General features: G+C 38.4%; 2 protein-coding genes across 3 annotated transcripts; one reads left to right on the top strand and one right to left on the bottom strand.

Moving 5' to 3' along the window:
* Positions 1-40,435: 40,435 nt before the first annotated feature.
* Positions 40,436-58,106, top strand: RAI2 (retinoic acid induced 2). Its single transcript, XM_032226117.1, has 2 exons — positions 40,436-40,792; positions 55,711-58,106. The coding sequence occupies exon 2, from the start codon at positions 55,810-55,812 to the stop codon at positions 57,436-57,438; it is 1,629 nt and encodes a 542-aa protein (XP_032082008.1). The 5' UTR covers positions 40,436-40,792; positions 55,711-55,809; the 3' UTR covers positions 57,439-58,106.
* A 6,947-nt stretch (positions 58,107-65,053) lies between these two features.
* SCML2 (Scm polycomb group protein like 2) lies at positions 65,054-127,023 on the bottom strand. Of its 2 annotated transcripts, none has more exons than XM_032226827.1 (14): positions 126,865-127,023; positions 121,578-121,675; positions 112,590-112,660; positions 111,854-112,088; positions 111,543-111,631; positions 98,940-99,183; positions 88,998-89,251; positions 87,985-88,108; positions 81,672-81,875; positions 79,895-80,077; positions 69,966-70,079; positions 69,516-69,788; positions 68,476-68,639; positions 65,054-67,087 (listed from the first exon to the last, which is right to left on the bottom strand). In XM_032226827.1, the coding sequence occupies exons 2-14, from the start codon at positions 121,588-121,590 to the stop codon at positions 66,962-66,964; spliced, it is 2,094 nt and encodes a 697-aa protein (XP_032082718.1). In that variant the 5' UTR covers positions 121,591-121,675; positions 126,865-127,023; the 3' UTR covers positions 65,054-66,961. The 2 variants fall into 2 exon arrangements, with proteins under 2 accessions (XP_032082718.1, XP_032082719.1); XM_032226828.1 differs by having other exon boundaries at positions 69,516-69,785.
* Positions 127,024-127,256: the final 233 nt, after the last annotated feature.

Raw genomic sequence — 127,256 nt, 5'->3', positions numbered from 1 at the left:
TTTTTCTTTAAATTGGGACTGTGTCAATCATCAGTAACATTTATACACTTTGCCTTAAATTGCTCATTCCATAACAGCTAGACAATAACTTCATCTGGGTATCTGCAGATTTGGCTCATTACTTGTGTAGACCACTACAGATCACCATGAGCTCTGCCTTTAGTTCTCCACTTATCGATCATACATCCATAATTTTTATCTCTTTCATAGGTTTGCTGTGAGGGTCAAATGGGAAGGCTGCCTAGAAGAAAGTTGTGTAGGCTACAAAGGTGATTAAATAGTGTGATTAATATTTATCTTATGTGCAAGTTATTGAAGAACAATAAAATATATTGTTTTCTAATTCCTTAGGTAAACACATAATTGTCACTTTGTCCATCATCTTGTAGAGTTAATAATTCAGTGTTTCAGTTCTAACAAAGAACTACAATTCCCAGAGTTCTTAGGGGAAGCCATATCCAATGAACAGATATGAGCGCTATTGTGCCACCATAACTATTAGCATTGGTGTTTGGAATGAAAAACACATGTAAAAAGGACAGCAGAAATAACATTTTTAAAAAACCTCCTTTAAAAAAATGTTAGGTATCCAGCTTTTTCTATGACATTTGGCACTAAATATGGCCAGTGATTATAGTTGTTTCATACTACTATTACAACTAGATTGTTGGGAAACCTAGCAATGCTCTGATAAATAAAACAAAATTAATTTCATGTTCATAGCTAAGTAACTATTAAGCATGCAACAAATGCTATTGATTCACGAATAAACTGTACAATAATAATGCAATGCTTTGTATGGACAATATTCATCCTACCTGAATATTTATGAAAATGACACTGTAAAAAAATAAGAACTAGGCATATGTATGCATCCTTTATACATCTTATAAACATGGAATGGGGAAAGTCTCTGATTCATATTGCTCAGTTACTTTCTATCTAGATTTTACTAAAAATGTTTACAGGAAAGGAGTCCATAGTAGATGGGGTACAGAAGAAATCAGAGCAAATATTATGACTAAATGAAAGCAGGGGAAAGCTGGATTACTTGAAGTTGCTTGAAGTTTTTTGTTAGAAGACCAAAAGCAAAAGCATGCTGATGGATCAAATTACAGTAGAGATTTTTAAAAGTCATTCCAAATATAATATTTTCCCAAGATACAACCCATCCATTTGCCATGTGTAACCTGTTCTAAAATGAATTATTTGAATCGGGTTGTAAAATACAGTTTATCAAACTGGAGAACTAATTAAAGCAGAACTTAGAAAGATAGATTTTGACACTATTTCGAGATGAAATGTATTCTCAAATTCTGACTAAGTATAGTAACTGATTTAAGTACCATATTTTTCGGAGTATAAGACTCACCTTTTTCCCTCAAAAAAGAAGCTGAAAATCTGGGTGCATCTTATACACTGAATACAGCATTTTTTGCCTCCTGAAACCCCGCCCCCTTCACCAAAATGGCTGTGCATAACCTTATGAGCCTTGCAGAGTGCTCCTGGGGGCTGGGGAGGGCAGAAATTAGCAAAAATGGGCTGTTTTTTGCTCAATTCTGCCCCTCCCAGCCCCCAGGAGCACTCTATAAGCCTCCTAAAGGCTATGTATGCCCTTTTTTGATAAAGAAAACGGGTCCGTTTTTGTGAAAAATGGGCCGCTTTGGGAAGGTCTGCAGAGTGCAAAAACTGTTTTTTAAATTTGCCTCTTTAAAACCTTGGTGTGTCATACTCTGAAAAATATGGTAAGTAGTCATTAGTAGAGAAAGGCAACTCCTGGGGAAGGTGGCTTCAAAAGAAATAAATTCTTGTAGCAATCTAGGAAAAGTGAAAACCAGGGGAGGATTATTTCTTACAATGCTCACAATAAGTAGTGAGAACATTAACTTTAAATATTGAGTAAATTATTGCATATATATATATATATATATATATATATATATATATATATATATATATAATCACATAACTATTTTTTCCTTTATAACAGATTGATAAAAACATGCAGTATTTTTTTAGACTTAAAATCCTCCAGAATGTGTGTGTGTGTGTGGAGGGGGTTATAAAAGAATGGTTAGCATGTGTACAGAAAGAGATATGGGAATAGAGTCCTTGCTCGATTCTAAGATTTGCCATGTAGGCAAAGTATTTAATTGAGCTTATTTGCATAGGTGAACCAGGATGTCATGATAAACTATCATAGTAGTTTGAGATCAGTTAGTTGGGAGAACAATAATTGAGTGAAATAGATGACTTAGTATTGGAAAAGCAGTGTGGTAGAATGATTAACATGTTGGGTTAGGACCAAGGAGACCAAATGTCTAATTATTCTTTGGTTATGGTAGCTCAACTGTTGACTTTGGGCTGATCAGTTTCTTTCGGTCTAACTCTCTGAAAGTACTGAGTACAATGCCTTGAGCTCCTAAATGAAAGGCATGGTAGAAATGTAACAAACAAATTATATTAATATGCAGCAATTTTAGCTAACTAATGAAAGCAGAATTTAGGAAGAAAGGTTTGAAACCATTTTGAGATAAAATGTATTGTCAAGTTTAGACTAAGTCCAGTAACTGATTTAAGTAGGTAGTCACTGGTAGAGAAAAGTAGCTCCTGGAGAAGGTGGCTTCAACCAGAAGTAAATTCTTGTAGGAATCTAGGAAAAATGAAAATCAGGGGAGGATTATTTCTTACAATGCTCACAATAAGCAGTGAGGATACTTACAATAAGTAGTAGGTTGTCAAAAAGGAAGTGAAAGAGAATGTGTTGGAGGGAGAGAAAGATTAATGTCGCTTAAAAAAAAAATCACACTGTTGGTATGCAAGGCCAAAGTGCTGTTTAAGATCATTTTCCCTAAGATTACAAGAGCTATTTTACTATTTGATTAGGTTGATTGTGTCTCTTAATGCTAAAGTGAGACAGCATTAGTTACAATGCTTTGATGTTATAGTCAAATTCAGTACTATTCTCATTTAGGATTAGAATGCCAAATCTATTCAATAAAAATGTTACATAAGGTGTATTAAAAGTTGAATTGGTTTGTTCAAAATACAAGTATTATACATTTTATCCAGGCAATTTATGCAATTATTGGTATATCAAACCAAAGTTCCACAACCTTTCCAACTTTGTGGACCAGCGGGGGGGAGGGGGAGGGCAAGGATGGTTCTGTGTGAGTGACCAGCAAGCACGCATGCACATGCAGGTCCATTTGTATGAGCAGCAGACACACATACCTGCTGCTTGCACAAATGGAGTGGACATGCTTGCCTGCTGTTCATGCAAGTGAGGATGTGCATGTGCTGCTTTTGCAGCCCACTTCTGAAAGACTCACGGTAGTAGTGGACTGCAGCCTGGGGGTTGGGGACCCTGTATCAAACAAATTCCATATAAACATTACAGACTTATTTCTCTGAAACATAGAATTTGAATGAGAAGGCAGATAAATAATTCTATGTGATGCTCACAAAACTATCACAACCTCTTACTTGTTTTACCAAAAAAACCTATAACAAAGCATTTATATTTTCTATTTATGACAATAAAGCCCAAGTTATGATGGATTATAAATCTACTTTAAAAAATATTTTTGTTATTATTTGCTAGCTCAGATTGAGCACTGTGTTAGAGGCATCTAAAGTTTTTGTGCTTCCTGTGAAATCAGGCAAAAGCAAAATTTACCATAAAGAATATTAATACCCATTAACAATGTGAGCAGCTTCTGCTGATAGAGTATGCTGATAAAAATGATCAAAGACCACAATTACCTAGGAATAAGATTCACTGAATATAATGAGATTTATGTAAATGTTTATAAGGTTGCGCTGCACAAGTAGGATGTCTTCAGAACCCTCCAAAGAAACAAAGCTTAACATCTCATCTTGAAACAGAGAATAAACCTAGAAACATTTCTAATTTATGAATCATAATTATAATTTGTGATTCTGTTGTTTGCACTGATGTTTCAGAGTAAGTTTTGAAGTTATGGACTTGTTCATTTGCTAACATTTTCTTTTGTAATATTATGGCAGCATAGAGTATTGATTAATTGTAGAAATAAAGCATATGTGTGCATTTGCCAAAGTTCATGCTGATAAGAGTGCATTTGCTGCAATTGTGGCAGATTTAAAGAAATATCTAGGTTATGACTTAAAAATTTAAAAACTAATTAAGGAGGTTACAGTGTAACTATTTTGGTACTAGCACCAGTTCATGCTGGCAGAACAGACAATGGTTTATGGACTTGCATCCATTTTGTATTTTTGTAATATTTGTAAATGGAACTTTTTAAATTGTTTCTTTTTGTAAAATGTTTTCAAAGTTTACATTAAAACCAAGCCAGTTTGTATATTTTAGAACTGTGCAACACTTTACGTCTTGTATTTATTTTTAGTAAAACAGTGACAGTTTCAGTGTGACTCCCTTCTCTAAAATGTGTCAAAAAAGGTCTGACTAGGAAATGTGTATAGAAATTTCAAATAAATGTGGCTGCAATTAAATCACTCTATTTTCTTTATTTACCATCAGTCAACAAAACAAAAGTTCCACTGGCTCATTGTCTATGGACAATACAGATGCCTCTGGGATAACTATGAACAGCATATGAATGGGTGAGCTGTTAATTATTTTTGTTCTCATACAGCTGATATGTAAAAAGTATAGTTTCTCTTCACTTAGAAATGACATAATGAACAGTCACCAAGAGGATGATTCTACCGACATATGCCAAATCTTTTTAAAGCCATCCAAACTTAAAGCTACTATCCTGTTGTACAGTAAAACTGCTAATGTAATATGGTTATTGAATCAACACATATCAACAAATCAACAAAAATCAAAATTAACACTGACTCATAAGAAACACAATAACCCTTGCCTATATACCAAAGCTCAGACAATGAGAATTAACATTAAGTTTTTTGTACAGGAAGATAATGTGACAGACAGCACTGAAATTTGTTTGGATACTCTGGATTGACAAATGGTAGAAGAAAGAACAAGGGAATCTGCTGTTCTAGTATTACAAGTGGGGAAGAAAGGGGGAGGGAACCCACCAGTTAGGGACTCTGTGAACTGCCACTGAGATGAAATACTGTGGCCAAAGTGAAGGGAGGATTGAAATTGGGGAAGGGTTTAGTAGCCCAGCTTAATTTCCAAGCATGTATGAAATAAACAGTTGGACTCCCATGCTGACTCTCCTGTGTCTCTGCTGAGAAATACTGCATACCTTGCTACCTTCAGCCAGACATTGCTTTCTTTCATTGCTGTTCAAAGTTTCAGCCCTGCAAAGCAAAACTGCTGTGTTTCTGCTCTGCCTGGTGTTCAGGATCCCAGCATCCTTTCCCTTTTTTAGTAGCAAGTATCAAAAGAATCTGATACTACATTATAGGTAGTCCTCACCTTATAACCATTTGTTTAGTGCCCATATGGAGTTCCAATAACACTGAAAACAGTGAGTTATGACTGTTTTTCACACTTATTACCATTGTAACATCCCCATATAATCAAAATTCATATGTTTGGCAACTGGCACTTATTTATAATAGTTACAGTGTCCTGGGGTCATGTACCGATAATCACCTTTTGCAATCTTCTGATAAGGAAAGGCATTGGAGAAACCAGATTCACTTGACAACTGTGTTATTAACTTAAAAACTGCAGTGATTCACTTAATAACTGTGGCAAGAAAGATTATGAAATGGGAGCAAAGTTCCCTTAACAGTTGTCTTGCTTAGCAACAGAAATTTTGGGCCCAATTGGGGTCATAAGTAGAGGATTACCTGTATAAGGCAAACTTCCTGCTAATCTGCTTTTAGGAATTATTGTGGTTTATCATAAACTTTAATTGGTTTTTTAGGGGGGGGGGGGGGGCTCCAAGACTCTGCTACAAGCAAAATAATGCTTGAATTTGTTTAATGTTAAAAGGTAGGGTAAAAGCATTAAACAATATGAAGGCATCCAGGCTATGCTTTACACAAACAATGGTAGAGAATTTGCCCGAGCAACAACTGTTTTACTCTCCCTAATGTGAAGACAAACAATGTAATTGTATAATTGAATTATACATTTAAAAAATGAGAAGTATTCATATTGTTCCCATTACTTCATTTTAGAAAGTAAAGAACAGCAGAGAACAACATGAAATAACAGAGTTGGAAGGGACCTTGGAGGTCTTCTAGTCCAACCTCCTACTCGAGCAGGGGACTCTGAGTCTATGCCATTTCAGACAAATGGCTGTCCAGTCTCTTCTTGAAATCCTCATGTGATGGGGCATAAGTAGTTATTGCAAGTTATTTATCATAATTCTGACATAGGAAATTATTTTAGAATACTGCAAATATTATTTTAAATGCTTTTTTTATTATTAGGGAACACAAATTGCACATTTGCTGCCTTTCCCTTGCATAGGAGAAGAATAAAAGCTTTCATCCAATTGTCTGATACAGATATCATCCTCATAAATATAAAAACAAATCATACAGCTGTTTCTTAAAACCCCAATCTGTACTTCAACATTTCTCCAGTTAAAATATCTACACCAGCTATCTTCCCATTTTTCAGTATTCTTCTAGTATTTATGACTTCTTTTTTCATTATTTTTCCTTTGAGGCTAATGTTTATAATATTTATTTGAGTAGACATTTCAAGTCTACTCATTGACATAATTGTATTAGTGCATAATCACTATTATCCTCATACAAATCAGTAAAAGTCTCCTTTCAGCATTCTGTCACTTCATTTTCAGCACATGCACAGGAGCCCTGGCAGGATCGCAACCTAACTAGCTTGAAGTATGGGCTGTGAGAAAGATCCCAAGATACTAAAGGGCATCATAAATAAAGAGAAAGTTTGGAAACCTCTGGACTGCATTTTTTCCCCTGCTATTCCTTCTCCATATTCACATTATACAATATTTTTCTCTGCTTCTCATTTTTGCAACAAAGAGGCTTTCATCCTGCAGTGGATAGACAATGACTAAAATGATGGTGATGATTTCTCATCCATTGCTTCTTTCAGTTTATCATTCCACCCAGCATCTTTTTTCATATTTTGTATCAGCACATAATTTCAGACATAATTATGCCTCATTCTATAATTCTTTTTATAATGATGTTCCAGTCAATTTTCACAGCATCTTTCCTCACAACCATGTCCTAGTTATTGTGTTGGGAGATTAATCTATTAGTGTTTGCTCATACAGGAATCATATTTTCTTGCACTAGTTCCTGTTTTCATTTTAGTTTCTTTCGTTTAGTGTTTTCCTTTTCCCCATGTCTGTTTTCTCAAGATTCCATTACTGACATGAATAAAAAATGTCTGTTCCACATTCAAAACTTCTCAACTTCTTTGAATCCTTTACAAATTCTTTCAATCTTTCATCAACATTGAACCAATATTTTTAAACGTATACTATTATTATTTGGCATCGTGCTTGAACCAAAGACTTGTTTTTCTGAGCAAATACTCAATAGTCACCATTCTCATTCAGATTTTTCATAGAAGATTGGGTGCTTTTGTTGATTCTTGCAAATAATGCTGGATCTCATGGATACTATTCTGATATAGTTAGTTGCAATTAAAGTTTGTGATCAAGATACCATACCATACCACACCATAACCATAACCACAACCATAACCATAATAACCAACCACAACCATATAATAAGACACCTTAATCAAATTATTTGTACCTATTATTAATTTTAATAATAATAGGTTAAGAATATATATCCTTTTCTGTTAAAAGAACCTCCCTGACTCTTTAAAAAAAAACACACACACACACACAAACAAACACACACACAAACACACACACACACAGAAACACACACACATCAACATAAGAAGTTAAATATTTGAAGGCAAAGTAAACTGATTTTTAAGATATTGTTTGCCATCATTCTATCAATTAATAGGTCTTCATATGCAATAGTGACATATGTTATGACCTTTTTAGCCACTGTGTGGCATCGGTGATCTTTGTTTTTTTATAATAGATAATTTGAAATTATATTTCTGAATTAGCCAATGGAATACAAATAATTTATAATAATTTTATTGAAGTGTCACCAATTAACTTTTCAAAAATATTGCAATTAGGAAAGAACTAAAAATATTTGTTTTTTTAATACAAAACCCTAAGTATTATTTACAAATATGATCTGATGAATGTCTGTATATATTATTTAAGTCTGTATATTTCCAAATGTAATCTTAAGGCTTCTCTGTAGTGCATATTTCTAAGAAGCTAGGTTGAATTATTTCAACTATCTGTTGGTTTTTTGTGTGAAATATAATTATATATTTATATTATATATTTATATATATAATTATATTTCATTGTCTTTGCAGGAGAAGCTTCATTCACGTGGGAAAACAGTGTTTTACACAATTACTTCATAATTGTCAGGTATATCTCATTTTCACTGATGATATGTAAAAGTATTATGAATGTCTTCTAAGTCTAGAAAAGAATTATAGAATGTGACTCCAATAACCTAGTCAAGAAATCCAATGTGCAAATCTCATTAGTTCCCTGGAAAGATTCATTCTCACTGTTATGTAGGAAAGTACAAAATACATCCTTTAGAATTAGGATATTTTAAATAGAGAAGCGGCATATAGGCATCAGGCGGATACATTCCCACATATAAAACAGTGGTGCTCATCTGCCACAAAACAGCTACATTAAATGTTGAAAATCCAGTGTGGCATGCATAAAATTTGTTCTGATGAAAAAGAGTTCTGAATTATTCATCCATCTTTTCAGTTGATACAAAAGGGGATTATTACTTGGTAATCTAGTAATAAAAATAAATAAATTGCTATGATTGTGGAAATTTAAGAAAGTCTCAGAAACCCTCAGCATTCAGACCCATCCAAGAGAAAATCTTGCAATTTCTCCTCTTTCCATTTACAAGTAGCATATTTCGTTGGTACAAATGAAAGGACCATTTATCTCAAAAGCTTATTGCCATGGACAAGGGTTCAGAAAGAAAAATAGCTCTGTAAGAAAGGAGACAGGAGGACCCAGTAATACAAAATCACAAGCAAAAGATGTAAAGAAGCAATAGATTGGAATGGACATTTAACATGAATGTTGGAGAAAAAAGAAACAAAACAAAACAAAAAACAGGATAGGATTGGGCCTATGCTTTGACATATATCCTTCCCAAGCAGGTCTCTCTTGAAGGAATATTCCAAAAGTTGCCCATAGACAAATACAATACAATACAATACAAGAGCAGAGTTGGAAGGAACCTTGGAGGTCTTCTAGTCCAACACCCTGCCTAGGCAGGAAACCCTATACCGTTTCAGACAAATGGCTATCCAACATCTTCTTATAGACTTCCAGTGTTGGGGCATTCACAACTTCTGGAGGCAAGCTGTTTCACTGATTAATTGTTCTAACTGACAGGAAATTTCTCCTCAGTTCTAAGTTGCTTCTCCCCTTAATTAGTTTTCACCCATTGCTTCTTGTTCTACCCTCAGGTGCCTTGGAAAATAGTTTGACTCCCTCTTCTTTGTGGCAACCCCTGAGATATTGGAACACTGCTATCATGTCTCCCCTAGTCCTTCTTTCTATTAAACTAGACATACCTAGTTCTTGCAACCGTTCTTCAAATATTTTAGTCTCCAGTCCCCTAATCATCTTTGTTGCTCTTCTCTGCACTCTTTCTAGAGTCTCCACATCTTTTGTACATCGTGGTGACCAAAACTGAATGCAGTATTCCATGTGTCCTTACCAAGTCATTATAAAGTGGTATTAACACTTCACGTGATCTTGATTCTATCCCTCTGTTTATGCAGCCTAGAACTGTGTTGGCTTTTTTGGCAGCTGCTGCAAAGCAGACGTAAAGTGAGATTTGGACATTAAGTGTGAAACCTACTTGGTCAGGCTGGACAGCCTCTTAGATCCCCTTTATTTCTATATTAAAAGCCACATAGACAAGAGTTGGAACTTGCAATAGAAACAGGAAGCCTGTGCCTAACCACAAGATATCAAAATCTATGTCAAAAGTCCAAAGTTCAATTAAAGTTCATTAATGACACGTACTCCATAAACAAAAGGAGAAGTCAGACCCCATCTCCTTATAAGGCTTTCTCCTCAAGGTAACCACTAAGAAATGTGTTAAGTATTTCCGTGTTGCAATGCTTTTGAGAATGTATAATAATGTGTGCTTCGATAATTAAGGTTGTTCAGAACTTGCAATGCTAGCCATGGGCTAGCTTTCTGAACCTGGCTGCCAAATAAACTTTTCCTGTATCCTGAGAAGTCTAAAGCCTGTCATTTTCTACAACATATTCTGGCGAGCCAGCCAGGAGTTAGAGCGATATTTCGCTGAGGACAGAACGGACCGACCGGTGCCCCATCGAGGCCATCTTGCCCATCTTCAGGCGCCACAGAGACCTTTCTCTGGAAGAAGGCTGATGACCTCTCTTGGGCATCTGGAGGACGCCACCGATCCAAGAATCTGACCAGGGACAGGACAAGTTAATAAAAAATTACGCTCACTGAGAAAGAAGAAGCCTGCAGGCAAGTATCAAAAGAATTGTATACCCACTCAGTTAGGAGTGGAAGAGGGGGCCTGATCACCCCCCCCTGGGCCTAGGATAGCGTCCCTTCCAAACGGAACTGGCATGTGAAGTTTCCGCTGTTCGCCCATGAAGCCAATGTTGAGAAAAGACAGGAGACAAATTTTCTCGGGATGGAGCGACCCAGATTGGGGGTCTGGTAGCCCCTTTTATTGAGACAGGACAAAGGCAGGAGGAGCAATAACATGTGATAGAAAACAGCCTGCAAAAGTACAATGTCTAATCTACTACTTCAGGAAAGTTCTCTCTATATATGGTCAAATCCTGGGCGTCATTGGTAGGGCACATCTCAGAATGTTATGTTATTCACTATCAGGTTGTTATGGCTTTCTAGGAGTTTATTTTCTCCTGTGTGATTCAGCGTGACTCTGCAGGCTCTAGTATGAACTAGGCCATGGAGGACACACACCTACACAAGGAACCATATTACAACATCTCCTACTTTTTTATTTTCTTTTTTGTCAAAAAGACTTTTCCTCTTCATCTGACAGGGCTAATCACAGCATTCTACACGTCACATCATGGCAAAGGGTGGGCAAAGGGGGAATAGAAGATTACAAGCTGCATGGCATAGGGGGGAGAAAGGGCAGGTGTGGGAGTAGCTGGCTCACATAGTTCATGTTACATGAGGCTGCATAGTGAGTCCTAGCCGTTTAGGCCGGAAAGATGTTTCTGGTGCGATGTTTTTGCATCCCTGTGTATGTGTGTTTCAGACAGCAGAAACTGCCCTGCACACACACACCCAGAATGTTTTTGTTTTTTAAAAGGCAGTGTCTCCTTCTTCGTTGCTGGGCATGCAGAAGGGAGCTTTCCCCATGAAAGGGGGTTGACTGTTCATGTAACTCCATGTGGTTGACAATGTGAATATTCTTCTGTGGAGCCAAGCTAGGGAGTATATTCTTACACATAGTTAATAAAGAGGATGCACATTGAATACAGCAACACAACAGTATCAGCAAAGCAACAAGGGTTATAACGGTCTTGGAAACATTTCCCAACCAGATAAAATTAGGTAACCAAGAGGTCATCCAATCCCACCAGGAGTCCAAGGCTTTGTATGTTTGTCTAACCGCTTGAACGGTATCATGTAATTTGTCCACACTGGTTTCAATTTGTCCGGACTGGTTCAAATAATGACAACAGGTAGCATTCAACCAAACGCATAGTAGGGGGATCTGCGGCGAAAGACGGAGCAGCCGGTCGGGGGAGTGGAAGGTGGAGGGTGCTCTGCTCTGTTTTCCCAGGTCAGAGACAGAGACAGCCTCAAGCTGTGGTTCCTGTTGGTTGGTCATGGTCAGGCTGCTTCTGTGTTTGTGTAGGTGGTTGTATAGGTGGTTTTGGCAAATATGGTCTTACGTGCCGTCCTGGAATCCAAAGAACTTTGTCTTTTTGAGTTGGGTTGCAGCGTAGTTCCTTTCCCAGGTCAGCAGGTCAGCAGGTCCTCGCCACGTCAAGTCAGGCAAGCAGCGACAGTAGACAGGTGGACGGGAGGTGTCTGCAGTAGGTGGAGCTGCAAAATGACGAGTCGCTGCCGAGGATGGTGGGCTGCCGGTGTGTTGCACTGCTGGGAGGCCAGGGGCATTTTCCCCTATTGCCAATATATCTGTCCAGGGCATGTTTTAATGTCTGGTTGGCGCGCTCAGCCAACGCCTGACCCTGGCTGTTATAAGGAATGCCAAATTTCTCTTTTGGGTGTCCCAGCGATGCAAAGGTCCGAATCGAATGTTTAATAACATGTTTGGTGGCTTCACCCCTTTGGGGGGATACCATAATGTAGCCTGAATACGTATGGAAACGTGTAAATATTTCCAAGGGGCAAATGGAGGATATTGGGTAACATGCATTTGCCAAATCTGGCAACACTCTGTCCCTCAGGGATTAACTCCCATCGGGAGGGGGTTTGCCTGCTGGCTACAGGTGGGGCACTGCTGAACAATGGCAGATGCCTCATTTGCAGTAATGCCAAATTGTTTTATGAGCGCTTTTTTATTCTGGTGAAAGTAAGAGTGGCTATCCCAAGGTGTGATAGCAGAACAAACATTGATATGGGGTGGGGGCTGATGCCGCAGCGTCGGCAACATCATTGCCCTCCTGGAGAGGCCCAGGGAAAGGCTAATGACTTCAGATATGGGAGACATGGAAACAATAACAGCGAGAGGAGACAAGACCTTGTAAAGTGAGAAACAGAGACAAAAGTTGTGAATCATTAGAAGAAGAGAGATAAGACTCATACAAAGAGGTTATAACCTGAGTCACATAAAGACTAGCAAGAATTAAGTTAAATGGTTGTTTGTCAAATAACTGAAAGGCCAAGATGAAAGCAGCCAATTCATCTCTTTGAGCAGATTTTTGTGGCTCTGTGAGCTGGGTGTGCCATGTACCATCCTCCTGCCAGGCACATGCTCCCATCGGCAAAGACAATTATAGCGTCTTTGATAGAAAAAAGCTGTTGAAGGAGGCTTCCACTGGAGCGGAAGGGCTTTTGTAATTAGGGCTGCAAAAAGGGTGGGTGTCTGAGAAATAGTGGACAAGTGTCATGAGATCACATTCTTGGGGAATCAAATTTGGATAGGGGAGGCCACAGCGCTCCCACGGGTTGGAAAATTTTATTAACAGCCTGCAAATCATGCAAAAAACGCCATTTACCAGATTTCTTTCTCTGTCTCTCTCTTCACATTCTCTTTCCCTCTTTTCCATTCTTCTGTCACTTTCTCCTTCTCCCTTCTCTTTTCCTCTTCCCCCTCCCTCCTTCACTCTACTCCCTACTGCCCAGCCTGTCCCCATTAATCATAATTTACCTACTTTCCTAGTTTCCTTACTGGAGCCTACGCTCACTCAAACACACACACACACAAACTGACACATGCACAAAACCATTTTTCTCCATTCCAATTCAGATCCTATAAATCAATTGCTCTGTGAAACATCTGTGAAAAGAATTTCAAGGGCTTCCCGGGGGGCCGTGGCCTGCAGAGCCCCCGTCTCAAACCCAGCCCCTCCCTGTAACTGAGGAGCGGTAACATTGTTGGGCAGACCTCTGACAATTTCCTTGTTAATCTCTTTAAGGTATTCGGAGGCCCAAATGGTATACTGAGAGGGGGTAAGAAGCATGCCTGACAAAAGGGTTTGGAACAGCATCCTGGAGAGCACTACGCCACACTTGCGGGGCGGGGGAAGGGGGAGGGGAAACCTTCTCTTCCGGAGGGGCCGGGGGAGGTGGAGGAGTTTTGGACAGGGCCCCAGGAGGGGCGATCTCCTAGTAGCGCGGGGAAGATGTTGCCGAAGGCTTAAAAGCAGCCCTCTGCATATCTTCCTCATGAATTTGAAGGGATTTTACAAGAAGTCTCCAAGTAGTGAGAACTTCCGGCAGGGCTCGAGGTTACTTTAAGAGAGCCCTTCTCAGGGTAAATGGGACAATTCTTAGATGTAAGCCAATAGAGAGAGGAAATGTTTTTTCGGGGGAAAGGGAAGCGGATGGCCTGTCGCTTGAGAGATTGCAACAGACGATTTAATGATTTCCCGAAGCTCCTGCAGGTGTGCAGTCTGAGCCTTCGAGAAACCTGAGCCCATACTCACGATTGGGAGGGTGCTCCGTTCGCTAACGGCAGGCCCTGGTTGCGAGACTTTGCCAAGTCGGGGATGAGTGAAAGGCTGGTGACACAGGTTATCACGTCGATCACGTCCATCATGTCCATCAGAAGGCTGCGTGTTCGAATCACGTTGGGGTCACCAAATGTGAAGTTTCCGCTGTTCGCCCATGAAGCCAATGTTGAGAAAAGACAGGAGACAAATTTTCTCGGGATGGAGCGACCCAGATTGGGGGTCTGGTAGCCCCTTTTATTGAGACAGGACAAAGGCAGGAGGAGCAATAACATGTGATAGAAAACAGCCTGTAAAAGTACAATGTCTAATCTACTACTTCAGGAAAGTTCTCTCTATATATGGTCAAATCCTGGGCGTCATTGGTAGGGCACATCTCAGAATGTTATGTTATTCACTATCAGGTTGTTATGGCTTTCTAGGAGTTTGTTTTCTCCTGTGTGATTCAGCGTGACTCTGCAGGCTCTAGTATGAACTAGGCCATGGAGGACACACACCTACACAAGGAACCATATTACAACACTGGCATATCCTAATGAGGCTCTAGGTTTGTGTGGGAGGTTAATCTGCTGCATTTCCTGTTGGTGGCTGTGAGCTCCCAGGGCCGCAGGTCAGCAAAAAGTGTGTTAGAAATAGAACATGGGAGGGTGGAGAGCGTTCCTCGAATGCCCCTCCAATACATGTTGAGAAAAACCTTCAGAAAAGTTTTAGTAAAGTCTCTGGCAGAGAAATTACCCTCACCCCCATTGTACAAGCCTCAGGGAGGTTGTTTGCAGGGATCGGTTGTGAGAGACACATATGCTATTGTTAATCAGGTTGCTGCAGCCTATCTCAGTTGTGAAGAAACAACCCAAAGCAGGATGGAAACTTCCTTTGGAAGTCCTTCTATAGGGCTCCCAGGTGCTATGTGGCAAATAGATTTCCCCACAATATTCCCAGAAATTGGGATTTAGAGATCTTTTGGTTTTATTATTATTTATTTTATTTATTTATTTGTCTTGTATGCCGCCCACTCCCGGAGGACTCCGGGCGGCTCACAGAAGACAAGGGAAAGGGGGGGAACGAGACAAAGACAACATATTAAAAACAAAACCAACATTCACAATTTCTGTGGAGGTAGATGCTTCTCAGCTCCCCCCAGCCTGCTGGAACAGCCAGGACTTGGTGGCTTTGCGGAAGGCCGGGAGGGTAGTAAGGATCCGGATCTCAACAGGGAGCTCGTTCCAGAGGGCCGGAGCTGCAACAGAGAAGGCTCTCCCCCAGGGAGTCGCCAGCCGACATTGGCTGGCAGATGGAATCCGGAGGAGACCCAACCTGTGCGATCTAATTGGTCTGAGAGAGGTAATTGGCAGGAGGCGGTCTCTCAGGTACCCAGGTCCAATGCCATGTAGGGCTTTATAGGTAGCGACCAGCACCTTGAAGCGGATTCGGAGACTAATAGGTAGCCAGTGCAGCTCGCGGAGGATAGGTGTAATGTGGGTGTACCTCGGTGCACCCACAATCGCTCGCGTGGCTGCATTCTGGACTAATTGGAGTCTTCGAACACTCTTCAAGGGCAGCCCCATGTAGAGTGCATTACAATAATCCAGTCTTGAGGTCACAAGGGCGTGAGTGACTGTCTGAAGGGCCTCCCGATCCAGGTAGGGTCACAATTGGTGCACCAGGCGAACCTGGGCAAAGGTCCCCCTGGTCACAGCTGACAGATGGTGTTCTAGAGTCAGCTGTGGGTCCAGGAGGACTCCCAAATTGCAAACCCTCTCTGAGGGGCGTATAATTTCGCCCCCCAGCCTGAGAGATGGAACAGTTGGACAATCTTTGGGAGGGAACATCAGAAGCCACTCGGTCTTGTCTGGATTGAGTGCCAACTTGTTTGCTCCCATCCAGACTCTAACAGCCTCCAGGCACTGGCACATCACTTCTACTGCTTCGCTGAGTTGGCACGGGGCAGACAGATACAGCTGCGTATCGTCTGCATATTGGTGATACTTAATCCCGTGCCGGCGTATGATCTCACCCAGCGGCTTCATGTAGATGTTAAATAGGAGGGGGGACAGGACCAAACCCTGTGGCACCTCATACTTGAGGGGCCTTGGGGTCGATCTCTGCCCTCTGACCAACACCGACTGCGACCTGTCCGAGAGGTAGGAGGAGAACCACCACAAAACGGTGCCTCCCACCCCCACCTCTCGCAACCGTCGCAGAAGGATACCATGGTTGATGGTATCGAAGGCCGCTGAGAGGTCAAGAAGCACAAGGATAGAGGGGTGACCCCTATCCCTGGCCCACCAGAGATCATCAATCAGTGCGACCAAAGCAGTTTCCGTGCTGTAACCAGGCCTGAAACCCGACTGAAAAGAGTCTAGATAATCGGCTTCATCCAAGGACCGTCGGAGTTGTGAGGCCACCACTTTCTCAGTGGAGACTGGACGATAGTTGCTCAAAATGGCTGGGTCCAAAGACGATTTCTTCAGGAGGGGTCTCACCACCGCATCCTTTAGGAGGGGTGGGAAGATTCCCTCCTGGAGAGAGATGTTCACAATCGTCTGGATCCAGCCACGTGTCACCTCCCTGCTGGTCGAGACCAGCCAGGAGGGACACGGGTCCAGTATACAAGTGGAGGCACTCACCGCTCCCATGGCCTTGTCCACTTCATCAGGAGAAGCCCGTTGAAACTCAATCCATAAAGCATGCTCGTTCCAAAGGTTTTATTTCTTTTAAAAAACACAAATAATTCATCATTTGTCAATCATTAAAACATTGAAGTACAGGTTTTTTTGTATGCCCCTCCCTCCCTATTTTTTTCCCGTTCCCAAGGTTTTATTTCTACATAAAGCATGCTCAAGACCCTCCCCCAGTACCTCGGCTGGTATCGTGCAATTGGAGTCCAGCTCTGTCCGAATCTGAGCGACTTTATCCGTCAAATACTGAACAAATTCCTCAGCTCTACCCTGTAGAGGGTCACCCGCATCCCTCCCTTTCAGGAGGGAGCGGGTTATTCTAAACAAGGCAGCTGGGTGCGATTCGGCGGATGCAATAAGGGCGGCAAAATGCGAACATTTCGCCGCCCGTATTGCCACGAGATAGGCTCTAATAAAGGCTCTCATCAGTGCTCGGTCTGACTCGGATTTACTGGCCCTCCAGTGGTGCTCTAGGCGTCTCTTTTGGCGTTTCATCTCCCGGAGTTCCTCGGTGAACCAAGGAGCCCTCCTGGATCCGCCGCCTCGGGGAAGTCGCAAAGGCGCAATCCGGTTTAGAGCCCCCGCCGCGGCTATATTCCAAGCAGCGACTGAGGACTCCACCGGATTATGGAAGATAGTATCAGGTATTTCTCCAAGCGCCGTCTGAAACCCCATTGGGTCCATCAGGTGCCTGGGGCGGAACCACCTAATCGGTTCCTCCTCCCTACAGTGGGGGATTGGCCTCCGAAAGTCAAGCCTCAGCAGGAAGTGATCAGACCATGACAAGGGCAAGGTTTTAATGCCCTTCAACTCTAGATCACATCTCCACTGCTCCGACAGAAATACAAGGTCAAGTGTGTGACCCGCTGAATGAGTCGAACCTCGAATTACTTGGGTCAAGTCCATGGCTGTCATGGAAGCCATGAACTCCTGCGCCCCATCAGAGCATTCACCAAGTGTAGGCAGGTTGAAATCCCCCAGAACCATAAGCCTGGGGAACTCCACTGCCAACTCGGCTATTGACTCGAGGAGCGAGGGGTGGGCTGTTGCAACGCTGTTGGGAGGTAGGTACGTTAGCAACAGACCCACTTGACCACCAAGGTCCAGCTTCATCAACAGGGACTCACACCCGACAAACTCCGGAGCAGGGATCCTACGAGGAACTAAAGACTCTCGGATGATGACAGCCACTCCTCCACCCCTTCCCTGGGGTCGCAGCTGATGAAGCACCTGAAAACCTTCTGGGCACATTTCAGTGAGGGAGACTCCTCCCTCTGGGCCCAGCCAGGTCTCAGTAATACATGCCAGGTCTGCCCCCTTGTCTAAAATTAGGTCCCGGACAAGGGGAGCTTTGTGAACCACAGACCTGGCATTTAGCAACAACAGCCTGAGACCAGGGCCCTGACAATTCTCACCACCTGGCCCTGGAGTGGAACTAACAGGGCCGGAAGGAGGGATCTCTGTGATGTAGCGAATCCTCCTTCCCCGGTAATGGCCAGCCCTGAAGTTCCCGTCATACCTGCCCCTCCCCATAGTGACCGTAATGCTCCGGCCCTCCCCCGCTACTGTAGACCCCACAACCCCTCCCACAGCTCCCGCACCATCCAGCAGGCAATCCTTAACACTCATTCTAGGACGTGAAGTAAGTCTGGGCCCCTACCACTTCTGCAGTGGCACTCAGTGGAGGAGACACCAGGCAATACTCTCAACCCTCTTATACGCACGCAGCCACTCACCCATGCAGTCCCCACGAAATAAGTTAAACACAGAAAATACAACAGTTTACAATACAATTTTTAAAAAGTGGGTGTAAACATCAACCAAGCATACCATTCACACTACATTCCTAAAAAATTCACGGAGCACTGTGCTAGTGCGATGTAAGACAATGATGTGCAGATGGAGGGCGAGCTGCTCCGCTCTTCTCCCCTCCTCTGAGTCCTAGAAGAGCTTCCCAGGTCACAGGTCCAAAGTCAGTAGCATATAAAGTGGCTGTAAGCGGAGAGGGCATGGGATAAGGGTCCGGTATTGGTACACAGCAGCTTTCCAGTCCTAAGTCCTCTGGATCCAACAAGCAATTTATGGCCCCCATGTCGGGGGGTAGTTCTTCTCCTTCCCCTGAGATTGAGCAGGGTCCAGAATCCGGGGGGGAGGGGAGAGTCTGTGGGGCCAACGTCTGGGACTGGCCCGAGCTGCTCCAGAAGACGGGATAAAGGGCGCCAATTCCTACAGAGCCAAGTCCTGACCCCTACGGCTGCCATCATCTACCACTCCTAGCCCTATTCCAACCTTATCCTACTGCTAAACCTAATCCTAACCTAAAGCTAATCCTAATTCTAAGCCTAAACCAAAAACTAACACCAACCCAAACTAAACTCACCCATTCTAACCCTACACCAGCCTAATCCTAATAACCCCAGCGTAGCCTAGCCCTAGCCCCCACACTAACTCTACCCCCAACCCTAGCCACGACCCCAACCCCGGTCTCCACTAGCCCTGCCCCAAGGCCGAGAGCACCCACAGATGGTACAGTTTCCAGTACTTATACCTAAATCTATATCTAATCTATGCCTAAACTATATCCTAAATCTATATCTAATCTATGCCTAAACTATCTATAACTATAAACCTAAACCTAACTAAATCTACCTAATTAACTGGAGCTATGGCAGGCAGCAAACAGTCAGAGGGAGGGCAGATAGAATGACCAGAGCAGATGGCCCCAGCCGAGGCGAAGGAGAGTCAATGCTGGGTAGGGAGATGGTAAGGCTCGCCGGTAATGGAGAGGGACAGGAGTGGTATCCGAAAGGCTGCGATGGAAAAAAAAAGGAGGGGGAGGCGTCCAGGCCTCTCACTGACTCAGCAATGGACGATGTCAGCATGGCGCCCCCTTCTCCGCTCCGAGCAGCACGATCACTCAGGGTCGCCGGAACCCAACAGGGGCGCAGGGGCGCAGGGGCGAGAGGAGAGGGGCGAGAGGAGAGGCTGGAAAGGGCGAGCAAGGCATTGGGGGGTGGGGGGAATGGCCAGAGCGGCAGTACACGCAGCCAGCCGCCGAATCCGCTGATCCCACAGAACTCCATTCCAAATGGTCTCAATTGAACAGATCTCCCAATCCCCCCTGCTCACTGCTCACCACATAGATGAAATAAAAAAAACAGAGTTCAACTCCAGTTGGAAAAGCAGCCGCTCAGATAGAATCAAAGGCAAGCGTCCAAGATTTAAAACGCAGCGTTCAACAGAGCGCCGCCGCCATCTCTCCTCTGCGCCACGAAGCAGCTCCAGTTCCAGATCCAGGCCTCAGCAAATCCACAGCTAGGAAAGCGACCAGAGACGGCTGATGTTCAAATGCCAGTCCCCGCTCGATCCGCGAAATACAGCCCTTCCAGGACCTTATGTCAAAGTTGTCACGGACTCCGGAGGCTCTTCTAAGATCTTATTTTGTCTCGCCGGCTTCTATCGGGCGAGAAGCCAGGCAGCCATCCAGGTCCTGCACATGTGCAGTTTTGTGTGTACTAAAAGACATTGTGCCAAGATTCGGGGTGCCTTTCTGTAGGGCATCAGATTTGGCCACCATGAGATGAATCAAGAGCCCCATCCAGATGCAAATGATGTGTTAATGAAAGTCTCCATATATTTTGATCTTTAAAAATATGGCAGCGTGGGCTGGGAGATCAAGAATTTGGACTTTGAAAAATATGGCAGCGTGGGCTAGGAAGTCCAAATTATGGAACACCCCAGGTATTAATAATCTAGTGCATAAGGAGACAGGTATTAACAATCTAGTGCATAAGGAGATAAAATATTGGGCATAACTTTGAGCAAAAGTAAGAAATTTAGCAGGTAATAAAAAGGTAAAGCCTATTGAATGGGAAGATCTAGGTAAATTGGACTTGATTAATTTGATATACTATCTGTTGAAATTCTAAGGTGTGTCTAATCTTTGTGAAACTAAGATGTCTCCAATCCAAAAGGACATGAGAAACGTTTCATCCTTGTAGTTATTGTGTGTTTAAATGATTTGATTTAACGACAAAACCAACTAATAGGAGACAATTATGAGGGTTTTTTCTTGGTTGTAGCAGGGTATTGTAGAATATGGATACTGAATTTTGCCCTCCTAGTCAAACCACTGTATGAATCCACAAAAGAGAAATAGATAAGGGATAAGAAACAAAAGAAAAAGAGAGAGTCTCAATGTTTTAGCTTGCATGTTTGTCTTTGTTGATGTGTTTAAGTGTTTAAAAAGAGAAAGAGAGAGTGTGTCTCTGAGATCAGTGCCCTCCACCTGTGTAGCCTTAACATGAATTGAATTGAATTGAATTTATTGCACTTATATGCCGCCCTTTTCCCTGAAGGGGACTCAGGGCGGCTCACAATCCAAGTCAGGGAAGGGGATACAGATAAAAGTGGTTGACACTGAAGGGGTAGGAAACCCAGGGAGACAAAAAGTAGAATCAGATATTGGTTAGAATGAACAAACGGTCCCATTAGGTGGGGCCAGGAGGAAGGAAACCAAAAAAGGTTACAAAAGGTGTAACAGATCAAGTGGACCACAAACCTGGTCCAAGGGAGCAGTTGAGATAAAAACTCAAAATTGCCCCTAAGGAAAATTTTATTGCCAGAAGCTGAGGGGGAGCTACATATGGTGTGGATATGCTCCATTCTCAATGGCAGATTTATATAATTGGAAAAATTAAATTCCTGCTTATAGAGAAAATCCAGATGAGATGCATGTCCTCTTTGCATCCATTTTTCTGAACTCACCAGTCTGCTTCAGCTGACATAAATTCTGATGGAAATTTTATTAACCCCAGAGAAAAGAAGGCTGGTGAAGATAACCATGAATAAGCCTTTGCAGAAGGATCATGAAAAATTCCAGACTGGACATGGTTACTAAAGGAACCAGATTGGGAACCTAGTCCATTTAGCTGAAAAACTATTGGACCTTAGTTTTGTTAGGATTCAACAAAAGTTAAGAATTTAGAGAGGTCTATTAAATTCAACAGAAACAGGATGAAAATCCAGAGGAAATCCTAGAATGCATTTATCAAACCTTTAGGCAAAATACCACATTAGATCCTGACCTTGAAGAAAGTAAGAGAATGATCAATATGATCTTCATTGGTCACTCTGCAGATGACATTAAGGTAAATAAATAAATAAAATACAGAAGACAAAAATGGGGACCAGGAAAGGCATCTCTGAACTTGTGAAATAAGCATACAAAACGTATTTTAATTGTGCTCAAATTTCAGAGAAAAAAGACAGAAAGAGTGGGAGGCTAGGGGACTTGCCGGAAGAATTGTCGAAGAGGGGCCAAATAGATAGAATCCATGCCCAGTCAGAGAAAAAGCCTTCCAGTTAGCAAGAAAAGAAAACCACGAAGGTCTGTGTGGCTTGAATAAATAGAAATTGCATGAAAGATCTTTGTGAAGAAAGAAAGAGGACAGGATGCAACATAAAGCTGAATTGCTGACAGTTGCGTTGTCAAATAATTCCAAAGCAGAGGTCAATGTATTTGGTGAAAAGAAAAGAAAAAATGCCCAGTTCCTCTTTTGAGGTGTGATCCTATGCAAAATGGGAGTTACACTGTCCTTTGAGGAAGAAAAAAAAATGGCCCTAAAATGAGGCACCCTCCCAGATGAGATATGGCGAGCAATGGTGATTCAAGAATTTAATCCACCAGGCTATGCATCTCATCATGTACCAATAATTATACAACTAAAGCCTTTAGCCATGCCTGTCTCCCTACCACCTCAAATACATAGAGACAGCCAAAAACTGTTTGCTTTTGGGGGAAACCTAGTAACTGGTCACAAGAGGCAGTTTGCTTGCCAAGGATTTGAAAAAATAAAAATAATAATTCACCTACCTTTTTGGCGAAGTAATGTGCTACTCCAATAAGACAATAGGAAATGAGTGAAAAGAAGCTGTGTGCCAAATTGCAGGATGAGAATTTCAAATTTTGTGCTTCTAGCCAAACCTTCTTACACATCTGCAAAGGGGGGTGAAAAAGAACCTTTTGTTTGGAGTTTTAAAGCAGAAGACAGAATTACCTCAGGCTCTGATAAGAAAGGGGAAGTTGGCAACAAACTGTGGCTTATCTATATAAGGAGGCATTGTCATTTTTGACCCGGAGCTCAGTTTCCAACAAGAAATACAAATTGGTGGTTTACTGTTGGAAATCCCAAAAAAACACTCTATTCGGTGATCTGAGTTTTCACTGAGCAGTTAGACCAAAATGTATCAGAATTGGCAAAAGAACTGGAATGAGCCAGAAATTGTCATTTTTGACCCGGAGCTCAGTTTCCAACAAGAAACACAAATTGTTGCTTTACTGTTGGAAAACCCCAAAAACAACTCCATTAGGTGATCTGAGTTTTCACTGAGGAGTTAGACCAAAATGCATCAGAATTCCCAAAAGAACTGGAATGAGCCAGAAATCGTCATTTTTGACCCGGAGCTCAGTTTCCAACAAGAAATACAAATTGGTGGTTTACTGTTGGAAAACCCAAAAAACCACTCCATTCGGTGATCTGAGTTTTCACTGAGGAGTTAGACCAAAATGTATCAGAATTCCCAGAAGAACTGGAATGAGCCAGAAATTGTCATTTTTGACCCGGAGCTCAGTTTCCAACAAGAAACACAAATTGGTGGTTACTGTTGGAAATCCCAAAAAACCACTCTATTCGGTGATCTGAGTTTTCACTGAGGAGTTAGAGCAAAATGGATCAGAATTCCCAAAATAACTGGAATGAGCAAAAAATCATCATTTTTGACCCGGAGCTCAGTTTCCAACAAGAAACACAAATTGTTGCTTTAATGTTGGAAAACCCAAAAAACCACTCCATTTGGTGATCTGAGTTTTCACTGAGGAGTTAGACCAAAATGTATCAGAATTGGCAAAAGAACTGGAATCAGCCAGAAATTGTCATTTTTGACCCGGATCTCAGTTTCCAATAAGAAATACAAATTGGTGGTTTACTGTTGGAAAACCCAAAAAAAGCACTCCATTCGGTGATCTGAGTTTTCACTGAGGAGTTAGAAAAAAATCTATCAGAATTCCCAAAAGAACTGGAATGAGCCAGAAATCGTCATTTTTGACCCGGAGCTCAGTTTCCAACAAGAAACACAAATTGGTGATTTATTGTTGGAAAACCCAAAAAAAGCACTCCATTCGGTGATCTGAGTTTTCACTGAGGATTTAGACCAAAATGTATCAGAAGTCCCCAAAGAACTGGAATGAGCCAGAAATCATCATTTTTGACCCAGAGCTCAGTCTCCAACAAGATGCACAAATTGGTGGTTTACTGTTGGAAAACCCAAAAAACCACTCCATTCGTTGATCTGAGTTTTCACTGAGGAGTTAGACCAAAATGGATCAGAATTCCCAAAGCAACTGGAATGAGCAAAAAATCATCATTTTTGACCCGGAGCTCAGTTTCCAACAAGAAACACAAATTGGTGGTTTACTGTTGGAAATCCCAAAAAACCACTCCATTCGGTGATCTGAGTTTTCACTGAGGAGTTAGAGCAAAATGGATCAGAATTCCCAAAAGAACTGGAATGAGCCAGAAATCGTCATTTTTTAGAGCTGCAGGTGATAACGCCACATCGCTTGGCCTATCTGGGCTGCAAGGAATTTGGTGCGCCCAGTAGTCCAATTGTAACTGTCGTGATGGTATGTCGTGTGATTTCTTTCTTAATATTTTAATCCCTTCATACTAACTATGTCGAGCAAAAAAAGAAAGTGGTCGGACGAATATGTACAAACTGGATTCACATGCTTAACGGAACGTGATGGGAGTCAGCATCCTAATTGCGTGATTTGCAATGCCAAGTTGAGCAATTCTAGTCTAGCACCAGCAAAACTAAGAGAACACTTCCTTAAGCTGCATGGAAAATACAAGAACACAACGCTCGCTGAATTCAAGGTGAAGAGAGATAGATTCGATGAAAAGGCTACTCTGCCTGTTCTCGGCTTTGTACCCACCAACAAACTGATCCTCACAGCATCGTACGGAGTTGCTTACCTGATCGCAAAGCAGGGCAAACCACACACCATTGCTGAAACTGTCATAAAACCAGCTCTGTTGAAGATGGTGAATATCATCCTGGGAAAAGCGGCTGAAGTTAAGTTATCTTTCAAATGACACCATCAGCGACAGAATAGAGGACATGAGCAAAGACATCTTGGCTCCAGTTGTTGCAGATCTGATTTCAAGCCCAGCAAAATTCAGCCTTCAACTCGACGAGACCACAGACGTTTCCAGTCTAAGCCAGCTTGCAGTATTTGTGTGCTATGTGAAAGACGACGTGATAAAGGAAGATTTTTTATTTTGTAAGCCTCTTACAACAACAGGCAGCCGATGTGAAGAAACTTGTGGATGACTTCTTCAAAGACAACAATCTTTTAATGGTTGAATTGAAATTTGGTCGATATAAAATTTTGCTGGTGGCCATATATGCACCGAATGACAACCAAAGTACTTTCTTTAGAAAGTTGCATCTAAAAATTGCAGAGTTAGGCTATGACCACATATGTGTGGTGGGTGATTATAACGCGGTGGCAGATAGGACAATGGATTATAACCCAGGAAACATCCAAAAGGGGGGGAAATTAAGAGAAAGGAGGAGAGTTCTCCCCAAAACTTTTGAAGACATGAGGGAGGAATATGAATTAAAGGATGTATGGTGTGAACTCCACCCACAGAAACAACAATTTACTTTTTTTTCACATAGACATCAATCCTGTTCTAGGATCGACATGGCCTGGTTGACACCAGAAATTGGGGACTTGATTAAGGAAGCAGCAATTGAGGTTAATACCTGGGCTGATCATAATCCACTCTTATTGGTGTGGAAAGGAGTAAGGCAGGGGAGGAAGAGAAGGTGGATGATGAATACAGAGATAGTGAAAGAACAATAATTTCAGCAAATGTTTAAAAGGGAAATGAGGTTGTTTTTTTTTCAAGAAAATAGGAAGGGAGTAACTCCACAAATACTTTGGGATACGGCCAAGGCTTATATGAGAGGCCTAGCTATTAAATATACAACAGGCACACAGAGGAAAAAATTAGAAGAGAGGGCAAAATGGGTAGCTAAATTGGAGGTGGTAGAAAAAGCCTTGCAACAGAACCCACTAGATGATAGGAAAAAAGAAGAAATGGCTAGAATTAAGCACGGGATCTCTCTTTTAGACCAGGAGGATGTTGCTCAGAAACTTAGGGGGATTAAGCAAAACTTTTTTGAGCATGCTAACAAACCGGGTCGTTGGCTCTCTTATAGACTTCGAAAAGAAAGAGAGAGCAGACGTATAGCTCAACTGCAGAATAGTAAAGGGGAATTAGTAGAAACCAAGGGGGAGAAACAGGAAATTATCCAAGGTTTTTTTCAGCAACTATATAGTAGGGAAGAAATTTCTGAGGACCAAATTAAGGAATTTTTAGATAATGCAAATCTACCCAAGATCTCAAATGAAGCAAAAGGGGTACTGAACCAAAAGATAACAATAGATGAATTAGAAAAGGCAGTCCAAAAAATGGAAAACAACAAAACTCCTGGCATGGATGGTTTGCCAGTTGAAATCTATAAATCTTTTTTGGAAATCTTAGGACAAGAGATGATAGTAATATTTAATGCTGTCTTGATGGATTCTATCGCACCGAAATCATGGGCTGAGGCCTATATAACCCTTTTGCCTAAAGCTGGAGTTGACCGTACCCAAATTAAAAACTATAGGCCCATTTCACTTTTGAATGTGGATTATAAAATCTTTGCAGCTATACTGGCAGATAGACTTAAATTCTTCCTTAATAAATTTATACACCCTGATCAGAACGGCTTCCTGCTGTCAAGGCATTTGAAAGATAATGTTAGAATTATTTTGGATGCCTTAGAATATTATGAAGCTCAGCCAGATAAACAAGTGGCCTTTATGTTTCTTGACGCACAAAAGGCTTTTGATCGGGTAAATTGGAAGTTTATGTTGTCACAATTAGAAAATATGAAGTTTGGAGAAAACTTCTTAAATGCAATTCGGGCAATTTATGTACGACAAACCGCGACATTATTGGTAAATGGAGAAGAGGCGGGTGATATTGAGATTGGTAAAGGCACAAGACAAGGATGCCCGTTATCCCCCCTACTGTTTATCCTCACATTAGAACCCCTTCTTAGAATAGTGAGGAGTGACACACAAATTAAAGGGTTACGAGCTAAAGCTCAGGAATTTAAGGTCCAGGCTTTCGCCGATGACCTTGTTTTCATCCTGGAGGATCCTATGGCTTCTGGGATACAACTTTTACGTAAAATAGAGGAGTACGGTAGGATAGCGGGGCTACGTATAAACAAAGAGAAGACAAAACTGTTAATTAAGAATATGACTCTGAACCAGAAAAGGGAAGTACAAAGCCTGTTAGGGATTAACATGGCCCATAAAATACAATACTTGGGAATTTGGCTCACGGAGAGATGTTCCTCTATCAAGGTAGATAACTATATGAAATTGCTACAGCAGGTATCTAAAGATATGACTAATTGGAGTGGTAAACAACTGTCTTTGATGGGCAGGATTGCGACAGTTAAGACATATGTATTACCAAAATTTTTGTTTCTGTTTCAAACGGCACCAACTAAATTGGACAAAAATTTTTTTAAATCTTTGGAGACAATAGTGGCTCGATTTATATGGCAAGGCAAGAAAGCATGAATTAAAGCCCAAATCTTGCAAAAACGTAGAGAACTGGGAGGCTTCGGAGTACCCAACTGGGAAGCATATTATAATGCAGCAATTATGACATGGGTGAAGGATTGGGTGATGTTGAGTAGAAGGCGCCTATTGGCTATAGAGGGACATAACCTCCCTCAGGGATGGCATGCCTCCCTCTGGCAAGAAAGAGACACCCCCCATAGGTACTTCATGGGACATTATATTCGGAAGATTTTGATGGGGTCTGGGAAAAGATGAGGAAAAAATACTATCTTAGGGTTCCGTGCTGGTTGGCACCGTTAGAGGCCTTAACGCATCCCAGTGTATTTAATTGGACAAGAAACATAACATATAAAGACATCATGACAGAAGATGGCAACATGAAAACAAAGATGGAATTAGAGCAGCAGGGCAGGAATCTGGAATGGTGGGAATATTTACAGGTTAGAAACAGGTTTAAAAGCGATAAGGTACGGTTTGGGATCTACCCAAACCCTCAGGGGCTAGATAAGATTTTGTTTGGCGGAGACAAGAAAATGTTATCGAAGATTTATCAATTTTTGACCTGCCAAGATGCTAATGAAGAGATGGATAAAAGCCTTCTAATAACATGGGAGAGAAACTTTGGCTATGAGATTGAAATGGGCAAATGGTGGGATCTATGGAGTAAGACCATTAAACTTACAATATCTACAGCATTCAAAGAAAACATATACAAGATGGTTTATAGGTGGCACTTCCCCCCAACGAGGTTAGCCAAAATGTTTCCTGGGTTATCTCCACTGTGTTGGAAATGTGGAAGAAAGGATGGCACATTCTACCATATTTGGTGGTCCTGTACTGAGGCCACGAAATACTGGAAAAGGATTAAAAAATGGCTAAAAGAGGTTACCGGGGCAAGCATGGAATGGAGACCCGAGAACCTTCTACTAAGCATTAAACCAGAAAACATGAGCAATTCAATATGGCATTTGAGCCTACATATAATTGTGGCCGCAAGAATAACATGCACAATTTTGGAAATCCACTACCATACCGTCGGAAGATGCTATAATTAAAAAGATCTATGAATGTGCAGAAATGGACAGAATGACGGGTTGGCTGAGGGACAAAGGAGAAACAGAATATTACCTTAGCTGGAACTTATGGTATATGTGGGCGACAAGGAGAACAGCAGGGACTTAAAACGGGGAAAGTTAAAATTGAACATGGGTATTGTAATAGATCCCTGAATTTTGTAATGAGAAGATGTGGCTTAGAGACCTAACAATGAGGAAGGAAAAAAAAAGTTGGGCTGTGAATGACTGTCACCGCGGGGGGGAGGGGGGGTTGTATGTTTAAAATTGTATTTGTATTTGTATGTTTTACTCTTAAAAAAATGTATAACTAATAAAGATTACTTAAAAAAAATACAAGAACACAACGCTTGCTGAATTCAAGGTGAAGAGAGCTAGATTCGATGAAAAGGCTACTCTGCCTGTTCTCAGCTTTGTACCCACCAACAAACCGATCCTCACAGCATCGTACGGAGTTGCTTACCTGATCGCAAAGCAGGGCAAACCACACACCATTGCTGAAACTGTCATAAAACCAGCTCTGTTGAAGATGGTGAATATCATCCTGGGAAAAGCGGCTGAAGTTAAGTTATCCCAAATTCCTCTTTCAAATGACACCATCAGCGACAGAATAGAGGACATGAGCAAAGACATCTTGGCTCCAGTAGTTGCAGATCTGATTTCAAGCCCGGCAAAATTCAGCCTTCAACTCGACGAGACCACAGACATTTCCAGTCTAAGCCAGCTTGCAGTATTTGTGCGCTATGTGAAAGACGACGTGATAAAGGAAGATTTTTTATTTTGTAAGCCTCTTACAACAACAACAACTAAGGCAGCCGATGTGAAGAAACTTGTGGATGACTTCTTCAAAGACAACAATCTTTCATGGGATATAGTTTCTGCAGTTTGTTCGGACGGAGCTCCAGCCATGCTGGGAAGAAAGTCTGGTTTTGGTGCGCTAGTGAAAGCCAATGCACCACACATCCTTGTAACGCATTGTATTCTGCACAGGCATGCGTTGGCAACAAAAACCTTGCCTCCAAAACTGGCAGAAGTATTAAAAATTGTAGTGGAATGCGTGAACTATGTGCGAAATAGTGCTCTGAGGCACAGGGAGCTGTGTAAAGAAATGGGATCTGAATTCGAGGTACTTCTGTACCATTCTAACGTTCAGTGGTTATCCCGGGGACAGGTGCTGAATTGTGTTTTTGCCGTGTGTGTAGAATTAGCCCTGTTTTTGCAAGAGCACCAACATTGTCATGCAGATTGCTTCAAAAATTCTGAGTTCATTCTCATTTTAGCGTACATGGCTGATATCTTCGCAACTCTCAATCATCTCAATCAACAGATGCAGGGCGGTGGAGTCAACATCATCAAAGCGGAAGAAAACCTGAAGGCTTTTCAAAAAAAGCTACCATTATGGAAACGACAAATAGAGAATGACAACTTTGCAAACTTTCCCCTGCTAGACAACTGTGTAAGTAAGATTGAAGATGTATCTGGAATCGGAGACATTTCTGTACCCGCGGAACTGAAGCAAGCAATTGCCACGCACTTAGATTCGCTTGCAAAGTCTCTCGACGGATACTTCCCTACAAGAGAGTCATATCCAGCATGGGTGAGACAGCCGTTCACATTTAGTGTTGAGACAACAGATGTCAATGATAGACCTAGCCGTATGATTACTAGACGAATGGAGCAACAAGCTAAAATGCAACAACCTCAACAATTACCTGCCATTGATCAAGGAGCTAGGCCAAAGGTTAAACAGGCCATGCAGGAGGCTCTAAAAAAGCTTCAGGTAACCAAGGATGACAATTAAGATTTTAACATGGAATGTCAATGGATTGAATTCTCCACAGAAGAGAAACAAAATATTTCACTATCTTAAACAGTTCAAGAATGATATAATTTGTTTGCAAGAAACTCATATTAAATCAACCGATCAAAAATATCTGATTAACCCAAGACTTGGTCAACATTTCGTAGCTTCTGCTATGGAAAAGAAAAATGGTATAGTTGTGTACTTAAGAAAAGATATGAAAGCTGAATTAATTGAAGCAGATCCCTATGGAAGATACATCGCGTTAGATCTAATCCTAGAAGGGAAAAAGACATTGTTTTTGGGAATTTATGCTCCTAATCAACAGCAAGACGGATTCTATAGAAATCTTCATGCTAAATTAGTACAGCGGGATTATAGGTCTTGTATACTATTGGGTGACTGGAATGGTGTTATAGATACTAAGAGAGATAAGAAGATTTCTCGCCCAAATACTAAGATGCGAGCAAAGCTACCTAAATCCTTTTTTGACATGATGGATGACTTTGAACTGAGAGATATCTGGTGAGAAAGAAATGCAGAGGAATATGATTTTACCTTCTTTTCTGATAGGCATCAATCCTTTTCTAGGATTGATTTCATATTAATCACTAATGATTTGCTTTCTAGGGTGAAGAAGACAAAGATTGCGGCTAGGGTCCTTTCGGATCATAACCAAGTTTGGATGGAATTGGGAGGGGTGGTACACGCAAGAAGGTCTTGGAGATTGAATGAAAACTTATTTAGATATGAAAAGTATATCAATGATTGTAAAAAATTGCTAACCGAATACTTTGTTTTTAATATGAATAAGGGTACACCTATGGAATTTGTATGGGATGCAAGCAAAGTGTATATTTTGAGTTTTTTTTTTTTGAGTTTGAGAGTTTATTTATATGCCGCCCTTTTCCCTGGGGGGACTCAGGGCGGCTTACAACTCGAAGGGGGGGGAAACAAACATTTAACACGTAAAACAGTACATAATTAAAAGCACAACATTCATACCATTCGGGTGGGTTACAGTCTTTAGCCCCAGGCCTGACGGGATAGCCAGATTTTAAGGGCTGTGCAGAAAGTCTGGAGGGTGGTGAGGGTACGAATCTCCACGGGGAGATCGTTCCATAGGGTCGGAGCTGCCACCGAGAAGGCTCTCCTCCGCGTAGTTGCCAGTCGGCATTGACCGGCAGATGGAACTCGGAGGAGGCCTAATCTATGGGATCTAATTGGTCGCGTGGAGGTGATTGGCAGTAGGCGGTCTCTCAAGTACCCAGATCCACTACCATGAAGGGCTTTATGGGTGACAAGTAGCACCTTGAAGCGTATCCAGAGATCTACAGGTAGCCAGTGCAGCTCGCGGAGGATAGGTGTTATGTGGGTGAAGCGAGGTGCACCCACAATCGCTCGCGCGGCCGCATTCTGGACTAGCTGAAGTCGCCGAATACTCTTCAAGGGCAGCCCCATGTAGAGCACATTGCAGTATTCCAGCCTAGAGGTCACAAGGGCACGAGTGACTGTTGTGAGAGCCTCGCGGTTCAGGTAGGGGCGCAACTGGTGCACCAGGCGAACCTGGGCAAATGCCCCCCTGGTCACAGCTGACAAATGGTGTTCAAAAGTCAGCTGTGGGTCCAGGAGGACTCCCAAGTTGCGGACCCTGTCTGAGGGGTGTAGTGTTTGATCCCCCAGCCTGAGAGATGGAACACTTGCCAAATTAGTGGGAGGGAAACACAACAGCCACTCGGTCTTATCTGGGTTGAGCACAAGTTTGTTAGCCCTCATCCAGTCCCTAACAGCTTCAAGGCCCTGGTTCATCACGTCCACCGCTTCATTGAGTTGGCACGGGGCGGACAGATACAACTGAGTATCGTCCGCATACTGGTGGTATTTTATCCCGTGCCGCCGAATGATCTCGCCCAGCGGCTTCATGTAGATGTTGAAAAGTAGGGGGGACAAGACCGAACCCTGCGGCACCCCATATGTTAGGGGCCTAGGGGTCGATCTCTGCCCTCCAACTAACACCGACTGCGACCTGTCCGAGAGGTAAGAGGAGAACCACTGCAAAACAGTGCCTCCCACCCCCACCTCCCGCAGTCGTCGCAGAAGGATACCATGGTCGATGGTATCGAAAGCCGCTGAGAGGTCAAGGAGAACCAGGATGGAGGCGTGGCCTCCGTCCCTGGCTCTCCAGAGGTCATCGGTCAATGCGACCAAAGCGGTTTCTGTGCTGTAGCCAGGCCTGAAGCCGGACTGGAATGGGTCAAGATAACTAGCTTCCTCCAAGGACCGCTGGAGCTGCAAGGCCACCACCTTCTCAACAACCTTCCCCACAAAGGGGAGGTTGGAGACTGGACGATAATTGTTAAGAACGGCTGGATCCAAAGATGGTTTCTTCAGGAGGGGTCTCACCACCGCCGCTTTAAGTGCGGGGGGAAAGACCCCCTCCCGAACGGAGGCGGTAACAACCACCTGGATCCAGCCCCGTGTCACCTCCCTGCTGTTAGCAACCAGCCAGGAGGGGCATGGGTCCAGTACACATGTGGAGGCACTCACAGCTCTCATGGCCTTGTCCAAAACCTCAGGGGCAACATCCTGAAACTCAACCCAGCGATGGTCTACCAGATTCTCCCCTTGTGCCTCAGCTGGATCTGCGGAATCGGAGTCCAAGTCCGACCGAAACCGAGCAACTTTGTCCGCTAGAAACTGGACGTAATCCTCAGCCCTACCCTGCAGGGGATCCCCCGTATCCCTCCTATTTAGGAGGGAGCGGGTTATCCTGAACAGGGCGGCTGGGCGCGACTCAGCGGAGGCAATCAAGGTGGCAATATAAGCTCTTTTCGCCGTCCTAATTGCCCTGATGTATTCCTTGATGCACGATGTTAGAAGTGCTCGGTTCGATTCGGATTTATTGGATCTCCATAAGTGCTCTAGGCGTCTCTTCTGGCGCTTCCTCTCCCGGAGTTCCTCGGTGAACCAAGGTGGCCTCCGGAATCTACTACCTCGGAGCGGCCGTAGTGGCGCAATCCGGTCAAGAGACTCCGTCGCTGCTGAGTTCCAGGCAGCAACCAGAGTCTCCACCGGACTGTGGGCGAGGGTATCAGGAATAACCCCAAGCTCCGTCTGGAACCTCAAGGGGTCCATAAGTCGCCTGGGGCGGAACCACCTGGTCGGTTCCTCCTCCCTACAGTGGGGGTTTGGTCTCCGAAAGTCAAGCCTCAGTAGGCAGTGGTCTGACCACGACAGGGGTATGATCTCATTACCCCTCAGACCAAGATCACAAGTCCACTGCTCCGAGAGAAATACAAGGTCGAGCATATGACCCGCTGAGTGGGTTGGGCCCCGAATTACTTGGGTCAAGCCCATGGCTGTCATGGAAGCCATGAACTCCTGCGCCCCATAAGAGTGTTCACCGAGCGAAGGCAAATTGAAATCCCCCAGAACCATAAGCCTGGGGAACTCAATTGCCAGCTCGGCTACCGACTCGAGGAGCGAGGGGAGGGCTGCTGCAACGCTGTTGGGAGGCAGGTACGTTAACAGCAAACCCACTTGACCCTTGAGGTCCAACTTCACCAGCAGGGACTCACACCCGACAAGCTCCGGAGCAGGGATCCTACGAGGTACTAAAGACTCTCGGATAACAATAGCCACACCCCCACCCCTTCCCTGAGCTCTCGGCTGATGGAGCACCTGAAATCCTTCTGGGCACATCTCCACGAGGGGGACTCCTCCCTCCGGGCCCAGCCAGGTTTCAGTAATACATGCCAGGTTTGCCCTCTCATCTAAAATTAAGTCCCGGACGAGGGGAGCCTTATGAACTACAGACCTGGCATTTAGCGACAACAGCCTGAGACCAGGGTCCTGATTACTCGCGTCATCTGGCCTTGGAGTGGGAGTCATAGGGCCGGAAGGAGGGATCTCTGTAACGTAGCGAGCCCTCCTTCCCCGGTAATGGCCAGCACTAAAGTCCCCGCCATATCTGCCCCTCCCTGTTACGACTGTAATGCTCCGGCCCACTCCCGTGTCCGTAATTCCCTAAACCACCCCAACGACCCCCACATTCCTCGGCAGGTCCTCCGAATCAAACACACTCATTCGTTCACCCAAGCAATCCCCACGTAATAATTAAAACACACAAAAATACAACAATAATAGGTCAATAAAAAGTGGGATCATTCACTCAATCACATGTATATCCCATGCATATCCCATACAAAAGAGAGAAAAAAAGAAAGAGAAAAAGAGCAAAAGAAAATTGCGCAGCTGTTTAAAAAAAGTGCAAGTTCTGGGAAGGTCCAAAAAGTCCAGGGTAGTTGAGGGAAGCAGAGGGCTTTCTTACATACTGTGAGCACCCCCACTCATCTGGTAATGGCGCTCTCTGAGGCAACAAGTCCAGGGCGGTATCAGGTAGCGATGGCCGTGGCAGATGGAAATGCAGTCCAAAAGCCGCGCTCAAGAAAGAGTCAAGTGTCAAACAGCAGAATGAGAGGAGTACTGATAAATATAAATAAAGCACATAGACATAAACAAGGGGTAAAACGAACAGAATTGGAAGAGGAAATTAAGAGGAAAGAGCTGGAGTTAACATTGAACCCAGGCAATACAAAGGTCAAGGAAGCAATTACCATATTAAAATCTCAATTTGATATGTTGATTTCTGACCAGGTAGCCACTAGTTTGTTATACGCAAAACACAATACTTTCTGCAACGCAAATAAACCTGGCAGATGGTTAGTTTATCAGATTAGGAAAAAAAGGAAATCTCAAAATATATCTAAATTGACCTATAGAGGGAAGGAGGTGTTTCAACAGGATGAGATTGAAAAGGCATTTCAGGAATTTTTTACAGAGTTGTATAAGGGGGATAAAATTAATGGTTTAGATATAGACAAATATTTAGATAAAGAGAAAATACCCTTAGTTAAAGAAGAGCACAGGCAAAAATTGAATCAACCAATAACCTCAGGGAAAATTTTACAGGTAATGAAGCAGTTAAAGTCAGGGAAGGCACCAGGCACAGATGGCTTGACAGTGGCTTACTATAAAAATTTACAGTTAGAAATGGTAGACCCTCTTAGAGAATTATTTAATAAGATTCAAACGGAAGGTAAGGTGCCTCCATCTTGGAAGACAGCTTTTATATCTTTGATACCCAAAGAAGATCAAGATACTACTCAACCCAAAAACTATAGACCTATCTCATTACTTAATGTAGATTATAAAATTTTTACTAAAATACTAGCAAATAGGTTAATGCTGGTTATTCAACAATTGATACACGCTGACCAAACAGGTTTTATACAAGGGAGACAAATGAAAAGTAATGTTAGATTAGTTATTAATGCATTAGAATACTTGGGAAAGAACAATCAAATTCCTGCTGCATTCACATTTTTGGATGCTGAGAAAGCCTTTGATCGAGTTAATTGGCAATTTCTGCTGAAGATATTGCAAAAAATGCAGATAGGAGATAGTTTTTTACAATCAATTAAAGCAATATATCAACAGCAAACAGCTCAAATCATAGTCAATGGAAGTTTAACAGACTCTTCAAATTGGAAAAGGTACAAGACAGGGCTATCCTTTGTCCCCACTATTGTTTATTATAACTTTGGAAGTATTGTTGAATAAAATATGGGGCTTGGATGGTCTAAAAGGAATTAAGATTAGACAGCAAGAATACAGAGTGTGTGCTTTTGTGGATGATTTGGTTATAATATTGGAACAACCGCAGGAATCCAGTATGGTTTTAATGAATACGATAATCAATATAGTCAAGTGTCTGGTTTTAAAATAAACTTATGGAAAACAAAAATATTAGCCATAAATATGAATACTAAACAAAAGGAAGAATTAGGAGTAATGTTAGGATGTGAGGTAGTCAAAAAGGTCAAATATCTAGGAGTTAATATTTCAATCTCAAATGGGAAATTATATAAGTATAATTATGAACCACACTGGCATAGTATACAGAAAGAGATGAAAAAATGGGAGAAGTTGCACTTATCTTTGCTGGGAAGAATAGCGGCAGTGAAAATGAATATCTTACCAAAATTTTTATTTCTTTTCCAAATGTTACCTATACTCAAAAAAGATGTGAATCTTTTAGAATGGCAGAAGGGTATCAATAAATTTGTATGGGCAGGAAAGAAGCCGAGAGTAAAGCTGAAAATAATGCAAGATGTACGCGAGAGAGGAGGTTTGAAACTACCCAATCTAAAACTATATTACGATGCAGTGGTATTATCCGTAATTAGTGATTGGATCGATTTAACCAATGATAGGATATTGAATATTGAGGGATATGATCTGGTATATGGTTGGCACGCTTACCTGTTATTCAACAAAAAACTGGACAAAAACTTTAAAAGTCATATTTTAAGAAATGCTTTACTGCGGGTCTGGAAAAAATATCAACATAAACTAAATGACAAGATACCCATGTGGGCAATTCCTAGACATGCAATTGAAAATATGAATATAGCACAAAAACAGGATAGAACTACTTATAGACAGCTTCTCATTATGGAAAGTGGGGCACTACAACTAAAATCCTTAGAGGTATTAAAAGAGAAGGCAGTTCAAACATGGTTCCAGTACGGGCAATTACAGGCCAGGTGGAAAACAGATCAAAAAATTGGTTTTATCCAAGTTGAGGATAATCTATTTAAACAAATAAGAGACCAAAGTTTAATGCATATAAAGAGGATATATAATGTATTAATACAGATGGATTCGGAAACAGAATTAGTTAAAGATTGTATGGTAAAGTGGGCTCAAAATATTGAAGGACCAATAATGTTGGATACATGGGAAAGAATTTGGGTAAGAAATGTGAAATTTACACAAGCTCAAAACCTGAGAAAATTTTTTTACAAGATGTTCTATAGATGGCATTTAGATCCTAAAAAGTTGGCTTCTATGTATCCGAATTTACAACCCAAATGTTGGAGATGTGGCTCTCTCGATGCTACATATTTCCATATATGGTGGACTTGTCAAAAGGTTAAGGCATTTTGGATAAAAATATGGTGGATTATGCAAAATATTTTTAAAAGAAAGATAAAGTTTACTCCTCAGTTATTTTTGTTAGGTATAAGTACTGACTTTACAGTGGTAGAGATTAACTTGATTTTGCACTTAATAACGGCAGCAAGACTGTTGGTGGCGCAATACTGGAAGAAGGAAGACTTGCCTACAATTCAAGAATAGACATTGAAAGTTACAAATTTAGCCGAGATGGCTAAAATATCTGCATATCTTAAAGACCACTCAAATGAGAGATATAAACGAGACTGGAAAAAATGGATTGATTATATACAAAATAAATATGGGACTAAGAAATTCCAGATAGCCTATGCTTAAGATCAGGAATGATTTAAATTGTTTAAAGTTAGCTTAGCAAGAAGGAGCTAAGCTCAACGTAGAGATGTTATTAATTTCTTATTCTTTTCTTCTCAATATATTTTACAGCAGTAGACTTATATACCGCTTCATAGGCCTTTCAGGCCTCTCTAAGCGGTTTACAGAGAGTCAGCATATTGCCCCCAACAATCTGGGTCCTCATTTTACCCACCTCGGAAGGATGGAAGGCTGAGTCAACCCTGAGCCGGTGAGATTTGAACCGCTGACCTGCTGATCTAGCAGTAGCCTGCAGTGCTGCATTTAACCACTGCGCCACCTTGGCTTTTAGACTGTGTTTGTTAAAAATCTATACCGTGTACGGGTTCTGGGAAGTCGGGGGGGAGGATTTGGGGGGTTGGGGGGAGGGTGGGGGGAGGGAGGGATATATATTAGGTTAGATAAGATGTGTTAGATCTCAATGTAATGTGACTTCACATGTATACTGTTCTTTTTTAATTTCTCTTTAAAAATAGGATAGGCTAAGTATATTGACATGTAGCAGAAATACACCAAGGAGAGGAGGAGTGGGAAAGAGGAAAGATGGGCAGAGAGGGATGGGAGAGAGGATGGGAGGGAAAGGTGAGAAGGAAGGTGTTGTAAAAAATAAAAAAGTAGGAGATGTTGTAATATAGCTCCTTGTGCAGGTGTGTGTCCTCCATGGCCTAGTTCATATTAGGGCCTGCAGAGTCACGCTGAATCACACAGGAGAAAACAAACTCCTAGAAAGCCATAACATCTTGATAGTGAATAACATAACATTCTGAGATGTGCCCTACCATTGACGTCCAGGATTTGACCATATATAGAAAGAACTTTCCTGAAGCAGTAGATTAGAAATTGTACTTTTACAGGCTGTTTTTAAGCACATGCTATTGCTCCTCCTGCCTTTGTCCTATTTCAATAAAAGGGGCTCTCAGACTCTCATCTGGGTCGCTCCATCTCGAGAAAGTTCGTGTCCTGTCTTTTCTCATCATTGGCCTCATGGTCGACCCACGGGAACTTCACAGGAAGGGGAGGAGTGGATGTGGAGAGAGGAATGGTAGAGGGGGAGGGGAAGTAGGGTAGAGGGGGATGATGGAGGGAAGATAGAAAGTTGGAGGGTGGTGGAAGAAAGAGGTGTATGGAGAGCGGAAGAGTTATATTGGGTTTCTATTTTCTGGGGCACTGTTGACAAGAGGAATTGATGCAATTATTGTTTAATGCTGTATGGTGTTGGCTATGTACAGTATACATGTGAGTGTATGAAAATGAAAATTAAAAAAAATTGTGGACAAAAAAAAATGTCAATGATGAATACCTCGATGAAATCATTGAAATTCAGCAGAGCCAGGTTCAACAGCAACTCTTCAGAACAACAACGCTCTCAACGTTTCGGTGTCAACAAATGGTAACGTACCCTGTTATTGCTAAGAAAGCTCTGGAGATTTTCATACTGTTTGTTACAACATATCTTTGCGAGCAATCCTTTTCGAGGATGCTGGACATAAAAACGAAGAAAAGGAACAGACTTTGTTGTGAAAATGACATGAGTGGCACTTGCCAAGGTAAAGCCGCGCATTTCTGAACTGGTTTCTGAAAGGCAACAGCAGAAGTCACACTGATTTGCAGTAAATATTCATTATTATGTTTTTGTTTTTGTGTGAAAATCATGTTTTAATATTTAATGGTTTTGTTCTTTGTTCTTAATGGTTTTGTTCTTTAATGGTGCACCTATGTATAAAAATATACCTATTTATAAATATATACCTAAATATATACCTATGTTTTGAATTTGAAAAAATCATATTTTATTTTTCCAATTAAGAAGGGTTCAGTGAATGCGCATATGAAACTGGTGGGGGTCAGTACCTCCAACAAGGTTAAGAACCACTGGTCTAGAGTTGTAAAAATAAGTCAGTAACTACAATGATTCATCCTACTAAAACAGACTTTACACTAATTTTAGTTTATAAACTATCCTGGGTTATATTTTCAAGAAAGACATTAAGGAAAGTAGCAAACATCCCCCCGCTGAGATGGCTTGCCATTGTTATGATACTACAACACATTATGGAACGATTAGAGATTGATGAAATTAGATAGCCCTGGAAAATTATCCTAGTGATTTTTAAGGCAGCAAATCCTTCGCACACATATACGGGCTGGGCTATTCCAAATAAAATATACAATCTCTGGGGACCCCTAGGGTGACCATCTCCAATTTTATAGCAATTTCTCTCTATTCCGCCCCGCGGTCGTTCCCCATTTTTTCCGGCTTCTTTTTCTCTCCGTCCTCTCGGTCCCTTCTTAGAACACCAGCAAAAACACACAATCCCTCCTTCCTCTTCCTCCATGGACCAATGCCACTCTTCGCCGTCCAACTGCCTCTCGGAGATGTATTTGCCTGGGAGAGGAGGGGAAAGGGCGCCGCGCAGAGGTCGCTGGCGCGTGCCAGCTCCCGCTCTACCGTTAGCCTCTCCCGCCGATGGCAGGCATGCGCCTTAGCCACCAACCGCCAATTTGGAGGCGGACACAGGCGCTGAGGTTCTTAGTACCCTGCCCCGCCTCTCTTCCCGCCCCAGAGGAGTGAGAGAAAGACTGACGGAAATCAGGGCTGCTGAGACGTCAGACCGCAGCGGCGGTGACAACGGGAGGAGGAGGAGGAGAGGAAGACGGCAGGGCTGGCCAAAGCAGGACAGGGAAGGACGCCTGGTAGTGGATGTATATTGGTTCCTCCTTGCCAACCCGTAGCCGCTGGCAGAGCCTGACAGATACGTACGCTGCAAGGACACGGACGGAAGGGAGGGGGTCCGTCATCTGCTCCAGCTGCAAGAGGGGAGAAAAGGCAGCAGCAGCAGCTGCTGCTTCTGCTGCTGCTGCTGCTCTGCTAGTTACTCTGCTAGCGAGGCTGTCCGGTCCACTGAAACAGCTAAAACCCCAGGCGAAGAAACGGAGGTAAGGAGCTTTGAGATGGGAAACAAATGGGGGACAAACCCTGAAGCTAGAAAGGAGAACTGGGAGATATGTCGCCGCCTCTGCCGCCGCTGTTTTCCTTCCCTTCCCAACGCCTCGCCCTGCCGACACTGTGTGCGGGGAAGGGAGGAGGACTGAAGGTTAAGTCAGCCGGAGCAGACGCTAGTTTGCCTGCTGCGAGGCCAGGGAGTGATTTGGTGCTGAACTGGGCAGATCCTGCAGGGCGGAGCAGCGGGCTGCCCCTGGGTGACAGGTTGCTGAAGCTCAGGGCAGAATGAACATTCCAGCTGCGGGCCAGATATGCCCGTCTCCTCTTCAGAGGATGCTCACTTGAGACCCAGGAGATGAGAAGGCAAAACTGTTGTACATTTGTGGGGTTGGATGAAACCAGGTGGAGGAAGGCCTTACCCACTGTAATTCAGACTCATCTTCATCTGATTCGTCTGGGAGGAGGAGGCTAAGATTGTTGTGAAGCATCCATTTTGCATATGATGGGTCTGGGTGCCCTGAATGAGGGCAAGCTTAATTTTCAGAAGGATGCTTTGGAAACCTCCAACTGCTTGTTCTCTGAAGATTCTTCCTTTGGCAGACATTGATGTGAAGTTGTATTTTTGCCAAATTATTTGGAGAAGGAAAGGGGGGTAAACCTAGTTTGTCTTCCACAGCATCTGACTTTGATGTAGTAGTACCAAATTTGATCTGAAGTATCTACATACATTTTTTTCAAGAATGGCTCTTCTATGATGACAAACTGCATAGAATGAGGAAAGAAAAGAAATCTAAGAGGTAACTTTAAAATAGGACAATCACATAGCTTTTACTGAAACAATGTATCTATAATAAACTACTTTATGATACATAATTATATTGTATGTTTCCATGGTTATGCTTTTATAGTAAAAAGTTGAACCAGTGAATTTGGATCTACTTCTGTTTGCCCTCTCCTCCCCCCCCCCCACCAACCAATGAATTCTAATAAAATAATGGCTATTGTTTCTCTCTCTGCACTGAAAGAGGCCTGGATATTTAGTGAAATGAAATCTGATTGTATTTGCTGTTTAGAGTTAGAAACGTTACTAAACAGCTGCTGCTTTGTGTTTCAATTACTGAGGTCCCAGGAGTGGGTTTTGGATAGGGAGTGACATGGTTTGTAAACAATGTCAAGTGTAGATTTATGGGTCCATAGATCTCCTTCTGCTAAATTTTGTAAAATAATCATTTGAAAAGATAGTAGAATACCACAGAAATGTGTTTTTAACATCTAACATTTTACTAGTAACATTTCATTTGAATTTGCATTCATAGTTTTTCAGAATAAACATTACATTAATTTCACCTCTGGTTCATTTATTTGTTTTGGACAAATTGTACATTTTTGTTTTCTTATATTCATGGATTTAATGTTATTTATTTTGATTTCTGAAGCATATGTAACCACACGAAAATATTTTTAATAATATGCTAATTTGCATAATAAACATTGCAGAAAAATAAACATTGCATTTATTACATTTTTGTTAAAGTCTTTTTTTGAACTGTATTATGTTCTTTTATTTCTAATGGTATGCATTTGCTTTTTTAAAATTAATTGCTTTTAAGAAAAAATATTTTAGCAATATCTTGTACTAAACTTCTACTTTTTCCTACTGTATTATATTTTCTTTTTGAAAAAAAATGTAAAATAAGAATAGTACTTAGCACTAAATAGGCTTATTTTAAAATCTTTCAGAAAGAGAACATAATAGGACCCATTTGTTCCCATTTTTAACACATCTTGCCTGCTATTTTTGTTCACAAAAGTATATTTTGTTTGTTTAGTTTTCCATATTATATATTCAGGTATAGAGATAAGACTTCTTTGTCTGTGAAATGGAATATTGGAGATGAGCCCCGGAAGATCTACTGAATCCAATAAAGCATGGAAAATGTTTACATAATAAAAATATGTTTTATCAGACTTGTGATAGTCTGGAGGAAACCACAAACTTAGTCTTTAATATCTCTACTAGAGAGCTACATTCAATGACCACACTGAATTGGCTCCTTAAGGCCAATTGAAAAATTTAAATATAAGAAAATCAGAAGATGAAGTTGTGGCCTTCAACACTTAATAACAATGAAAATGTGTCAAAAAAATATGGGGTATTTCCATTGCAAAAAAATTGCCAATTGAAAAATAGAGAGGCCAATAGAAATAAAATAAGAATACATATCATTGTCTCTTCCAGAGAATGAGAAATGCAAAGGATTTCACTTACAAGTGAAACTTGAAAATAGTTGCAGCTTACACACAATAGCATATTCTATTATCAGGGAAGAAAATAATTATGTTAAAAATCTTACAATGCCAATAAAGAATAGGGCAGCTCAAGAATAAAGTATTGAATACTTTAATAAAGAATAAAGATGAGGATGGCCAGGAGTTTGGTTTATCTTGAGTGAAATCAAAGTCCTTCCCACTTCTAAGCAGGCAACAAGTACCCAAGACTAGATAAGAATTACCACAATAAAGAATATTCTTGGAACTGGACAATTATTATCTGGTTTCAAGGATAGCCATACAGTTTTGGAAAATGACTTTCAAGTTTCTCTATAAATCAAGGCTATGCCCAAGAAATATTGGAATAAAGAAAACAAGAGGCATGCCCTGAATTATGAGCAACTGCTTGATTGTTAACTTGATCATTATGCAGAAAACAGCTTAGTCAGTGCAAAAAAGGCTACTGCTATTATTATGGTGTCCTGCCACCATATAGATTGTTACAAAGGTGATAACTTTTCAGATTTTCCACTTCATAGCTCTGGATCAGCCAATCTAAGGTTTGTATGTCTGTTTATTAGCATTGTGGCTGCTCTGAATCAGTTACACGTTATAAAATACTAATTTGGGAAGTCCCTATTAGGTTATAATTAGAAGGTATCAATTATCTTCGTAATACATTGAGATAAGAGATGAACAATTAAAACATTGTGTTCCTAATGTTACTAACTTTTTATGAGCTGAAACTACTACTTTTCAGAAGAAGAAGCTGACAACATTAAAACTTTGAGTCAAAGTTTATGAGGAATGTAATTAATATAAGGAATGTAATTAATGTAATCAAGTATTCAGTATCAAAATGCAGAAATCCAGCTTATCTGTGTTCTTTAATACCAAAAATGCCCAGTCTATGGGAGTTGGTGATATGTTATTAATTCTTTATTTGAATGTATTTGTCACCCAACTCTAATGAAGTTTATAGTGAACAATTGGATTTTGAAAATAATAACATAAGGATAGTGACAGATTCTTTCTTTAAATAAATTAAACTGACCCCAATTAGGCCTGAGCTCAATTAAAAACAAGCTAGACTTTATTGATACACATTTATTTAAGATGTTTCTACTTGCAAAACTATAAATAGATTTGAGGAATTCTGTGCAGCAAAAATATACAGTATGCTACAGTAATTATTGTACCTAAGTCATATGTGCAATCTTTGAGATGTTTGCTATGTAGGGACTTGACCCTGATGACTGATGGTTTCATACAAGTGGTCCTTGGTGCTCTCTGAGCTTGGTTGTTTTCTTGCAGATGTTTCATTACCTAAACTAGGTAACATCAATATGTTGGATAATGAAATGTTTGCAAGAAAACAACCAAGCCTAGAGAACACCAAGAGTCTCCTCATTTCAATGATGAGCTACAACTATTCTCCTTTATCAATTTCATATGAATTCTTGAGTTCCATGCCATATGACTTCAGCAGATCAGATCATGCACTCTATTAAATTTCTCCCACATTCTCTTTTTAATAATAATGAAAGCATTTTAATGCAGAAATTCTGTTTTCTGTTTTTATGCATGAAAATTATTTGTAACAATAAGTCTTTTCCCAGGTTTCTGCTCATATATGCATTTCTTTATATCTTTTTAATTACTGAGCTATTGTGGTCTGAAGTTCCATTTTGCTATTTACTCCTTCCTGGTCTTCTGTTCTCTGATACAAATATCTTAAATGTTTAGCAGCTAGAGTCCCAAAATCCCTTTGTACATTACAGCATAAGTATAGAAAGATTCTTTTGGTGAGGCAGACTCCAAATTAAAGCAGAAGTGATGCTGTTTAAAACAAAAGAGAAAAACAATGAGGAAGATTATAGATGGCCACTTTGGATGCCCACTCCAATGTCTGTCCATTCTCAATATAGATGTTCAATATGGAGGTTTGTCTCTATGTCTGTAACAAGAATGGTGATGATTTTTATCCTATAGAAAATTGAACGAGGGTACATTTTGGCAGGAGTGGCAATGTCTAAATTAAAAAGTTACGGACTGGATTCTGCAGAATCTGTTTCTATTTGCAGGATACAAGAGGAACAGGAACTTTTGTGATTCCAAATCACCAACTTTTACCTGGATTCCAAATATTACCAGTCAAGATTAATTTCTATACCTATGTCATTTTCCCCTTTTTCTCCCAGATGCAATTTTACTGCTATGTAATGAAAAACTCTGTGTCATTTATTTAAGGATGGGATGGTATCTAAAATCTTTGAATTATGAAAATATCTCTGCTAAAAAGCATTGATTATCTTTAACTCAATAATCTCTAATTCAGCATGTAGTGATATTTTATAGCACAAAGCACAGAGTATCAGAATTCATAATGTATTGAGTTATTTCTGTGGGGTTTTGTTTTCTATTTTTGGGTGGGTTTGGGGGGGAGAAAAGGAATTAAAATATTGTATGCAAATGGAGATTACATTTAATATTCTTTAGCCATTGCCTGAATCTGAATGGTAACAACTCTCAAAATACCAAAGTAATGTAGTCTTCAAGGGTCACATCCAAGTGACATAGATTTTTATAGTATGTTGTTGCTACTATTATTCAGAATTTCTTTCTTTGTACTCTAACATTTTAATGTTATGATTGGAAAGTGTTTTCCTCCTATAAGATTTGGTTTTAATGTACCCTGATGGGCTTGGACTTTAAAGTGATTGGAAGAGTTAACACTATACAAGTAATCCCTGAATTATGAGTGTTCCCTTAGTGAATGTTCGAAGTTATGCGATAAGCACCCCTTAGTGTTTACGAACAAGTCCCAAAACTATGAATGGTGTAGCACCATGGCAGTTGTTCACCCTTACAACCGCAGAGGCTCTGCAACATTCGTCCTGCCTATTTCCTCCGCTCTGCACTATGCCAGCAAAATGGAACGTTTCCATCCATTATTCCTTGTCTGGCCTTCAGGTGCTTTATAAAATAGGTTGACTCCTTCCTTTCTGTGACAGCCCCTCAAATATTGAAACGCTGCTATCATGTCTCCGCTGGTTCTTCAAATATTTTAACCTCCAGTCCCCTAATAATCTTTGTTGCTCTTCATTGTACTCCTCCTAAAATCTCAACATCTTTTTTATAGTGTAGTGACCAAAATTGGATGCAGTATTCTAGGTGTGGTCTTACTAAGGCTTTATAAAGAGTGATGATAGTACTCATGTGATCTTGATTGAATCTCTCTGTTAATACAATTTAGGATTGCATTGGCTTTGGCTGCCGCTACACATTATTAAATCATATTTAATTGGTTGTCCATTAAGAGTCCAAGATCCCTCTCACAGTTACTGCTATTAAGCATGGTTTCTCCCAAATTATATCCGTAATTTTGATTTTTCTTGCCTAAGTGTAAGACTTTACTTTTTTCTACACTGGATTTCATTTTGTTAGTTACAGCCCAGTGTCAAGATCCATCTGAATTTTGAGCTTAACATCTAGGGTGGAATGTTGGCTATTCCTGCCAGCTTAGTATCATCTGTAAATTTGATGTTTCCCTTCTATTTCCTCATCTAAATCATTTATGAAGATATTGCCAAGTACCGAGCCTAGGATGGAACCTTGTTTACTTCCCTCCATGTACCATTAAGGACTACTTGTTGAGTACGGTTTGTTAGCCACTTACAAATCCATCTGATGGTGATGCTTTCTATCCCATTTTTTTCTAGCTTATCAAGAAGTAGGTTGTGGTTTATCTGTCAATTTCAAACTGAACCTGGCTACAGCCATCTTTCTGTTCGAAGTTGCCACACAGGGTGGGAAGGGGGGAAGCAGGTTGGAATGCATTACTAGACACAACAAATAACTTTTTCCTGAGAATCAAGATAGTCTCTACTGGCGACAGATAGGTTTGGGAAAGGAGTGCCTGAAGAGCCCACCATTTAACCCAATTGGCCAACATGAACTGTGACACTTGGGGATGGGGTTATTTCCTAGTTTAATTATACTGAAACCATAGGAAAGATTTATGATTTTGGTTTTCCATTGAAACTATGCCGAGATAATGTACTCATTAAAGAAGACCTTTGAGAAAGAGCCAAGTCTCAGAATTCTGATTTGCTTGGGTTCATTAGTTGGCGCCTTGACATTAAGCCAAATCTAATAAACCTATTGAGCCCCAACAATGACAATATTGGAGGGATAGAAAAGGCAGGGAAGATCGGAAATAAGAAGATGGGGGAAGCAACCTTTAAACTTAGCGCTGCCCCAGCCAGGGCAACACCACAGGAAAGTTGCTCTGGTGAGGCGGCCCTTCCATTGGCAACCAGACCGAAGGTTTTGTGGAAAGCACCAAGAAGCCAACGACGCAGGAGGAAGCCCTAGCCATCGAGGACTTTTACCAAATGGAGGTGGGAGCCATTGAAGTGGAATTTCCTTTCAGATCCCCTTGGTCTTCAGCAGCTCTCATCCCAAGACGGAAAGTGAAGAAAACCACTGAGTGGGATGAACACACGGAATGGAAGTACCTGACCGCCCTTCATAGCCCATTGGTAGAGCAGCTGAGGGAGATGTTCGACTACATGGAGATCCAAGGAGTGGAGCTGATGTACCAAGTCAGACCACCCATGGTGACAGCAGATTTGCCAGCTCAGTTGCTGCTGACCCTCTGGTGTCAACCCAACCCCGATGGCACAAATAGCCAGTCCCCCCTCCCCAACTAGCCAGGAGAGCAAGTCCAAGCCAAAGGCAGAGCGCCCCCCCCCAAGGCAGCAGCCAGCAGCAGGTCCAGTGGGGCAACCTGGATGGCATGGGAACCCACTGTGGCCTTACTATCTGGGGCCCAATTGGTTCCCCAGTTCGTGGGCACCCCCTCCTCCCTTATCACTGGCAGTCTCTCCACCAATGAAGGCCACATTTGACGGAGACCCAGAGAAATTGGTGTTCTTCCTCAACCAGGTGTGGACCCACCTGGATCACTACAGCCCAGCCTACCCATGTGGCGGGATTATTTGGGGAAGATAGATCAACTTTGAAGAATGACCTTCTTATATTTAACCAGAGAGAAATTGATATAAGAGATGGTATTACAAAACATACATAGATATTTGATCTAGGACAGATCAGTGTTAACTGTTGGGAAGATTTGAGATAGATAAGAAACTTGTGGTAAGGTTTCTATGAGTTAATTGCAATAATAATTTGATAACATAGGTTTTGAAATTTTAATCTTGCTTTTTTATTATTGTTCTACCTGTTAATTATTTTATCATTAATATAGTAGAGAGATGATGGGTTAATATCTGTAAATAGAATTAATAGTTTTAAAATGTTGGGGACCTGTTTTTTAAGGGGTAGGAAATTCATATCATTGTAATATATTTATCAGTATTCAGCTATGGAAAATAATGTGTGTATATGTGTTAGTGGTTTTTTAAATCATTCATTCCTAACCATTGAAGATGCAACTTGAAGATGCAATCCCAATTTGCTGTGAAATAAGTTGAAACTAACAAAAAATAAATGGCATCTGCCATTTGTTATTATATAGTCTATACCAGAGTTACCCAACCTTTTCAATTTTGTGGCCTGGTGGGGGGAGGAAAGAGGGGATCCCCACTCACACAGTCTGGAAGTGAGCCTCCCCACTCTTCTGTGGGCCCAGAATCACCACACTCCCCTCATCCCATTGGGCTGCAAAGCCAAAAAAAAAAGGCAGGGGAACTCTGATCTATACTGTACAACAGACATTTTGATTTTGCTGTAAGATATAACAAATTCTTCAGTGTCTGGCTCAAAGACACCTAGTGAGCTTTCATGGCATATATTTGAACTTGGGTATAATAAACAACCTTTATTATACTGCCTCGCAATTTTGTCCCAAGGCTTTGAAGTATTTGATTAAATGTCATACTAAAAAGCCAGATGAAAACAGATTGTGGGCATTCATTTGGAGTTTAAGTATGTTTAAATAGGCCATCAGCTATTACTGAAACAAGTTTACAATTTACAGTTGTATCATATGCTTAGAATTCTACGTATAGATAGAGATTTCGGAGATATTGAACATCTTCAGTATTGGAAATTAATGTGTAATGTCAGATAACTTCAGCTGCTCAAATTGTTGACTAAAGTGTAGGATATTGAGAAATTTTTGCTTTATCATAGAATAAAATAATTATTTTGTGTCCCAACATTTTCACTGACATTAATATTTATATGACATCCAGTTCAAATGCTTGCATAATATTCTGCATGGATTTTTGATATGGAAAGTACTTTAAATGAGAATGAGTCTCATTTTTTTACTTGTTTCAATGTGGCATAAATTCAATAGGTATCTTGTTGCCTGCAAGAGGTTGCTATGCAGGTCAAATTAAGCTTCATAACTTGACATTTTGCAGGATATGCAGTAATAACCTGCTATACACTATATACACAAAGCCTCAATGCCTGCTGTACACTAATAATAGACCTGTTATAGCAAGGCTTTCCAAAATAATTATCTTGTATAAAAGTACAATATTAGTAGAGAAGAAAAAGAATAGATGAACAGGATTCATTTTATGTGATTGTCCATGCCTTTTAAAAAGTCAATGTCTTCTTTTTTTAAAAAAATCCAAAATGAAAGGTCTGATTTAGTATATAGGACAATATCTATATACACGGACAGTAACTTTTATCACAGTCTTGTGAACTTAGCTTGCTGGCTTAAAATAGCATGTGTGCATGTGTGTGTGCATATGTGTGTGCACATGTATGTGCACATGAGCGCAAGTCTTCAAGTCAGTCTTGAAAAAACTGCTTGGCTTTAATTCCTTTCTCATTTACTATATTCAGCTGTTTGTTAATGTGAAGAAGTAATTAACTTCAGATCACAATAATGTGAGTTCTGCAGCCTACTATTTTTGTGACAGGACCATCCTAAATAATTGCAGGGCAATTGTTAACTTTCAATTGCAGCAGGATGACTCCAACCCTTGAAGAGCTGAATTTATGCCCCTCTTCTCAAAAATCCAGAGTTCTGAAGTAATTGTAGTTTGCCAATAGAAAATCACTGCTATTTCTTTTCTCCTGCTAAGAAAAGAGGGATAGAACATCTTGATAGAATATATGCAGCCTACACTTGCTGGCAAAAGTAGATTCTCACATGCTGCTATTAGTATGGACACAAATCTGGCTTTTCTCACCTTCCTTGGGCAAAAACAGCTCACTAGTTTTTTTTTCTTTTTTCATAGACATTCTAACAGAATTCACAGGTTTTTTAGCCCAATACCACAACATTTTCCTTGATTATAGTCATATATTTATTCTCAGGACTCCATTAAACATCAACAACTCTTCCAGTACTTGTACCTTGAGAGCTAAATAAAATGTATTAATAGGGTGAGTTGCATAAATATTATTAATAGGGTGAGTTGCATAAAAGCCAATAATTACATTAGTGATAAAAAAGAAAGTTTTCTCCTATTACACAAGCAAGACTATTAATATGTATTGTGGTTTAGTTTCATTTTCTTCTTTCATTTCAGATTGGTTGGAGAAATTATGTCACTGCATAATCGGTTTTGTCTTTTTCAAGTAAGACTATATTAAAGTCAAATTATCATCAGTACCACCATCATAACAACCACTGTTTTAGTTGATGATTATAAATGGGAAAGATATAAATCTAAATGCTTAATTGCACCCAGATTCTGAAATAAACACAAAATGTTTTTTTTTAAGAATAGTATAGTTATAAATTAATAACAATAAGTTATGCTTTAATTCAAAATTTAAACACTGCTAATTTCCTATGATACTGAGCACAGAGGAACATTTCAGTTTAACTTGAAACTTAGTGTATTAAAGTGTTTAAAATGCACTTTTTATTTGATATTAATCATCTACTTTTTAAAATATTGCCTTATTTAAAACATTCTAGGGTTCCTTGAAAACAGTGGCAAAGTATTTGATTTGGCCTACTTTTTCTTCTTAGCAGGTCATAATTATTGATGGAGAAACTTGAAGGAACAAACTTCATAGTAGAAAATACCCTTTTTTGGCAGTTTGGTTTGCAGTTTTACTTTCCGTTAATATCTTAAGGAACATTGTTTTCTGAAATGGTCATTTAGATGCGTTGCTACAACCTTAAAATTTAGTACTCTGTTTTTTTCTGTTCAGTTTATTATAACTTGTGTTTTCTGATTGTAAACCTCATTGAAGGAAAGGGGGCAGTAGACTATGTTTCGATTTTTCTATTGTATCATTTTTCTGTGCTTAATGTATAGTGCATATTTTGTATTCCTAAGTCATTGACTGGTGTTATTAGATAATATTTATTTTTATATGGTATGCAGTAATTGCTCAAAATAAATTATAAGCATTTTTTTTAAAAAAAATCATAAATTAATCAGGTTTGTTTTTTTCAGTGTTCAGAAAGACTGAGAGAAAAATGTTTTTCAGGGCAATACAATATATGATTGAATGCGATGCTCCATAATTATTTTCTCAAAAATGATAAATTGTTTTTTCCAAATATGAGTTATATTTATGCATCAGCTTCATCTATAAAAAAATTAGTCTTAAATTACCCAGTTTCTCTTTTTGTCTTAATTCCTTCATAGTGATGTACATTAACTATTGGTATTTTCATTAGATATCTTCTGCAAAATGATGATATAAAATAACAATATTATGCTACAAACCATATATTTTATAAAACTGGAACAACTGCAAAGCATAACTAGAAGTTAGATCTCAAGAACTATCTTTTTTTCATGAAATCCATTAAATGATGTATTGAAATATTTCACTTATAGTCAGGTCCAATTTGCTAAGCTGTGTTCATGCAGTTCTTCAGAGATGTCCAATCAACTTATTAGAAATTTAAGTTTTTGTTAAATGGATGCTTTCTTTCATTATACCCTAAATCAATCAAGTTATACTTTTATATTGCTACATTAATATATGTTTTTAAGCTTATAATGTGCTCCAGTTGCAACCATAATACTTTCAGGATTGTATGAAAATGTGCACATTTTATTTCTAAGATCATAAAAGACCCTTAAGTTGTGGTGGATGCATATACAGGAATGTAAGCAAATAATATTTTTAAAATGAAAGTATACTTATAGGAATAGCAATGAAAATAAATGAGTCATTTAAAGTGTCTGTGAGCATATAAATTAATAAGAGCATATCTGTGATTTTAATATGTGGCAGGTAGTTATGATATTTGTTAGGTTTCTTGTGAAATTACAATATATTCATCATAGAAAAATCCTATGATAGACATACAGAAAGTGTAGCATTGTTCCCACATTCATTTTCACTGGTATAGGTACGTAATCATGAACAGTTATGGCATGATTGCTTGTTCAATGTTTAGCAAGAATGTGGACATAATTTTTCGCTTGTTGTTTTATGTTATATTTATGTTCTGCTTTTCTTCTGAGAATCATTGGCATCTTCACTATAATAACTGTGTAATATACCAGATTGAGCACTTCTTTAAAATTATATCCAAAGCATTGTATAACTATATTTTACAGTAAATTTTATAAGCTAAAGTTATCTATTACACAAAGGGTTTATCATTGTTATGATAGGTACCCTTCCACCTATACTTTTTTCAACAATTTGATGAGATGTAATTCTGTAGTAAAATGTGATAAAGAAAATTAAATAAGCTATCCTCTCAACAAATCCAGTACAATAGATATGATCAAATATCCAAATGTCTTTTTAAAAGCTTCCTGTAACCCCCAACCTACAGCTGTGTGAAAAAGTCCTGCATGCTTTCAGCTTTAAGCTGTATTTACATGTTTAATCAACTTTTCACTCATAGAAACCACACAAAATTAGTACTTTGATGAAAATTTATGTAGTTGGATTGAGATGCATAATTTTTATTAATATAACTAAAGTCTTTTACGGCTTTGAGTGACTTTATGTGCTAAAACAAACACAACTTGAATTTTCGAAAATGTTAGGATCGAAAGTAGCCAATCAGCAGTGAACTTTGGCTGACCAATCAAAATGCACAGAGGCTAAATCTATGAGCCAATCAATGTTATCAAACTCTCTGACTATAAATAGGCATAAAAAGAATCGAGAAATTTAATTTAGCTCTGGCTGTGGGCAAGGATGGAGGCCTTTGCTTTCACCAGTACTGAGCAGCGGCATCACATCAATGTGCTTTATGAAGAAGGTTACTCCTGTACAGAAATAGCCAAGAGTATGAAATATCATCACACCACAGTGAGCAGAGTCGTTGAAAAATACCGAATAACTGGTTCAGTTGATGACAGGCTCTGCTCAAATGGACCAACGAACAATGGGCCAGGTATCTTCAGTGACGAGAGCAATTTCTACTTGACTGAGAATCAGTGCAATAAGTATGTCAGAAGATTTCCAGCTGAAGAACTTAGGCCGTACTGCCTGAATCTATCTGTGAAGCATCCATTGCACATGATGATCTGGGGCTGTATCACTGCTTCTGGTATTGGTCGGATACAAATCGTGCAGGGAATCATGAATTCCAATATGTAGCAGTATGTTGAAGTCCTGGAAAAGACCATGCTTCCTTCAACTCAGCAACTTGTAGGGAAGGACTTTTACTTCCAAGATGACAACCCTCCTTGTCATCGAGCCAAGTCCGTCCAGCAGTGGATGAAGAAGCATGGTGTTCAACTCCTGGATTGGCCAGCTCAGAGCCCGAATTTGAACCCAATTGAGAACTTGTGGGCCAAGATTGGTTACAAAATAAGCAAGAAGCATCCAAAGACCAAACAGGAGCTGATTGAATCCATTATTGCAGCCTGGCACCACATTGTCACCAAAGATCACGTGCAAAGACCTTTACAGTCTATGCCTGGTGATAAGCAATAAAGGCTGGCCAATTTTATATTAGTAACCATGTTTGGTTACCTAAACAGTCCTTTTCAGGGCCACAAACAATAAAAATGTTAACAAACACTAACATCGGCCTTAGTAATTGCAACACATATGCCACTGGGTATGCATCAGTTAATCTGTTTTCATAGTCGTTGTAAGCATGCATTGTAAGCATGCAAGAAAATTCACAATCCCCATCCAAACAGCACCAAATTGCAAAAAAGCTTATGCTTTTCACTTAAAAACTACCAGTATTTATTTAAATATAATAATATTTGCATAGCAGTTAGCATAAAATATCATAAAATCAATGGCCTATCCAAAAAATGATGTAAACTGTAAAGCATGTAGGACTTTTTCACACAGCTGTTATTTCCCCAATCTCTCCACAGGTTTGGAGTATATTTAAAAAACTTAAAGAGCAAAAGAAGTGGTTCCCTCTAATATCACAATATCATGATGATAATTTTTCAACATGCACAGTATCATGAAATCAGAGGGTATATTATATACAACTATATGGAATGTAATTATAAAGTAAGCACTGATCCAATGTATTGTCACTTAGGAACATGTAGCAGATCAACTTAGATATTACCTTATTAAATGAGCAGCAACATAGAATGTCCAGAAGATTAAGGGAATTAATAGCTGGGCTGAATGGCCCTAGAAGTTTTATGAAATTACTGAGTTATTGTGTTTGTTACAGAGTACTGCAATGTCATAGTATATCTGATACATTTTGCTCATAAATTTCTGTTCTCTATAAATCCTCTATTTTTAAAATTGGTTGGCCAGAAGGATAAAAGGCCTCTTTGGTTATACATAAAATCCTAACGATACAGTGACTTTTGGGGCTAAAGCAGGATTTAAATGCTTCAGATATTTGTACCTTTACTGAAATCAAGAAGATAACATTACTTTTTAAAAAAAAGACATAAGATAATACTAGTAGCAGTATTACCATGATATAGTTTATGACGAGAATAATATGTGCAGAGGACTTTTAAGCGTGAACAGACTGCTATGAGATGTGAAAAATGTTCAGGATTTACAATAGGGAAGGTTTATTTCTGACAATGTGTAGTTAAGTTACATCAGAGTACATAGCTGCTTTGATATTAAGTTTTTAAGATTTTATAAGTTAAGACTTTGTATTTGTATGCAGTTGAATAGCTCTAAATGGAAGGGATGCTGTGCAGTGAAGCATCAGCATTTGTAAATTGTTGAGTGTTTTGTCTACTATGGGGGCTATCACTTAATGCTATCTGAGCATATTCCAAAATAGGTTTAAGGATATTGGCAGGGAAGCAGGATGCAATTCTTTTACTCTAAATAAAGTTTCCAAACAGAATGAATAATTTTATCATGAGTTATTTTAGGGGACCTCAATTTCAGGCTGTCGTTGAGTAGTGCAGCTGCTTTCATAAGTCACATGATACCATTATATGAAGCTTTGCTTAAAAGTATAAAATAACAGCCTGAATTCTTGCTCTGCATTTTGTGTGCTTCAGTCTTTAAATTATCTTTGTTTACGGCTTAGTTTAAGTTCCCCAGGACTCTTCATGTAACACTCCAGAGATGTATGTTCTCTGTGTAAGCATATATACTGTACACATGCCTAGGACATTGTGTGATTAAAAGCTCTGCCCCCCAAAGCTAATAAAACAGTGTTCTATTTTGGTGATAGACACCCTTTTAAAAAGTTGCAAATGTTATTTTAAGCAAAGGATTTATGCATTGCTTAAAACATGTCTCTGTTTTGCAGACCAGATAGTGTTGATGTGGATACTTTGGGCAGCGTGGAGATAAAGTGGATGTCAGCTATGTAAGCTACAATTCTGCAAAACTTCAGAAATCCTATATAATGGAGGAACTATATAAGGACGCACAAAACCTACCCATGGATGTTACCACTTCACCCTCTGCTATTGCTAACAACAAATTAGAAAGTGGTGTAGCCCAGCTGATAACAGCCGAAGCCTGGAATATCAATTCGTCTGATCTGATGAAGAAAGCACTTTCACCACTTGTAACTGTACCTGCTCCATCAATATTAACACCACCAGCAGAATCCCAAAGTGGGGTTGCTCTCAAAGTAGCTGCCACAGTGCTTCAACCAATTTGTTTAGGAGACAGTCCTGTGGTTCTTCCAATACATTTGCAAGTAGCAGGAAGCACCACTCCTCAGATTGCTCCTAATAGTAATACTCCATATGTTATGACCACGCAAGGCCCAGTCCCATTGCCTGTTCTTTTAGAGCAGCATGTATTTCAGCATTTAAATTCTCCATTAGTATTACCTCAGAATTCACCATGTGTTCCCAGTTCCATTCATAGCAATCTGTTCCAAAGTTCTGCTACTCCTATTGGACAACCCCAACTGTTGGATCAAAAACCTTCCAATCCAACTCAAGATTCTGTCCTGCCCTCTGTATTTCAGACACCAGGATTTGCTGCTGTGTTACAAGACCTCTTTCCTACTCAAGGAACTTTGAGCTCTTTACCTTATCAGCCATCTCCAGAATGTCCTCTCCCATCTCAGCCCCTCAGTTCTCCTTTGTCTCCATTGGTTCCTCCAGCCACCTTATTGGTGCCATATCCTGTGATTGTGCCTTTGCCAGTCCCAGTCCCAGTCCCTATTCCCATTCCCATTCCCATTCCAGTTCCTCATGGCGTTGAATCTAAGGTTAACTTAGATTACTCCAAACCAGCCACTTCCTTTGTTTTGCATTCATGCAAAGGTACCCAGACTCCTTTGGAGAAGGAAGAAATTAAACTCTGTGATTTTATCCACCCCAGAGGAATTTCTCAGTTGAATCGGCACACTGTCATTAAGATGAGTAATGAAAATGAAGTCCTTGATCTTTCTATGAAAACAACTCCTTTCCTTAAGGAAAACTATGTTAGTTGCCAGAATGCCCCCAATGATAGTGCTTTGGACTTATCAATTACTTCTTTTCGGAAGGTGAACAGTATTGAGAGAACAAATTTGAATTGTTCTGGGTCCATGATGCATGGAACATCTCATTCAGTGGCAGATAACCCTCATGAAATCTCAACCAAGGCTGAAAACAGAGTGATCAGTTCCAGCTCGTCTGAATTCCTAAGACAACAGTCCAAATGGCTGGTAGATCAGAATAGTATTGCAACTTGTGAACCCACAACTGGCAATAATATAGAAATTGTGAGTACTTCACAGACAGCCAAAGTCATAGTTTCTGTCAAAGATGCAGTGCCAACTATTTTCTGTGGTAAGATTAAAGGCCTCTCAGGGGTTTCCACTAAAAACTTTTCTTTCAAAAGGGACATGCCTCAGGACTCAGGGCTGCAATGTTATGATGTGAAGAATCAGCCTGAAGTCCAGGATAATGCAGAAGCTCTTAGAAAACCTATAAAAAACAGGAGTGTCAAGTTAAAAAAAATGAACTCACAAGAAATACATATTCTTCCTATTAAAAAGCAGCGACTTGCAGCCTTTTTTCCAAGAAAATAATTTGTGAAATTTTAGAATGTTTAAAGGTATAATTATTATAAGTACTGTAAAGAGACTGCATTTCATTTTAAATTACATTCAAACTTTAAACTATATTTAATTTATTTCAAGATGGAGGATTAAAGAGTGGGTGGGGTGGGGAAGACAGAAAGAAGAATATATCTTGATATATCTTTCCAATGCAATGCTTCCATCATCAGCATGTTTTGTTCCAACTTTTCATTAAAGTAAATAAAAAGCAGCATATTTTTGAAGTGGATCACACATTTTCAGTTTTAATGGAATATAATGAATGAACAAGTCAGAGGAGTAAGAGCTATTTTCACTGCCATAAAGTGCTTTGATGATGTAATTCTGAACAGTAAGTAGAATGGAACTTTCAGAATAAATGTTTGTTAGCATGGTTGTTGCATTTCATATTTTTATAAAATGCATAACCTGAAACTGTATTGTAAGTAGTGTATTCATATTTATTTGTATCATTTTTCAGACTGTTGGGTTATTTACCCATTTTAAATCGTTGGTGCTCTTCCCCCATGTATAGTAATGATATACTTTAAACAATCTTTATTGAGACAAAATCCTATTACCAGTACAAGCACTCCTTGACTTATGATCCCAATTGAGCCCAAAATTTATGTTGCTAAGTGAGAAATTTGTTAAGTGAGTTTTGCCCCATTTTACGACTTTTCTTGCCATATTTGTTAAGTGAATCAGTGCAATTATTAAGTTAGCAACATGGTTATTAAGTGAATCTGGCTTTACCAATTGACTTTGCTTATCAGATGGTTGCAAAAGATAACCATATGACCTTAGGACACTGCAGCCACCATAAATATGAACCAGTTGTCAAAGATCCAAATGTAAATCATGTGACCATGGGTGTGCGGTAACAGTCATAAATGTGAAAAATGGTCATAAGTCACTTTTTTCAGTGCCATTGTAACTTTGAATGGTCACTAAATGAACTGTTGTAAGTCAAGGACTATATTAATTTTATAGTAATGATTTCTACAGCAAAAATGGGTCAGTCTAGAAGAAATGCTTAAAATATGTAGAGGTAGACCTGGAGAAATGATGGGGCACTTAATGATGGTTCAAAATTATGACTGACACTACAAAATTACATACAACTGTTTCAAAGTTATGACAGCTACAGTGGCCCCACAATCATTCACCTTTATGACAGACCACAGGGATGCGGCAGCACACACATACATGATGTCCATCCTCCCTATGCCCTCTGAAAGCAGCCACCATTTTCAGGGCCCCAACAAATCCTTGAGGAAATTGTGGTTGCTTTTACACTTTCCTGTGCTGATCAGCTGGCCATCAGAAGCTGCAAAGCTCTCCTGCCTCTGGCTAGGCTTTGAAAAGCTGGTCCTAGCATAAAAGGTGGTAGCTTCAGGAAGAGCTTCCCAAAACCTTTTCCTTGTTTAATCCCCTCCCTCCCTCCCTCCCAACCCAGAAAGCCACATTTCTTCAGTAAAGGAAACAAAAAAAAGGTGGGACAGACTTTTGATTCTTTCTGCCACCCCAATTAGGTGCTAAAACTAAACTCCACACCTCTGCTTTCCAATCGCTATCCCTTTTAAAAATCTTACCTTGACTCCAGTCTGAAGAGTAGAGGAACAGAAACAAAAATAAAATATTACCTCAACTTTTTCCTTTGAACTGGAAAAGAAGGAAAATCGTCTCCAAAAGTACGGTAAAAACTAGTGCAACAGAATGGAGGAGGTTGGATCTTTGCAAGCATTGGCTGTCTGTCTGAATGCCTGTGGAGCCCAGCTAGGACTTAAAGACGCTAGACTGCAGACTATTTTGGTATCTCTTCTTGCTTTGCTATATTTGTGCCTTGCTGAAAAATTTTAACATTCCTTGTATTGGATTCCTATTATTTAAAATTAAATTTAGAGTCATTGTTCAATAATGCTGTCTTTTGTGCAAATGTCACTACAATGAAAAATGCTATGCTTTATTCCAGTGGCCCCCAACCTTTTGGGCTCCAGAGACCAGTTCCGTGGAGTTTTTTCCATGGATCGGCGGGTGCGTAGTTTTGTGTGCTGCCTGCATCCCATGAATAGGTCTTCGTTTGTTTGCGCAGCCTGGTTTTTGGCATGCCATGGACTGGTATCGGTCCACAGACTTGGGGGTTGGGGATCCCTGCTTTATTCTACTGTACACTGCATCCCGAGCCACTATTTTGATAATAGTTTTGATATTTTTGGAAGATAACAAAATATGTAATACTTGAAATGTAACTCTGACACTGGGTTTAACCACTTATCTCTAACTCAGACACTGGGTTTAACCACTTATCTCTAACTCATACAAGTATGGAATCATAAGGCTTACAAATACTTATGAACTCCTAGTAATTTAGTAATTAGATTGAAAGTAGCACCTTGAATGTTGGTAATGAAATGGGTGGGTAAACGACTGAGTCAGTGGTTAATGACCTCTGATTGATCCTACTTATGAAGATTCTGATCCATTTTTGAAACTATTCTAGAATGGGAAGACAAAAATTACTTCTTGTATTTTTTTTATTTTTATTTTTTGTATTTGGAAGGAGTTAATCAATGGAGCTTTTTAGAATAATTCTTTAATATCTGGAGTAACAGGAAAGTTGGAAGAAATATTGTATCTATTTAAATCTTGCATCTATGAAGCATTATGAATAATGTTAGACTTGCAACAGCCTAACAAAGCTTTGAGATACAAACCCCTCTTGCTTACAAATCCCCCTTTCAACGGCTCTACATTCAGGAAACTTATTGACGAACTTTCTCCAATTGTTCATTCTATGATTATGGCTTTGAGGGTATCACTTTGGTCCCAGATCAATAAAAATATTAGCACATTTTTCCCTTGATTTAAGCAAGTTAACTGGAAAATAAATGGTAAGAGCCAAATCTTTATTATAGGAGTCTTAAAAAGGGGTATCATTCACTTTGACTTGAAGTCTTCCTTAAACTATAATTAGAAAATCAATAATATTTTTAAAAAATCTACTTTGTAAAGTATTAGTGCATGTGATTGTAAATAAAACTAATCAGTGGATAAACTATGGCTGGCTCACTATGGTTGGCTTTTGCCTTGGTTTGAACATGAAAATAGAAGCCACAATTGATTTTCTATCTAAATCCACATAGAAAAAAGATAGGGTCTTATACTATATTTCTGTTGGACGTCTGTATGATTTATAGTACTATTGATTATGCTATCTTTTTAGGTCTTCTTGGTGGGATAGGAACTTGGGAGATTATGAACATAACTCATGGTATATTAACTTCTGACACTGGAAGATTGAGTTCATTGTGCATTTAAAGAGCAACATGACATAATTGGAAATTTTATCCAAGAGGTTAAGTAAATTTTCAGTACTATGCAGGTAACATGCAGTTCTGTACATTTTCCTTATCTTAATTTGAAGATGATGTAAGATTTGAAACATTGGTGAAATAACATTGATGAACTATTGTTTGAAATTCTGGTGGAAATCTTTTTTTTAAATAGCGCAATGCTTCCTTCTGTGAAATATTTATTTTAACTTTGGCTTCTTGGGTTTTGATTTTATTATTTTGTATGCACTAACCAAAATCTTGCAGTCAAATAAAATTAATTTTAGCTCCTTTTAATGTGTTGAAGAAGCAAAACCATGTGCAAGAAACTTTTATCATAAATGATAATAAAAGTTATGTTGTTTCTTTTATCTGTCACAGTAAGTGCAGGCTAAACTATTCAACTGCCAAAATAATGAAACTATAAATCACATCAAATTACAGAGTGCTCCTAGACGACTGCATTCATTAAGATACTCATGTCATAAAATATAATCAGGATTTATCAATTTACATTTTTTTGTTGGGATGGTGCCACTCCAATCTTGTTTCACATTAAAAGCAGCTATTACTTTTTTATTGCACTCATTGAACTGAGAAGTCTTAGATTCCTTCTCAATATGAAATACAGAATGTACTTATTTATTGGGCAGGAAATGGACGAATCAAGTAATAGGGACTTAAATTTGCTTAGGACCAACTTGCACATACATATTTGCTATATGTACATGTGCATGTTTTTAGCAAAAACTGATACTGTAATTTCCCTAATACTGCTGTGAGATTGAGCTACAGATGTTGCAGACATCTATTTCAGGGATGAAATCCAGCAGGTTGATATGTTCTGAAGAGCCGGTAGTGGAAATTTTGAGTAGTTCGGAGAATTGATAGCAGAAATTTTGAGTAGTTCAGAGAACCAGCAAATGCCACCTCTGGCTGGTCCCTGAGTGGGATTGAAATGGAGATTTTGCAGTATCATTCCTCTAGAATGGGGCAGGAATTGAGATTTTTGCATTATCCTTCCCTTGCCACGCCCACCAAGCCACACCATGCCCACCAAGCCACGTCCACAGAACCGGTAGTAAAAAAAATTGAATTTCACCACTGATGTATTTGCTTTTCCATACTATAAAAGCTACTGTGTGATTTATTTTATTTGAAATAATGTCACAGTACACATAGGATTTTTTTCCCTATGTACCACCTGTTCATAATTTGGTATGGGATAAATGGCTCAGTAACTAGAATTCCTATGATAAATCTAAGATGTAAACATAACTGAGGAAGATAAAAATTGCACAGAACTATATGGACATTTTACATCTGGGCAATAGAATCTCTCTTATAAAGAACCTTTCAAAAACCAATTGAGCATTTTTTTATGATGTTATAATCTGAAAAATTAGTAATGGTTTGAATTATAACACTCATTGTTTCTAACATTTGGAACATACAGCAGTTTATCTATATTGACATCTAATGAGACACCTAAAGAACATCTTCATTCTGTGCCTAGCAATCCAAAATCCTTGAACATTCTAATTGTTCAAATCATTTTCCCAAATCCCCATCACTGTACGCACTTATTGCCCCTAGTATTATACCAATAGTCCAATAAGCTGTTTTTCTTTTATCTTTTCATTGGTTTGTGGCTAAAGAATTCTGCAGAATCCAATCTGAGTTGATCAATGGGACCAGAGGTTTTGCATCCTACAAAATTATCCTGGGACACGTATATTCGCCTTCATTTGCAAAAGAATTCTGCTAGCTGAACTATTGTCTTCATTACATCTAATGCAGTATGTTCCTACAATGAGGCAGCATATACTATTTAGATATTATTTTTTTACCAACTGATTACATATTTGCTAATTACATGGTTCATCAGCACAACAGGGGAATTTAGAAAAACTACTGCCATCCACTGAAAAGCACTATCCACATTTGCAAGAGGCCTAAGTCTTACTGTTTTAACATCATTTCCGATTGCTGTAATTGTTCTTATTCTCAGAAGGCAATTTAGTTTTAGGCTTAAGAGTAGTAAAGATCATTAAGACTGCTTCAGCAAAAACATTGCATTGTTTTGTGCGCTGATTTATTAAGATAGCTGTTTGGCATTCCATTCTGTACTGTAGGGCATGCAAAATATAGCAAATTCTGGGGGATCAAATGCCTTTGTTTTGGGACAAGCATTCTGTGGGCAGACGACAATCTGTTGACTTACAGGTTTAGTGCTATTTATAGTGCTTGGAAGAAACTCCTGAAAGCATTATGTCTGAACTTAGGACTTTCTGTATGCAAATAATTTGCACTTGACCTACCTTCTCTATCTGTCATTTCATGTGTGCTAAAATGACAGTTAGAATCTTCCGATTTATTTAATTTATATTTTGCCTTCCTTTCAGGTCTCTAAGCAGTATGAACAGCATTCTCTCCTCTAATGTTTGTCACAATAATCCTGATTAAACAGTGACTAAACCTCCCTGGTCCCAATCAATACCTTCACCATCACACTGCATCATCTGAACCCTATACGCATGTTAAAAATTCAGATACTTCATGAAAAGTATATCACCATACTAAACTTGTGTGGGGTCTTTAGAAGATCTTTATTTTTAATTCTGGAATAAGCAATTGACAAATAGACTGTCCTCTAGGTGTTTTTCTTGCCTCTTCTGTGGATTCTTCTAAATTCTGTGGATTCCGCAAAAAGAGCATTCAGAATTTTTTTAAGCACTTGAGTTATTTAATTTGATAACCATTACCACCATCAGTAAAATCTTTCTATTTCAAGAATCCACATCCAGCCTAGAGGATTCTATTTTTGAAGAAAAGTGATAATCTACAGTATATTAACATCAGTGTTTAGAATTTTACTCAGATTATTTCTGTAAATATTAGATCCTTTCAAACCATGTATATTATATTAATCAAAGTTTATTTTAATTGGCGTATTAGCAACTACCAAACATGGTATTGAGGTTAGTCAGTTACAGATTTAAGACATTACATAATAAAAATAATTGACAAATAAACATCAAGCAACTTTTATTTTCTCTTTAGATAAAAACATCCAGTTGAAAATAATGAAAAATATACCTAACTTAATTTATATCATGTCATATGCAAAGTTAAAATTTCAATGGCATTTTTGTTTCATATAAAGGTTTGTATACATGTAGTATACATTTTTTGTACTATTCAAAGACATATTAGTAAAATAAATAAGAGAAACCTCATGGGATAAAACATTGTGTTTGTTTTATATCCACTTTTAACATTTAAATTCCTTGAATGACATTTGTGACATTTTGTCTGCAATCCAGTACAGAAAACAACTAGATTCTTGCATGATTAGTATTTTAATACAATTTTAAAATACCTTTTAACAGTGTCTGAAATAACTTATACTAAATATCTTATTTAGTATCAACTCTCTAGAACAGGGCTGTCAAACTTGCGGCCCATGGGCCGGATGCTTCATGTGCTGGCCATGCCTATGCCCGGTTTAGCAAAGGGGGGGAAAGTCACAATATGTCATGTGACGATGCCGTGATGACATGAGTTTGACACCCCTGTTCTAGAACAAATTTATGAAGCATATAGATGCAAGATGAAGAACGAAAATAAAATCCCATGGTACCAGTGGAACGTTCATTAGCATAATATATCTTACCCTTAAAAATCACAAAACACAATTATATGCCAAATACAAGCAAGGTGGCGCAGTGGTTAAATGCAGCACTGCAGGCTACTGCTAGATCAGCAGGTCAGCGGTTCAAATCTCACTGGCTCAGGGTTGACTCAGCCTTCCATCCTTCCGAGGTGGGTAAAATGAGGACCCAGATTGTTGGGGGCAATATGCTGACTCTCTGTAAACCGCTTAGAGAGGCCTGAAAGGCCTATGAAGCGGTATATAAGTCTACTGCTATTGCTATTACTGCTATATCATGTTTCACAATAAGATAAATAGGTGTATTTATGTAACTTCATCTGAAAGAAATAGGCATCAAAAGATAAAAAAAAATATCACAGCCATTGCAGCTTATTTTTAAATACCTGAGCATATATAACTGAAACGGTTAAAGAAAGTTACATATTGGAGCTGTTATACTCTCTTATGACAAGCAAAGTTTGCTGATATAATATGAATGCCAGAAGTTCATCAGAAAATAGGACATCACCAAAGTGATTTCATTTAAATTCAGCTTCAGTCATTTAAAGGAATATATTGCTTCAAAAACGATTTGCAATTTTGCCATTTTAGCTAAACCTGAATAATTAGTGTATTATTAATAAATACACTAATACACAATAAACAAAGTATTTTTAAACAACAAATGTGTATTTTAACTAGAAGTTTTTTCTATATAAAAAGGCAGTAAGAAATATAAAAACTACATTCCTTTCAGGACTATATCTTTTCCAGCAACACTTGGACAAAAACGCCTGATCCTCTATTCAACAAAAGTACATAAATTGTCCCTGATATTATATTGGCAGTGATGGCAAAGTATTTTATTATCAGCACTTTTTGTAAATTACAGATACAACACCAAGATCTGGATGAATTATACATCCATTGTAATTTAATTTCTTTGTTAAAAGAAGTCATTGACTTTTTTTATATCTGAAAGACGTTAGAGAGGCAAAGTAAAAAAAGACATTCAACATCACCTCTCCCCCATCATCCCATTCTTTTCCAGATATTTTCCCAGAATCAAATGGCTCAGCGCAACATGAGAATTCAGGAATATTGCATAGTGCCCCAAGTTGCCCTGTATGAATCTGTCCATCAATTATGTCTTCTTCTCCCTTCCCCTTCTCTCCATCTCCCTCCATGAAATAAGAAACAAACCAGACAGGCATTAAAGAAAAGAATGAGGACACATACATCCAGCAAACACCATTCACATGCAATGAAAGGTGACAAAAGGTAACGTTTTGCCTTTAATTAGAAACTCTAGACATGCTGAAATCCTTCTGGATCCTACACAAGATGGTGGGTTTCATTGTGTTCCTTCCTGGTAGCATAAAATCATATTTTAGAATGCAAAAGGAAATCTGTTTAGGCAATTATCATCCATACTTCATCAGGTCCCCACCAGGGAATCTCAACCCTATGTTCTACTGGAACAAATGTGATTGGTCTTAGGACACAACTTGATGATATATCAACACCCATAAACTAGGGATAAAATGTATAATGCATATTTTGTTTATGATTTAAAATGAACCACTAACTGAAGTTTATCATCTGCCACAGTGCAAAAATACCTTTAAAACAGACTTTAAAAAAACTTGAACACTATGTACAAAATATATATTTATACACACGCACACACACACACGCATGAACCCACACACATAAATATACAAGTGCATGAACATATGTTTATGCTAGATGGAATGTTTCAATACAATGTTTGTTATATCGTTGTAAGCAAACTGAAAGTTATTTGCTCACTTGGGAGTTGTCTGCTCAAATCAGCCTTAAGAAGTTCCTTCTTAAAAAAGAAATTTTCTGCTTAAATTGTCAACATGTTGTAAAAATGCATTTTCATAATGTAAATTCTTAAAAATAAAGAGGCTATTTGTTTTTTGCACACAATATAAACTTATAATACAAGTATATGGCTATTTTTAAGGGAAATTTACTTCACATGATATGTATGTGATATTAATTAAAGAAATAATCAATTAAAAATAATACTTCCCTTACTCCAGCATAGAAATTCAGCCATTTTTTCAACAAAAAGCCCCCTCCACATTTGATTAAAAAAAAACCAAAAAACATAAAAATCCTTTGGAATTCAGCTGTTTTGGTTCTGAATGAAAATACATCAGCTGAAGCTGAAGAGGTGAATATGTATTTTGCAGCTTCTCACATAAATACTCTTAGCACTACTTCCTCCCTGCATATTTTAAAAAGTTATTAAATACAATGCAAATTTTTTAACATTAACTCCCATATTTAAGAAGTATCTGTAAAACAATGTTGATTTACGATATTTCTTTCTGATTAGACTAGTAGAAACAATATGATGGAAATTTCTTTGTGAGCTGAGTGAGATTTTTTTGATCCATTCGATCAGGCAAAGTTTCAGCCCTATTGTTTTCTTTTGGAACCTGACTGGTTGTCTATTTAAAATGCAACACTATCACTGTGCATTCGCTGCCTAGAACTTTCCTTGCTTAAGTCTTTCTATATGATAGCATAGTTTTAATGCTGGGCCCAGTTTCAGACCCATATACTTCATTATCATATCACTCCTCAGTAACAGAAGAGCCTTCCCATCAATTTCCTGTGAGGAAACAAGATGACAATAATTAATGACTAGTTTCAGAACAAGAATATTACTGTAGACTGACACAACACAACTCTCTCTCCTACATTATCACCTTTCCAAGAGAAAAACAGAAATTCAAATCTGAACATCTTGGAAATTTTCACTGACAAATCTTCAGACTCTATATTATAAAAATTACAAATAATAATTATATAATATGTATATTTCAATTTCTAATTTATTTACAGATTCAGTTATACATAAAGAGAGCTGCAGTATTATGACTCAAACTAGGCAAAGCAGCTTTGGATCTGGTATGGTTACACCGTCCATTTCCTTAACGCAGAATATGGAGCTTTAGCACTTTGTCCAGATCTTGTAACCTAAAGAAAAAGTTTACCCAAGCTTTGGGGAGAGAGAGTGAGACCCCTCATGTCATTCCATTTGGTTTCTCAGGTTGCCACCTTTTATCTTTTAACTATATAATTAAAATTTCTTTATTTGAGTTGTTCAGTTGCCCAGGTCCATTGGGAATCAGGTGATATACAAGTTAAATAAATAAATGCTGCAACACTTTTAAGTAGGAACAGCAAAGGTTACATACCAGATGAAAAGCAAATTTGCCTGCTTTGAGACAGCAGAAGCTTGAATCTGTGCTCTTTCAGTTCTCATTTTTGTTTAAACAATTTATTTTACTAGCTGTCAGAACAGCACTGAATCCATCTCCTTGTTGGTGATAGATAAACATTCAACACTTTTTTCAAAATCAAGATATTAGTGGCATGAAACATCTACAGACCCTCAGGTCTTCCCAATCCACATCCATCATATCCCTCTTTGACCTTTCTAATATGAAGAACACCTGATTTCTGATTCTGATGGGGGAATTTGACAATCTGGTTTTCTTTTCTTCAATCCTGCCTCTGATCAAGTTCTAATAAATTATTTACCCCCAAAACATTATCCCAATGACCTTACTCACACATGATATCAGTTTAGAAAACAGAAACTAACAAATAAGTAAACTAACTGGAATCCATTTTAATTCTACCAAATTCTTCAATAGAGTAGGAAGAACATTTCACACATATCAAATTATGTTTTCCTGTTCTAAATTTTTTTCTGTGTATATTTTTGTGTAATTAATAATAGTTTCCCCCAAACACGGCAAGAATTCATGGGACATCAGGACTAAGTTTATGTTTAAGGATAATTCTGTATCAAGTAGAACTTACATTGACACAAAACTCTTTTCTAGTGCAAATTACAGTTGTGGTTTTCTGCTTTTAATACTCTTGGAGGAAAAAAGCCTATTAGATTTCAGACATACACTGGATTTTTTTTTAAATTTTTAATTTCATGTGATTCTAGGCACTATTAAAAATAAATTGTATTTTACTTACATGTCTCCTGAAGAGTTCGGCATGGGGTGCTAATGCCTGGGGATCTGCTTCTTTTACAAATCGCATTACTTCATCAACTGACCATGTTGAAGGTTCTTTGCTGAAGAGATGTGAAGATTCCTGTTTTAGTGCACTGAGTTCAGGTCCTGTTTTAGAACTTGCAGCTTAAACACACAAAAGGATGAAACTGAAGAAGCTGGAGAAATAACCAAGGCATTTTGAGGATACCTGCACATATTCAAATAGCTTTTATAGTCATTGGTGAATAGAACACCCCAACCCCCCATTATTTCCCCATTTTATGGGGTTAATCTGAAAATATTTTGCTACTGTTAATGCAGTGGTGACCTATACATTTTACAACCACACACACAAATAAATATGGAAAGGCATCTTTTCCAATCTGGTGGCTCCCAAATACTGGCTCCCCAAATTCCTATTTATGACGATTTCCAAGAATATCAGTTGAACATTCTGTAAATTATTTTAGCACATCTGGAGAATACTTAGTTAGAAAGGCCATGATGGTAACTTGTTTCTGTTAGTAATTAATCATACATGTTTATTTTTAAAACTCCTCTGTATTGGATTTTCCTTCAAGGAACAATATGTATTATAGCATTTATAAAACAAAGCAAAATTGTTCATTTTGGCAAAAATAATAGATTATGGTTTGATTTATGTTGTGATTTAATTAAGACATAGGGATTACCCCAAAGAGAAATCCAGAAGCAGAAAACAGATATAAAACAAAGTATAATCTGTGTGATTTCCTTCCTCCTTCCTTCCTTCCTTCCTTCCTTCCTTCCTTCCTTCCTTCCATCCATCCATCCATCCATAAATGCTAATTACCCACAGCATTTGCCAAATAAGGATGTCAGTAGAGCAAAGTGAAGATTCTAGTTTGAGTATGTCTGCTAAATTTTCTAGCTCCTTTTATAAACTTAGAATAAGAAAGTGCTTTTAGAGCCAGTTTTATGAATATACATATCGATGTGCATACAAACAAAGCATGAACTTTTATAAAAGCTCGAGAATACCTTCGATCCTCTGTTGCAATCTCTTTCTGGCAACTTCACAATAACTTTTGTTCCCAGTAGCACTTGATAATTTCTGTAGATTTGGTGCTGTGTTTGAGGCAGCAGATACTGAAGGAAGAGAATGTCTAAAATAGGCTGTGTTCCCTGAGGTACAATATTCACTGGAATTCTGATTGTTAGAACTTGACAGGGTGACTGAATTAAGCGCAGAATCCATTGAATTCTCAGCAAAGCTGTGCTCTTTAGATGTTTCTTCCTTTGGCAGGGTTTCTGCTATACAGAATTTAACACAACCAGATTATTAGTAAAGTGATATCTACTATAAAGATTTTATTGAAGTTTGCTTTAATATAAACATTCCCTACTTAAGAAAGATGCAGAACACCCAGGCCCTAGAATGAAAAAGGTTGTTTATCCTTACTGTAAGTAAGATAATTAAAATTCAGTTACCTTCAGATGGGTGAGCTTCAGTTCTTAGAAGCTTAGGAGACATGGGGACAGGATAGGGGGATGAATCCTGAGAATACCGCTTTGCACTTCTACTGTCTGATATTTGTTCTTTTGCTATATAATCAAAAGGGATTAAGGAGTTATAAATGTATGCAATAATTCAAATGTACATACACTTAAAGCTCCACTTTACAAAGATTTCAAATTTCTATGGTAGCAAATTTAGAAATATTTGCCAGTGTAGCAATCACAACAGGTTCAGGAAAGCTTCTCTAGAGACAGATTTGGAATACAAGATGGATGGGTAAAGGGCCACCTTAGTTAATAGTACCTGTCTTATTAATATTTCCATAGAAAATGCATGTGGACTTTTAATTGTGATGCAAATCCTTCTGCCATGTAGTATTTTTCTATAGTATTTACTGCAAAGATTCCCAATGACTAATTTAATTATGAAATTAGAAAATTGGAAATCATAATTCTTTATTGGCCATGTGATTGGACACACAAGAAATTTGTCTCCAATGCATAAGATCTCAGTGATATGATAGGTCATATCTCATAGCACTATCATAGCTCATAGTTACAATCATTAATCATACTATACAAGTGATAAATCATAGATACCTTGAGATGAGAAATAAATATATCACTTATACAAAAAGGGGGCATTTTTTTCCATAAATGAGAATTAAATCAGAAGCACACAATAAATTAATGAACTGAAATTAATGTTTTTACCTTAGTCTGTATAAGGGGGGAAAGGTAGTTAAATAAGGATGCTTTGAATATTGCCTATTTTATATATTTAATATACAAGATTTTGTCATTGGTCAATGACAAAATAGGCAAGGATTAAAACATCCATTCCATACTTAACCACATTGCCTCTTTTTCATGAACATGATGATGTCAAGCATATGTCAACTTGCAAGAATGGGGAAAGAGACAAATAATTCTGGGCATATTTACTTTTTCTTTATTTCTTTATTCCCCAACTTTTTTGCCAAGCTACAATTTTGCCAAGCCCATTATTTGTATATTAAATAGCAAAGCATAAATACAGTACAATATAAATCTGTGAAAATCTTTGGTAAATCCCCAAACTCTCTACATGATACCATTCAATTATAGTTTTCAATGATTATAAAATAAGTGGCATGACTAATAGCTTCAATCCTACTCAAACATCAGTTGTAATCCTCAAAGTGAACAAGCTTTTGCATCCCTTCCATTGAAGGAGAAAAGTTTTGTCCATTCTATTATTCTATAGGAAACATTGGTGTAAAAAATACAAATAGGAAAGTATAGCTGTAAATTATAGTTATACAATGTACACAATACATCATAATGAGAGACATGTCTGAGTCCTGTTATCTGGGAAGAGTTTGAGCTGGTTGATTCTGAGGAAGTGGACAGGGTCCTCGTAGTTGTAAGCTTAGGCATCTGGACCCATGCCTCTCCTGATTAGTTAAGGTAGCCAAGAAGGTAGCATGTGGCTGGCTCCAAAGTAGCTAATGCCCTTTTATAGGAGGGGCGTTTCTATCTGCACTGAAGGAGGCAGTGATGTACCCTCTTCTCAAGAGGCCATGCTTAGATCCAGCAATGTTAAGCCTTCACTACTTCTGTAAAAAGTTGTTGAAAGGGTGATTGGGATTCATCTTCAGAGAGCACTGAACGAAAGGATCTGGGCTCTTTTTCAGTCTGGGTTAAGATTAGATACAACACTGTGTCAGCATTGTTATGCTTGCTGATTACCTTTGGAGAGATTGGAATTGGGGTGGTGCAGTTGACCTGCTTTCCTGGATCTCTCAACAGATTTGATACTAGACCATGACATCCTTCTGCACTGGTACCTTTTTGTGGTGATTCTCCTTTTTTCTCTGTGGTTAGTTCCAGTCAGTGTTGCTGGGCAAGAAGAGATCAAGCTCTAAGCCCCTGAAGTGTTTGTGTGGAGGGTGCCTCAAGGTTCTGGTTTCTCCCCTATCCTCTTTAACATGTATACAAAACCACTGGGTAGGTTATCCAACAGCAAGAGTTATGGTATTATCACTTCGCTGATGATACCCAACCATACATTTCTACTCCTGGCCAAGAGATGGTGCTGTTGCAGTGTTGTCCAAGTGCCTGGAGGTTGCAACTGTCGTGATGGGGGTGAACAACTCAATCCTGGCAAGATGGAGTCGCTTTGGGTTTTGGGCCTTCAGATCTGATGACATGTCATCTTTGACTGGGCAGGCTTGCATTCTTCACAATTGAGCTGGTACCCAATTTGGTGATCTTCCTGGACTCATGGCTCCTGCAGATAAGAACTGTGACTGGAGGGTGTGGGGGGGTGGGCTTTGTACTGATCAATGTCGTACACCAATTGTACCTTTTCCTGTATTGAGAGGTCTTCTATACAGTCATTCATGCCTTAGTCGCTTCCTGTTTGGATTACTGCAATGTACTTTACATGTGTCTGCTCTTTAAGATCACTCTCAAGTTACAATTGATCCAGGATGTAGCAGCATATATAGAATTGGATATTCATAGTTCACCCATGTTACCTTTCCATTGTCTGAGCTTTACTGGCTTCCAGTTGCCTTCTAGATGCAATTCAAGGTGCTGGTAATCACCTTTATAGCGCCATATGGCATTGGTTGTATAAGTGACTGCCTGTCCCATTAGATCAGACCCTATTCTTGAAATCCTGTCATCTCATGAGACCTTGGAAATATGCCTTTTCTGTGGCTTTCCCTACCTTATAGAGCACCCTCCCCTCCAGCGATTCGGCAAGTCCCAACTCTTGTAGCTTTCCAGAAGGACATCAAGAACTGACTTTTTATTGAGATGATGGGATGGGGTGGGAGGGGAGGGGACAGGATAGGATGGAAAGAATGGAATGGGGGTAATTGTAGGTTGCTGTGGGTATCCTAAGGAGATGATTAAGGCACTAGGTTTTTATTCAATCATTTTACTGTTTTATTGTTTTATGGTTATTAGTTTTGGTGTTGTGAGTTTCCCAGAGTTAGGTAAAGTGGATGCCCATATAAATCTTTTAAATAAATAAATAACAGTAGTTGTCAAACTGTGATTACATTTTAATGAGATTGTTTCTGAGAAAAGCATATGCACTTTCAAATTCCTTTTTTAATAGAAAATCTAGGTAAAATAAACTACATATAAAATAAGGTTATTTGATGATTGTAATGAAAATTCCTCTCCATAATTTAAAGGCAAATTACAGTTATAATTAAAGCCACCAGTTCATGACAGCATTCAATCAAGCTCAAAGATAGTATTTCATTGGCCAAAAGGTAAAGATCCCAAATATTTGACAGAATGTCTTTTCTGTTTTTTGTATAGAGTACTGGTATGTGGAATTAAGATGTATTAATCGTGTTTCCTCCAATTCTAATAGATATCCTAATATATTTAAAGTTCACATAACTGTAGTTTATCTGAGAGCCAAGCATTTAACAACATACTTAAGGCTGTAATTCAGCTCAGTATGAATCCTGATCCGAACACAATACATTAGGTGGTTTTTAATTCACCTGAAACCAGACATAAATAATTCATCCAGCTTCTAAATCAAAATTCTAATATTCGGGGACACCCATAGGCCAATCACAATATTAATGGTATTTTTTCAGAGAATATTACTGTGCTTAGGAATGTTTAAAAGTCATGCATGAAACAAGTAAGAATATATTTAGAATGTTATCATAGTTTATACAATCAAGTGTCTATGAGATCTGACTTTTATTTTTTTAAAAAAAATAGAATCTCATATATACCGCATTTTTCGGAGTATAAGATGCACCTTTTTTCCTCAAAAAAGAGGCTGAAAATCTGGGTGCATCTTATACACTGAATACAGCATTTTTTGCCTCCCAAAGCCCTGCCCCCTTCACCAAAATGGCTGTGCATACCCTTATGGAGGCTTTCAGAGAGCTCCTGGGGGCTGGGGAGGGCAGAAATGAGCAAAAAATGGGCTGTTTTTTGCCCCCCTCCCAGCCCTCAGCAGCACTATATAAGCCTCCATAAGGCTATGCATACAATTTGTTTGACAAAAAACGGGCCCGTTTTCGTGAAAAACAGGCCGGTTTTTGCTCATTCCCCCCCCCTTCCAGGAGCACTCTGCAAGCCTCTCGTAGGTATTCATGCCTTTTTTGGGAAAAACAGGCCGTTTTTGGGAGGTTTGCAGAGTGCAAAAACTTTTTTTCCCCCTTTTGGAAAGCTCTTTAACTGATTGATGAGAATTACATTGCCAACAGAAACTCCTACCTACTGTATTTCTCTCTATATATACATATTTCTCTCTCTCTATCCCTCTACCTACCAACCTACCTTCTCTCTCTCCCCCTACCTACCTACTGTATTTCTCTCTCTTTCTCTCTGTCTATCCCTCTATCTACCTACCTACTTTTTTTTTTTAATTTGCCTCTTCAAAACCTTGGTGCGTCTTATACTCCAAAAATACGATAATTCAAGTATAAAATAGTCATTTTGGGCACCTGTTCATATCTTAGAAAACAGTAACTGGTCTGTCCTCAATCATCATCCTAATTGTTATGACTTGCGTGGTGATGAATAATAGAGCTATAACAGTCCTGAATAAGGGTACATCTATGGAAATTGTATGGGATGCAAGTAAAGCGTATATGAGAGGAGCTTTGATAAATCTAAATAGATTACATAGACTTTCAAAGATGTAAACAAGGGGAAAAGTGAACAGAACTGGAAGATGAATTAGGAAGAAAGAGCAAGAGTTAACTTTAAAACCAGGAGATATAAAGATTAAAGAAGCAATTACCTTATTAAAAGACCAATGTAATATGCTGATCTCAGACCAGGTAGCCACTAGTCTGTTATATGCAAAACATAACACTTTCTGCAATGCAAATAAATCTGGTAGATGGTTAGCATATCAATTAGGAAAAAACAAAAATCTCATAACGTAGCCAAATTGCATTACAGAGGGAAAGAAGTGTATCAACAAGATGAGATTCAAAAGGTCTTCCGTGAATTTTTTACAGCATTGTACAAGGGTGACAAAAGGTCTAGATATAGAGAGATACTTGGATAAAGCAAAAATACCCATAGTTAAAGAAGAGCAGAGGGAAAGATTGAATCAACCAATAACCTCGGGGGAAATTCTACAGGTAATTAAGCAGTTAAAGGCAGGGAAGGCACCAGGTACAGATGGCTTGACAGCAGCTTACTATAAAAATTTACAATTAGAAATGGTAGAACCTCTCAAGGAATTATTTAATAAGATTCAAACGGAAGGTAAGGTACCCCCATCTTGGAAGACAGCTTTTATATACCTGATACCCAAAGAAGACCAAGGTATTACTCAACCAAAAAATTACAGACCTATATCACTACTTAATGTAGATTATAAAATCTTTACTAAAATACTAGCAAATAAGTTAATGTTGGTTATTCAACAATTGATTCATAATGATCAAACAGGTTTTATTCAAGGGAGACAAATGAGAAGTAATGAAAAATTAATTGTTAATGCACTAGAATATTTGGGAAAGAATAACCAAATTCCTGCTGCGCTCATATTTCTGGACACTGAGAAAGCCTTTGATTGAGTTAACTGGCAATTCCTGTTGAAAACACTGCAAAAAATGCAAATAGGATAACATTTCTTATAATCAATCAAAGCAATATATCAACAGCAAACAGCTCAAATTATAGTTAATGGAAGCTTAACAGATTCTTTTCAAATTGAAAAAGGTACAAGACAGGGTTGTCCCTTGTCCCCATTATTGTTTATTATAAATTTGGAAATATTGTTGAATAAAATACGGGGCTTGGAGGGCTTAAAGGGAATTAATATTAGGCAGCAAGAATATAGAGTACGTGCTTTTGCGGATGATCTGGTTATATTATTAACCCAACCGCAGGAATCTAGTAAGATCTTAATGAATATGATTAATCAATATGGTGAAGTGTCAGGATTTAAAATAAATCTAGGGAAAACAAAAATATTAGCTACAAATATGAATACTAAACAGAAGGAAGAACTAAATGGAATGATAGGAATGATAGGATGTGAAATAGTTAAAAAGGTCAAATATTTAGGAGTTTATATTTCAACCTCAAACGGGAAGTTATATAAGTATAATTAAGATTAGGCAGCAAGAATACAGAGTGCGTGCTTTTGTGGATGATTTGGTTATAATATTGGAACAACCGCAGGAATCCACTTTGGTTTTAATGAATATGATAATCAATATAGTCAAGTGTCTGGTTTTAAAATAAACTTAGGGAAAACAAAAATATTAGCCATAAATATGAATACTAAACAAAAGGAAGAATTAGGAGTAATGTTAGGATGTGAGGTAGTCAAAAAGGTCAAATATCTAGGAGTTAATATTTCAATCTCAAATGGGAAATTATATAAGTATAATTATGAACCACTTTGGCATAGTATACAGACAGAGATGAAAAAATGGGAGAAGTTACAGTTATCTTTGCTGGGAAGAATAGCAGCAGTGAAAATGAATATTTTACCTAAATTTTTATTTCTTTTCCAAATGCTACCTATACTTAAAAAAGATGTGAACCTGTTAGAATGGCAGAAGGCTATTAATAAATTTGTATGGGCAGGGAAGAAGCCGAGAGTAAAACTAAAAATAATGCAAGATGCGCGTGAGAGGGGAGGTTTGAAATTACCCAATTTAAAACTATACTATGACGCAGTAGTTTTATCTGTAATTAGTGATTGGATTAATTTAACAGATTATAGAATACTTAATATCGAGGGGCATGATCTGGTATATGGTTGGCATGCTTACCTGCTATATAACAAAAAAGTGGACAAGAATTTTAAAAGTCATATTTTAAGGAATGCTCTACTACGGGTCTGGAAAAAATATCAATACAAATTAAATGATAAGATACCCATGTGGGCAATTCCTAGACATGCAATAGAAAATATGAACATAGTACAAAAACAGGATATAATTATTTACAGACAGCTTCTTACCCTAGAAAGGGGTGTATTACAACTAAAATCCTTGGATGAATTAAAAGAGGAAAAGGTAATCCAAACATGGTTCCAGTATGGACAGCTACAGGCCAGGATCAAAAAATTGGTTTTATGCAAGTTGAGGATAACTTATTTAAACAAATAAGAGATCAAAGCTTAATGCATATAAGGAGACTATATAATGTATTAATACAGATGGACTCCGAAACAGAATTAGTTAAAGACTGTATGATAAAGTGGGCTCAAAATATCGAAGAATCAATAATGTTGGATACATGGGAAAGGTTTTGGGTAAGAAATGTAAAATTTACACAAGCCCAAAACTTGAGAGAAAACATTTACAAGATGTTTTATAGATGGCATTTAGATCCTAAAAAGTTGGCTTCTATGTATCCGAACTTACAACCCAAATGCTGGAAATGTGATTCTCTCGACGCTACATATTTTCATATATGGTGGACTTGCAAAAAGGTTAAGGCATTTTGGATAAAAATATGGTGGATTATGCAAAATGTTCTTAAAAAAAGGATAAAGTTTACCCCTCAGTTATTTTTGTTAGGTATAATTACTGATTGTACAGCTGTAGAGATTAATTTGATTCTGCACTTAATAACTGCAGCTAGATTGTTGGTGGCACAATACTGGAAGAAGAAAGATTTGCCTACAATTCAAGAATGGGCATTGAAAGTCACAAATTTAGCTGAGATGGCTAAAATATCTGCATATCTTAAGGCCTACTCAAATGAGGGATAAAAACGAGACTGGAAAAAATGGATCGATTATACTCAAAATAAATATGGGACTAAGAAATTCCAGATAGCTTATGATTAAGATCAGGAATGATATAAATTGTTTAAAGTTAGCCTAGCAAGGAGGAGCTAAATTCAATTTAAAGATGTTATCAATTTTCTATTCTCTTTTCAAATATATTTTAGACTGTTTTTGTTAAAGATTTATACCGTGTATGGGTTCTGGGAAGTCAGGGGAGGGAAGGTTGGGGGGGTTGGAGGGAGGGGGGGAGGGAAGTATATTAGGCTTGACGAGAGGTGTTAGATTTTAAAGTAATATGACTGCACATGTATACTGTCTTCTCTTATTTTTTCTTTAAAACTAGGATATGTTAAGTATATTGATACGGAAGCATAAATACCATCAACATAGAATGGAGTTTGCTCAGAAGCTGAAATACACCAAGTGAATGAGAGGAAGAGTGGGAAGCAGAGGAGAGAAGAAAGATAGGAAGAGAGGGATAGGAGAGAGGGTAAGGGGGGAAGATGAGGAGAATAAGGAGGAGTGGAATGAGGAGAGAGGAGAAGGAGAAAGGAAGAGGAAGTAGAGTAGAAAAGGATGATGGAGGGAAAAAAGGAGGTAAGGAGGGGGAAGAGAGAGGCAGAAGAAAGTGGTGTATGCAGATGAGCTAATAATTGGTTTTTATCTTTCTGGGAGTTGATGGCAAGAGGAACTGATGTAATTATTACTTAATACAATATGATATTAGCTATGTAATAATATACATGTGATTATATGTTATGAAAATGGAAAATAAAAAAAAGTATTTTGAAAAAAATAATAATAGAGATATAACAGTCCTTTTTTATGCGAAGGACTGTGATATGCTCAATGACCCATTACTGTGAACAAATTTCTTTCTGAATTTCTCCTATTCTCACACAAAATTGGCATCTCAGTCAAATTGAACTGGCAAAAGATTGCTGGGAATGTGGTGGAAAAGCTGTGAAGAAGCATGTGCTATGTTCAAAAAACATAGAAACTCTGCACTGATTTCTGTGCAGTATATCATCCCATTAAAATAGTTTATCTTACCTATATGTTTTGTTCCATTTTGGTGAAGAATAAAAATATTATAGACCATAATAATCAAAATTTCTAAAGCATAACTTGGAAATAATCTCTAATCTCTTCTACTAAAATTCCTAGAAAATGTTATTTCATGCTAAAACCACCTTTAGGGTTTTTTCCCCACTCTAGGTTTTTTAAATTCACCATTAATTTTGAAAACAAATGAAATACGTTTCTTTCCATTGGACAAGACAAGTCAGCTTCCAAGCTGCTAGATTTCACTACGAAGCAGGTGGTAAGTCTTTAAGTGTCCTAATTTTGACTATCTCCATTGAAATAAGACTAAATCCTTGGTTGATGGCCATAATGCTAATGGCTGTTTGGTCATTATAGCATATACAATAAAGCTAGAAACCAGCACTGCACCTGACCCGACTGACTATAAGCAAGCAAGCAATGTGAAATCAGGACTATGTAAACTGAGCACTTACACATAAAGATATATAGGTACTTATTTCAGATTTACAGATTTCAACAGGCAATTGTAAACTAAAGAATTTATCATACTATTTTCTTATCATAGCAGTTGTATATCCATATTAATGCTATCCAGCAATCTGGGCTAAATGTAGAAAAAGTATTTCTGTATGTAAAACTCACACTAGATCTGTTAGCAACTTTGTAAGGAAGCTGCATTTTTCTAGGACTCCTAGGAAAGCCTATTTGATTTGTGCCAATAGAATGTGCCAATAGCTATAACATGCATATTCTGAATCCCACTTTCCTCCTTCAATATGGATTGGATTTTTAGTCCTAATACAGTGGTTTTCAGTATACCTTATTTTAATTCTACAGTGAATGGCAATAATGGCTGACCTTTTTGGGCTCAGAAGCTAAGTAGGGTCCTGTAAGTCAAAATATGCTTTAAAACTTTAGAACTTGTAATTACACATATGTGGGGAAAAGCAAAACTGCCTACTTTTTAAAATTCTTACTAAATCACTGTGCACTATAATTCAAAATGATTATTCTGCTGTTTTGTTTCTTACTTGTTTTGTTTCTAAATATAAACCATCAATGCTAAAATACACAAGAGCTATGACAAGGAAAGGAACCAAAGTAATCAGAACATTACCTGACTTGTTTCTATCATGTTCGATGGGACTATGTGCATTTCCAATGTAAGGACTAAAGGGCTGGCTACTGAAAAGATTATCACACTGTAGGCTGTGGCAGAGTTTCTCCAAGAAGCGAAGAACAAAAGATGCACTATTCACAGAAGGAAGATTGATGGCATGTTTCTCCTCATCAAAAGAGGCTGTCAGTAGGAAAAAAATAATATCAATATTATTACACACAATGAAATACCACCAGTGTCGAACAGAAGCTATCTCCCTTTTAATGAATCCTAAGAATAAAAAGGCAGCAGGTTTTTTTTACTATTTCTCTACAAGAGGTTTTGGACCATTTGCAGTATCTCTATGCTAATCAATGTGCATTTGTTTTGCCAAATTTAAAAAGCACAGTTTAAAAAGCTATTAACTTTCAAGAATGTAATACTACTCAAATGCAAAGAGTTCATAGGGCTCCTCCCTATCTCTCTGAAAATATATATTCCTCTGGGCTATTGGGAATGATTAGGAGCATCAGGCCATTTCTACTGCCGTAGGGCCAGTATCTGAAACTATTTGTTTTATATTTGGGAATGGAAGGGCAATTGGTTCCCAGCCTGGAAATGCACAATGACCAAGACAGAGAATTCTTGTCCTACTGTCATGATATTAAACATTAATTTGAAATCAATGTGTCTTCTAAAAGATTCAATTTAATAATGCTAGAAATAAGGTGTGACAGCTTAATGAACCATAGAAAACTGTCTCATCTGGCATTTATATAATGTAATAAAGTAAGGCAGTCTTCTTTTTAATCTCATATATAAACAGGCATCCAAATATATATCCTGAGGACTGCTTTTGCTAGGAACAAAGTGACAAGGAGCAATTCTAATTTAGAACTAGAGAAATATTGACGCTATAGAGCAGACAGCAATTATACCTATTTAGAATTCTGACTTTTTCAAAACAGCATTCAGCTAAAATAAAAGCTCATTGTAGGAAACAGAACACCTTCACAGTTTTGGATCAAATATTTTCATATAAAGCAAAAGGAATGGATATGTGTTTGCTTTTAAATTATAATAGAACATTTTTCTGGTTATTATTTTGGGAGATATGACAAATGTAAGTCAATTTAAATATAACTTATTTAAGAATAAAGAAAGTTAGAGGTTTTATCATTACCAAGCATACAGAGTTTTTATTGGCTTTCAAAATATTGATTCTGCAATCTGCTGGGTTTCTTTTTAAATACTGATTTACTGTGATTTACAAGAATCACTGACTAATTGTATTGCATATATAGTTAACAATAGGCCAGAAGTCTGGCTTATTCTGCATGTCAACATTACAAATGAGGTCCCCGCCCTCCCCCGCCTCTTTGTATAAAAGGATAAAGCCAACCGGAAATAAAAAGCTCATATAATATTAAATTGGGTCTAATTAGCCAAATAATCAAGACTCACAAACTTAAAGGGAACATTGAAATGAAAAAAATCATTCTTAGCAGAATCCCAAAGTTGCTTTTTCAAAAGGCAACTAGACTTTGTTTTTCCTTGAAGACGTTTCATTTCTCATCCAAGAAGCTTCTTCAGTTTTCATCTAAGAAGCTTCTTGGATGAGAAACGAAACGTCTTCAAGGAAAAAAAAACACCTTTGGGACAACCATGACCTGGATGAGTGAGAATCTCCATAGACATTCTTAGCAGAAGGTAAGCCAGAGTTGCTGATTTGTTGTTCAGAAATGCAATCTATGCACCATTGAAGTCTAAAAATAAATGAGATAAAATTATGTACCAGTAATGATCTCTCCAGCATGATGCCCGACCCTGAGGAATCCAAAGACAATTTTTGATTGATAGGCACAATCTACACAAGCTTGGACAGCCTGCTGAAGTACTACATTCACAGGACCTGGTCCAAAGTGATCAGGAAGCTGCTGAATTTTCTTTTTATCAAGATGAGGCCCAGAATTTCCGTGCTTGTTAACATAGACACAAACTAAAAAACAGAACAAAACACAATGTAGAATTCATCTTTATCTACCTTCTTAAAAGCATCCCAGTGACATAAAATTTAAGTTCTGACAAATGAACAAATAAAACTCATCTTTCTCCTGTGCGCTGCTTGGAGAGTCCAAGCATGGGTTAAATACAGTATCTGCCCTAGGACTGAGTAGATTTTTCTTTAACCACGCCTCCTTTGCCTCATTGAGACCAGTTTAAAAACTCAAGTCTGCCCGTTAGGACTAATTTTGGGGAGCTCCTCAGTTATAAGTCAGATAGATTGGACTCTCCAAATTGTGCAGAAAATTATCTTTATTTTTGTATAGATTCTTTGTTTATGTAGTTATAGATAGGCAAAGGTTTAAAAGGAAAAAAAGTTACTTTTGAATTTGCTGAGGAGGCTACTGGGTTTCCAGAGAGCTGCTGGTCGCACGCGTGAGGAACGGTGGAGATGCTTGTCTGGCGGCTGCTGGTGAGCAAGGAGTGCCGGGAGGCTTCCAGTCCGTTTCCCCAGCCGCTGCTGTTAATAGAGCCACCTGGAGCGCTTTGAAGGCTCAGGGGGTGTCAGCGATTTCTCCTCAACCCGGCAAGCGCAGGGGCAATTTTAAAGTGTTTCACGTGCTTTTTGTTGGCTGCTAACTGTCACCTTGAACTCGGAGAGTGGCGGCGTGTGGCAGCGGCCATTTTAGAGTGACTTTTTTTATCAGATCATCGTTTGGAGCTGTTTGAAGACCCATGAGTTTGCACTCAAGCCCCTCAGCCGCAGATCGCCGCCGGGGAGCGTTTGGCCTTGTCCGGGGCACCGGCAAGGTCTGCCTCTCTGCAACGAGCACTCAAGAACTTTGAGGGCAGCCTGCGGAGGTTTTTGGCCAATGGGCCTTCCTCCTCTCAGATATTGATCTGCAGGTGATCCATAGCCAGCTGGCTCATGCCTGGTGCCTGTCTAATGCTGCAATCCCATCTCTGCATCAAGAAACAACTTCAAGGCATCTGTAGATCACCATGGCAGATGGAGGTTTGGAGGTGCAGAAGGTGCTGGCAGGGCCCTCTTCAAAACACAATAGGCCAGATCCTCCACCCAAAGGGGGGAAGGGAGGAAAGGGCACCACAAGGAAGGCCTCCCCGGGACTCTCAGGGAACAAAGGCAAACCCAGGGAGGGAACCCAGAAGCATAAGGCTGTGGAACACAGAGTTAGCAGGCCCAGAGGCAGAGCAAATCCCCTGAACAGATGGACTCATTGCCATGCTCACCCTCTGGCCAGATAGAGGAGAGGAAACCTGGTTCGTCTCAGGAGAACAGCTCTCCCACATTCATTGAGGAGGAGTCGTGGGATTCCATTCCTGATGCCTCCTGGGGCTATCCTGAATCGCCCAGTTCGTCACTCAGGGAGGAACTGGAACCCTTTCAGGGCATCCTCCCAGCAGAGGAGGGAGCTGATTTGGTTAGGAACAGGGGCCAGCTCGTTCCATCTAGGGCTCGACCTGTGGAGGATAAAGGCCCAGCCCTGTCTGCAGAGATGAAGGAAGTGACTGCCCAAGCCATCTCCCAGGGGATTCGGCAGAAGGATGCCTGCGCTGCAGGAACATCTAAATCATGACCACCCCCAATTCAGGTCAGGGACCAGGCCCCAGCCTCTCCTGGCACCTCAGGAATCGGTCTGGGAGAAGGAGGAGGCCGAGGAATTCGAATTATCAGAGGATGAAGACCTTCCTCCCGATAAGCCTGCCTTCACCGGATTATTTAAACCATCCTTATTTAAGGCCATTTTACATAAGGCCAAAGCCTCCACCGAGATAGGGTCTACTCCTAAGGGTACGACCGTACCATCCTCCTCCTCTAAGGACCCCAAAGAGGGTCTTTTCAAGGAGAATGCCCCAACTCAGGAACTGATTCCGGTTGCAGACTTATTCATGTATGACAGCCCGGTACTCTAACCAATCCCAGCGGTGGGGATAAAAATCTGTATTCTGTAGCGACTAGGATGGAGGATATTTTGAAGTTGCCCGAAGTGGATGCCCCAGGGGGTGAAGGGCTATCTTGGACTTGAAGCGCCTAAATCAGCATCTGGCCTACAAGCACTTCAAGATGCAGTCCCTCCAGTCCATCCTGGATTGCATAAGGCAGGGGGACCTACTCATCTCCATAGACTTAAAAGAAGCTTACCTGCACGTTCCCATTCATGCGTCGCACAGGAGGTTTCTGCAGTTCCACTACGACAGGAGGAATTGTCAGTATAGGGCTCTGCCCTTCGGCCTCTCGTCCGCACCCAGGACCTTCACAAAACTTCTGGCTGCAATGGCGGCTCACCTCCAGTCCCGTCCAATTCGACTGGAATGCTATCTGGACAACATCATCATTCAGTCCTCAAACCACGACCAAGCCCTGCAGGACATTCAAGTGACCATACGAACACCCTGCAACAGCACAGCTTTTCAGTGAACCAGAAGAAGAGCCATCTTGAGCTGAGCACACGAATTCAGCACTTAGGCACCATCATAGACTCGGTTTCTTGTCAGGTGTTTCTATCTCCAGACCGTCTGCACAATCTCAGGAGCAGAGTTCGTCAATGCCAGCAGCTCAGGTCAGTGCCGATCATCAAACTCTCACAACCTCTTGGCATCATGATATCCTGCCTAAAGGTAGTTCCCTGGGTGCCAGGGTCTTCATGCCAGGGAACTACAGTGATTCCTTCTGCCAATGCAGAGGTCAAAGGACAGCAACTCTCCAAGACAAGTTCGTCCGCCACAGAAGGTGATCCACTCCCTCAGATGGTGGCAGTCGACAGCAGTAGAGAAGGGGTGCCAGTTCAAGGAGCCGAAAAGAGTCGTGGTAACCTCAGATGCCAGCCTCTACAGATGGGAGGCACATTGTCAAGGACAGCTGACGCAGGGCAGATGGATGCAAAGGGAGGGAGCTCAAAACATAAATTGGCTGGAGCTGAGAGCTGCCCGGCTCGCCCTATGCTGTTTTTCAGCACAGATTGTGGACCGCCATGTACTGTTATTAACAGACAACACAGCAACAAAGGCCCACATAAACCAGCAGGGCGGCACCCACTCCAGGAGACTCATGACAGAAGCGGAGTCTCTGGGCAGGTGGGCGGAACGCCACCTAGCATCCATCATAGCAGATCGTATATCTGGGACAAACAATGTGAAGGCAGACTGGCTGAGCCAGCAGATAATCGACAACTCTGAGTGGCGTCTGAATCCAGATCTGTTCCAACAGATAGTTCGGAGATTTGGCCAACCGCAACTAGATTAATTTGCTACTCACGCCAACACACACCTGCCATGGTTCTTTCCCGTTACCACTTGTCCCAGGTGGGGACGGATGCGCTGAGGTGCAAGTGGCCCTCAGGACTCCTCTACACATTTCCTCCACTCCCACTTATTCCACAGGTAGTAGCCAAACTCCTAGCGGAGATCCTCCTTGTGGCCCCACATTGGCCCAGGAGGTCCTGGTACATGGACCTTGTCAGCGTCTCCATCCAGAGACCGTGGAGGATTCCTCAGGAGCAGATCTCCCTCAGCCAGAAGGCCATCTGCCATCCGGACCTCCAGTGACTCTAATTAGCCATCTGGAGCTTGAGGGGGAGCTCCTGAGGAAGCAGAATCTTATTGACAAGGTCATCAAGACTATTCAAGAGTCCAGAAGGCCATCCACTACACAAATATACGACGCGACATGGGTTGCCTTTTTAACCTGGTGCAAAGAGCATGGTATCAGAGACATTACAGCTTCCATACCGCAACTGCTAGACTTCTTTCAGGATGGTTTGGAAAAAGGACTGGCGCCCAACATCCTTTGCCGCCAGGTCACTGTCTTGTCCACCATCCTCGCAAGAGGTTCATCCCGATCCCTGAGCTAACACCCTCAGGTCAAGAGTTTCCTGAAGGGCGCGGCCAATATCCGTCCTCAAACTATACACAGATATTCTTCTTGGAATCTGCCATTTCTTCTGTGAGCCCTGGCAAGCATGCCGTTCAAGCCAATTCAGACTGCCAGTCTTCGCCATTTGACTCTTAAGACTGCCTTTCTAGTTGCAATTATGTCTGCTAGAAGGGTCTCAGAGCTTGCGGCTCTCTCAGTCAGGGAGGAACTGTGTATAATACATACTGATCGGGTCATCTTGAGACTCGACTCCACCTTTATCCCCAAGGTGAACACTCACTTCCACAGAGCCCAGGAAGTGATTCTCCCTACGCATCCCAGGGAGCGTACTTGGCATAAGTTAGACCTTAAGCAAGCTGTTCACATATATGTTAGGAGAACTAAGGAATTTAGACACTCCAAGTCATTTTTTGTGTCATTTCAGCCTGAGTCGCTGGGCCGCAAGGCCTCATCCTCAACCATTGGATGTTGGCTACAGGCCTGCATCAAGATGGCCTATGAACATCAGAGCAGAGCTGTGCCAGGTCGGGTGATGGCACACTCCACAAGGGGTGCTGCCACTACAGCAGTGTGGGCGACCCAAGCATCTATCATTGACATTTTCACAGCAGCTACATCTGTGTCCCCCACTGCATTCATTAGAAAGTACAAAATTGACACCTTTGCCTCAGCCGAAGCCTCCTTTGGAAGACGTGTTTTGCAGAAAGTTGCCTCAGCTCCAGACAATCTGGACACAAATTTTTCCCGCCCTGGGACACAATAGCTTGGGTATGTCCCATGCTTGGACTCTCCAAGCAGCGCACAGGAGAATGACCGTTGGCTTATCTGAACGGTCTTTCTCTGGGCGCTGCAGGAGAGTCCAACCCCGCCCAGGGTTTAGCTAGGTGTCCAAGACTTTTTGTCACGATTAGGATCCTGAAGGGCGTCCTGCAGCGGATAAGACCTTTGTTTTTAAACTGGCCTCAATGAGGCAAAGGAGGTGTGGTTAAAAAAAATCTACTCAGTCCTAGGGCAGATAGACTGTATTTAACCCATGACTGGACTCTCCCGCAGTGCCCAGAGAGCGACCATTCAGGTAAGCCAACGGTCATTCTCTACCAATTTTTCTTACCCAAGAAATTCTTGCTTTCCTTTTTAACACCAAAAGGAACTGGAATCCCAAAATTTCATTTACAGGATACATTCAGATGAACCATAATGTCCACCTTGAGTACATGTTCACATTTATTGCACTTCTAATCCTGTTTGTTGCTACATTTTCCAGAATTAAAGAGAAAATAGAATCCCTTCAATCTAAATTATCAGTCTTCATTTTGTTCTCCTTTATCAAACATCTGCTCCCCTCATCCCTCCCCAGAGATTTGACTTCCAAAACCTTATAGGGAATATGCAAATATTTGTCAAAATTAGTTTGAATGCATTCACAGCACAGAATCTTCAAAGAAGTTGTCTACAATTTAAAGCAAAACAACTAAACAGCTGGACTAAAAAAGAACCAAAGATGCCAAACAATGATTAGCAGTAGGAAAGAAATTATTTCTTTCTGCTCTGGGTATACTAAAATAGAAAGATAAAAAGGTTGTTTAGAAAAAAATGATACAGGGACAAGGATAATAAAGGTACACATAGCCAGGAAACACAATCAATAGGGATAAAAAAGAAAAAGAAAAGGGAACTTTGAAAGCAAGACTATAGAAGTTGGAAAGAACATTTAAACAAGTAAGAGAGTTAAAAAATGTAGAAAAGTCGCGTAGTAGTTGCACAGAAATTTAGAAAAAAAGAAAATAGCTGTGAAAAAATAAATTATTATTAGGAGATCAGAAAATACACAGGTATACTAAAGAAAGTTTGGGGGAGAAATAGCATTATTCATCTAAAGTACTATCTGCTAATCCTTAGTGAAACAGAAAATAATGCCACAAAAGAAATTAGCAGATTTCCAAAGATGCACAACCCGAGTTCCGTTTAACACCATATACATTATATTTAATACACACCGGCACTTGCATAAAGTATTGCTTTAGAAATTGATAACACATATTCTATATTTTTCAAATTGATGTAAAATGGGAATGCGTACCCAGTGTAAAGCCTCATAGCTACTTTCAGACTTGTTTTTGTGCCTCTAAAACACTGTAGTACCTTAGAGTAAATCGAGAATCATCAGAATTTGACCCCATGAGATTTTTTTTTAAATAGGCAAATTTACCTGTTGAAATAACAGCTGATGTTCCAGTGATAGCAGGTGCCTCTCTGTATATCGGGAGGCTGCTATTGTCGGCTTTTGCAGAAATAGGAGAAAAGACAAGAGGTTGCATTGCTATGGTTTTTTTCTGTTGAAAAATAATATATTTTATTACATTAAAATATTTTTGCAAATAGTCAAATCATATTTAGGTCAATATCAGTTGACACAAGATTCTGATACAGTTAATTATGTCAAACAAGCACAAAATATGTTGCTGTAGATTTAGAGTTTATTCCTGATCTGAGATTCTCCAGAAGAGGCAAAAACATGATTTCAGCTAGAACTAGCAACCAGATGAGAGCTTTCAGAAGCCAGGCCATCAAATAAAACGACAACCAGCCCTATATTGAAAGAAACATCTTTGGCAGATTTAATCAACTGTTATAAATATCTGCCTCAGCAATTTTTTAAAACTAGATTATATAAATATAATAAATGTCATTTTGACCACTTATAGAAACATGCTGATCTACTATTCTATTCCCATTTTCTTTAAATACCTCCCACTGAAAGGAAGTTCCACTAAGTTAAGTGTGTGTGTGTGTGTGTGTGTGTGTGTGTGTGCGCGCGCGCGCATGTGTGCGTGTTCTCGTATAAAATTGTAATATAAAATTGATCAAGTTTAGCTTACCTGCATTGTAGAAACGAGACAAAAAAATATGAAGAGTTGGGGTGGGGGAGCAGACACTTTCGGATTAAGAAAAATTAGTAGCTCAGAAAGATTTTAAACCCTGACAATTTAAGACCAAGTAAATATGCCAATGCGGTTAACACATTAAAATAATAAAATATGTAATTTACAAATCATATTCTGCATTTGGACAGCAATAGAACACTTTGGAAACAACTTTCAAAAAATAATAAATCTAGGAAAAGTAGATTCGGTAAAGAAACTTTCACACATGGGGCAGGAGAATGCAAGTTATTAATCAACAAAACAGACTATCCCACCTATGATAAAAAATTATACTAACTTTTCTTCCTGGTTTTAAGTCATGTTTCCTTTTTTTGAGGTTTTCTTTGTGAGAAATGTTTTTGACTACTGGAATATTTTTAGGAGACTGGACTTTCCTAAGGGCGGTGGATGGAGTCAGTGGTTTTGCCGGAGTGAGTTTCCTGCCTTTGGCAGTTGGAACAGGTGAAGCTGATTTCGGGGGAGACTGCATTGAGCTCCGAGTTCCTTTGGAAGGAGAGGTCTGTGCTTTGATATTATTCTTTGTGCTAGAAACTGTGGAAAGACACATGGACCATCTTTATGGATTGTTAAAGTAATATCCAACCAACAGGATCCTCAAATATTTTTTTTAATTCAGTAATACTTTAAAAGAGGTTTACAATCAATGATGAATTAATTTTTTACTAACTTTTCTGTGAGATTAAATAAAGTTAAGTTAAATAAAAAGATAAGTGAAAAATAAGATAGACTAACAGGAGTAGTCAACCTTTTTATACCTACCGCCCACTTTTGTATCTCTGTTAGTAGTAAAAATTTCTAACCGCCCACTGGTTCCACAGTAAATAGTGATTTATAAAGTAGGGAAGTAACTTTACTTTATAAAATTTATAAAGCAGAGTTACAGCAAACCCCTACCGCCCACCATGAAAGCTGAAATGCCCACTAGTGGGCGGTAGGGACCAGGTTGACTACCACTGGACTAACTTTTCTGCAAGATAAGGAAAGCCTGCTTTCTTATCCAGAAATTTGCCAGTGTACCTTTGTTTGTATGCTAATAAAATCTTATTTCTGCACATAAAACTTTCTGGAGGCACAACTACAGTCCTGGCTCTTTTCCCACCTCCCAGCCTTGGGAACTCCAGCTGAGATATTATAGAATTTAAGGCCAAACTACACATTACTTTAAAAACATAACTAGTGGTTAAGATTTTTTTTACTTAAATTAAGTGAAATGATCCTGACTGGATCAAGAGACACTGTGGAGGAAGGAGGACAGTTTTAGCTTTTCTATATCCATAATATTTCCTATCTGGAAAAAAGCCTCACATTAGCAATTAATTTTGTCAAAAAGCAATGTAATGAGGTCAGCAGGTACTTTAAGAATTAAATACATATAAATAATAAACAATGTTAAAATTATGCATTTCTAAATACATTTCTTTTATTCCCACATTACTAATTAATTACTAACATGCATTTTACATTTAAGTTGCTGTTTGATATGTTTTGTCTTTTTATTTAAAAATAAGACAAAAGAAATATTTCATATTGGTATGTAGGATTTAGATGGGATCTATAAAGTTTATTCAAGCAGAACTAAACCCTAAATAATCACCTTGTGTACTTTGACATTAGTTTTGACAAATTAAAAGATGATTAACAATAAATGATAATAGCCCACTTTGCTTGATAGTCTGCAATATTTATAAAATAAGTACAGATAAGTACACAAAATATCTTGGGACAAGAAGTACAGAACAAGCAAAATGAATAAACATAACCCTTAATAGTGTTATCCATTTTAAAAGTGGTTATTGTACAAGAAATATCAATACAGCAAATATACAAGAAATTATTACATTAGGCAAATGCACACAAATACATCTCAAGAACAAAGCAATAAATCTGTTTTAAATACTGTAAGATTGATTTCTTTACAACATACCTGGTAAATAAATGCCAATTGTTAAAAGTTATATAGTATGAAGATGTGTGGGTTACTGTCAAATTATTACTAGCCAGACTATTCTAAAATGTCAAAAGCTGTTAGGCCAATAAATTTCAAAACACAAAGGAAACAATTTTCAGTGTCAAAAGTATATGTGATGACGCAGGGCACGGCACAGAGATAACACAAAAAGCAGGCAGTTCAAACTGGCCTTTATTGCTCCAAATTTCCACAAACGATCCCATGTTTCTGGCAAGTCCCAGAGCAGAGTGATAACAAACCCTCACAATGCGTCAGGTAGCCTCTGGCTGCAATTAGTCCAGACCAGCGCTGTCTTCACCATGGCTGAACAGCAATAAATCAAAATTTATTTGGCAAATCATAGAGTTCAAGAAGCAAAAGATCAGTACTTCCAGAGCCTTCAGAAGCGAGGACCGCAAGCTCTACACCGCTGAGCCAATATCTCCTCATCAGAGGGCTCAAATTGAGCCACAGCCACTCTGGAGGAGTGGTGAAGTAAAGGGGAACAACCTGGCAGGTTGAGAAGAGCTGCATCTCTCTTCCCTGACTAGGAAAGCCCCCTCATCTGAAGACGAGGAGCAGTGGCAACAAACATGTTTGCCATGAAGCCGGGGGACAGCCTGAACACTTAAGACTGCACTGGAGCAGAGAAAGTGAGTGGTGGTGAGAGATTATTTAATATTGAAAAATGACCACAAGGAATGCAAGGTGGAAGCATATTTAGAACTATTTGCCAATAGCTTACAAGAATGTTAAAAATACTGGAGAAATTAAGATTTTTTTAAAAAAATTGTTAAAAAACCCAAGGAAAACAAAATTGAACTCTCAAAGTTAAATACGTGGTATCAAAAAGGCATTGTTAATGCTGGAATTAGATCCTGAGCTTTTCTTTTTTCTCTGCCCATTTATTGGATTTATAATTTAAAATAACTAAAATCGGAATTATCAACAATAATACAGAGAGACTGTAGCAAGTTGAAGCTACAACACCATCTGCTGCTAAAAGAAGAACTGTGCAACTCTGGAAACAATCATTTATATATGCTGGATTACAAGTACTCATTTTAAAAACACTGGAGATTTATACAAATAAGAACTTTAGCCAGGAGACCCCTGCATATTATTGAACAAATAAATGTGATCGGAAGAGATGTAGATAACCCCTTGATGTTCTTTTTAATTGGATTGACTGCTTGTTGATTGGAGATTTAAAATTGTGATTCTAATAATTTAAGTTTAAGTTTTATTTTATTTATATGCCGCCCTATTCCCTAAAAGGGACTCAGGGCGGCGAACAACTTAAACGGGACGGGGAAACATACAAGTACAAAATAAACATATTAAAATGACCAAAAACCACACCTGTCGAGAGGGGAGGGGAGCTCATCAACCCCAGGTCTGCTGACACAGCCAGATTTTAACGGCTTTTCGGAAAGCAGGGAGAGAGGTGAGGGTCCGAATCTCCACGGGGAGTTCGTTCCAAAGGGCCGGAGCTGCAACAGAGAAGGCCCTCCCCCGGGTCGTAGCCAGATGGCATTGGCTGGTGGATGGAACCCGGAGGAGGCCGGCCCTGTGCGATCTAATGGGTCTTTGGGAGGTAATTTCTGCACAATTGACTCAAAAGGAGACTTGTTAAGCAAAGATGTAAACTAAAATGGAGTTAAGTGGAGACAATGGAATGGAGCTGATGTATCAAAGCATTAAGGATTTTATAAATGAACAACATAAGGAGATGATGCAAATATTTGATCATATAAACCAAAAAATTGGAAAATATAATAGAAGGAACAAAGAATAAAGACCAGGATACTGAGGAAAGAATGGAGCTACCAGATGAAGCGGAGGAGACAGCAGAACCGAGAAACCAACAAGAAGACAACAATGAGGAGATATTATTAAAATTAATAGGGAATAGAGAATTAAAACAAGAGGAAAACATTTTAAAAGATTTGAAAAGGGAATTGGAGAAACAGCAAGATAGCTTGGGAAAAGAGACAGGGGTTAGAACAAATAGCTGTAAAACTACACAGTGGGCAAGTGTAGAGAGGGGAGAGAAAGCTAAAATGTATAGTCAAAATATAGATTTTAAAGGCAGATGAAATAAAAGGCTTAAAAAACCTAAAAAGAAGAGATTTGGGAGGCAATCCCCCCAAAAAAAGAAGACTAAAAAGTTGGATGGGGCAAGAGATGTTATATACAGGAAAAGGAAAGTAAAGTAAAGTGAAAATATTTTATGAATGTATTTTAATAATGTGTAATAATATTAGAATTATATAAATGTATGATTAGTAGTGAAATGTTAGAATTAAAAGATGATTAGATAAATGAATATACTTTAATGTAAACATGTGTATTAATAGTAGAATTATATGGACTAGAGGATTGGAAAGATCATGAATAGATGTATGAATAAGAATTAAGTTTTAATTGAAAATTAAAGTTTGAATGATGAGATTAGAAAAAAAACATGAAATAGATATATTTTAAATGCTTTAAAAGATTCTTATTGGTACCAGAAGTGTATATTGAGATATTGAATAATGAAAGAAAAGATGGAACTTTAATATAAACAGATGTGAAGAGCTAAATAATGGAAATATGAATAACAAAACAGATAGAAGATGGGAAAAAGAAAGGAAATGTCATTATCACGTCTTTGAAAATAATAGTGATGGGGCAAATTAAAATAGATAAATAAAAGGGGAAATACAGTATATGTATATCAATATATTAAGATATATGAAAGAGTAAGAGGAAGGTGTAGAACTGAACTGATAGTAAAAGATAAATAATGGGTAAATAATATGAAATAATGAAAATGAAATGTAATAACTATGAGTAATAATACTATGTCTGTCTGTATTGAAATGTATGATACTCAGGTATCACACCATTCAAGCAATGATATGTATAAACAATATAAAATAAAAAAGTTGATATTAAAAAAAGGAAGCAAAAGATCCAGATAATTAGTTCAGAATGCCAGAAGGAATGCAAGGACTCTTGGAAAGTTCAAACCTTGCAACACTTCAGGAACTCAGCACTTGTTCCCAACAAATGCCCCTTCCCACAGCGTCTCCTTAAGTCTCATTCCTCAGGTATGCCTTGTGAAGGTGGACGGGCACTCTTCTCCCCAGTAGCCTGCTCAGTCTGTGCTGTTCACGTATTCTCTCCACTTTCCACGACCTTGGATCAGGAGGGGGTAGTCCTCGCCCCTTGCCTGAGCTCTGTCTCTCATGTTTATCCTGCCTCTCTTCCAGTGGTGGGTTACAGGCAGTACTCTCTGGTATGGGCGTACCGGAGCCTGCTTGGAGCACCGGGTACCATTCTGGTACGGTGCTCTGGAGGGCCCACCTGCCCGCCCAAGCTCCTTACCTGTCCTTTAAAGCCTTTAAAGCCTGCGTGACACTCTGCCAAGCAGCTGGAGCATTGCAGAGGCATCACTGGCAGTATGGCGCATGTGCGCACTGCGCACATGTGCGCGAATCCATGTGGACAACGGGCCCGTTCCAACCATACTGGTTGAAACAGGATCCGGAACACATCACTGCTCTGTTTCTCCCTGCCTACAATCTGTGTCCTAATCCTGAAAGTCCCCAGCCTTCCTCATTTTCTTCTGAAGATGACAAAGCCACCCCCTCAATCTCTGTCAGTTCAGGCTCTAGCTCGTCTTCTTCCACAGATTAAGGGGGGCTTGGCAGTATAGAAAGAGATGTTTCAAACTTTTACACATACATATTTGCATTTGATTTCCTTTCAGGGGTTGCTGTGTACAGCATATCTGTGTATATCTGTCCCTAACGTACCAATATAATAAATTAAATCTCCAAAAATATACATACATATATATGCCACTAAACAGATTCCAAGATTATTTCCATTTGTTGACTTAAGAGGGGAAACAAAGTGGAATGGAAACTGTTAAAGCAATTTACATATTGTCTATAGCAGAGGTGTCAAACTCAAGGCTTGCGGACCACAATGTGGTTATATCTGGTGTGCGAAGCCACCCTAGAAACAGCAGACAGGTCTGCAGTGCCTTGGCCCAGTCCAAGTCGAACAAGCGCTGATCTACAACCTGGTAGTGGTCATCTTGGCCAGCATATGGTTGGCCTTAGATCTGTGAGGCTGCCTCTACCCTGCCTCCTGGGCACGTACAGAGACAGCAAGTGCGTGTAGGGCCTGGCATTGCCAGAATCATCTTGCCCCACAGGCTGACCATGTTTTGAGTGCTTCCCTTTCACCCAGGATCTGCGTGTTTACCACCTCCTGTGCACATGCCCAGGGGGCGGGGAAGAGGCAGCAAGGCAGTCTCTCACTGGCTCTAGGGGGCCACATGGGTTGGATCTAAGGCTGACCATGTGCCAGCCTGGATGGCTGCTCTTCCGAGTTCTTTCCAAGTTCTGTCATGTGCATGCATATAAGTTTTTAATTCTCAAATCTTTGAATAGTGGGCGCTAGAGATTCATTGCTGGCAACAAGCGTGGGTTGATTGCTGCTGGAATTTGGTGGAGACAAGGGGGGAGTGCCTGAATGTGGTTTTATTTTTTCTGGGATGGCAGGGAAGAAAGTCATGCAGGCCTCTCAAGGCAGTCGGGGGGGGGGGACTGGAAATAGGCAAAGAGAATGGGGCAGCTCCCATTCATTTGTGGTGAGAGAGGCGAGCAAACAAACAGGGAATTTTTGTTCCTGATTTTTCTTTTTTTTTAAATTTGCCATAGCTTCTTCTGGGCCTCCTGGAAACTTTTGACATCCTTTGTCCCACGTTCATTCATTTGGGGGGTGGGGGAGGAAATTGAAATTGGGGAAGAGGAAGGAAATCTTTCGTGGAAGCGGTGTCTATATACAGATATATTTGGGGCAGGAATTGGAATATGCAGCTGGGGAAGTATCCTCTCCTTGTGTGTTGCAAACAGCCACTTCTAATGGGGGGAGGGGGGAGAGGAACAGGACAAAGAGTGGGGGGAAATATTTTCCTTTGCTATATTTCAGTCTGAATTAGACCATGGCAGGGTTCCTACAAGAGAGCCCTCTTAAGGATTATATATTAATAGAAAAGCAACAAACTTACCTCCATTCCTAAATGCTAAAGCTGTTGCACATAAAAAACAGAGGAGCTCTGATCAGAGCCAACATTTTGACAGTTTTGCTGTAATGTTGTCTGTGGATGCCCCCAGTAAATACAAGCATGGGATAAAGTGAGCCTGGCTTGTTCTCAGTCTTTTAAGTAGCCATAAGCTACTAGCAAAGTGGAATTTGATCACAAGGCAATGTTTCCCCTTTTGCATTTGCACATCCAAGAAGGAAAGGAGAAAGGGAAAAAGGAAAGACAAGAAAAAGAAGGAAAGAGGGGAAGAGGGGAAGAGAGCAAGGAAGAAAAAAGAAGGAAAGGGGAAGGAAGAAGAAAAAAAGGAGAAGGAAGGAAAAAGAAAAGGGAAAAAGGAAGGAAGGAAGGAAGGAAGGAAGGAAGGGAGGGAGGAAGGAAGGGAGGAAGAAAAGAGGGAGGGTGGGCAGGAGATTAAAATGAGAGAGTCTCTGCCTTAGCACTCGGCCACCAGCAGCCCTGCTGCCCTTTTGCCATCCCCTTGTCCCCTCCTCCTGATCTCCTCTGGTGGTCTCCCATCCTATCACTGAGGATGCTTTGGTTACAAAACTGAGTCTCCTCACAAGGAGAGGGACTGGCCTTCCCTCTGAGCCATATACTTTGCCCTCCCACACACAGCATGAGCAATCTGGCCAAGGAGAGTGAGGAGGTGGTAAATGTAGCCAGGCGCCCCCTTGGGGAAGCGTGGCTGGGCTGGACTGGGCTGGGCTGTGTGCCATTAGTGCCCTCCGTCAGCTCTATGGCTGACTGGGCATTTAACCTCCTCTGCCCTGAAAGGGATGGCGAGGCTTCACTGGTGTACAAGGGTTTGGTGCTCGTCATGCTCTCACTTTCCTCCACAGGAGACAATGGATCCCTACAGCCCTGCCCAGGTGTCCCCCGATATGAGCAACATAGTCCTGGCCACACCATGTCCATCCCGCCCCCCCACCCGAGGTCAACAATCCTGGTGCACCCCTCAATGAAATCAAGTTTGACACCCCTGGTCTATGGGCTCTATTAACAGTGACCATGAGTCCCCTACTTCTACTTCCTTCACTCTGCCTCTAGGAGAAGAGCAAATGTTAGAGGGGTCAGAAATTTAGAAAGAATTGAAAAGACATGCAAAAAAATGCAGCTACCAACCAGTATTCATCTGCAGGCAATTTTTCCTCAAAGGAAGAACAGGAACTAAAAATCCTAAAACAACATGATTACTTTAAAAGAGTATGTTTTAAAAGCCATTACAAATAGAAAATGATACGTCTCTTTGAAATTAATACAGTGTGTGCAGAAGGGGAAGGATAGAAAACATTTTTGTTCTTTTCAGGGCATTTCTTTATATTACAACAGCCTTTTAAATTCCACAATGCAAACAAAACGTTAGTTGCTTGCTGTGCTACTGAACAATTAAGACATCATTTAATCAGGTTATTTGTGCACTCACTAGATATGCAACAGCCTCTGTTCATGTATTATCAACAGTCCTAAAGAACAACTTAAATAAAAAAAATTGAAATTGCTTGAAATTACTAAGGTTATTAATGCAGCCTCCAGAAAACACCAAACTGGTACACATGAGTGCATATTTTCAATAGCACAATAATAATTTTTTAAATTAATGTATAATATCAAGCAGGATGTATCAATCCCTTGGCTTTCCACTAAGGAGATAAGCTATATTTGCAAAATTGCCTTTTAAATGACTTTTAGTTGTTCTGTATTTTAATGTTCTGATATGACTTTTCTTTGTTGATTCAACTAGCTAGCTTTATATTTTGAAGAATATCATACCCATATCTCACATGATCACAAGCTATTTATATGAGTCCACACCTAAAAAAATCTACAGAATATTATTTTTATGTATCAACTTTAAGATCCATATTGATCATTCAATACAACCAGCATAAGCTATCTACTTCTATTGTCATTTAACATTCCATCTGGGTACAGAACATAGGAAAAGAAAAGAGACCCCATTGAGCCTGCCTTACAAATAACTCCATTTGATCCATTACTTGAACTTTTAATACAGGCAATACCCAGGTTACAAGCGTTCCCTTAGTGAACATTTGAAGTTACGTGTTTGCGAACAAGCCCCGCAACTATGAATCTTGCAGCACCACAGCAGTTGTTTGCCCTTACAAACAACCACAGAGGCATTTGTCCTGCACGTTGCCAGTCAAAATGGAGCTTCTGAGGGGTGGATCCGCTCCTCAGAAGCTCTGTTCAAGCATCCAGAGGCCTCCCCTGGCCTGTTGCAGGCCAAAATGGAGCTTCCAGGGACCAGGGGAGACCCGTGGAGGGCCGAACGCAGCATCAGAGGGTTGGATTCGCCCCTCAGCAACTCCATTTTGGCCAGCAACTTGCCAGGTGAGGCCTGCAAAGGCCCAAACAGAGCTGCAGAGGGGCACATGCAGCTGAGAGGTAGGAGAAAAGAGTGCTTGCTAGATCTTCACAAGGTAAGTGACCTGGCACAGCAGTTTGGGGGGGGGGAGCAATTGTGGGGAACATGAGATATTTCAGTGGGTCGGGGATGCCTTGGGTGATCTTAGGCAGATGGCCTGTTCCATCAGTAGTCCCCCCCCATGGCCTTCCCCACTCTGAAAAAGCTCATGTGCACTTAACGAGCCTCACATTCGTAATTCGAGGACTACCTGTAATATAGGGTGCTAAACAGTCTACAATATTTGTTTAAGAATGTGTGCCTGACTTCAATTGATTTTACTGCCCTTATTTTTAAAAGTACTTATATAATGTCCTTAGTAGCATGAAAAAATATTCCAAATAAATAAATGATAGAGCAGTTGAACTTCTTTATTTCATTTGGATATAGTTAATTGACAAATTTGACAAACAAATCTTCTCCTTACCCATACATACATAAAAGAGGAGGAAAGAGGAGGTAACGTCAGTGATTGTCATTTCTTTAAAAATGGTTTATTAATGTATATGGATTTCTGGCATACTTAAACCAATATAGAAATTCTTACAATATAAGGCTGTATTTTATATAGTAAGCCCCACCAAAAGTGAAGGTTAAATGATTTTTAAAATCAAATCTGAGAAATACCTTTTTGTTGCCTTTTATGGTATTTAGAATTTCAGAATATACACCATGAAGATGGAACCTTAAAAGCTTAATCGATTTTGTTAAACACAAACCACACAATAAAGATTCTTACCACTTTTTCCTGGTGGCTGTAGTGCATCCCCTGTTAAATCACACCATCCAACTGGAAAAATATCTCGAGAATCATATTTACACCAATAGTCAAATGCTCCACGCCAACCATCAAAGGTTATAAAAACTTCATCTCCTCTTACATCTCCAATAGTTGCAGGACATATTAAATAAGGATTTTTTCTGTCTATTGCTTCTAGCTTCATTCCAATCTTTAAAAGATTTTGAGAAGGCTTTGGAGGTTCCTATCAAAATAAGAGAAAACAAGCAAATATATGAATTTAAGCTTTTACTTAACCAAATTGTTACACATTTCTTATTCATGCTCCAAAGTATTATAATTTTTCCACCCATATCAATTTCTCAAGTATTCTTTTCTCAAAATTACAGAAAAGTATATGCATTGAAGTTTTTTATATGAACATAAAAAAAAAACCAGGTATTTTTTTACATGTTTGAGTATGCAATAAAAATTATATTACAGCTATTATTAGAGACACCTAACTGTCAAATAATATAAGGTTCTATTAGTTTAATGAAAATGTTATTAGAAAAGCAAAAGTTTCAAATGTCATACCTGCCTTTCAATGTCAGAAATATGAATAGGTCATTTACAATCTCTAACATGATACAACATAGTGTGTTTGTAAACTAGCAGGAGACTGTAAGAAAGCCATTGATATTTGAATAATGTGAGTTTAATAGTTGTTCAAGTGACAAATTACTACTAGGAGTCTTGTTCGTTCTTAATCTTTTTGGTTAAGTTGCCAATTCAGCAAACAGAAACTAATATTTTCTATTAACTGAAGTTATTAAGTTATATCAGCCTAATTACTAAATCAACAGTTTCTTTTTTATATAAAGGTAAGTATATATGATACTGGCAATGTGTGAAAAGCTGGGATTGTATAGAATGCCTAGGAAATCTATAGAATGTGTGATGTTTTTAGGCAAAGTATGAAAAGTCTGTTATTTTAATATGCTATATACTGGCATTCAGAAAGTATTCGGATCCCCCTTCACTTTTGTCAATTTTGCTATGCTGCAGCCTGATTCTAGAGTTGTTGAAATGCATTTTTTTCATTAATTTACACTCCGTATCCCATATGACAAAGTGAAAACAGAATTTTAGAAATATCTCTAAATTTATTAAAAAGAAAAAACTGAAATATCACAAGGATGTTCAGACCCTTCTCTCAGTACTTTTTTGAAACACCTTTGGTAGTAATTACAGCCTCAAGTCTTTTTGGATATGATACAACAAGCTTTGCACACCTTGATCGGGGGATTTTCTGCCATCTTCCTTGCAAATCCTCTCAAGCTCAGTCAGGTTGGATGGTGACTGTTGGTGGACACCAACAGGTCTCTCCAGAGATGTTCAGTCTCTGGGCTCTGGTTGGGCCACTCTAGAACATTCACAGAGTTGTCCCTAAGCCACTTCTGTGTTCTCTTGGCTGTGTGTTTAGGATCATTGTCGTTGGAAAGTGAACTTTTGGCCAGGTCTGAGATCCTGAGTACTATGGAACTCAGGTTTTCATTGAGGATATCCCTATACTTTGCTCCATTCAGCTTTCCTACCAAATTTCTTCCATTTGAGAATTATGGTGGCCACTTTGCTCTTAGGAACCTTCAATGCAGCAGAAATTTTATTGTAGCCTTCCCAAGATCTGTGCCTTGAAATAATCCTGTTCCTAAGTTCTGCAGCCAGTTCCTTTGACCTCATGACATTTGCTCTGCTACAGTATGCATTGTCCACTGTGAGGCCTTGTATAGAGAGGTGTGCCCTTTCCAAATCATGTCCAATCAATTTAATTTACCACAGGTCAACTCCAATCAAGGTGTAGAAACATGTCAGCAATGATCAAGAGACACTAGAGCTAAATTTCATATGTTTTTGCAAAGGGTCTGAATACTTATGCCAATGTGATATTTCAGTTTTTCTTTTTAATAAATTTACAGACATTTCTAAAATTCTGTTTTCTCTTTGTAATTATGAAGTACTGAGTATAGATAAGCAAGAAAAAAATGCTACAGTTCAACAACAGTAGAAACAGGCTGCAACATAACAAAATTGATAAAAGTGAAGGGGATCTGAATACTTTCTGAATGCACTATAGCTTCCTAGGCAATATAAAGAGTGACAAGAATTATTTGGGGAAAGTATGAAAAAAGAGTCATGAAAAAGATTATGGTTACAGTTAGAGTTAACAAACTCTTGACTAAGCCTTTTTTATTGAAAAAATGTAAATGAAAATGAAAGAAGAAATGCAAAATAAAGTACAGGACTTTGTTATTAAAAAACAAGAAAAAAAGACAAAAAAGTTTTTGCAATGTTTTTTTATTTTTAAACATAAAAAAACAATATTAAAAAAATGATCTCATCCATTACATACAGCATGTTGTTTGGTTACAAGTGCTTTTGCATCCATATTCTCAATTACATTTACAATCACAGATTTTTCATCTAATATAACTAAATACCTCTCTTTCATTGTACAATGTATATTCAATTACAATTAATATTTTTTTTCAATAAACCTAATTCCCTTACATTCTTGATTGTCTGTTTAATAACAATATACCTTTATATAATCACAGATCCAGATATGAAAGACATTTACCAACCATTTATATTTGTATATCACTGTTTTCAATTATGTATAATTCCACCAATCAACTATCGAGTATGCTTATGTTCATTATTATCCTTGTACATCATACATTCAAACAAAAATGTTATTCCTTCATTTTTCAACAAGATATTCTATATAGTCACTTGATATATATACCAATTTTTAATTACTTCCTTATTAAAATTATTTATCAACAACAAGATATCTTTATAATATATTCTTAGGGTTATACATTATAACACCAATCCTCTATCAAGTATACATAAATTCATTGTTATCCTTATCCATTTTAAAACCAAAAGGTTCTAAAGTATTCAATTCATATATGTATCAGTCTTTCATTTTATCATTGATAATCTATTTCACAGCATAATTGTATTATCACTTAGCTCCTTCAGTTAAAACATAAGTAAAACATTTTTCATTTCCAGGTTTTTCCCCCCAGCCACTGATAAAACAAATCCCATATCTTATAAAATTGCTCGTCTTCTTGTTCTCTAATTTCAAATGTCAATGTACTCATTTCAGCACACTCCATTATTTTTCGAATAACTTCTTCCTGTTTTGGTATTGTTTCATTTTTCCAGTTTTTTGCAAATACAATTCTGGCTGCTGTTAGAACATTTACAATCAAATATTTTAAGTCTTTGTTATAGATTTCTGGTATAATTCTCAATAAAAAGACCTCTGGTTTAAGATCTATATGTTTGTGTATCATTTTCTCCAACCACATGTGAATTTTAGTCCAGTATCTTTTAGCTTCAATGCAAATCCACCACATGTGGTAATATGAGCACAGTATCTGATGACATTTCCAACACTTTTCTGATTTATTCTTGGACATTCTTGCAATTCTCGTTGGGGGTAGATGCCACCTGTAAAACATCTTATACAAATTTTCTCTATATGCAGTAGACATTGTCATTTTATAATTTTGAGACCACAATTTCTGCCATTTCTCTAAATCAATCCCATGCCTAAAGTTTTCCCCCCAAGCTATCATAGTTTCTTTAACTTGTTCCTCTTGTAATTTAACCTCCAATAAATATCCATATAGTTTTTTAATTATTTTTTCATCAGTATCTGTTAGGATTTTATCTAACTCAGTCATTTTGTTGTAAAAAACCTTTTGATTTTCTATCTTCATTGTATCTAGATTGTATCTGTACATATGAGTACCAATTCATTTCTATCCCTTCTTGTTTCAACTCTTGGATAGATTTTTCACCCTCTGCATTCAATATTTCAACTTATCTAACTGTTTGTTCCTTTTTATATATTATTGGATATGAAAATGCTTCAATCGTTGATATCCAGACTGGAATTTTTAAGTAGTGTAATCTTTTAACCTTTTCCCAATTTAATAACAAGGCCTCCCTTATATAATGTCTTCTAAAATAACCATGTGCTTTAGTTCCCTTATACCATAAAAAAGCATGCCATCCCAACAGTAAATCATGACCTTCTACATTCAATAATCTAGAGTTTTTTAGTGTTATCCACTCCTTAATCCACATCAAATTTGTTGCTTGGTAATATAACTCCCAATCAGGTAAGCCCTCCTCTAGTTCTAGCATCTTGTAACAGTTTGAGTTTTATTCTTACTTTTTTCCCTTGCCAGATAAACTTCAAAACTATTTTATTTAGATCTTGAAAAAAGTCCTTTCCCAGTCTGATTGGGATTATCTGGAACAAGTATAAAATTCTAGGTAAGATATTCATTTTGATTGTAGAGATTCTTCCCATCATTGATAGTTGTAGATTTTCCCATTTTCCATTTTATCAAGTCAGTCGCAATTTTAGTGTAGTATAGTTGTCCTCCTTAAGAGTACTGCATCTAGGTGATAAATATATCCCCAAATATTTAACCTTGCTTGTGATTTGAATCTGCAAAGCTTCTGACAACTCTTCCTTTTGTCTTACTGGTATGTTCTTTGTCATAATCTTGGTTTTGTCTTTGTTTATTTTCAAGCCTGCTACTTTTCCATATTCCTCTATTCTTTCTAACAATTTGGGTGCTGTTTCTAATGGATCTTCAAGAATAAAAACCAAATCATAACGCTTGTAGCTTATATTCTTATTTTTTAATTTTCATTCCTCTTATTTCTTCTTCTTCTCTAATCTTTCTATTTAAAACTTCTAATGTTAAGACAAAGAGTAACGGTGATAATGGGCAACCTTGTCTCGTACCTCTCTTTAGTTCAATAGAATCTGTCAATTCTCCATTTACCATTATCTTTGCTGTTTGTTTATGATATACCATTTGTATGGTTTGAATAAATTTCTTACCAAAGTTCATCTATTCCAATTGTAGAAACATAAATTGCCAGTTCACGTTGTCAAAGGCCTTCTGTGCATCAAGAAACATCAAAGCCATTTGTTTTTCGGGATGAGCCTCATAATATTCCAAAGTATTCAAAATCATTATCATATTGTCTTTAATTTGTCTCTCGGGTAAAAAACCATTTTGGTCTGAGTGGATAAAGATATTTAAATATTTTTTGAGTCTCTCTGCTAGTATAGATGCAAATATCTTATAATCTGAGTTTAATAAAGAAATTGGTCTATAATTCTTAGTTTGTGTTAAATCGGTCTCCTCCTTGGGTAGCAATGCAATGTATGCTTCTGACCATGATTTCAGTATTCTACTCTCAGATATCACTTCATTCATGACTTCTAGGAGTGGGAGAGTCAAGGTTTCTTCAAATATTTTATAGAATTCCACAGGTAGTCCATCCGGACCTGGGGCTTTTCCATTATTTTGTTTTTTAAGTGCTTCCGTTAGCTCCATCATTGTTATTTTACTTTCCAACATTGTTCTGGTTTCATCTGATATCTGGGGAAGATTAGCATCCTGTAAATACTTTTTAACTCCTCCCTCTTCCACCTTCTCTTGTTCGTAGTGCTTAGCATAGTAATCTTGTATAATTTTTTTTCTCAGTGTTTCCATACTGAATTTGTCCTTGTTCATCTCTTAATTGGAATATTTTCTTTGCTTCTCTCTTTTTTCAGCTTATATGCCAGCCATCTGCCTGGTTTATTTGCATTTTCAAAGTAATTCTGCTTAGCGCCTCTAATTTTTTGTGCCAGTTCTTCCTTTTCCAGTAGATCCATTTTATGTTTAATTATATCCATTTTTCTTTAACATCTCTTTTTTGTGGCGATCTCTGTAACTCTCTTTCAAGTATTTTATAGTCATTATCTAATGCATTTGTCTTTTCTTTGAATTTCTCTTCCTTGTATAGTCTATTATCAGACCTCTAGTGACAGCCTTCAGTGTATCCCAAAGATTCTGCATTGAAGTATCTTCTTTCCTATTTTCTTTAAAGAAAAAAGCTAGTTCTTTTTCCATTTTTTGTACAAAGTCTTTTTCTTTCAATATAGTATTATTTAATGTCCATCTAGATCTTGTCTTTTGGCCTTTCCATTTAATTGCAATTGGATTGTGGTCCGCCCAAGGGCTTGCTGGAGCCAAGGTGGCGCAGTGGTTAAATGCAGCACTGCAGGCTACTGCTAGATCAGCAGTTCAGCGGTTCAAATCTCACCGGCTCAGGGTTGACTCAGCCTTCCATCCTTCCGAGGTGGGTAAAATGAGGACCCAGATTGTTGGGGGCAATATGCTGACTCTCTGTAAACCGCTTAGAGAGGGCTGAAAGCCCTATGAAGCGGTATATAAGTCTACTGCTATTGCTATTGCTCCAATCTCAATTTCTTGTACATTGCAAATCAATTCTGCTGAAGCCCATATCATATCAATTCTGGAGAATGATGAATGTCTATTTGAATAGAAAGTATACTGTTCTTTTTTAGCATTTCTTTCTCTCCATATATCTTTTAAATTTATTTCATCTATCATCCTGAAGAAGGATTTCGGAAGCAGTTTTCTATTTAGCTTTGTTGTTTTGTGTGTTTTGCAATCTATGTTCTGGTTCACAATGCCATTGAAATCTCCCATCATACAAATATCAACATAGTCCAAATCCAAAATTCTTTTTTGCAATTTTTTATAAAATTCATCTTGTTTTTCATTAGGAGCATAGATTCCAATTAGAAGTGGTTTTTTGATATCCATAATTTCCACCATCAAAATTCTTCCCTCTTCATCTGCATAAATTAATTTCACTGGAATATTATCTTTAATATAGAAGATCACTCCTCTTTTCTTGCAATTCGCCAGTGTTGTAAACATTATCCCAAGCTTCATGTCTCTTTTGAATATGTACTTCTTGTAGGCAGATTATGTCAAGTTTTAACTTTTCTAATTTGTGAAACATTTTCTTTCTTTTAATTGCTGAGTTAGGTCCATTAATATTGATTGTAATCATTTTTCTTTCCTCCATATTTATACTTTATATACAGGGTTTATAACTCTAGTAGATCTGGGTTCTCGTTGTTCTCTGTAACGTACACCCCCCACCACACCTTCTTCTTTCTCAATTCCACCTACAGCTCCTTCTACTTTTTCAGTCTCAATTGTAGATGCCTCTAGTTGTGCCACTAATTCATCTTTTCCAGTTTTCTCAGCCGTTTCTCTGAAATATTCTACATAGAAAGCTTCTGCCTTATCAATTGTATCTATCCTGTATCTTTGTCCTTGCCATGTAAATAGTAGACTTTCCGGTATGAGCCATCTGTAATTAACACCTTTTTAAATCAGAACTTTAGTCAAAAATTGATATTCTCTTCTCCTCTCACTTCTCTCGGAATTTGTTTGAGAACTACAATCTCCTTGCCTTTATATTCTAATTTTCTATCTCTCATTTTCTGTAGAATTTGTAGTTTGATTGTTTTCTTGGTAAATATTACATGGACTTCCCTTGGAAGAGCATTTCTCATTGCATATCTTGTATGTACTCGGAACGCTTCATCTATGCCATCCATCATCTTCTCTTGGGATAGTTCTAATACGTTCGTCAATATCTCGGATATTATCTGTGCTAAGTTCTCTCTTCTATGTTTTGAAATCTTAAGAAAAATTCAGACCTATCCATCTCCCATCTTAATATTCCACTGCTCTCCCTTTCCACATCGCTCAGTCTACTTTCTAACTTCTCAGCTTTCTTCTCTCCTTATTGAACTTTTTCTTCGATTTTTTGAATTCTGTCTTCATATTTCATCATCCAGTTGTACATATTTTCCATTTTTCCTTCCATTTTGTCAACTTTTTGTACTATGCTTTGATTTTGTTGTTCTATTGTCTCCATTCTTTTTTCTATACTCTCAGACTTCTTTACAATTGTTTCTAACTTTTCATCCTTGCTATCAACTCCTACTTGCAATTTCTGTATCGCTTGCATGATTGCCTCCAAGTTTACTCCTTTCTCCTTTTCTTGCTGAAGCATTGACTGTATTGACCTCTGACCTTCCGCAGGTGAGGAGGCAGGGGTTGTCGTTGTAGAACCAACAGGAGTTACTTTTCTACTCATGTTCTAAGTTTTTTTTTCCCTTTTATATTCTAGTGCAGTTAATATCACAGACGTTTAGACATCAATTTATGAAGATGAGAGGTTATAAATAAAGTGAAAGAAGGGTGAATGAAAAAGAGGGAGGAGGAAAGAGGGAGAATCTCGCTTAAGAAGAAAAGTAAAGAAGTAAAAAAGAGAAGAGAGAGGGAGAGGAGAAAAAAAAGAAAAAAACCTCTTCAGTCCAATTTGCTCAAATTTTAAGACAAGCCATCCATTGGTGTCCAAATATCTTCGAAAGGAAAGAGTGCACAAAAAAAAAGATGAAATAAAAAGCAAAAAACAAGGATACTTCAAGTCACTAAAAAAAGAGAGGGGGGAGTCAAAAAGCCCAAAAAAAAGTTAGTATCTCCCCAGCAAAATAATATAAGAGTAGTATAAAAACTGCCCCCAAGCTAGAACAAATAAATTCAGTCTTTTTTCCCCACTAAGATAAAAGTCTTTCCAAGGTCATTCTTAGCTTCCCTTGATGCTTTTATTTAGTCTAAAGTAGGTTTCCAAATACTGAAAGTCTCCAGCTGAGTAAACAAGCCTGCTCTTTCAGCCTTAACCAAATAGCTTACAAGGGACGCTTCTGGTAACAATGTTTCAAGTCCACTAGATGGCAGTGTTAGCTTGTATCAACTCTCGATACTTAAATCTTCCGTTTAAACTTTTTCTTTAAAAATAACAAAAATTACCAAAGAAAGAGCTAAAAAAAGAAGAAATCTTCAAAGCATTTAAGGTTTAAATAAATTCAATGTCCCCACCAGGTCCAAAATTAAGAGTATCAGAGAAAAAAAAACACAGAAAGCCAATCCACATTACAATAAAAGTGTAGCCCGGCTTCCGGAAATAAAAAGGGAAAGGAAAAAAAACTTCAATTGGCAAACTTATATCCGCTGCTTTTCTCTCTAGTCAGCCTTATTTTAAATTAGGTTTCCAAATTTAGGGTTTTCTCTTTCCAATAGAAAAAAGGATTTAAAAACTCTCACCAACACGACATGCTTCTCTCCAGCGCTTGTATTTAGGAGCTGTCAGGAGCTTCAGCAGCCTTTGGCTGATTCGGGATCACCAGAGGCTTTGTTAGTGTCTCTGGGACCACTGGATCTCCCCCTACCTTTCACTGTCTCTTCGGAACAGCTTATGTCCAAAAAGAACCGTCCAGATTATCCAGATTAGATGGACATTCAGGAGAAGCCTGAAAGTCCGTCTTCACGCTGCGACACACACATTTTCGACCGGTTATTTTTTTTAAAAAAAAATTAAACGACTTATTGCAACAAGGAATTCAAGAATGGCATTTTAGCAGGAGTATTTTATACTTTGCCAGTTTTCTTTTTGGCATTGCATAGAAAGGTTGAAATTTTAAGCATGTCAGCCCTGAAACTGACCTGACTGAGGCCATTTTGAGACTTCAGCACTGACACACTGAAGAAAAGGGAGCGGGAGAGGGGAATAGAGATAGTTGGGGTTTGTAGTCGAAACAAAATATTTTCTCTTGGGAACCAAGGACATTCTTACAGGTGTTCAGAAAGAAGGGAGTGAAATCACCTAGCAACTGGACAGTATCCTGATTGGACCATGTGACTGATTGTTTTGAGAAAGTGAAAAACGTTTACTTTTAATTAGGTGAAAACCACGGGAATAGTCAGAGTTGGTTTTCACCAGCCTGTGTCAATATGACAGATCCAATAAACTTATTCTTTGAGGAATTTCCCTGTCTCAGAGCTTTGTTTGCTACGGGTATGTTACTTGGAACCCTGACAAACCATTTCGTACTTTGACATTTCATTTTTAGCATTCTATAGATTTCCTAGGCATTGTACAAGATGCCTAATTTCATACATTGAAAGTAACATATATAACATTAACAATTTTGATATCATTAATTTTACCATTGAATATTTTGAAGCATTATTTGATAATATGGGCATGGTGCCAATTTGTACTTTAATTCACTTATTTTCTGTTAACTACCCATTTTACATTTTATCTCTACTACCCTCTATCCTAGTTACACTCAGTACTTTGGTGCATTGTTTTCTCTAGATAATGTGAGAGTACTGAGCATTCCCAATACCTTAATTCCCAGAAATCTGAAATCTTACATAATCTACTGTTCCATTTGCCATTCCTTGGCCCAGAACACTCCTTCCACTTACAGTAATGGCCAAAATTGTGGAAACCTTTTGGGAAAAGGTTTGATGGCTATTAACACTTCTTTTTTTTGCAGTAGTACCATAACATTATATATCAATGGAAAGATAATGTAATCAAGAATATAACGCAACAAAGTTTGTTCAATTATTTGTGTTCTATGAAAAGCTATAGCCATATAACCAAAAAAGGGAAGCACAGCTTGCTTAGGTTGATATCAGGTAGCTTTCCTTCATGTTATTGTAGTCAATGAGCCAATCAGATGACATCTTGTTTTGGTAATGAGCTAATCAGATCACAGTAGAATTCAGTTATTGATATCATGTATTGAAGTTGAGAGGAGGACATTTGTCAGTGTGTTATGTGATTGCTATCAAGTTGGTTGGGGTTTTTTGTATTCTTTCATTTAGTGAAATGTAAAACATAATAAAATTAAACTAATGGTGCAAAAAGTTGACTAGCCGCCCAGAAAGTGATGTAAAGTAGTATTATTAAGTGAACAAGGCTACAGTTATAAAGAAAATAGAAGAAAAATTGGTGGAAACCTAACCAAGGGTGGCATTTCAAAGTTTTTGAAGAAGTATAAGGTGACTCAGTCATTACAAAACTACACTGGTAAAAGCTGGAAAAAGTGCACAACTGCAAGTGATGATAGAAGAATTAAGAAACTGTTCCTACGTGACAGAAGAAAATCACCTGGGTGTATAGATGAAATGGTGCAATGCAATGTGAAGTTGAATGCAAGGACTGTTCGGCGCAGACTGCAGGCATTTGACCTACAATCTAGAATTTCACAAAAAAGCTGCTATTCTAATAGCAAATCCTTCATAAAAGTTATTGCATTACATTCTTGATTAAATTATCTTTCCATTGATATATAATTTTATGGTACTACTCCAAAAAAAAGTGGCATTATTAACCATGAAATCTCAAAAATACTGTACATTTTTCCCAAAAGGTTTCCAAGTTTTGGCCACTACTGTACAATGTTTGCTTTGCTTGTATATAAAAGATTTAAAAATTCTAATGAATAAATCAATATTTTATTCAGAGTACAAAATACGTAACAGACTATCCTTGACCTTGGAACAACATACAAATTGACTATGTGATAAATAAATTATATTTTTTTCAATTAATAAATGGTTTGTAAATCATTTCTTATTCATTTATAGTGAATTTACTATGTACCGTGTTTTCCCGAAAATACGACATGTCCTGAAACTAAGGTCATGCCACATTTTTTGAGTGGGCAAAAATATAAGCCCCACCCAAAAATGAGACCCCTGGACAATCCCCCCACTCCAGCCAGGCAGAGCACCACTCACCGACCTAGCGGTATCCCGAAGGCACCAAGTTGCAGGAACGAGGTGGGGGCAAAGGCGCTCACATTGCTTGGCGCCTTTGGAATACTGCTAGGTCGGTCAGCGGCTCTGTGCCCAGCTGGAAAGGGGGGTTGCCAAGCGGCTGCTCTCTTGTGAGCGGGCTCTCAAAGATCCGGGCACAGCCTCAGGGTCGAATGGCTGTATTGCGCTGTCGCAGCAGCAACACAGCAGCCATGAGGTGACCACGATCACGAGCAGCCGCCCGACAGCCCCCCTTTCCAGCGGGCACACCGCCATTCACTGATGTAGGGGTATCGCCAAGCTGCGGAAGCGCCTGCTGGAAGACTCGGTATCCTACCTCCGTGCTTTGGAAGCCACAGAAAAAGCCATGTGGCGGCGGCGGCAGCAGCAGCGGAGATGTCCTGGCTCTGAAGGGAGAGCTAGGCAAGGGCATCGTGAGCCTGGGAGCCGCGTGCCCGGCTCTTCAGGATCCCACTCGCAAGAGAGCAGCCGCCTGGCAACACAAAACAATAAGCCCTCCCCTGATAATAAGGTTCAAGCTATATTTTGTGGGTCAAAAGAAAATAAGACCCTGTCTTATTTTCAGGGAAACATGGTAAGAAAAATATTCCTAGACAGAACTATATGTACAATAAATACGCATTTAATATTTCAAAGAGCAATTAAAGTACCTATTGATTATATACATGCTCAAAGCAATGCTTTTCCACTTTCACTCTAATTTATTATGTTGGCTTTATATAGGAACTTTCAGATTTCCCTAGTTAAAACATAGAGAAATTATTTCCCATATATTTAGTATGTTCTGATTTGTAAGATGCTTCTGATTTATAAAATGCTTCTCAAGTGAGAGATTTTATCTTGAATTTGTTACATGTAACGTAAGTATAATTTCTTTTAGAGTTTATATGGCACTTGCCAGTGGTTGGCAAAATATTGCTGTCTATTGCAATCAGAGTTTGGGCTTTCTATGCTACAGTAGACAACAGAACACAAGGGACTTCTCAGCAACCAAGCTTCTTACCTTCTTAAACAATATAGCAGGTGCCATTTCAGCTCCGTTTAGGGTTCTTAGGAGGAACATTGGCCAAGAGGATGCATTCATCTGGAATCCTAATTTGACAATAAATATATAATGGATATAATTTAAGAAATAAGGAAGAGTGGAGATGGGGTGGAAGCAAAACAGAGTTGATCCTTCACCAGTGCAAAGCACTCCAAATACAATCTATAACATTATATCCATTATTTTTCTCTTGATTTATGACTATTTCATTGTTGGCTATTTCAAAAAATGATCTCTTTAAATCACACTGTTGAATTATGTTTTCTTACCCAAAGGAGGTTGAAGCATTCCTCCTTTCTTTTCACACGTTCCAATTTGCTGTATATCAGAGGAATCCACTAGCCTCCAGAAATCATTTTTATTGTCACTTCCATCAAGACGCAGCCTTAATCTAGTACCTGAGATTCCAATAACTGTAGCTATACACACAGAAGTAACATTCCGGGGGTCATGAGCTTCCAACTTCATACCCACTTTGAAATCATTGCTAGGGGGAATCTTAGACTACAAAAGGAAAGATAATAAAAGGTTTACAGTATAGTTTAACAATATAGTAGTTTAGTTTTCTACATAGTAAAATATATAGATGGACCAGTATGGGGAATTTAATGAATGAGCATTAAATGAACATCTAAAAATGAGCTAAATGACATCACACTGGTTTAATAATTATATAAATGCATCTTTTTACATTTCAATAACAAATCAACATATGCAATCTAAATTTATTTCATGATATTCATCTCTCTGTGCAACAAGCATTTAATACTACTTTGTATTTTGATACATCAAACAAGGTGATTATTATTTCCTACCACATGAAAAGAGAGTCTAATGTAAGTCTAACAGTAATGCTTCTTATATTAGTAATTCTTACTAATATGAATATACTATGTACCACATTAAGTGCATACTACATTGAATGCTACACTTGTAAGTAAGGCAGTTTGACAGTTTACAAACACATTAATTTTAGGAATGGTTTTTAATATTTTAAACTATCACCTGTCTGAAACACTGTGAAGGGGCAGCTACAGACCCAGTTTCTTTCAAGTAGTTGTCCCAGTTAAAATATTCTATGAAAAAATGGAAATGTTTAAACATTAAAACAGCAAAATAAATACTACATAAATATACTTTAAGCTATAGGAATGTAAATAAAATCTTAAGGAATTTACAAAATTGTAAAAATATGTTTCCCAAACATATTAAAAATAATTATAACAATTGTAAAAAATGAAAAATTTTAAATTATCTTTTTAAACTGCACTGAATTTAGTTGGTATGTTGTGGCATATAAATTATCCAATTAATTAATTGAAATTACTTGAATGTTATTATAATCAGCTTTTTCCCAGAAGATTCCATCTCAAAGAAACAATGCACTGAATGTAACTTTTTAAATATAGGAAAGTTCTAAAAGTTGGAATTCAAATTAAAGCATGCAAGACAGATGATTGCCAAGACTCTCCTCTTAATACTCTCCGCTTAATATATCCAGCAAAAGTGAGCTCACCATAGCTTTGGTAACTGGTTCCACTACCACTACTCTTAATGTTTGGAAGGTTTCCAAATATTCAACTGCAGTGCAAACTGTTCTTTATCCTGAAGTACAGTATATTCAAGTATTTGAGGAGTGTTTGTATATTCTCAGTCTTCTAAACATTAAACCTTTCAAAACACTTTAATCTGTCCTCAAAATTTAATTTTGTTTTAGTTCAATGATCCTCCTCACTGCCATTCTCTGAACACTTCTTAAAAGAAGATACGTAGAATTGGACATACAGTAATCAATATGTGATCTGACCAAAGCAGCATGTAGTAGAATTAGTACTTTCTGATTATTTGGAAATTGTACAGGTAGTCCTCACTTTATGACCAGTTGCTTAGCAACAGTTTGAAGTTACAATGGACCTCCTCAGGACTACTTATGACCAAAATTTGAAGTTCTGTTGGCTCCACTCTCCTCCCCCCCGTCACATGATTGCATTCTGGGCACTCAACAATAGTCGAGCTGCTGTTTGCAGTCATTGTAAAACTGATTTTTACTTCTGGTGCCAGCAAAAAATGCCCATTGGAGATAAGTGTATTCTCTTAACTACTGCCACATTCACTTAACTATGACCACAATAATGTTGTGAAATCAGGCATAGTCACATAGTGACCCAATTAACAATCAGCATTACTTATAACCATAATTCCAGGCTTAATTATGGCTGTAAGTTGAGGACTACCTGTACATGAATAGATCTAGTCTAAATTTACATTTGTCTTTTTAGCACTCATTATTTAATATATGTTTTGATACCTCATGTATTGGAGGAATATTTGTACAGAAATAATATGAAACACTGTTTGTACAGCAATGAGTTAACCTAGTGCAACAGCTCAGATAAAAGTAATAAAATGTGGGGTGAGAGCATATTGCAGAAAAAGACAAATTTACAAAATTTATCTAGATGAAGATCTATTCAATGCAGTTATACCCCAGAAACGAATTTAATATTCAGTGAAGTATTGGAAGCAACATATAGTATGTAACATTCCTCTGCTATCTACTGGTATATTAATTCAAGAACAAGGTTGCTAAGGCTATTAAAACCTGCTTAAACAATATAACAATAAAGTACCCACATAAAATGTTAAAGGAATTCCTTCACACATCTTGCATCTCAACTCATTTAACATTTAGTTGTAAAGCAAGTAGAGGCTAGTCCATATTCTCTATCATAGGGATTTGATAAGCGCCTGATGATATGCTACAAATAGAGGCAAAATCAACATAGATGAAAGTATATGTAGCTTAGGATTGATCTGTGGAACACCCTTATATTACCTAGTCTGGTAATAAAACATCTGCAAGCAACCAAGCTCAGAGAACACCGAAGACTCCACAGAATCAAAATAATATACATATATTTTCAAAATAACCAAGATATCAGAAATTTGCACTCCAATCGTCCACTATTTGCTAAGATCACTCAACTGAGACAGATCCTTCAGAGAAAGTGGAACTAGAGCAAAACAATCTAGAATTTTGGTGAGTCACTGAAGTAGAAAGCTGACTGGAATATTTGAAGACAATAATTCTAATGCTCCTTGAGGACACCAAGTCAAGAAAGGTTACCCTAAAGCCACCAAAAACTGGCAATAATTTGCATGAGATTTAAGGCAGCTTTTTCAGTTCAGTAAGCACAAGGCATTTTACTCTGTAGATATGCATATATCACTACAAATGGCTTCTGGAAATTTTAACAAATATGGAAACCACAATCCAAAAGGGCAGCTAGTTCATGAAAAGCTTTGCTGCTCAAACAATAGAAATTGAAATATATTCACACTTAAAATTCTCAGCCATTAAATCTTCAACCAACACATTAGAGCTAAATTATTGCATATGTCTGCAGTCTGCACTGGTGATAACCATAAAACTGTTCTGTTTCCCTGCTGCAAACAATAGCAATTTATACAGATGGCAGTATATACCATTCATCTGATTAATCGTATATTCTAAGTAAAAGATACAGCATAAGAGTTAGCAATATGCTACATTTTTTTTCAAGATACAGACACCTCTCAATGAATTAATCCTTACAGGGACTTGCTTTATTCCTGTGCACCTACTCTTCTAACAGTAGCAAGGCAGCCAAATAGAAAAAGATGTTGAGATAAATATTCATTGTGAATGCAAATCAAAGTATGTTATATATTGCCCAGTAATAAAAGTCTTGTTTATGCTAGTAATCTATGTATAATTAGCTAACATGTAGCTGTGCAAAATGGCCAACTTCTATGTGTTTCACTCCATTAACTGCTATACATAAAACAAAACAAACTAATAATACTATGCTGCCACCTAGTGTTTCTCCTTCAAACTGACAGTAACTCCTGGGGTAATTTTCTTGGCAATAATACCAAAGTTAGATATCACAGAACTAAGAAGTTTCTTAGCAAAAAGCTGAAGTTCTTCCTGAGTGATTTAAGGTTTATTCAACAATAAAGCATTGACTTCTATAAGCCTTTATTGCAATTTTTGTATCCAACGTTTGTGTTGTTTCTTAGCATGCAATGAACTACAAATGACACAACTGTATACTGTGCAAAACCACCTCATTGATTTACTCATGGGTAAGCAAATTGTGTGAGAACAAACATTATGTTTTATTATTTCATATTTTGAGAATCAGGAAAGGAAACAAATATCATTATGCAATACACGTAGTCCTTGGGTTACAACCAGCCATTCAAAGTTACGATGGCATTGAACGCGTAGTTCAGTAGTTATGACTGATCCTTGAAATTCCAGCAGTCACATCACCCATGTGGTCACATTATTGCAATCTAGACACTTGACAATCAACTCATAACTGTTGCACTGTCCTGGGATCACATGATTGTAATTTTTTTACTTCCCCACAAGCTTCCCACTAGCAAAGTCACTAAGGAACCAGCAGGGAATGTCACAAATTGCTCTAAGTCTCCCCAACCTATGCCCCTCCCCTAGTCCCTCTGTACTCACACTACATCAGCCACACATACACCCTCCCAAGCCGCTCTGCACTCAGCACTGCATCTCCCTGGATAGTTGTACTCTCTCTCCCACATGGCAGTCACACCCTTGCACATTCTCCCCAAGTCTTGCTGCACTCACGCCACACCTTCCCCAATATGTCCACTCCAAGCCACACAACACTTATGCCACACCTCTCCAGCCACTCATTTACCTTCTTCCATTTGGCAACAGCCACCCCAAGTCCTGCTGCACTCACACATCACTGTTCCTGAACTTCAGAATGCTCCTTTCATATATTCTTGGCCACCCAGGCATCCTTTTCTACCAGGAAGCAGCCCCCTCGTACACCAAGCTTTGTTGTGCTTGTGCCATGCTTCCCTTAATGATGGCACACCAGGAATTGCAGGAATTGCTCTCCTAAGAGATGCAGTTATATTTATGACAGTGTCACTTAATGATGGAAAGTCTTAATGATGGAAAGGTCCTATTTGCTGTCATAACTCAAGGATTATCTGTATATTAACAGTACCAGTTTTAATAAAATTGTAAAATATATGTATGCGTGTGTAATGCATATATACAGATAGTCCTCGAGTTATGATCACAATTCAGCCCAAACTTTATATTGCTAAGTGAAACATTTCTTAAGTGAGTTTGCCTCATTTTACAACTTTTCTTGCCACAATTCGCTAAGCGAATAGTTGCATTTGTTAAATTAGTAACATGGTTGTTAAATAAATCTGGCTTCCCCATTGACTTTGCTTGCCAGAAGGTCGCAAAAGCTGGTCACATGACCCCAGGACTTTACAACTGTCATAAATATGATCCAGTTACCAAGCATCTGACTTTTGATCATGTGATCTTGAGGATGCTGCAAGGGTTGTAAGTGTGAAAAACAGTAATAAGTCACTTTTTTCAGTGTCGTTGTAACTTTGAACAGTCACTAAATGAACCGCTATATATAGTACCTAAACACATTCCTAGAACAAATTTCCCATTTTATCTGACAGAATAGTATCTTCCCTAATAAGCTTTATTACCTGAAATTTTATCAACATTCATATTTTAAAGCAGTTATTTCACAAAAATAAATACATATTAAGAAAGTTCAATTTCTATCCGTCTAAATGCTATAGTATTATTCTATATAATAGCAACCTTTAATGAAGACTACTACCAGGATTATAATCAAAGCATTGAGAAACAGATATGACCATACTTTGTATAACCGCAAGGCTTATGCATTTATAAACAAATGCCTAAAGTGAAAAAAGTAAGAGGATCTTGTGAATGCAGATGCCCAAAGAGGTATAGTTACATGAAAAAATAAGATTTTCTTTGCAGTCCCTCTGCCTCCAATATAGTGGTATAGGAACACCCCCCCCTTTTCCTGCTGATTGTCCTTTCCTTGAGGAGCCCTGCACAGACACACATCCCCAAACTGCTCCCTCCAAAGCCTCCAGAATTCCACCTCCAAGTGCCCAGAGTAAAACAATGAGAGGCAGCTCCTGGGCCTTGCTGGCTCAGCTGATCTGCAGGAATGCGATTAAGGGGTTGAGCCTCAATGAGGTGACCAGGGAAGGGAAGGGCTGCCTCCTGTGCTGGCCACACCCACTAGGCCTTATTTGGGGTAGGGCTTATATTAGGCCCATACAAAAAATAAGGCTAGGGCTTGTTTTTGGAGTAGATCGTATTTTGGGGAAAACAGTACCAGTAGCATGCAATTTGCCAATCCATAGATAAGCATCAACTGCAAAATTCTTGCAGGTTAGAAACTTAGTATTCATGGTAGAAAGAAGTTCAAACACACCATTATAGAGAAGACAGCTGAAAGCACCAGAAGCTTTACTGGCAGAGATATTCAAAATCACTTGACATTTTGTGATTGACTAAGAGAACACTAAATTAATTATGTCCATTATAGGAGTTGATACATGAATTTAAATCAAAGTATCATCTATATTGCTTTGTCAATAGAAGAAACAAAAAGATCAGTTGCAATGAACTGTTAATAGGATTCATTCTGAGATTTGTTATGAACAATAATATAAATTAAATACATAAATTAATTCCATACTGATATTAAATCTTCTTAGCATCCTCTATGAAGAACTGTGAAGAAGAACCACGAGAGCTGTGTAGTACAGATGAGCATCTCTGGATAGATAGAATTTTTCCAAAGAAAGTGTATTATAAACTAGGATTGCCTTGACCACCAGTAGCTGATCCTACAAAGCTCAAGGGCATATTTATAGAAAAGGCTTAATCCCTTTATCAATGAAAATATTTCCTAAGAACCTCTTGTCACAGCACACTTGGAACAAGACCTATATCATTATGTATTTGTGTGTACACAAATGTACAGACTGAGCTGGCAAAGAGATAGTTCAGCAGTATATATTAATAAAAATTGCCAATACAGTGTCTGAAACTGTTGAATGGTATAGTCTTGAACAATAGGTATGGGAATCCCAATATTTTTCTGTATTAATTTCCTTGGAAAGAAGTTGCATCTATTGAATTGATATTAAGCTCAGCTTAGCATTTACTATCAGTGATAATGACCTCAACTCTTTAGTAATAAGTCTTGCCTAACTCCATGAAGGCCACCTCTACAAGAAGGCAGGCCTTCCCCACTATTGCAATGACTGACAACTTCAGCTAAGTAGGAAAGAACAGATTGAGGCAAGATGTAGTTCTGATAAGAAGTGGTCTAGTAATTTTTGCTGAAGCTCCACACAAAGTACTACAATAAAGGTCCTGTGGCCTGACATAAGGAAATGCTTGAAGCTGACAGACTGTACTTACATAATGATTCAAAGTATACTGTTGAAAACTTTACATTACATTACATTACATTAAACATTAGCATGAAATATATTGGAGAAAAGGGTTTATAGGCATAAGTAGTATTCAAATAAAAGCAATGTTAAAATAAAAGACCTAATGTTGAAGATTTATCTTATAATCCATAAACAAAACAAGTTGTGAGTAAATGATAACTTATATAATAATTAACCAAAACTGAAATATTTTTGAATTTAATTAAGTCTGTTGGTTTGAAACTCTGTGGAAATTTGACTAAGAATATTTTTCCCTCCTCCACTCTTCTCTTTGAGACCAGAGACTGTTTCTTCAAGAAAACTGGAATGGAAGAAAATGATTAATTCAAAACTGGGAAGAGGCACCTTCTAGAGAGATTTTTCAGGGACAGCAGAACACTGAAGGAAATGAGAAAGTCTGCTTTTAAAAAGTCTTCATACACCAAAATCTGTTCTCTTAACATTTACAACACATAATGTTATCCAATAATTGGTTCCTTGACAGATTGCTGTTGCCATGTCTTTCTTTTTTAATAGACTTGAAATCTAAAATAAACATAATTGTACACGTTGCCATATACTTCTACCAATATCATTCTATACATTTATAGAATTGTATTAATACATCATTACAGAATTCTATTATTCTCAATAGGAATCATTTCTGGGTAGATACAGGATTTGGGTTTAAGTTCGCAACATAAAGAATATTTCAAAATATTTGAAATCTAAATTTATTCTCAACTGAATCTACGTTCAGTTAGGTTTATTTCTAAAATTAAATCAGACAGTAAATCATAATGCATTGACGTTTAAAAACTCAAAGGGTAATGCAAAACAGCAAGCACTTTGACAAAACAAAGGCAAACACTTCAGTAATATTATGTAATAAATTATAATCGCAATGTGTTCTCTATAATTATAATAGTGATTTCAGCTTAAGCATATTGTACAAAGTACTAAATACTATTCTACATAATCCTTTTTATCCAATGTTATATAGAAACCAGGGACACTTGCTAAAGAATATGCAAACAAAATGACCTAATATGACCTTTGGCTTATTAACCAGGCAAAGAAAATTAGAAGAAGCTAACACAAAATAGAACAAATACTTAAAAGAGTTATTGAACAACTAATTGTAGACCATTCATTTAATGCACAATGGATTATTGGATGAAACCTACATGGCTAGAGGAAAAAAGAAGCAACGGCAGTAAGATAGTCAGTTCTATTCAAAGTCACAGTTGCTGAATAGATGATACCTTTAGCATGGATAGATATTCTGGCGCATTGGCAGGATGAAAAAGGGTAGCTATTTCCCTTCTGGAAATTTCATCTAGCACATTTCTTCACTTGATATTACTGAGCATTTTTTATTTCAACCCAGGAATAAATGAGAAAAAGTTTTTTGACATCTATATGTACTGCAGAAGAAACAAGGATGATTACATCTTCCAGTGCCATGTTTTTACAGTATGGAAATAATGTTAACAGAGTAAGTAGTCAATTCAGACATCATAAGAGGCAGAAGACAACAGATTTTGGATCTCTTACAACCAATGCTTTAATCATAACATAAACGGTATTTTAATTATATGTAAAGGCTGAATTATCCTATTACTATAATTGGCACTCTGCCATCTACGATACAGACATCAGTGCTAACTATATATATATCACATTCCCAGAATGTGAGTTCGTAGTACATTTTATTTGAATATCTTGATTTTGTTAAATAATTAAAGAAATATTTGAACAGAATTATATGCATATGGTACTTTTGTGAGCTTTATGAGTTTTTATTAATACACTTGAATATGACATAAAATTAATATCAAAAACAACTTAGAATGTTTATCAGATATTTTTAAATGCCTACTTTATGGGGAAAAATTCTGCCAAGTTATTAAACCAGTGCAGAACTTAGATTCAGAAAAGACTATTTAAAGCATGTCCAGTAGCTCATGTTGATATTTCCTTAAACCAAATGATTTTTCACTTATCAGCAATAGCTGTATAATCCTAGGAAAAAATACAAATTTTGTACAAAGGTACAACTTGTTTAAGCAGCTGCCAAAAGCTGTTAAATGAAATCATTCCAAAAACTTTATAGCTTCTTTTTCAGTTATCAGCAATAATTATACAATCCCAGGAAAAGATACAAATTTTTAAGTAGCTGGCAATAGCTGTTAAACAAAATATTACAAATAAACTTTCTAGTTTCAAATACAGGTTGCCTACTATTTATTTGATTGCAAATTAATTTAATAAAACAGCATATTTAAAGACTTTTGCACATTACACTTGCAATTTTATGAAAATATATTATTTTCTTTCACAAACTAATTGGATCTAGCAGATGCCATTAAATATTTACCCAACTAGTTTTAGTTCTTCCCATAATCTAGAAAAGAAATCAAAATTTGAGTTCAGAAAAAAAGTTGTTTATATCAATATTGTAGCTATTCTACAAACATCTACATCTCTTTTTCATGAAATTATATTACTAATTGTCCAAAAAAATCCCAATTTAGGAATTAGGAGTACCCTTAGAATATATTAAACTTCTGAAAATAAAGTCACAATTTAAATGTCTGGAAATTGTGACTTCTGGTGTTAATGTTCCCTTTTACTATCTTATTGTTTCAACTTTACCTGTTTTCCCCATGGTTAAAAGTCTGGTCCTCCCTGTCACAATAAAAATACAAATGTTGCCTGAAAAGTTCACTCTTCTGTTTCAGTAGAATTGTTTCCTGTAAAGCAGTAATAAAATAGATTAGGAAGAAAGCACACACACACACACAGACACTAACAGTATAAAATCAGTAAATTAATGAGGAATGGAATTAAGAATAAAAAACACTTTAACTCTTTCTATTCATCCCTACAAAAACTCATGCAATTTTTTTTTCAATTTTAGGTTCTTTATTTGCACTATTCACTATTTGCAACTGATTTATTGAAGGAATCCTATTATTTCTAACCATACACACACACACACAAAAACACACAAAAACACACACACAAGTAGAATTGCATTTATATTAGGATATCATAGTAATTATAAGTTCAATGCTAGCACCATTTGCATAGAAATTGACATTATTTGCTTTTGTTTTTTTTTACTTTAGACACATATACAATATTGTTGTTTGATTTAATTATAAAACAGTTGCAGCAATAAAACTGTAAATCTATCATTTTATTTTCTGTATAAGTAACTGACCAGACATAATTGGTCTTAAATCAGTTAGATATCTTTTATTTCTGGTGTTCCATTTAAATAATGCCATTTATTGCTCCAACCTTCCTGAAAAGTGCAATCTTGATAAATGCTTGAAGGTACATATTTATACCTTTTATCAATAATCAATTAGGTCAAAAAGTGATGATGACTAAGGAACAAAATTAAACACCACTTGCCATTTGTCTGTATGAAATTTGCTGAAATAGAAATACGAATGCAATAATCCACAACATCTTTTGTGGTCTTTATATCTTGAACTAATAATGTTTAGTAATTCTGTATATGTTACTTAGAGATTATTGCTGCTAAATTATATATAACATATCGCAAGCTTAATAGGGATATATCCTAAAATGACCTAACTTGCTGAAACACTAAGGAACATTCATTCATTCACAATTGACAAGTTTTACAGAGTTCAAAAATTCAGATACAAATACAAATTTTCTATAGCATTTAATTGTGGTATAAGTTATCTATTGATTTAAAACTTTTCAAGAATTTCATATACATGAATATAGTAACAAATCCTTGTTCCCAGTCTTATAAAATTGCATAGTACATTTAGAAAACTAAAATCTGACCAAATTAATCCTCATAAAATATTTGAGAATCAGCTAGAATAGTTAAAATATGAAACTTGAAATGTTTAATTTGGTTATTATGCATACTGGCATAGTAAAAAAAATAAGAATATTTACTCTTCATGATGGCACTAACTTTCAACTTTCACACTTAGGGAAAAAAATCTAAATTTTAAATGTCATTTTGACAATCTTTAAAATTGAAGTGCATTGTATACAGATTGTAATAAAAATCATTATTTTTCCCTCAAAAAATGAAATTCCCCAGGACGATTATGTCTGAGCAAATACAGGAGCAAACATTAATGTATGTATGTATTTTTAATTTCAAAAGTTCATGTGCAAAAATGCTAATATGAGAATATTTGTAATAAATAAAGCATACATTTCTAGGAAATTAATTCAACCAATGAAAACCCATTTCAATAAAAGGAAATAGGAGCTGCTACAAAAAGCTGTTGAACTCAAACAGATTTCAAAGCTATCTTACAACTGAAAGGTGATCCAAGTCATCCTCTTTATGAGCAGTCAACTTTAAACCACTATTTATCTTTCTATTGTTGCTTTTCTAGCCAGCAGCAGATTACACTTGCTCCTGTAATAAAGATTCCAGTTCAATAGTGATTATATCTCTCTAAGCCACTGAAGTGCTTGCTGGAAAAACATAAAAAGAATTCCAGCATTTCAGACAAGTGAGCATCTAGACAGAGACAAGATTGTCAACTAACAGAGAAACCCCATCCAAAGGCAAGGTTTGGCAATAAACATTTCATAGCTTATAAAATTCAGCCCACAAATTCATCCAGAATTCTAGATCTAAAGCACAGTTGTCACTATTTCCCACATGCTACGTAGTAGCTTGAATTGTGTAATAGTTTGAATTGTCATTCTATTTAAACTAGAAGTGACACAGGAGTTTTTATATTGCTCTGAGACTAGGATTATTTTTCTGAAGGACAAACCCAATATACATTTACATCTGTTGCTTTCAAAAAGCTCTAGATCTTTCATTTAACCATTTTCATAACAGTGTTTCATATAAATACATTTAAAACTTTTTAAACAACAATTTTCTATATAAAGAACACCATCAATCCAATCATATAAATTTAGTTAGAATTAAAGCTGCAGTTCTTTGAAACTAATTTTTTCTTATATTTATTTTATATAAGCAAAGAAATATTTATAAACTGGGTATAAAATATTTTTATTGGAGAAAAATATAACTACTAAACTAAACATTCCTAGATGTGTTAAAATGAAACAATTTTTGAAGATAAGCTACAATAGACAAAAAAATAATGTACCAATTATTGCAGGCCCAATTATAATTTGTATATCCTAAATCTTTAGGACATTGTTTCATCTTGTAATACACCTCCTCTTGGTTTATTCTTTAAAAAGTTTTTCACAAACCTAAAATAAAGTCAGGTTTACTTTATTACAAGCAGATACTGCAGTTGATGTACCTAAACAGATGAGTAACACTAATACCTCTTACAAGAATGGAATAAATTTAGCATTAACTCACCCCTAAATATTTAAAATTCTTGCACTCAAATTGCAGACATTTTAACAATAAGTCATTATCCCAATGACATAGACATGCTTTGTTCCATCATAGTTTGATCACTATGTTAAGTACAAATATTTAAAATATACTTTCAAACTTTGTCTGAAGTTTCTCTTTTGTACCACCTGCAAATGGATAAGCAAGTAAAGGGGGAAATACAGTTATTAACACCATATAAGGTATCTTCCCCTCAATCAGCCATGTATACTGTATGCAAACATATAAGAAAACTGAATGAACTTGGGCAAGTCATACTTGCAGGTCTACAAAAATCAGGTATCTTCTCATCTTGTGTGATTTCTACTCATTTTTCACAGCTAAACTATAGATCAAAGAGTTCATTACTTTGCATTGATTTGCTTTCTTCTAAACACATTACTACTGGGATATTATAGCAGCAAACTGCATGGATAAGAATAAAGGGAAATATGCTTTAACATAGAAATTGCTGCAATAGCAGAATTACTAGTATGTAATTCAACCATTATAGAGCTGGACGGAAAATTTAAATATCAACAGTGAATTAGTTAAGTTCCATAGCCATATTATTTCCTATTCTTTAAAAAAACTTTTAAAAACCTATTTGTATGCCTTTATCCCAAACATATTGCTTTTACATTAATACCATTTTAATGTATATTTTAATGGGTATAAAACTCAAAAGGTATCTAAACCTGGAAAGACCATGCTCTTATAGGACTAAGATTTAGAAAAACTGTATCAGTACTTTGATTACAAATGTTTTTAAGCATTCCCTATACTCTTTTTAGCAGCTCAAGAGAAATTATAAGGATCAACTGATCTAACTCAACCATTGTGTATCTACTGGCAAAATAACATGGATTTTCATTTACATTAATTTTGCTGAAACATGTTGTATTAACCTTATAGAACCTTTACATTAAAAAACCTTTGTTTTTTATTAGATTTAGACTAGAATATTAGATTTTTATTTAAAGTGATTATCTGTACAATCTTACATATTCAGAAACATACTCAAGATTTTGTGCAAGGAAAATAAAAACATTTTAGTGGAGACTAGCTACTGTAATTTGCAGACACAAAAAGCAGTTCTATATATTATTACTTACAAATATTTCTCCCTGTGCTCAATGGAGTTTGCTTTTCGATAGGTATCTTCAGTATTAAAACTATAGAGTGTAATGTTTTGTAAACTATCCTAAATTGTATTGAGTATGCTTTCAGGACACTAGATTACACCCTTGATCAAAATTCATAAAGAAAATAGACACAGGTTGAAAACTGTTTCTTGGAAGAAATGAATGGTATCAGAAGTCTATTATGATCAACAATACACACAAACCCAAAGTAATAAATTTCCTGAAACTTCTTGTTCCTACAAGCGCATCTATTCTTTGGGTGCCGACCAAGCAAGATGAAGTAGCTGCCGCAGCAACAGCCCGTCCGCCAACAAGTAAGTTTTAGGCTTCACTCTCACACAGTACTGTACTTTAGGCCAAAGAGGAGGAAAGGGAGGAGAGTCTCAGCCAGAAGAAAGCTACACCTCGAAGAAGTGTGTCCACGTCTACGCTAATGTCAAAGCACATCCAAACAACCCCAAAAAATAAGCGCCAATTTAAAATGCGCGCCCGGGGGGGGTGTGTGTCAAAATAGTGCAGAACTGCCGCGAATAGCTTGAGTCCTTGAGCATTTAGCCCGAAAAGATTGGGGAGGGGGACTCGCCTTTGCCCTCTCCTCTTCTTCAGTGCTCACGGTTATTCCCGCCCTATTTTATAGTGAAATGCTTGTTAAGCAGTATGCCCAACAGAAAAGCCAGCATCGTTACTAAATTTAGCTAGGGTTAAATGTGACAGCTGTGCTGGCTCAGCTCTGGTGAGGAGGCGTCAGTCGCTCCTCTCCCCTCCCCTTTCAAATAAAACCGCGCAGCATTCAAAGCGCAGAACTGCCCGTCCAGAACCGGCTCTCCGGCCGGCTTCCACCTACCCGTAGCAGGGCTTTCCAGAGAGACCGCGAAAGCGGGAGGGAATGAGACTGCCATGCCCCCTGGCTAAATGCAGGGGTGAGCTCCCCTCCGCAAAGGGGATTGCAATGTTTTTTCTCTTCACCTTTTGATCATCAGAAAGGTAGAACTAAAGATTTAGCTGAGGAAGGGAGAGCGGAGTTATAAATCCCCCCCGACCCGTTAAAGTAAACAACCAAGGACTGGGGAAGGAAGCCCCAGAGTGCCCCAAGACCCAAAGGGAGGGTGCAAGAGGCCGAGAAGAAAGAGGCAGCTCAGGAAAACCTGAAGAAGAGACAGTCGCCTAGAAGACTGGTTGGGGGAGGTGGAGGACGAGTATCCTGCAAACACCAAATATTCAGCGGGAGGTGGCGGATGAATCCTGATCTGACACCAATGCTTTCCCTTCTCAGCTCGCGTTTTAGAATGCGGGACCCGGAGATCCCGCAGCAGAGAGAGGAGAAAGCGACGGCGAAGGGGAGAGGCGGCTCCAACTCCGCCTGTTTTTCTCCCTCTGAAGGCAAAAACACTCGGAACTCTGGAACCGGAGCACTCACCGAACACGAGGGAGCCCCGGTCTCGTAGCACGCAGGGGGCTCGGCTCGCGGTGCCGCCGCCACCACCACCAAGATTCACGCTCTTGCTGCCGCCTCCGCCATGTTCCTGGGGCGTCGCGCATGCCCGGCAGTGGCCCTGGGGGCTTCCTGCGCCTTCGTGTCTTGTCCTCACGGCCCCCTGACAAGGGGGCGGAGGGGGCGGGTGACAATTTAGTCGTTACTGCAACAGTTGCCGCTGTGCTAGTGGCTCGCGAGAGCAAGTTGGGGCTGTCCTCGCCCACGCCACACCACTCGTCGTGCACATGCTGCTTGTACCGCTGTAATATGCTTTAAGTGGCTGCTGCCGATACCCCACTGTAGTTATCCCGAAACGATATAAATATAGACTTTCT

The sequence above is a fragment of the Thamnophis elegans genome, chromosome 11, assembly GCF_009769535.1.
Source record: "Thamnophis elegans isolate rThaEle1 chromosome 11, rThaEle1.pri, whole genome shotgun sequence".
NCBI lineage: Eukaryota > Metazoa > Chordata > Lepidosauria > Squamata > Colubridae > Thamnophis > Thamnophis elegans.
The sequence above is the reverse complement of the archived record's forward strand: the minus strand, read 5'-3'. Positions and strand labels throughout refer to the sequence as shown.

Excerpts from the sequence above, each read along its gene's own strand:
- RAI2 (XM_032226117.1), top strand. The coding sequence starts at position 55,810 with ATGGAGGAACTATATAAGGACGCACAAAACCTACCCATGGATGTTACC.
- SCML2 (XM_032226827.1), bottom strand. Across the intron at positions 89,252-98,939 it reads ACAGCCACCAGGAAAAAGTG|TTTCTAGCACAAAGAATAAT; the intron begins GTAAGAATCTTT and ends GTCTTTCCACAG. Across the intron at positions 68,640-69,515 it reads ATTGCAACAGAGGATCGAAG|CTGCAAGTTCTAAAACAGGA; the intron begins GTATTCTCGAGC and ends TGTGTGTTTAAG.